This window comes from Plectropomus leopardus, chromosome 2, assembly GCF_008729295.1.
Source record: "Plectropomus leopardus isolate mb chromosome 2, YSFRI_Pleo_2.0, whole genome shotgun sequence".
Taxonomy (NCBI): domain Eukaryota; kingdom Metazoa; phylum Chordata; class Actinopteri; order Perciformes; family Serranidae; genus Plectropomus; species Plectropomus leopardus.
This window is the reverse complement of record NC_056464.1, coordinates 5,803,750-5,947,928: the sequence shown is the minus strand read 5'-3', so window position 1 is coordinate 5,947,928 and position 144,179 is coordinate 5,803,750. Positions and strand designations below refer to the sequence as shown.

At 40.0% G+C, this 144,179-nt stretch overlaps 4 protein-coding genes across 4 annotated transcripts; 3 read left to right on the top strand and 1 right to left on the bottom strand.

Moving 5' to 3' along the window:
• Window positions 1-29,834: 29,834 nt before the first annotated feature.
• LOC121952402 (FERM domain-containing protein 4B-like) lies at window positions 29,835-59,797 on the top strand. Its single transcript, XM_042499059.1, has 23 exons — window positions 29,835-29,924; window positions 31,225-31,319; window positions 31,538-31,630; window positions 31,961-32,045; window positions 33,602-33,658; window positions 34,020-34,042; window positions 40,699-40,782; window positions 41,571-41,636; window positions 42,842-42,899; window positions 43,548-43,634; window positions 50,630-50,706; window positions 51,259-51,397; window positions 53,048-53,189; window positions 53,289-53,422; window positions 53,507-53,623; window positions 54,452-54,680; window positions 54,854-54,910; window positions 55,012-55,147; window positions 55,747-55,911; window positions 57,072-57,832; window positions 58,566-58,701; window positions 59,064-59,290; window positions 59,655-59,797. The coding sequence occupies exons 1-23, from the start codon at window positions 29,859-29,861 to the stop codon at window positions 59,714-59,716; spliced, it is 3,096 nt and encodes a 1,031-aa protein (XP_042354993.1). The 5' UTR covers window positions 29,835-29,858; the 3' UTR covers window positions 59,717-59,797.
• Window positions 59,798-70,727: 10,930 nt separating this feature from the next.
• On the bottom strand, window positions 70,728-75,683 carry arl6ip5a (ADP-ribosylation factor-like 6 interacting protein 5a). Its single transcript, XM_042496690.1, has 3 exons — window positions 75,459-75,683; window positions 71,648-71,865; window positions 70,728-71,303 (listed from the first exon to the last, which is right to left on the bottom strand). Exons 1-3 carry the CDS (start codon window positions 75,635-75,637, stop codon window positions 71,128-71,130), a joined length of 573 nt encoding a protein of 190 aa, XP_042352624.1. The 5' UTR covers window positions 75,638-75,683; the 3' UTR covers window positions 70,728-71,127.
• Window positions 75,684-75,812: 129 nt separating this feature from the next.
• Window positions 75,813-86,745, top strand: trnt1 (tRNA nucleotidyl transferase, CCA-adding, 1). The gene is given in 9 exon segments (XM_042496879.1): window positions 75,813-75,900; window positions 76,088-76,177; window positions 76,179-76,218; window positions 79,788-79,981; window positions 82,503-82,641; window positions 82,794-82,920; window positions 83,034-83,227; window positions 84,367-84,620; window positions 86,079-86,745. Coding segments are annotated over 8 exon segments (1,284 nt in total). The 5' UTR covers window positions 75,813-75,900; the 3' UTR covers window positions 86,325-86,745.
• A 1,121-nt stretch (window positions 86,746-87,866) lies between these two features.
• avpr2ba (arginine vasopressin receptor 2b, duplicate a) lies at window positions 87,867-89,922 on the top strand. Its single transcript, XM_042496579.1, has 2 exons — window positions 87,867-88,731; window positions 89,714-89,922. The coding sequence occupies exons 1-2, from the start codon at window positions 87,867-87,869 to the stop codon at window positions 89,920-89,922; spliced, it is 1,074 nt and encodes a 357-aa protein (XP_042352513.1).
• The last annotated feature ends 54,257 nt before the right edge of the window (window positions 89,923-144,179 follow it).

Sequence of the window (144,179 nt, the reverse complement as noted above, 5' to 3'; positions counted from 1 at the left end):
ATTGTGTTAACATCACGGTAGCGGCACTCCAAAACATCAAAGATACCTAGAGTGTAATATGTAGCCACTGAAGTCCACTGGAAAGCAGAAATATGTGGCAACTTGGGTATCTGCTGTCTTTCTTGTCCACATGTGGAAGGTTTTTTTTCCAGGATGTGCTTAAAGATGCCTGAGGGATTGCCTCACCAAATATAAATAAGCCATTACAGTTAGGAACCACAATTATCATATGGCTCTATACTTAAGTGAATTTCACAATGTGAATGATTCCTTATTGTCAATAGGGGGCATACCAATAACCATAAAACATAATAAACAGTTGTCTGTACACATCCAACAAATAAAGCCAGTGTTGTAGTGGAGGGTATATGCAGGTTTATAGTGTTTACAGTATACCAAACTGTTAGCCATAAAACCATTGGAATATAAGGGTAAGTATACCCACTTCCTCCTTAGTAACCTACCCTTTTACTTCACATTACCTCACCAACTACATTACACCACTGGACACAGTGCAACATCATCCATTCAGAGTGGTGTTTCTGGCCAGCTGATAAATTAAGTCCAATATTCCCTCTATTAGCTCTGTTTATGGTTCCCATCAACTCCCACAACCTCGTCACCTCGAAATGACATTTATGTACAACTAATCTGAAACAGCAAATGTTTTGAGTGAAACATAATGCAGAGCAAATTTCATTTTTTACTAACATGATAGGGAAATGTTAAAAAACGTGTTGGCTACTGACACTGTAGGTCAGTTGTTTACGCCAAAATAGGCAGTCTTGCAATACAGTATCCAATTTAAGTGACTGCATCATTATTATATATTACTTTTTTATTAACATTAACCAAAATCACAACATACCCGAATATTGTTGTTTTTTTATTGTTGTTGCCTAAATGCAAGACAGTCTGGACATGGACCTGGGGTTCTGGTGTCAAGGTCCTGCACTTTAAACAGCTACCATTCTCCCTGACCAACTCTTTGCAAGGCATAAACAGTGCATGAATGTTGTGTTACCCGAAAGACATGTTGTCTCTGAACATAATCCAGACAAGAATTACGTTGCCACAACAACGCAATTAAGAAAGCAATTTAGTGACATACAGACTTAATTTCTAGGAGATGGGGTTGACTCCTGAGGGAAATATCTAGCTCTTTAGCTGCTAAATGCACCTCCATGTTTACCAGCTGGTCTCTTAATGTGTTGCTGCCGAACAGGTAGTGTACAGTGTGTTCATCAAAGCTTTTTTTTTTGTGGCTGACAATGTAGCATGCTGCTGCTGCTGGACAAGAAACGCGGTTGAGAGCTGTGAGAGTGAACCAAAACATAATGCTGAAGGGGAGAAAACAAAAAGGAATCTAAAATTTTCCATAGAGTCGGGTTGTTTTTCTTTGTGGCTTTGTCACTAGGAAAGACCCCTTTACATCACACATGGTCATTTATTTATTTCTACATTTTTTTAAAGATTAATTTTTGGCTTTTTATGCCTTTATTAGATAGAACAAATGTAGTGTGAAAGGGGAAGAGAGAGGGGATGACGTGCAGCAAAGGGCTGAGGGGTGGAATCAAACTCGCAACCCCTGCACCAAGGACACAGCCCTTTGTACATGGGGCACCTACTCTACCAGGTGAGCTACTGGGCGCCCCAACACATGGTCATTTAATTCATCCCTAATAGAGAAAACTGCAATGGAAACATTTTTTTGCTTTTATTAGACACATGAAGAAACAAAACAAAAGAGTGTCAGTAGGGAACTGGATCCCTTGGACATGATGCAACAGACACTACAGGAGGTGTTACTGCATCACATAACTCTTCAAAAGTTTATCGTTTATCCGTAAGTTTTGAATCTGTCCATCCACCTTTTGGTGCCAAAAGCACTGACAGAGCCAACATATTCTTACTTTGAACTTGTCACATGGTGATGGTCGGTCAGTGATCCTCCAAGTCAACCTATGATGTCTCAATTATCCTTACTGTGTCAATGACACGGTGGGATGACATGGCACGGTCCCATAGTTCACACAACAGCGCAGACTGTCATGATGGTTGGAATTAGGCACTGAACTCATGGATGGTTAGGTTTAGGCAAAAGAGGCACATGGTAAGGTATAGAAAAAAACTCACACACCCCAACGGGACACAAACTCCGGACTCCCACCAGAAAGTCAGTTGTTTGTGGGACCCATCCACCTCTCCACCCATCCAATAGCGCACTCAAGCTCCTTATATTACGTGTTTACCCAACCTGTTGTCACTCCAAACTCAGAATGTCATAGGTTGAGGCAGCAAGGTTACCTAAAACGTCATAGGTTGATGTGGAAGGTCACTGACCACCATGACTTTGGAGTGAGGCCGTATTGACAGAGTGTATCTATTTGACGAGTTCAAAATAAGAATAAGCTGAAATATAACCAAAAAAATCATAAAATTACCTACTACAGCTTCAAAGAGTGTCAGGTGTCTTATTTCCTTTGCTTTTCTATATAGCCCAGTCGCATTGATTGGGACAGCTTTAATAATACTCAACTAGTCAAGTCAGAGTTTGTATGTAAGTCAGAGTTTGTACTTCCAATTCACCACCCCATGCTCCTTCTTAATTATGATATTTGGCAATCCAGCCTTATTGAACAACAGAAGATAAGGACTATTGTATTGCAGTATGTGCATTGCGCATATGTCCTATGAGGAGCGCATTAGAAATTTCTGGCACAGTAATAGATAAAGTCAACATGTATGCCTAATTGTATGATGAGACACATGTCCTACTAATTAATGCATAATGCAACACTTACACAATGCAATATACATTTTAAACTGTAAAACACAAATCTTTGTTTTTGGTTTTTCGGATGCACTGACGCGGGGCAGAGGGACATCCATGTGTCCTGACTATGTGGACGGCAGCGGGCAGCAGCAGGAGGAGGAGGAAGAGGAGGAGGAGGCGGGGAGTGTGGATGGATGGGACTGACTGACTGTATTGAGTGCGTGGGACAACGTTATTATTATGCGGAGCAGGCGGCGGCTTCCTTTCCTGGACTTTTTTCAACCCGGTCTCTGATGAACTCTTCCTCCAGTACTACCCTTTACGCCTGTGTCAGTCTGAGCTTTTAAAGAGAGGTGGATTTATGCGAGCGAGCCGGTGCCGGCTGAGACGCGCTGCGCACAGACAATAAGTGAGGAGCGATCCGATCACAACAAAAGACAGAAGGTGAGTTATTTCCATACAACGTATTTGGCATTTGATTTTTGTTTTCGAGCAATATAGAGTCTTGTGAACAGCTTTTCTGGCAGCCACAAGGTGCGTTGTGTTATCTTGCATTTTTAATAAGGCTTTTTTGGCACTTTATAACGTGTTTGCGTCATTTATAGCCTTTAAATGCTTCATTTTTTGCTGTATTTCTGTGGGGACGCGTGCTTTTTGTGCGTAATAGTCACTTTTTCACTCCAAAAAGACTGTTTTGATTAATAGAAATGGATCCACGCCTTCTGTGAACATGCATGTGTTTCACTTGACTTCTGCTGTCTGAATGTCAGCCGGGTTGTAAGCTGTTGACATATCAACATTAGTGCTTTGCTGATCAGAAACTTCTGTTGGTGTTGTTATGGTTTTGAACATTTCAAGCACACTGACAGGAAACTATGGACACCACAATGATGCACCTTAACCCTTTGAAACCTGTAATTTCTTTCAAAAACCTGGAAAGAAGGCAATGAACAACAAAAAAAGACACTGACCAAAAATTAGTAATAGATTAATAAAAAGTTACAAAAATATTTCCTTAAATTAGTCAAACAATTAGAAAGAAAAGAAGATGAAGAATAACAGTAAATGACCTCAAAGTGCTAAAACGAAATAAATAATAGTAATTTCTGTGATTTCATTTTGATGTTTATTATATACTGATTTCTTATGATAATAATTCTAATTTTTGGGAGGTATTTTTCTGTATTTATTTTTAAAAGATCTTATTATTCTCTCTCTCTCTTATAGCTATTTTTTAAGGTATTTTCTTGTCAACTTTTACCAATTTTTTTGCAAAGTTGCTCATTACCCTTTTCCCCATGTTTTTTGAAAGAAATCATGCTAATTTGCACAATGTTTCAAATGTTTAAAATGCTTGGGAAAGGCATAGAAAACTGATTAAAATCCAGGTTTCAAAGGGTTAAACGGAAAGTATTAGAGAAAAAAAATCACTTCTGTGCTGTTTTTAAAGTAAAATTGAACCTTTTCTTTCTGCTTTGGTGCTGTGATCAGCTGCTGCCCTCCTCCATGTGAATATCCTGTTTCCTGGACTAAACAAACAATGGAGAGGCAAGCATATGATATCCTGTATGGGTCTTGTGTGTGAGTGTGTGTGTGGTGCTGGAGATGGCAAACAACAGGATGAACACTTTCACACAGCGCTCTAAAATTATATATCATAAAGAAAAAGTCCTGACACACAGTAGGTCTGGTGTGATGAAACCCAGTGACACGGATCCTGTGAGTGATACACAACAAAAGCTTGGGTTTGTATAGGTGCATATTGAATTTGTGCCCTGTGAGAGCAACATGTGCTGCCTCTTTCTTTCTGACACACACACACACACACACACACACACACACTGACAAACTGCACAGACAGCGCTGCTTTGTGTTGCCTTTAGTCTGGGATGTTCAGCTGCTTTTAATGGGGTCAGCGCTTCCGATTCAATAAAGCTATTAACCACCACAGAATATTCCAACGCTGCTGCTCGGCTCGGCACACATACAAGTGATTTGCCTATCAGGGTCCATTAAAGACCTTATCCATACAAGACGGCGTCTGAAAGAGTAAACAGGATTAAACACTACGGCCAGTTAACGTGCCGAGTGTGACCTGAGCTGACAATGTGTTCTCACCTCTCCTCATGGCCCCTGTTTTGTGTTCAAAGTTGTTTATCAGCATTTTTTCTTTTCCTTTCCCACACATCTTTATTATTGCCCTCCTCACAGAGGTTTGAATGAGAGCATTTGTCAGTTAGGCTATGTGATACTGTTGTCACACAGGTTCACACAATTCAATACTTCTGCCAGAAAACGAGTTCCTGCCAGACTGGTTCTGACAGATATCCTCACAAAGATCAAACTCCTGATCAAAGTCTGGCAGGTGACAGGTGGGAATGTAAGTGGGGATCCTCAATAGACTTTACACATGCTGTTTATATGTACAGGTAACACTATGAGTTAATGTAAATACTGTATATATAAAAACAACCTGTATCAAGGTCTGTGAATTTGTCGTGTGTTTCATGGGAGGATGGCTTTGAATCAAAGCAGGAGATAGACAGATATTAAAAACATGACATAAGAACTTAAAGGAGTAGTACAGTATTGCACTGACATAAAGTTGCAGGACTCACAAGGGACAGATAACAAAAAGAATATTCATAACTTAAGCAGCAGAGGCCAGAAAATCCTAGCCTTTAGTTTAAGTATAAGCAAAGCTCCAGACATCATCAGGATGTCTGATTCTGGGGCGTCATTCATCCCAAGTCTCAGCGGAGACTGGTAACCGGATGCAGCCCAACTCATCTGGACTCATTTCTTCTGGCATGTAGAGTATGGGCCGATTCTGGGCCAGGTCATTTTTGATAATGGCCAAGTCATAGTGGTGTCAGCAGCAGTAATCTGGCCAGATTTATTTGGCCCACTTCTGGGGCGTCATTCATCCTGAGTCTCAGCTGAGTCAGGTAACCGGATGCAGCCCGAGTTATTTCTTACAGCTGATGTTTTTACGGGTCCATGACCGCAGCGCAGGTGTAGCTCATGCAGAGTTCTTTTCCTCCTCGGAGTGTGAGTAGTGGGTTGGATAATTTCATCTGTCGATTTCGGTCAGAGCTGATCAGATCGAAGAATGAGAGGAGGAGAGTAGAAGCAAGCAAATACAAACTTCTTGACCCAGTGAAATTACCAATTTTGTTTCATTTTCACTGCGCCTGATGTTCTACTGCTCCGTCTGTGCCCAGGGTAGGCTCTGCGCTCCTGGAGGTTCAATGCATAACTGAACAGTCCAATGAACTGACCCTAACCTAACCCTAACCCTTCGAGGTCCTGATGCATAAAATTGGTGGATGGCCCCATTAAAGCAAGACTGTAGGACTTTTTCTGTTAAATGTAAAACTCCTGTTGCTAAATGCCAAACTCCTGTTAGTTAAACATTAATTCACTGTAGTATTTAGCCAGAATGCTAAGCTATTGCATTAATATAACTGGAAAGTAGCAAATATGAGAAAAAGAAAAGATGGGATCAACGAGTTCATAGCTCTCATCAGAAGTGGAAAACATGGAGGTTGTGGAGTGGCACTTTAATGTAAACAGGCCTGCTGCTTGAGGCCTAATTCAGGGTCAGGCTCTGGAGTGTTTTCCAGATCGTGTATTTGTGGGTCAACAGTAATCAATAGGCTTAGCAGTGGGAAATCAATTCAGATCCAGTCCAGTGGGGCCATCTGGGTCAAGAGGTCGTTGTTTAGTAAAAAGGATCTGGTCCAGAAAGTTTTGTCTCAGCGCTCCAGTGTTGGCTGTAAATGTCCTCGGTCCTCCCTGTCCTCTCTGTAACATAATCACTGCAAACACGGTTCACACCGAAAGTTGTGTCAACAGGAATCTGTTCCTCATTGGCTGTGAACCAGCTCAGCAGAGTACAGGCACTACATCTCCTTTTCTTGTTTCGTGTCTGCTTTGTCCCCTCAGACAGGACATCCTGAGTAAAACAAAGAGTCTGGCCCTCAGTCTCACATGTTCAACACAGACATTGTGAAACGTCCCGGGTTCATTGTGTGTTTCAAAATTTACGATCCCTGTTTACAAGAAAAACCACGTGTAGAGTTTTACGAGACAAAAATCATGTTGTGTTTTGTTTGATTTTGAGGGATGTGGTGCCTTTATGTGGGGCTGCGGTGAATAATGATGTTCAGGGTTAGTTTGCGTGTTTATTCCCCTTCAGAATAAAGCAGAAAACACTAGCATCAGCCCCGCAGAGATGCTCTCAGCTGGTTACAGAGTCCTCTGGGAGCTGGTTTCCATATCATTTAGATGAAAGAGACTGCATTAAAATAAACCCAGATCTGTTTAAGAACAGACACTTGCCGGTTTGTGGACAGATTCCCCTAGAAATGCAACGCTTAAACCCTCCTCCTTATGAATTATTTAAAGAATGGACACAAGGATGGATTTATAGGTTAGCCATGTGTATCAGTGGCTATTGACCCGTGCACTTCAGAGTAAAAGCCCCCTGTCCCGGGGGGATGATAGTTGGAAATTAATCACAATTCCAACAGAGCGTTCCGCCAGGACAACAACCAAATTAGGTGAAACACTGGCTTTGTTATACATTATCATGATGTAACTGAAAGACTGAACAGAGAGCAAATATGCTTAATTTATCAATATGAATATTTATGATTTCTGTTAACATGTAGCAGTAATGTTCAGCTTTGATAGCTACATAATGTGATTCTGCATGCCAAGAAATGGTTTTGGAAATGACCACATTGAAACGTCTTTTATTTTGTAAACAATATTTCAAATTGAAGATGGTGAAGTCATTATTCATAGAGTGTATTTTTAGGAAACTAGATTTACGCCTGACACATCTAAATCCAGAGCCAAAGTGAAGTCAGGGAGTCCAGGTTTTTCTTTTTCAGAAGAAAATATTAAAGGGATAGTTCTGGATTTTGGAAGTGGGGCTGTATGAGATACTACTACAGACGGAGCGCGCTCCCCACAGCTCAGCATTACCATGCTGCATAGAGGGGTTGATATCAAAACGTATTTTAACCACTTTAATAAAACATCTGCCAAAAACAATCAGTTGGTTCCTGCATGAAACATTAAACTTTTGTTGTGTTTTGGCCTTTCGTTCAAGTGACAAATGTGTAATGGGGAACTGAAAACAGAAACTTTTGAAACCAGGTTCCAGCGTAAATTTAAAAAAAGGGCGAACCAAGGTAACAACAAAATTACTCTGCCAGCTACTGGCCTGACGTGCATACTACAGCGTTTTCAGTTGTTTTTACAGATTCATTTACACACCGATCGTTCTCAATATTTTATCACATTCACCCATTTTTTTTTTTTTGACACAAAGGAATGACTTTCCAATTTTTAGTAGGGCTGTTCACATCCAAACATGGCCTAAGTGGACGCTGTATTTAGAGTGTTCGATGCTAAGTTTCGTTTCAGTCAGATGATGCAAAAGTGCAAAGTTAAATCTGGGGAAGCAGTTTTATTTTGGCATCACTTGGCAACAGTCCCAACATAAACTTAAAGTAAATTGCGATTCATGTGGTCTGAGAGACTTCTTCGCTTTTCTTGCCTCTATTTTCAGGCTTAATGCTACGTTCATGTGATGTTGGAAACTCAGAGTTGCATAGTTGGGAAGTCGTTCTTGCGACTCACTCTTTGACTTCATTGTGTTCATGTGCTTTGAGGTCGTAATGTGGGAACTACATGAAAGACACATAGAAGACGGGTTTTAGTGCAATCAATATCAAGATCAAAATCAAAACAAGATTGATGGCTGATTGATGATTTTATAGCCTAAAAATAGTTTTAGGTACCTGAAGCAGTCCACAGTGCCAGAGAATGCAGGATGGCTAGTGAGCTAATTCTAGAGATCTGGGCAAAGCAGGGCTGAGTGAATGCACTGTGCGCAGCAGCACGACTGTACAATGATTTAAGATGAAATAAATCAATATATAGGAATCACTGCATATGCCTGTCATCATCTGATGGAGGGGCTTAAAACAGAGTGGAGCGCTTCAGGAGGAGGGTGATTTTCATTTATGTATTTTTAAGATTTTTCCTACTCTGGCTTTAAAGTATATGAGGATAATGCAAAGCTGTAGGTTGCAACAGAGGACTCTTTTTTTTAATGGAACAAATAGATCTTTTTTTTTTTCAATGATGGTTGTTCTCTCCTGTTGATCACCATCTAGATTTCTTAGTCAACCAAACTGTTCAGTATTTAAAAATCTAAATATGGTTTGCTGTTTCACAGGTGTGCAGGTGAGATATAGATCCTAGACGGGGAGCACCTTCCTCCCTATGGGTTCATCCACAACCCGAGGCAGTGCAGGCAGCCTTGAACCCAACACATCTATGCAGCGTTACACTCCAGAGCAGAATATCCCTCTTTTTGTTTGTGCTCTCCTCCTCCTCCTGCTCTCACATGTCTCTCAGAGTTGGAAGTCATTGCTGTGAGGCTGAGAAAATGAAAATCACAACAAAGCAGAACCCTCTACCACCTCTTTCCGTGCGAGCTGCTGGCTTAGCTGCGAGGTTTTGGAAAAAGGGAGAGAGAAGGAGGGGGGCGGTCTTCCCTTTAATTATGCTGCTTGTGTGTGCCTCTCTTCATCTATCCATCCATCCCTCTCTCATGATCACTCTCCATATCTTCCTATTTTCCCTCGTAAACACACAATACACACACAAACCCACACACATGGAGAGAGCTGTGTGGTGATGATGTTGAGGGTTTTTTTGAAAGCCAGATGGTAATGACCAGAATGAGACTCCCTGCACTGTGAGTGCTTGGAAGGTAAAGGGGGGTGGCGGCCTGAGCTGCTATTATTACCCTCTCAGGCACAAACAGAGAGGTACACGGTGTCGACACACAGCAGCAGACGTACCCCACAGCCTCGGATCCTCGGTGATCAATAGCGCTCAACGCTGTTTCACATCCTCAACGCCGGAAGGGAGAAAACACCTCCGTGGATACGTGATGCTCACAACACCCCCAACAAAGTGATTTCAGCTTGCAAACCTTCCCTCAATGAGTTAATAGAGGTAGACAATAAAGATGGAGTACAGATGCTCACCCGCTATTGCATTTATCATTTACCCTTTATCAGCTAGATTCACATCATTTTTATTGTGCTCCACTCAGATGCCTTTTACCAGCATTTAAACCTCTGAAGTCTGAGGAAATTGATTTGATTTCTTTTGAAAAGTGGGGGAAAAAATCATAATGCGCAACTTGGAAAGAAATGTCCTGCAAATTGCAAAAATTAAGAAAGAAAATACTAATGAGTGATTTTAAAAAATGACCTGAAAATAAGCCAGAGTGGATTATTAAATATTATCCAAAAAAAAAGAAAATTACCAAAAAAATGTAATGTAAAATTTCTTTCAACTTAAAGTCTTGATAATTGTTGGTGCCATTTCTCATTAAGTTGTTGTTTCTGAAAAAAAAAACAAGCTGATTTTCTCAGGTTCCAAAGAGTTAATGGAGTGTTATGTGAGCCTCCTCTTACAGGGTTAACACTGGGAACCATCGGCCCCACCTAGAGTGACATACACACACACACAACTCGTATCCCCTGCAGTTTAGAAAGAAAGAAATCATCCAGCTGCAGTCACCTTCACCGCTGCAGTTCGGGATGAGGAGGAGAAGCCGGGAGGGGAGGGAAGTCATTATCACCTGCCCCATGGACTGAAACCGAGCGCCCCGCTGGTCCACTCAGACAGGCCAGTCTGAGCTCTGTGACAGGGACAGAGGGGCTGTGAAGGAGGACTGCATGTTAGCAGCAACATGGAGGACAGATATGTGTGTTTGTGGCGACACAATGACGAGGAAATGTGTCAGAGGAAGGCCTGTAATTGAATCGAAAAACCTGTGTTTGATGCAGAGGTCTTTTCAAGGTTGCATTGTGTTCCTAAGAGGCTTGGCTGCTTCCTTTTGAAATACATATAGTATATGAGTGTGTGATACCCTTTCACCTACTGTACTGTACTGCATTGTAACAGCAGCACACCTGCCTCAGAGCTGGATTGGTCACATTTGGAGAAGCGTTTCCCCCTCAGTGCAACAGCTTCACGTGTCCGTCAGCAACATTAGCCTCTGTAGTCTCAGTTAGTGTGCAGAGATGAACGACAAAGCAGTGGACTTATAGAAAGCTGATATTGAGGTGGCGGGGTGCAGTTGTAACAGGTGTCAGGCACACTGGGAGGAAAGATAATACTGTATCCTCAGGGGAAGGCAGGGGCTGGTTAGGCTGGGGAATGAATGGTGGTGGTAGCATATGTGCAGATACATTTATTCATGCCCTCAGGAACAGACTGGATTTGAAAATGTTTACCCGACAGTAGTGCTAAGTGGATAAGTTAATTAGCCTAATTGATGAGTCAATGGACAATGGATCAAAATCTGATAATCGAGGAACATTTACCTCTTCTCTCAAGTTGAAACATTTATTGTATTTTCAAATGTGAGGATGGTGTTACAAAGTAACACCCCCTGCCGGCGTATCGTACCACTGTAACTGGTGCTGTAGCCAGCCAGCAACATATCATATCACTGCGACCAGTGCTGTCCAGCAGAGGTATAATTTGACACCACCCGCCAGCGCATCATACCGCTGCGACCAGTGCTGTCCAGCAGTGTTATAAACTGACGCCAACCACTGGTGTAACATACCGCCATGAATGGGCACTTTTGGCATCGGTGTCTAACACCCAAATTACTGACAAAGCGGCAGTGTTTGAAAACTTTGGAAGGAGCATGGGCTGTAATTTTAGATCTGTTCTTATTTAAGTAAGTTATATAAGTGCTTAAATAGCCCACTGACCCTTTGTCGCGGCCACGCAGTTGATGTTGTGACAGATTTAGCCAACAAAACTACTTTAGAAAAAAGATCATGTTTTGGGTCAAAATAAAAATGTTATGTAGTTATGTAACGTGACTTAAATAAGTCACAAGAATGATGTCAGTGCACAATGACCGTACATAAGTTAAGTAACATTACATTAAAACAATGGAGACTTTTGGTTTCAAACGGGACAAGAACTGTTGTCTCCTGGGTGAAGGTTGTGTATTTTCAACTGTCACGCACTCCTTACGCAGACTTCCCCCTTTTTGGATAGCATTAGTTGCTCTTATGGGGCTTTTCCACCAGCAGGATGGTTCGGTTCATTTCAGTTTGGGGTGCGGACTTTACTTTCTCTTTCACCATTGAACAAGGACATACAGCGAGTGCTGCTGGACAGAGCAGCAAGTGACAACAATCGCACCGACATGTAACAGCAGCCTACTGTCTATGGTGAAAATGCAGATCTAGGGTCTAGGTACCTCTTTGTAGGTGGTACTTTTAGTTACGAAGGTACTATATATATATATATACATTGTTACTGGCCTATATAAGTCTTTGGTGGAGACACTGCCATAGTGTCCAAAATTGCCACAGATGGGTTTGCACTGAAGTTAGTCAGAGCCCAATGCTTTAAAAAGATCCTAAAGGGTGCTACGGTTTTCAAGATCACACACTCACGGATGTGATAAAACAACAGTTTTTGACAACCTGACAATGAGAACAGCCTGGTATTTTAGCTGTTATACAAATGTCCAGTATGATGGAACTCAAACTGATATAAAGCTGCTGAAGCGGTGAAGTCTGTCTCGCCTCACTGTGGTTGACATTATGTGGCTCATCCCTTGATTAGCATGGACCCTGTGTAATTTATTTAACTGTCCGGGAGACTGATCATCTGTGAGAAGGCTAAAATGAAATTACTGGCATCCCTTGTAATACTAATTCTGCTTGGTTATTTCCACATTGCACATGGGTAATGTTGATATATGCAGCCTGGTTTGGTGATATTTTTGCCTCTTTTGTTGGATCTTTGCCTACATTATCATAAAAACTGTTTTTTTGCCGTCTGAGATCTACCAGTGAGACTTTTTTCTGCTTTTACAACAACTCTTTCTCTGAATATTTGCGCAGTTGAAAGCTTAATTTGCTCACATGTGGTGTATTTTCTAACCAATAAAATATTAAAAAGCAATAAGACACGTTTTCCATCTGCAGTGTAGCAGCTGTTTGAGAATACGCGATGGCATAGTAACAGTGAAAGGTCTGAATTAGATGTTCCAGCAGCAGTAAAGCAGGAACAGATGCCCTGTTTTTGAGGCTCTTTCTTCCACAAGCTCTACCTACTTAAAAATCCCCATTTGACTCCCAGTGAACTCTCCCTCCCCTCAAATCATGGCACCTCTTGAAATCACTCTGACAGAGCTTTCAGCCCACTGAGAGCCTTTGTGCTCATACAGCAGGACAAAAATAGAGGTTTTCTGCCATATCGGTGGCTTATTACTGACAGGACAGCAGCTAGGGACAAGAGGCTTTCACGCTTTTTGCTTCAAAGTGATGTACACTTGTGCCTCGCAGGTTCTGCAGTGTATCACAGCATATTGACTAGCAGAGTGCAGTTTTCAACATGTGGTATCTGTATCAGTTGTGATTGCAGACATTTGTCTTCTGGCCAGATAAGACCATGTAACTGATCTGATTATCAAGTTAGTAAATTGGATTGAGAGTGATAAGCCAGAGGGTGTCATTACCGTACATCATCTAAATGCAGATATCAAGAAGCAGAACTCTGCTCATTGCAGAACTGCTGCAACAAAATGGATGTAGACACTTCAGTATGTCAATACAGTTTGTATGTTAATGTACTGGTTTAACTGGAGGGAAGCTGTAACTCTTGCAGGGGGTTTTAGTATTTATGGCTCTATATGTGTTAAGGGCATAATTTCCGGTTTTGACCATTTCCTCAGTTCTTAAACCAGATAATAAAGAAGCATTATTTGACATGTCAGAAATGAAAGTGAACACCAATAAACCTGACTTTACTGATTTATACCCTTTGCTTGTTTTACTTCCCCCTCATGACACTGACATTTCTCCAAACTTAAGGACATTGATTTGGTCTCAGTTTTAAGGAAACTTCAGCTGATAAACAAGCTAGAGTCTATCATAAGCCGTAACGCCTACAAGATGCTTGTTGAACATCAGCATGTTAGCATTATCATTGTGACCTTAGCATTTAGCTCAAAGCACCACTGTGCCTTCAGTAGGCTACAGCCTCACAGAGCTGCTGGTAGCCTGTAGACTAGTTTAGCTAAAAGCTGAGGTTCAGTTTTTGCTGTGTGGCTCTTGAATTATAGCATATTAAGAAGATGAATAAGAACTGTGACCTTTTCCTGATTCTCCACACACATTCCCCCTCAGGCATCATTCACAATTATGGATGGAAACTAAACAGATTATGGTTTTAATTCACTTATATGTTTTCAAAGGCTTGTGATTATTATTCATTTACTAATTCCCAGAAAAGCTCTAAAAGAAAACAGCTTTTTGTTGTGACTCACAGTGAACCATGTGTTAACTACAAAGGCTTGTCACATGACTGATGATTTGCAAAACTCATAAAACATAAGCACTGGGAACGCTTTTTAAATATCAACTCGATTTCAGACTTTAAAGGAGTACTTCAACCACAAAAGGTTAATTTGTATAGCAATTCCTCTCCCCGTGTTACATTGAATTTGTGAAGACTCCTTTTTTTTCTTGCATGTCTTCACAATGAATGAAGAATCCAAAAACTATTAATGGATTTGAGTAAATGGGGGCCATATCTAACAATAGCAAAACTTCATCAAAAAATCCCTTTTTAAACTCCTACACAACTCATGTGTGATACAAGTCTCATTTATCCAATCTTGTGCTCAGTATTTCACAAACAGATTAATTTTTTGTTTGTTTGAACTCTGCTCATTGATTCCATTGAGTTTCCCCAGCGCACTATTCATCATGGGACTGTCAGTTGTGTAATGTCATGAAGTAATAATACTTTGTTACAGTACTTAAGTATTTTTTAGAGTATGTGTACTTCACTAGATTTTTTTATTTTTGTCTGAGTTCACTTGTACTTCACTCCTTTTTAAAAAAAATATATATAATGTAGTTTATACTTTTAATCCACTCTTTTTACCCAAAGCATTTTAGTTACAGACGGGAAAGAAAAACTGGATATAATTTTTAAGTTGGAAAAAAAAGACCTTGTTTTTTTATTCAAAGTAAAATAACATACCATTTTTAGAATGGTGTATGTTATTATGAAATAAAAGTAATAATTCTAAAAATTCTTACTTGAACTTTTACTTTTAAGACCTAAGTATATTTAATTCCATAAATTACTTTTAATACTTTTTTATATACAGTAAATATCCAATACTGTAATACTTTAACTCAAATAGTATTCCAATAACTTTTACCAAAGTCATTTTCTTGTAAGAAAAAGTATGGCTTCTAGGTACATCTACCACTGGAAACTATTTATGCAAATGTGTCTTAAATAATAAGGTTTTGGCGAAAATGCATGTGTTTGGAAAGCACTAAGTATACAACTGAATAAATTATACTTTGATTGTACTGTATGTATATAGTATTTACAGTTTTGCTGTTGTTAAAGCCAGCCTTTTTTGCTCCAAATTATCGAGACTTTTTCTCTATTTTTTTCTTGGATTCTTTGTTCACTGTTGAGGTATGTGAGAAAAGAAACACTTCTTGAAGAATTTACCGTGTGGTGGTAACTGATATAAATGGTCATTTTGTGTGTGAAGTGTTCCTTAAAGCTATCTTCATAGTTTTTTGTTTTTTTTTTAATACGCAATATCAGTTTAACACTCTTAAGAAACCAAACAATAAAATTGTTATATTTTTTTTTTCTCTCTGCAATAATTTCACCCACTTTATGCCCTGAGGCTCATTATAGCCCTTCACTGGTGGTGTCTCCTCCCCTCCCCCTCCTCTGCTTCATCTCTCTTGCACTCTCTTTGTTTCATTTTGGAGGCCTGTGGAGATGTCCACAGTGGCCATTCATATATTCCATCACTTGGCTATGATATTGAAAACTAATGACACAGGCTCTTTGTGCTCCTTCTAAGAAATGTCTGGATAAATCTGGGCACCCACAGTCCCCGGGGGCAACATTTTGTTTGCAGCAGACCGTGTGGGGCTTAAGGCTGACACCGCACGCTTCCCCCGCTCTGACCTCCTCCTCTTTACAGCATCTGGTTTATACACACACACATGGTTTGTCGCGGCCTTTTGCCCCCAGCGAGGCCTGTAGCACCGTCCTGTACAGCAAGAGGAGCGGGCCACAAATCTCCAAACACACCCGCCAAGCCTAAAGGTGCATGGTGGCAGCCTGAAGGTCTTTCCCAGCCGTCTTTTCTCTTTCCACCCCCTGCCTGGCCACACAAAGCCGAGCTTCACTGTACCGCCTGAACACACAAAAAGCTTTTCTGTCTCGCCATTCATTTGCCAAATGGAGCTTTATCACATGGTGTTGATTGGCTGTAATTAAGACGTCTTGTGTTTTTTTTAAACAAATGCGGCGACGATTTCTGTCAAGACATATAATGGCAACCTCTCACTTACTGGCACAGCTGTCAAAAAGACCTAAGGGGAGACATATTTTAAAATTTGTAATCTCTTTTGTGCTGATTTAATGCTGTCAAAGCATGCGTCTGGGAGAGAATGAGCAATAGACAAACAGAAGGCATGATATTTTATTTTACTGGATCAGGCTTGTAGCAGCAAAGCCCATTTAAAGGTGGCTCTATGCATGACCAGAGCTGGCCCTCCTTCATGTTTTATGAATTAAATCTATTCATGTATGATGCATGACTACAAATCATCCTCCTATGGAGTGTCATGATTTCTGACAGCTGTGTCCACCTGCTCCATTTCTAAGAGACAGTCAGGAGGCTTGACAGGCGAGCAGGCAGGGAGCATGCTTTATATCTTACAACAGTGCTGCGTGTGTGTGTGTGTTAAGGAGTGTGTCAGGCGTACTGCACAGAATGTCTTCCATTCAGCGTGTCAGCTGCAGTCTCAGTATGTGGCGCAGCTCGTCAGCTGTAGGCCCGCGTGGGGTGACAGCTGTTTCCCTGCCCCACTCAGGCTCTGTTATGATCACTCGGAGGCCTTCCCCTTTTAGACAATTAATTTACCACTTACTGTACATGGTAATTGCCATCCCATGTTGAAATGAGCCCAGGGACAGGGAACTGTGATGATCTTGGCAGAGCGGCTGCCCCTGTCATGCCCTGCCTTGTATTCTCAACAGATTCAGGCTTATTAATGCTGAACTTCTGGGACTGAGCAAAGATGTGGGATAGATTGTAACAGCCTGCTTGTCTGTATTCTATTAAACTTTTAATCCAGGCTTCACGAGTGGAATGAGGCCCTTATAGTGGGAGAAAGGGCATGACATTGGCATAAAGATAATAGGAAACCCTGCAGATAGCATAAATCACCAAATAATTTCCAGCACTAAATGTATGGATTTCCTGTCAGTCCTTGAGGGTTATATGAGACACTCAATTCCTCCATCTGCTGGTTATAAAGTTGCACTGCAGTGTGAAGTGCGTCAGCCAAGCTGCGCTTGCACTACAATTGATTGTGCTGAAGGGGGAACATATAACAGCGGCTTGAAAAGAATGAGCCTTTAAGTGAGCACGGTCTTGAGTGCAGCACATGACTTGTGAGGAGAAATGGAGTGACACTAGAGTGATGTCAGAGGGGGTGACAGAGGATGGTGTGAGGTCATGGTGTTTACAGCTGTGGTGCCAGGCTGGAGACGGGGAGAAATGGGACACAGCAGCTACATATACTGAGTTACATAAGCAATGGATGCTTCCCGTGCAAAGATTTTGCTCAGATGAGGACTCTACCCGCAAAACAGCTGACATGTGCTGTCAATATACTCCAAAATGTTACAGCACAGCTGGTTTGGCTTCAGAGGTGGAACATTTCATTGTGAAATTGTCACTGTGAAGTCATTGAGAAGACAAAGAACCTTTTGTGGTGAACATTACGTGATGTTGCTTATTTAATTACACAAAAGTTATTCTGCCATCATTTTTTTTGCAATAAACATGAATTAAATTACTACGTCCAATATGCAAGGGTTTGTTCATAGTGACGGACCCACCAGGAATAAACTTTGCAGCTACCTGAAGTTTTTGGAGCATCTTAGCTAGGGCTGGGAATTGGTAATCATTGCCTTAAACCTGAACAAAGTGGCTGGATTTCCTTTGAAAACATGGGAAGAGGGCAATGAGCAACTTGACAAGAATTGGACCAAACATTGGCAAGAAATTAGCATATTAGCAAAAACCAAGGGTTTTTGCTAATATGCTAATTATCTTATGATACTATGCTAATACTATACTATGCTGATAATATGCTAATTATCTTATGATACTCCCCAACTAATTTTTAGATCATTCCCTTGTCACCTTTTACATTTTTTTACACTTGCAGGACTGTTCTTGCTAAGTTGCTCATTATGTTTTTTCCTGTGTTTTTGAAAGAGATCAAACCAATTTTTTAAGGTTTCGGAAGTTTAGATGCTAGTGAAAAGCATCTGAATGCAGTACAAGAAAACTGAAGGGTTTTGAAGGGTTATATTGATGAAGATTCTCAGTCATTCAGGTCATGGCAATTCTAAGTGCTATATTATAGGCAACTGGACTTGCTTGAGTTTCTTGAAGACGTCTCATCTCTTATCTGAGAGGCTTCTTCAGTTTAGCTTCTGAAGAACACTTGAAATGATGATGGCACTTGCAAATGACAAGGTAGTTCATCAGAACTGAAGAAGCCTCTCAGATGAGAGGTGAAACATCAGTCCTGTCGCCTGCCCTTCGAAATACCTTTAAGGTATTGACTGAAATAAATCAAAGTAGCGTGGAAACTTCTCCAGTCCAACAATACCTGCATTTGTTCCTTTTTGTACCCATATCTAGAAAAAATTGGCAAGTTGCCTTGCAGCCAATAACAAGTAAGCATTCTTCAATTTACAGTATATGTTTGGCTGACTACCACAATAGCTACAACCCACAGAGTTGATGGTATGATGACAGTGTAATTGAAGGAGTTGGCAGTTTAACATGTCAAAATGCTGCTGAAACATTTGAAAGTATGGCTATACTTCACACCTGTGGAGTCTGGTAGCATTTTACAAAACTAAAAGCTTCAATATGATGGGTAGTAAATGAAGTAGGGAAGGTCAGTATTGATACTGGTATCACTTTAAAGGGACTAGTATCACATTTTTTTAAAACAATACCCAGCCCGAATATTAGCCTTTACCCATTCAATGCATTAAAAAAAGCTTTGCATAAGCCCACTGTATGCTGCCTGTCTATTATCATGCAATGGACAATGTTAGCGACTAGCCTTGTTTTGGTGACAACATTAAGTTATGGGAACTTAAAGCCCAATGTCAGCTTTTTACTTCTGGTCATTGCATTTAGGCTTCAAAAATCATTGTCATCATCAAATCATTATTTTCTGCAATAATCTCAGGCAATGGAAAAATCCCATTGGCTTTTTGACGAGGTAGTCGGGACGACACTAATCTCTCCATCAACCTCCCGAAAAATGTCATCACTGAGTCACTCTATCAAGTTAGTTAGTGACTAGTTGAGAATGTGGCTGCTAAAGACCCAGATAATCTCCTCTGAAGTTGGTAGAGACAAAACCAGAGCTAAAAATGGGCTAAATATTGGATTTATACTTGCATACTGGACAGAGGCACCACTCCAAATGACTGCTAATGCTGCTGTGTGTCTGCAGTATGTTTTAATTAGACAACTGTTTGCTAACCCATTAATTATTATCTGTAGGATAATAATATATCAGATGTTCCACAGCCCTGAAGAGGCCAAAAATCAATTAATAGGGGTTTAATCAGAAGGTATGCACGATAATGATCAATACTTACAGAATATAATCAGTAAAATATGCTAAGAGCACTGAGATGTGGACACTTGAGGACAGATAGACTGCTTATTGTACGTCTTTCAGAGTTAGTACAGACAGTTAATTCCCACTTTCCCCTGGGATGCCCTCTCGGAGCGTAGACTCCCACTGATTGATTCTAGCTGAGGTCGTTGCCTCTTCCTACAGCCTCACCCCACCGAAACCCCAGTCTAGACCCTGGAATTGAGCGTGGAAATCAATGGGATTATCGGCCGCCTGCAGGCATTTGGCATGAGTGTGTGTGTGTGTGTGTGTGTGTGTGTGTGTGTGTGTGTGTGTGTGTTCACAAAAAGTGGCTCTAGAGACAAAGCCTGCGTGCCAAGATTGAAATATAACCATTCTTTGTTTCACTGCGCTGCATGGACTATTTTTAAGCCATTAACTATAATGTGTAGTCTTAAAGTCTTACTTTTAATTGACTGTCGATTGTATATTTCCAAATAAAACTTTCTTCATTCCATCAGAGTGATCATACAAGTGGAATTTTGGCAAATACTTTTTTTTTGTTTTTTTTTTCGTGACTGCATGTGAGCTCAGAAAAACTGGTGCTGCCAGATGCATCAGAAACTCTGTATTTATTAACATTACGTGGACCAGAACACGTGGCGATCATGTGCATGATCGGCAGCAGCTTGTGTCCGCCATATGTTTGGCTGTCCTGCCCACTGTCGCTCCAGGCAGCCGCGGCCTCGCACATCTGTCTGTGTTTATCATGCTCAGCTGCTTATGGTGCATCCATACCTCCACAATGGGTCTCTGCTGATGAATCCAGCTTTCCAGAAATAGAACCACCCAGTTCTTTCAGTGGTGGATTACAACATCAATAGTATTTAATCCTGTTAGGACATTTTTTCACTCCAAAGGAATGAACTGGGTACCCAAGGATGGGAGAGTAATAGCACTTTAGCTGTGTCAGCATTACTTGTGGTTTAACTTTGTAGATTATTATTCTTATTTTTATTTTAATTTCTTCTAAAAAGTCACCAGGGTAAGAAGAATATACAATGCATAATATACAATGATAAAGGGTATATCTAGAGAATACCAGACGTCGTGGGATTTATTTTTCACACATTTAAAGGAATCGTTTTACATTTAGCAAAATACACTGATTCACTTTCTTACTGATGAGAAGTTTGAAACCACTCTCATGCATGGGTGGTAGTAAGGTAAGGTATTTGTACCTGTAGATTTAGTTTACAGTGAGTGAATTGGCCTTCTTTTTACACACACAATCAACAGCACAGGATTAACATGATAATGTGACAACAGTGCTCAATACTATAAGGCAATAAACATGACAAATAAAAAGCCAGATAAAAATAAGAGTATACCAGTAGTCCATAAAAGCATAGTAACAATATACCACCAATCAGTAAAAACATGGTAGGTGAAGAACAAGATGTAAAAATGTGCCATCAGTAAAAACAAGATTTAAACATGCAAATATCAATAGATAGTCAATAAATAACAGTGAATTTTGCTTCTGCATCATCAGAGCTGTATTGCTATGACTTGTTAATCTCACTGATGGCTGCTGGGACAAAATCTGTTATAAAGCTACAGCCAACCACTATTTTAGTGCATGCATTATTTGTGCCTGCATGGCTGAATTTGGGAATTGCTCCCATTGTTTCTAAAAGCCCAGAGTCACAGCTGGCCACCACTGCTCAGTATATAGCCAACTCACTGCCTCCAGAGACCTTGACATTGATATTTCCAACATGTGTGCTTCAGAACGGATTTACGCTCACATGCATTACTGAATATGCTAAAGCATTTAGATGCATGACAGATCATGATCGGCTGTAAGCATTTGTTTATTTGTTTGTGACATGCATGGTGACTGCACCTACAGGAAGTTCTGTATATGGGAACTGACTGTAACTGTTTCAGTTGCTTTACTGCCTCCATAGTAATAGTTAATGAGCCAGAACAAATCACTTATGTACTTTCCCGCAATGTTTTCGGTAATGATTACTGAAAAATTAAAGGTCTGCTTTTCTTTATTCTACATCAGTGATACTCAACTTACAGCATGTGGGCAAAATCTGGCCTCTGATAAGGTGCTGGGTGGCCCCAAAACCATTTTCTAATTCACCAAAAAAGGAAAGTGATTCACAGCATCAAAACAGAGCTTGTTTATCAGAAAAAAAGATGCCAGTGGAGGATCCCCCACAACCCCTGACACAAGTTCTAACTAAGCCCCTTATGTTCAATCTAAACTTGGAAATGTTCTAGAAATGTCCTAAATCTCAGGTATGAACAAAAATATAGAGATGTGTTAAAATCCTAGAAACATCCTAAAATATAAGAAATGTCCTACAACCTTAGCAATGTCCTAAATCCTAGAAATGTCCTGAAATCGTAGAAATTACCTAAAATCCCAGAAATGTCCTAAAATTCTAGAATCTGCCTTAAATCCTAGAAACATCCTTAAATCTGAGAAATGTTTTAAAATCTGAGGAATGCTCTGAAATCCTAGAAATGACCTGAATTCCTAGACACATGTATGGGGCCGCTGCAACTGGCCCCTAGCCTCCTGTCATTTTGCAAAAGTGGCCCCCAAGCAAAGCAAGTTGAGTATCTCTGGTTTACATCCTCTGAGACAATTACAGTCTTCTTGTCGAATGAAACCGTAACATTCTGACTGTGGACACTCAAGTGTTCTTGGAAATTGGGGTCACACAAACACACAGTAGAATGTTGTTTTGCACAGAGCTGTCCCGTCTCTTTTCCTCTTGCAGTGCTCCTTCCCTGACTTGTTTATCTGAGTCAGGTGTACGACCTGTATGCTTATTAATTGCAGCTGTACAGAGGAAGACGTCTGGTTGTGAGTCTCGAGTCTCTACATTCTTGCATCAAAGCCTTTTTTAAAAATGTTTTCCCCTGCAGTTTCACTTTAAGTTTTGCCCCGTCAGTTCTCCCATTCCTGCTGATCCAAACAGGACCGTTTTTTGTTTTTAGCGTTTCTGCAGAATATAATGGGTGGAGATGTCTGGTCTCCTCAGGAAATTGCTCCCACGTCCCAGACAACGTGACAGACCATTCCCACACCCATATTCAGACAATGAATTTGACACGCAAGCTGAAATGAAAACAAAATAAGAGATGAAGTCATTCCTCTTATCTAAGCAAAACCAAGGAGCGAAAGGAGAGAAAAATCAAAACAAAACATTGAGTCACAGAGGAAAGTTTAGAGCACTGACCGGCCAAGCCAGTTTGTTGTATACAAGTGTGTTTATGTGGAGGGGAGACAGCCTTTGCAGCAGGGGCCTCGTGGTTCTGTCCTGCCCTCCCCTGCACTCTATGAGGCAGTGTTTTGGACTGGGGCCCAGGACCAAGCCTGAGGCACGCTGCTCCCGCTCCAGCCTCTCCAGAGCGCCGACTCTCACTGACATTACATCAGCTGGGGGGGAGACATAGTAGACTGTGTGTGTAGATGCTCCATGCAGCTTGTTGCTCTGAAGCAAAACAAAGTGATTGTCTTTTCCTCCCGGATCTGAAACGGTGAGGTGTCATCAGCCGAGGCAGAAAGAAAAAGGCAGCTAAGTATGGCTGTGCGCATCATACGTGGGATGGAAGACCTGGTGGCATCGGGCAGCCAGCTAGTCTGGAGCCTGGCACATCAGACCCTGAGGAGGTGGTACAACCGCGGGTTGATGCCATGCAGACGCCTCCTAGAAGCCTGGCTCAGGATTGGAGAATGCTACCAGGTATGACAGCTCCCTGAGCTATGGCAGCATCAATAATTTCTGCAAAAAAGCAAATATAGCAGCTTTTGGTGATTGCTTTATTGACAGCATATGGGATTAATTACCGAGCGCCAGATGGATTTCTATGATTACCCAATTGAACTTTTATGGCTTCGATTACCTCCCGTCTCCCTTTAACTTTCCCTCCAAGTGGAGTGAGTCAGTGCTTTTTTTCTCATCCGGCTCATTAGTGTATGCATGTGTTTATTTGTGCGAGTGTGAGGAGGCAGGCTGCCTCTTAGTGAGTCACAGAGCCTGTTTTTTAACAAGGGTCTCTCCCTCAGCACATATGGCAGTCATTAGAAAGCAGCATGACCGGCCGTTTGATCTCACTGTCTGGCTGAAGAGGAGAACTTTCAAAGCTGTCTTTGAAATGCATTGTTGTTGGAGCACCTGAACACTGTCTGTGTGGTTAACACGTTAAACGCTCTCTGTGGAAACTTGAAAGTGTTCCGCTTCCTTTGCTTTGCTTTTTCCCAGCATGCTGACATGTGAGAATGTGTTTAGTATGAGATTTGGGACTTTTATTAATACAGTTGCAAAGTCATAAAGGTGACACAAAAGAAGCATTGGAATGTTCGGATAATCTCTCTCAAGTATGCAACACCCTTTAATCCCTTGAAATATGTGCAAATTGGCTTGATTTCTTTCAAAAACATGGTAGGAAGGCAATGAGCAACAAAAGAAAAAAATGACCTAATTATTACCAAGAAATTACTACAAGCCCCCCCACCCCAATAAAACCACTTAAAACTAGTTTAAAAAAGGAAAAGTAAAAAAACAACAACAAAAAACAGAAAATGACCAAGAACAGTGCTAAAAACATAAAAAAACATAATTTACACTATGTAATTATAATCATTATAAATATAGTTTTTCCTTAGCTTTTTTCCCTAAAACTATGTTCTAAATCTACAGATTTTTTGCAATTTGTGAAACATTTCTTGGCAAGTTGGTCATTGCCTTTTTTCCTCCATGTTGTTGAAAGAAATTGCACCAGTTTTATCATGGTTTTAAGTTTTAAACCCTTGTGAAAGGCGTCTAAAAGCAGCTCAATGAGAGTGACATCAATTCAGCTTTTAAAAGGTTAAAGGGACATAGATCATCATACCGCAAATGTTTTAGTGTGCTGTTTAGCTGTAAAATGTGAAAATTGTGGCCTGGTTGCTATGTTGAAAACAGTCCAGCCAAAATTAGCCACCGCCCACCAGCCAGAGCAAAACTCTACCATTTTACAGCTAAACAGTACACTAAACTATGTTCCTGAAAACTTTTAAGGCGAGAATAAGGCAATGCAGTTACATAATCTCGATTCAGATTTAAGCTGCACTGTGTCGTTTGACAGTTTGATAGCAGCACATGTGCAGTGACTGACATGACAGATTTCTCAGCTCTGTTGTTTTCCTTCAGGCACATTTGATTCTAACCCAGGATTTCCACCACTTGCATGTGCATTACGTTACAGCTTCGCTGTGGTTCTGCCCTCATTTTCTCCCTCATCCGTCAATTCCTACCGCTTGCGGTTTGAGTCCGGCACAGCACAGCACTGCCAGATCAGCTGGAGTGGCAACACCAAGGAATTCCTGCAGTAATTAAAGAATCATGCACATTATATCAGTACAGAAGAAGTAATAACTGCACTCCCATAACTCCCAATAAGTTGTTCCAAGCCATTTCCTTTCTATGGTTGTCCCTATAAAAAGGATGTGTGATGTCAAATAATTTTGTGGTTTACTATAATTAGCTTCTCTTCGTCCATGTTGTCAGTAGTGACAACATCTGACCTGATGAATTCAGGCTTGGATCCACTTATTGTGACGTTTTGTTGATGTAGCTAAGTGAAATACGATCAGACATAAACACGGAGTGTTTTATTCTGAAAATTAACTGGACTTTTTAATGTTATGTCGCTGTCTGATTTACCGTCTGCTCTGTTAAATTCGGCTGAATTTGGGGCTTTGGGTGGCTCAGTGGATAAAGCAGGCCCCCCATAAATGAAGGCAATGTCCTTGCCGCAGTGGCTGCCGGTTCGACTCCAGCTCGTGGTCCTTTGCTGCATGTTGTCCCCTCTCTCTCCCCCTTTCATGCTATTGATCTTTTGTTGTGTCTAATAAAGGCAGAAATGCCAAAAAAATAATCTTTAAATTCGGCTGAATTTTATGCAAAGTGAATAGGAACCTTGCGTATCTGATCCGCAAGCCTCCGGACTGCCAGAGCTGAGACGGAGTTGACGCAACGCAGAGGAGCCAGTGGAAGTTAACATTAATGGCATTTGAAGCACTATGAGGAAGAAGAGCATGATTTTTTTTACAGACTATCTGTCTCATGTACTACTCTGTGGATTCAGTGACAGTTTAAGCAAACAGCTTTGAATAGCCCTCAGAGTTTCCTGCTTTACCTTTGAAAAAGCTCTAAAAAAATGCCATAAGTATCGGATTCTTTTAACCCCATGTCCCTTTTTTCTTTTCATAACAACACACACAATGATAGAAGAAGTATTAAGACCATTTTCTTCAGTAAAAGTATCAATACCACTCTAAGAAAGACTCAGTAACAAGTAGTAGTCCCTAATTTCGCCCAGGTTAAGGCACAGAGGTATTAGCAAAACAAAATATGCAAAAAAGTATCAAAAGTAAAAGTTTTTATCACGCAGTCTAGTTGCTGCAATCTGTGTTATGCAACCACAGTACTGTGAGTGCTTTATAGCCTTTTGAAACAAATATGTCTTTTTTTGGAAAATCCCTAATGTAAAAAGTATATCTGGTAAATAAATGTAGTGGAGTGAAAAGTACAAATTCTCCTTTTGAAATGCAGCAGAGTAAAAGTACAAATGCAATTTAGGTCCAGCTCGGCCTGTCCAGGTCAGTATGGCTGGAGGTCATGTGAAGGGAGCACCATTAGGGCACGTAATGACAGGGCTTCAGGGAGTTGACCTCCCTGACACAGTTGTGACCCTTCTTTTTATCATCGGGGACCTCGCTCTAAAGCTCAGGTCCTCTCTTCAGCTGGACTGAGGCCAGCCCTCTGTCAGCCTCTGGAAAACACAGATAACATTGTCTTTGAAAAGTAGTAGCTTTGCCCGTGCTGCTTTGTGGATATTTTCAGTAGATTCACATTAAACGGTACATAATATTGAGTTTTTTTAAAGGCACAGTTCCCCCTATATCAAAAATACATATTTTCCCTCTTTCCTTTAGTGCTTTTTATTGATCTAGAGTGTTTTGTGTAAGCTGCAGAGTGTTGAAGATATCGACTGTAAAGATGTCTTCTTTCTCTTGAATGTAATGAAACTACATGGCAATGGGCTTGTAGTGCTCAAAGCACCAAAAAATGGCATTTGAAAAATTCAACAGCAATGTCTTTCACAAGAAATCGTGACCAAGTCACTCAAGACAATCCACTTGATCTTGTTGTGAGCAGTTTAATGTAGGAACTATTTTTTTCTGCCAATCAAACAACACCAACCAACCGCATCACTGTGCAGAAGGAAGTATGAATCTACTCATGAATGACTCATGAATGAGGCTCAGGCTTGTTACAGCGCAAGATGTGATTATCAGTGGCATCCCTTTCAGCTGAGTTGTAATGTTAGCTACCTTATTAGTGCTAGGTAACTTTCTTTGTGATGATACACTTAGTGGGTGTAGTTTGGTGGAAAAAAAAAAAAGTTCCTACATGAAATTGCTTACAACAAGGTCTGTGGATTATCTTGAGTAACTGGGTTGTGATGTCTGGAAAGAGATTGTTGCTGTTGAGTTTTTCAAAGTTTTTCAAATAAACTTTTTAGTGTTTTGGGTGCTATGTGTTGGCATGATGTCTATCAACCCGACTATTACTCCGATTGTTCGCTGCTGATTAATGTTGAAGCTCCGGAGCCCAGAAATGGTATTCGGGAGAGTCCTACTCTACAGCCGATGTCTCCAACACTCAACAACTCACACCAAAACAATCTAGAATGATAATTAGCACTACAGGTAAGAGGAAAATGATGTAGTTTTGATTTAGGGATGAGCTGTCCCTTTCAGAATTAATTTAATGTTTTATGAATTTTTGGAACTGGGTTCAGCATTAAGGAGAGAAGACTTGGATTTTGAAGGTGAATCTAAAATTCAGGGGCTGGCTGTGAGCTTGAAATCAGACTGCTGACTAAAGGCCTTTGTCTGTTTCTTGATGTCACTGCTCTGCAACAATGCAGCATTGATAGATGGGGATGGATTGTGCCCTGGACAACCACAACAATGCATGAAAGGGTTATTTAAGTGATTAATACACAGATTAAATCATCAAATCACATCAACAGCTGCAACTGTTTTCCCTATCAAGACAAATCAAATGGAGGTGTGGTTTTCACTGAGGTTAGCTTCAGTAGTTCTTTATTTAGTGACAAAGATTCTTTCCTCTTCTGGACCACAGAGATATGAAGCTTAACACAGTCCCGCTGTGCAGCCCACAGCAGACAGCAGATACAGAGGGTGAAATCTGGAGCTTCAGAGCAAAAGTTAGCATAATAGCAAGTTGACGGCAAATGAAACCCTTTGTTGAGAAGTACAGCTTTGCCCACAGAACTGTAAATCTCATTGAGGTTTAGGGCGTTGAGAAACAACAAAGTGGAAAAGTAGCTCACAGTATAAAAGTGAAACGACAGCTTTGTTGTGGTGCAGAGAACAATGTGTCCTGGTAGAGTGGAGTTTAACACCACGCCAGAAGACGTCCTCCCGCCCTGTGGTCGCGCCGGACGTTAGTATGACCCTCACTTTCCAACAGAGGAGCCAAGCAGTTGGATGCCACATGTTTTTCACTGAAGTCACAGGGATAAAAGGACACATTCCTGGGCAACAAACTGCATCCAGTCAACATGAACACTTTTAGGTTCAAACAGTAGCGAAACATGGCTGATGCTGTGTTGTAAAGAGACAGATAGCTCAAAGAGTGATGGAATAGGACTGCATCTAATATATAGCATGAAAAAACATTTTTCTGACGAAACTCCCAACCATTAAAAGGCATATTTTAATGTAGTATGGACACTATGTGTAAAATCGCAATATGATAGCATCTTTATACAGTAATTACCTGATGGAATAAAATTATGAGTAAATTGTAATTGTAAGTTATTATTTATTAGTTAGTTATTAGGTAGTTATATTTATTATTTTTTGCATGCACTAGTACAAGTACAATTTAAAATTTCATTCCAAAAAAATCATGTTTTAATATTTTAAGCATTTTTACATGTTAGGTGATTCTTTGTTATTTAATAGGCTGATTGTCCGTTTTTCTTAAAAAGTGGGGAGGCCAGCAATTGTTTCAGGTTTGATTGATCGGATCACAATATGTCTTGGTGGACGTACTTGTATTTGCTGCCTTTCTAGTTCATCTAGCTGTCCTAGCAATTAAAAAAATAAAAATAAAAAATGCAAAAATATGATGTCACTCCTCTCATCCTCCTCATGATAATAAAGCAAATAATAACAACTCCTCAAAATATAGCAGTTGGTTTTAGTGGGTTCAGCCTGCACTGCCAACTCTTGTGATTACACTTGCATAAGGCACAAACTATGTGAACACAGTGAAATGAATGAATTAGTGTCACAGTCCACAATACATTACATGTTTTCTACATTTCTACTTATTTAATAATTAGTATTTAGATTACATTTCACCAAGAGGACTCCAGTATAATACAAACACCATGTCATCAGAATTTGTACAAAGGAGTTAAAATTATTTTAATAAATCAGTATATGATAGTTGGCAACAGCTTAACACAATGAAATATGACTCGACTAATGTTAATCTCTGCACGATAATATTTCTACCTTGTCCCACACCGAAAGGCAGCTCTGCTGACGGCAACAAAATGAGTCCCTAAAAGCATTCATCTTAAACAATACAGCAGGAATTCAATTAAACTCTGCACCAGTACTTCATTGTCTTACTTTTTCTTTTCTTAACGGCAGAGGAAAACGTGGGATGTTGACATTTCAGGGATTTTCATTAGACCAGTGTTGCTCCAGGGGAAGGATGAGTGGGTGAGAAAGACAATGTGTGAAGCTGTGATGGTAAAAGAACCACAGACTCTTTGTTTATGATTCATGGTGCACCTATAAAGAGCTGATTTATAGCTGAAATGTCACGTTTTACTTTTTTTTTACACTTTATAAAAATAAGGAGGATGATGTTGCATTGACTTTGATGTTCTGGAGCATGGGTCCCATATGGACATTTTCCGAGTGGCTCCTCTTACCTTTTTCTTTCAGCACAAAGACAAACATGACACTGAGATGAGTCATTGTTCAACTCCAGAAAGAGAAGCTGCCACTTTACCCCCTGAACTAAAATACTGGGAGCACGGCTTTGAGAGGAGGAGTAGAGTTGGAGGTGGAGACAGTATGCTTTCACAGTGACTGTGTCGTCTTGCAGGATTTGTCATGTTTCGCGTTATCTATCCTCTTCCAGATGACGGAGGGCCGTCAGTGTCAGGTTCACCTCCTGGATGGCAGGAAGCTGGAGCTGCTGGTTCAGGTACAGGACACTGTCTGCTTGCCTCCACAGGCACAAATTATGCCACAGACATTGTGAGAATATACCTATGTACTGAAATTGTGTTGGATTTCATGATGTTGGTTGTTAATTATTGTAAAGTGTTCTTAATCCTATTGTTCATGGTTCCTAAGTTGTATTTCTTTCAGTTGATCTTGTCTGTTTAATTTGTCAATGTCAAAAGTAGGGGAGAAGGGGGTTGGTTAGGACACAGAGACAGTTAGGTTGGTGGCTCTTTTGTTATTTTCTATACAGATTTTAATTATGCCACTTACAAAACAAATATTGTTAAAAGAGCTAATATTCTGGCCTACCAGCTGATACTAATGTTACTTGCCCCAATTTTGTTGGTATCTAGCAATTTGTTGTTACAAATCAATGAAAAGTCAACAAAAGCAGGACAAAGGCTTTTCCTAACTGAATAATTGAAATAATTTGGTTTAATCTGTAGCCCGTGGTCAACGTGCTTTGAGTCTTGTTAGCTTGAGATTAAGACTACTAAAATGAATTAATGAGCCATGTAAAACAAATGCATGAACTTGTCATCGTCAACGTTTCAACCCTTGAGCGTATTTTAAACATGCAGAAATAATTTCTAGTTTACCTTAAGTTGTTATTATATATTTTATTTTACTTTATTTTATTTATTTATTTTTTGCAAAATTAAACAAAATCAATAGATTACATAAACCTACATAACCTATAGTTAGGTGCTACTAAAATTAAGATTCAAAAGATAACCAAATACCATGTCCCAGTAATGTATAAAGCTATAATAATTCTACAAACGTTTTCTCTTTCTCAAAGAAATTTGTAAATACTGGGCATTGTGAATAGTTTTTTTTTTTTTTTTTTTAATTTATACTTTATGGTCCATAGCAGTGTGACCCAGTTGACTGTACCCACTGTCCAAACTGTGCAAGGTGGAATTTTAATAAAATGCACTCATTGTAAATTCAACAAAATTGTTGCTTTCACTTTTGGGTTGGCCTCTAAAAAACTTATTAAACTCTTCGCATATGACTGTATTTGTTTTGGGATGTAAACATTCTGGTTACTTTTCAAGGAGTCAGTGAGTGATGGGAAGTTATATTGTGTCAATAAGGAAGTGTCCCAACTGACCCCGCTCTCCCCTATTGTTTCCCAACTTCTGTCGTTTTTTTTTTGTTTTGTTTTTATTTTTATTTTTTTAATTTTGTTTCTCAGTGTCTAACACATAACTTTGGAATTAGCATACAAATGATCTAAAGTGAACTGCTCTGTCTTAATCCAAACTTCCCAGCCCAAGCTGCTGTCCCGTGAGCTGTTAGATCTGGTGGCCTCACACTTTATCCTGAAGGAGAAAGAATACTTTGGGTTGTGCTTCATAGATGACACGTAAGTACATTTCCTGATGTAACAGGCATTTAATGAAAACAGTACAATGTCCTTGTGTGTTCGTATTGTATTCATTACATTTTCTTTTGATCAAAGGGATTAGTTGATTTACAACTAATCCCTGTTTACAGAAGCCTTAAGGGCGGACAACAAAGAAAAGAAAAAAAAATACAAAAGCAGTATTCTAACACATGATTTGTTCTTGTATCCCTGATCAGTGGCCAGAATAACTGGCTCCAGCTGGATCGTAAAGTACTTGATCATGACTTCTCCAAGTCCTCAGGGCCTTTGGAACTCAAGTTCCTGGTGAGGTGCGTGCTCTCGCTTGACAAATGTGGAATACTGCTGTTCTCAGACATGATTCTATACGGATGACTTAAAATGTCAATGTTTTATATATTAGACTGAGTTGGGAGTAGCAGAGGCCCATGTGAAGCAAGTTTTGAGAGCTTCATAGTTTCCAGGGCTTGTCAGTACCAGCAGGTGGCAGTGATATAACACGGTTTAAGTCTTGCCATGCAACTGTTGAACTACTGTAGATTGAACAAGAAGATAAAGTCTTTGAATAATGCTGAGGCACGGCCAAAATGCATTGACATTCTATTTGTGAACCTTGCTGACCCCCCAAAAACTCTTCACAGGTTTTATATCGAGAAGATCACCTTCTTGAAAGACAACAACACAGTGGAGCTGTTCTTCATGAACGCAAAATCTTTAGTGTTTAATGTAAGTGTTTTCAAGCATTTATTATTCTCATGTTTCTCACATTTCTCACATTTCTCACATTTACATTTTTGAAACTCTTGAAAATATCACATTGCTGCATGTTCCTGAAATCTCAAACATTATTCAGAATGCTGCTTTCAAGTGCTGTTGGAAATTTAACATAGTTATGTAAAGTTTATAATTCACTGTCATGCAAGCAGTATGTTATTGTTGATGCAATAATATCACCCAGACACCTTACAAAACAGTCACAACATAGTGAATAGTTACAGGTAAACAATGTGATAACAGATGTCAAATTGTAAGAATAAAGGAGACAGGGGACGGTTGCAACAGCTCCTACAGTATTTCTCTAATCAGACATGTAATGGGATAAGATTACATGAAAATGTAGCCTATAGCCTGGATTTATACACAAGTCATTGCGAGTTACATAATCATCAGTAAAAGTAATAACGTGATCATTTGGGCCATTTGTAAATAGTAAGCCATCACTGTTTGTAATGCAAAAATAAAACAAAAACAAAAACAACTTAGGCCTCTTTAATGAATAAAACTAAATAAATAATATAAGGTTATTGCCAAAATAAATAATTTTATTGTAAATTTGCATATTTATCAGCATGCGTTCTTATTGATACAAAAAGCAAAAACTAATTGATGAAATTTAAAGTATTTTTAACATGTTGCAACTCCCTGTGTCATGTTGCAGGTGTCCTCATAGTGTTGGGGTCACTTGCAACATCTGACATCCATCATTCAAATAAATATTGTGAACAATCTGTTTCATGTAATCATGTTTAAACTGTATGGGCAATTAGCAGAAAAATGTAGGATTAATATATATATAAATGTGGCATGTGTAGTCCAAATATTCTTGAGTTGCTGAGAGGAATGTCCCCAGTCTCCCCTACTGTTCATGTATGTCTAATACTATACTATACTATACTATATTGCTAAATCTGAATGTGATCAAATTAACATATTACAATTGGGTATGTAAAGTTTGTTTGATTATAAAAATAACATAGACTATATCTAAAGATTAACTACTTTAGTATTTTGTACTTTATACACAGTCTATGAAAAATACAAGTACTCGTCGGATTTGGGAGTTTTGAAAATGTCCGAGGAGCACGTGAATGCAGCATGTGATCAAACGTTGCAGTGCAGTTTTTTTCGCGGGGAGAGCAGACTGGTCTCCATGGGAGACTGAGACTGTTGAACCTGCTTTCGGACCGTACCACTTTCCCGAGGGGGACCGTAGCTTCAGGCAGGACATTCAGCGAGCCGTTCTGTGTCCCAGTGTGTGTTTTGTCGCCTGTACAAAATGTCCTGCCAACTCAGGTGCTGAAAAATAGTAGTAAAGATACTTCAGGGACAGTTTTAAACAGCGTACTGTCGCTGTGGCAGTGGTTCAGTCGGTAACGGTGGGACCGAGGTACGGGACGGGAAGATTTTCTCTCAAGTCAAGTGTTTCGGACAGGCTACGCTTAGTGTGTGCAATTTTTGAAGAAGACCCCGTTAATATTTTTTTAAAAATTTTTTTACAACAGGAGACCATCGAAGTGGAGAGTGAAAATGTTTTCAAGTTAGCCGGATTCGCATTGCAGGTAAGACTTTGTCGCAGCTTTCCGGGCTGAAATTTTGTCACTCACCCCAAACATGAATGAAGACGGTCGGGGCAACATTTGAAAACAGTTGTCTCTTGAGGTTTCTCTGTTCGGGGGGGCTATTGTTAAAGAAACTGTCTCTGCCTTTTAATTTGTGCTTGTGCTTGGAGGCAGTATTAACTTGAGTCATTTGGGAAATTTAACTATAGTAAAATGAAATGTGTTTTATCGTGTAACGTTATCTTTGTTGCGGACTGTGCAGGTAGCTAATATTAGCATAACCGTTACCTGACTGGGCAATTTAAAAAGTCTGGCATTTTCTTATAATGCTCTTACTGACTGCATTATTTTCCTTTTTAAGGAGGCCAAAGGAGATTACACAAGGTAAGAAGTTATTAAAATTAAAACGTAAAAGCCTTTAATGAGATAAATGTAGAAAGGTGAACCCACATCAAGTTGATTTGTCATTTAAAACATGTTTTGAGCAAACAATTCAGGATACATTAGGGACTGTACTTTATTTACCACAGTAGGGGAGTAGCTGGGATGTGACTGTGATGTTTCTTTTAAAGCAATATTTTACCGTGAGCCTCCGTGAATGACTGTTGGAAAATGCATGACCCTCCCTCCACCATATATAACCAACATTTACAGTTTCTGAACACGACAAATGGTGTAATTTTGGAGATTTTTAAAGAAAGCGTGCCTTTCAAACCAGCTGTCAGGCTTTGGGGTTCTGAGGATGTTTCAAATAAATATAACATGACAAATGAAAGCCAAGTCAAAAATTCTAACTCCCTCGTCAGTGCTTAAAAACAATATTTGAAGCACCTCTCTGGGTTTGCACCACCCCCTTCCCTCTCATAAATGACAAACAGTCCCTCAGCTGTGGAGGAAACGTAAATTCAACAAATAGTCAGATGTACAGATACAATGTTTTTGCCCTTCATGTACTAACTTTAACATTATGATATTTTAATTGTATTATTAGACATTTGTAAACGCTTACCTGAACTAGAGATGCACAATAATACCTATTTAAAGCCAAATCAAAAATCACAACTATCTAGTGTTAAAAAAATATATGAAGTGCCTCTGCTGGTTTGCACCACCCCCACCCATCTCATAAATAATGAACATTCCCTCAGCTGAGGAGAAGTAGAGATAACAAGTAGTCACAAGTACAATGTTTTTGTCTTTCATGCGCCAATGTTAACATTTTGATGTTTTTGCTGTATTGGTGTACTCAGACATGCATAAACCTTTTCTTGAACTGCAGTTGAAGGCAACCCCTGCACAAGTTATCAAGTGTTTGTTTCTGTGCTCTGACAAGGAAGCAGGGCCTGTTTTTTTCAAGCTGGTGCTCAGTGTACAAATAATGGCTGTGCATAGCCAGTTAATGTTCAACTTGACTAGGTCAGATTTTATTTTATGCTGGACTTCCTTCAGTTAATAATTCCCTTGAATTTGCTCATGAAGCATTGAACTGCACCCTTACTGGCTTGCTGCCATCCGCATGGTGCAAACATTGCCATAATATGAGAACACTTTTGTTCTTTTTGTCAAACTGTTGAGGCAGATGCATGCTGTTTGCAATTTCAGCAAAGCCCTAAATGAGTGGTTGCATCTCCTCTTAATAAATGTCACTTTCAAACACCTGTGTGCCACTTGCACGAATACACGGACATTTTGTATGGTATTTGGTCGATGACACTGCTGGAATAGTCTGTACAAAACCCCTATAATCTGTTCACTAGTGGAGATAATGTTTTCATAGTGGGCCGTGCTCTCAGAAGCTTGACCTGCTGATAAGGTATGTTGTTTTTCTGCCAGCCGTAGGACTGAAGGGCATTGGCTGTGATTAGTAAACACAGCTCTGTCTGAGCGGAGTGAGTGACTGAGCAGGTTGAAGCGGCACAACCTGTGCTTTGCCTCTAAAGGCCTCTCGGTCCATTATGCGGACACAAAGATTTGTGCTTGCGTGTGTTTTGAATGGCAATACATGCAATGCTGAAAATGCAGTTTGACCCCTTGTCAAACTGTCGCCTTTGTTCTCTTGCAGCAAAAAGAAAGGAAAAACTTGGCTGCGTCTTCACATGCTCATTAAGCGCCCCCATTATTTACAGGCATGATTGACCTGATAAATGTTAATTATTATTCATTGCAGCTTCATAACAGATTTATGTGTCTGGCGTATTGATTTAGAGCTCCTTCTCCCAGAAGTGTAGTGTGCGGTCTGAACTTTCAGCTCATGTGGGTGTGGGGTTGGGCTGTACTTTGTCCTGACTCTGAAAGCACAATGCAAGACAATCTGCCAACAAATCTGGTAGAAACAGTGAGGATGGGAGTGTGTCTAAACTGAGCTGAACTGTCTTTTTACATTATTTGCACTACTTTACCCCTGCTCATTCTGATTATGCTCCCATTATAAGTTAAGGTCCAGTAAAGGTCCAATATGATGCTCATTTTCAGGCACAAACTTGTATTTTGAGATTCTACTGGAGTGTGTTTACATGCTTTAATTTAAAAAAATGTCAAATATTTCCCATTCTATCTGCTTTAATATACATGTATATGGCAGCTTACTGCCCTTCAGCTGATGTCATGCACATGCAAAACATTTTAATAGGAAATATAAAGGGACTAATTTAAAATGCTTATATCTCAAGTTTGAAAAAGTCTATATTTGTGACATCACAACTTCACAGAAATCCTGACAGCTTGTTTAAAGTTGCAGTTCCTGAATATAGACTTTGTGCATTCTCTGTGGATTAAGTGTTTTGATACTTTCACGGTATTTACATAGCACTAATATCTGCTTCATATTAAAATACGTGGAAATTTGACTTTTTTAAAAAATGGGACCTTTAAGATACTTAACCCTTTGAAACCTCGGAAATTTGGCTTGATTTCTTTCAAAAACATGAGAAGAAGTTAATTCAGTTACCTGAAAATTTGCACAAAAAACCCACCCGAACAAAACAAACAACAACAGGGGGAAAAACTGCTTAGCAATTAAAATAATTCCATAAAATAACTTCAAATATTTCTAATTATAATATTTATAAATATAGTTCCCTGGACATGTTTTCCCTTGCTTTTTTAAAAAAATTCTAAATCTGCTAATTTCTTGCAATTTGCCAGACATTTCTTATCAAGTGGCTTATTGTCTTTTCCTCATGTTTGTCAAATAAACCAAACAAATTTGCTTAGGGTTTAAAGGTTTTAATACTTGTGAAAGGCGTCTGAACACAGCACAAGAAAAGCGATGTCGATCCAGTTTTCAATGGGTTAATAACGCGAAATCAAGTTATTTTCCTCAAGCCTCTTGTACTTGAAGGAGCTCTGGCACCAATAACTACCGCTATTATTGCACTGGTGTGTCCCCCGGTGTCCTGTGGCATTGTTCCTGCCTGCAGCGTCCTTCATTTCTACTTCTTTGAGAGAACAGGCCCCTCTAAATCCCGCCATAAGGCATATAATATAAATGTGTCTCCTCTACACTGTATCAGCAAAGGGCCCTGGAGCAGTGAGATTAGCTGTGAAGGAGTTAGGGAGACCTCCTCCTCCTACAGCCAGCTGCCTTAAGAGGGATGAGCCAGGCCCACTGTCCAATGGTAGACAAGTTGGCGTCAGGAGGACTCACTGTAGTCGTGTTATTGTGGTTGTGTGGGCCAACCCCCTGCTGTGTGTGAATTAATGCACCATCAGGTTTCGCATTGTACTTGTTTCAGAATTCCCTTCGCTGTGTCGGTATTGCTTTGCATCTTGTTTTTTACCAAACTAATTCACACCACCTGGAGGTATAATGTAGACCTGAGAGCAAGTTAGAACTCCTCTCTGAAGGATGATTAAAGGGATTGTGAGAAACATAGGACATCACTGCACTGATCGATGTTTTTAATTATGCCTAACAGTTTAACCTCTTTGAAACGTGGATTGACATCACTTTTTTGTGCTGCATTCAAACACCTTTCAGATGTTGAGTAAATCAGTTTGATTTCTTTAAAAAAAAATGGGAAAAAGGGCAATGAGCAGCTATGCATGAAATATTCAGCATATTGCAGGACATTGGGAGACCTAGAATTTCAAAAAAAGAGACTAGGGAAAAATGTCCAGAAAGTTATTATTGTGTAATTATATATTTGAATTATAAAAATTATTAAATTATTATACATTGTTAAGGACTTTTCTCATACCATTTCCTTTTCCTTTTTTTTTTCTTTTTTTTTTTTTTTTTCACTAATTTCTTGCTAATTTTTGGGTCATTTCTTGTTAAGTCCCTCATTGCCTTTTTCTATGTTTTCAAAAGAAACCAAACCAATTTTCTCAGGTTTTAAATGGTTAACCAAGCTTTTTTTCATATAAAATTGTAATCAACTTCAAAAGTGAACTACAGATAATCATTGTCTATGCCAATACATTTTAACTGCTGTAGTTTTGAATATGTTTAGATTAGACAATGTCAATTGTATTCAAATTTGACCCACATGAACCAGTGTTACACCCAGACAGTTTTAGTCGTCAGTTCTATTTGCAGGTGTAGCCCATAGTTAGTGGTTCATTCATAGCAACAGGCTCTCTCATTGTACTCCCTCCTCCAGTCACCACGTCTCAGCCCTGTGGAATAGCTGACACATGAGTATTATCTCTCCCCACGCTGGGTAGGCTGCGCTGGGCTGGGCTGGGCTGGGCCTGGCTGCACCGGGTGTAGGAATTGCCCCCACGCTGCTGCAGGCTGCGGGGAGATAACAGACGTAGTAATGAATTCCAGATTGCTGACAGGGCAGCGTGGCTGTGGAGTAGATCACCCCGACAACGCCAGGCCCAGCTCCCCATAAAATGTGTGCCATCAAACACGCGGCAAAGTGCCGTGGCAGCAAAACTCAGTCAACCTAGGAGAGGTAGCTACAGGGAAGAGTGATTCAAGTGCCTGTGCCCTTGCAGCAGCTCAACCTTATTTTTGTTTAGTAAGCTGGTTCCCATAACTGGATCATTATGGGTCTGTCGCACCATGTCAGCGGCTGTTAAATTCCATTAATCTTTAAAGAAGAAGACTTAAACTGATGTTCAAGGTCAAATGGCCTGAAATCATCCACTGCTTAGTTATTATGTTGAGGTTATTGTTAAATCTGGTACAACAGAAATAGTTTTAATGGGATGTTCTAATAGTTTTTATCATGTGTATGGTCTGACCTACTCATTTGAGTTTCATCGGAGAGGCCAAAGCCTGTTTTGTAACAGCGCTCGGGCTCATACAGTACTTTTCAACACACGGAGAGGCTGCCAAGTGCTTGTGAATGGCTTTTGTTCAGATCTCCAGTGCACTGGTCCGCCAAGCCTGAACCCCTTCTGTCCAGCAGAAACTGTAGACCCAGTACTCCCTCCTACATGATGTTGGAGTGACTCATAGTTCACTGTCGCCGACCTTGACAGTGACAAACACCACACTTTGTCTATACAGATAACATGGTCAGTTCCTGTGCCTATTACTAGAAGCCTATGTTTAACATTTTTGGGAGTTTGCGTGTTACGCCAACTCTACTTGTTGCATGTGTCATGGTGTGATCACAAGCTTATCTGCGAAGTTGAATCAAAGAAAGCACCTACAGTATATTGAATAACTGTTGAGTGCAGTGCTGCTGAGAACCTGCATGAAATGGCTTTGATATTTTTGAAAAGATTTCTTGCCAAGCCCCTTAAAAGGCTCCCTATGACTTAAAGGCCCTGCATGTGCTTTTATAAATTAAGTCTGGCAAGACATGAGGGAAGCTCAAGTTTAGTCTTGGCAAGCACAACTTTTCTTTATAGATAAGAAAGATGAAAACAATATCCTGACACTGCGCCTTTTCTAAAGGTTTGCAAACATGAATTATTGCTGTCATGCCTTAAGATAGAAATTCAAACCACACTGTGAAAGCACAAAAACGTGGAGAAATGTTCTCAACACATTTTTAGACTTTGAGTCGAGATCCCTGTGTAAACATCTACCTTTATTATTCTTGTGGTCCACATGCTGGTCCGGGGCTCTCAGTTCAGGTCATAACAGGGTACTATAGCCTAAATGTAGTCTCATAAGACTGTTCCGAGTAGTTTTTGAAGCTCCATTTATAACGTTGACATTAATTTTCTAAATCAACTTGAATTCTGCAGATGCTATTGTTTTTTGTAGAATTAGAGAATTGTTTCTGGCTTATATGAAAAGCTATAGCCACACACTCCAGAGCATTATAAAGCCCAAAAGTCAAAATTTATTGGAAAAAGATAGATGTCATTATTGGTGTTATTGGTGTTTAGCCTGTCAAAAAATTACCTGAAAATTAGCAAACCAAAATCAAAACTAAAATTGAAAAGGAAAAGGGAAATAAAGTGCTGAAATGTGTGTAATAAACTTTAGAAATGTATTTGTATTCAATTATTATTTTCAAATAATTATTTTCTAATATTTTTCTCTTCTCTTGTCTCTCTCTTTTTTTAAACTAATGTTCAGGTCATCTTCTTGTCACCTTTTCCTAGTTATTTGCAATTTGTGGGACATCTCTTGCCAAGTTGCTCATTGCCTTCAAAGCCATGTTGTTTTTTAAGAAATTAAATCAGTTTGCTTAGGTTTCAAAGGTTTAAATGCTTGTGAAAGGCAACCAAGCATAACACAAGAAACTGATGTCAATCCAGGTGTCAAAGGGTTAAAGAGGGTTGACTTTTATTTTTTTAAATGACCTACTTAATCCGATGAATCTCTAATGAATTGATGGATTTTTTTAGTGTGATGACATAAAATATGATGACAGACACGGGAGGCTTCATTTTGAAACCTCAATCGAAGCTTTAAATGTTGCAAAAATATATATATTTGTGCAGCCCAAATAGGGTAATCAGTAACTGGGCCGTGATGCCATAGCTCTCATTCATTAGCAGTGTAATTTTGGTGCTTTGTTGTGTTTCCCCTTGCTCTGAAGCAGAGATGAGTAACTAGAAAGGACTCTCTTGAATGTGAATGAATCAATTTGCTGCTCTTAAAGTTTGTATATGATTTTTTTCAGTGCTGAGACTGCCAGATCAGACCTGAAGCAGCTCCCAGTTCTGCCCACCAGAGTATTAAGGGAGCACCCATCTCTCAACTACTGGTTAGTAATGGGGGTCAGTGTTTGGGGACCACACACCCACATTCTATATATACTTATGGTTCAACCAACACCACAGCCCATCCTTTTACAATATACTCTTACAATTCAGCTGTCAGATCAACTCCATGGTCAGAACCACTGGATTGCACAAAGCCATAATTTCTCCAGAAAGGCAGTTTGGGTGGTGTGGTGTCAGACCTACCTCATACTTGGCAGATGGTTTTGCCTCTGATGGGGTAACTAATTAATGTCGGGGTTGTGTTAATTACGTTTGCTCATTAGCCCGGTGAGAGCACAGGGAGGTGCTGACAGCCACTGGCTATCTAAAGGATTGCTGTCTGTTTTTTTCAGTCCACACCACTGTTTTAGCTCCTCTGCCAACCCCTCCTCTTCTGGACAAACAGTCATCTGAGACTGCTGCTACCTCTGAAACTGCTACATTCACTTTAATATCCAAATTAAAATTACAGTTTTATGGTGCATGGGTGAACACACAAACACGTCTGTCGCTCTCTGTCTCTCTCCGTCTCTCTCCGTCTGTTAAGCCGCAGTGAGTTTGTGGTCCTGCTATGCCATTAAAAGAGATGATTACAGTGGGAAGTAAATGGGATGCATTTGCAGGAGAGGTAGATGAGAGCCATCAGCAGGCCAGTAGGGCAGACTGCATTTTCTGCATGAGCAGACAGAATGTGTGTCAAAGAAAGAGCGCTCTTAGACAGTCCCTCTGTGGCTGGAATGTGCAACACTTGATGGATTATTCATTAAATGTTTTATCTATCCATTTGCAGTGAGGACAAAGTGATTGAACATTACAAGAAGCTGAAGGGACTGACCAGAGGACAATCCATTGTGCAGTAAGTTAAAACCAACTATAAAATTTTTATGAGTTTTGCAAGTTAAAAAAAGTGTTTTGCTGCTGTAAAGATGGTCTTGTCATACAACTGGGCTATCTATTCAGTAGATGCAAAAACTTTTGAAACCACTGCTGTATGACCATAAAAATCAAGGAAAAAAGCCTGTTGCATTCTCATTTGCTCAAGAGGTAGAAAACCTACAATTCTCAGAATGCTCTATGCCACACCAGACCAATAAAGGCTCCCGCTGGTGAGTGCTGTAATGCGAGTTTGGCAGATTTGAAACAGGAAACAATATGGCCACCATTTTTTTTCTCATTTTTATAGTTTGGGAAACAGCATGGTGCCTTTTTCATGTTCACAGATTCTCATATTACAACCAAACAGTGCACTACAAAAGGACACTTAAAGTGAGAAATATGCGACGAAGCAATATAATCGTGGTTCATATTTGATCATCACTGCGTAGTTGTACAGTTTGATCTGAGTTTAAGGAAGAGAGATAGAGAGAGAGGGTCAGGACTCTCTTTTGATTCGCTTTTGTACTTTTTGTGTCAGTGGTGGCAGTTGTACAAAAATATGGAAGTACAATCTGTAGAACGTGCAACAGCTATAGAGACAGTAAAAAATATGTAACGGATTTGAGCTGGAAGATGAGCAGGGAGATCTTGGCACTGGTGAGATGGAGGGAAGCTGAGTACAGTCAATTTACACATACTACCCACATTATTGTGATACAAAGTAAGTTGAAAATTGGCAAAATATTCCTTTAACTTTTGTGCTCCTTATGCACTCCCCCATTCTGATGCTCCCCATGTGTGCACTGTGATGGTGGCTGTTTTTGTAAGGGGAGGCTGTCACTATACCAGAATGTGTCATTAATTACAGGAGGTGCACTTCGAGTAGGCAGCAGGCCAGCCTTGAGAGGATGTCGGTCCTCCACTGTGTTTTTCCCGGGACTGTAACTCAGAGCAACACTGGGTCATTTACGCTCAGATGATTTGTGCCCTTGAACCAATCAATGAACTCTCCCTCCCTCTGTCACAGCCCTGAAACCAATCGATCAGCTTGTCACCGCCAATGACTGCGGCTTCTCAATGACTGTAGCTTAAATCCCGCTCTGTCTGTTGAACAACAGCCACCGTTTGACAGTGATGAAGTGGAAATGGCAGTATTCCTGTTAACCTGTCCCTCTTTCTCTGAAGGTATCTGGCCCTGGTGGAGTCCCTGCCGACATACGGAGTCCATTATTACCCAGTGAAGGTAACAGTGGTGCCCTGAGTCATAAAGCAGCTTAACCTTTGAACAAGCTTCTGTCAACATGCTGTCTTCATTTTCTCCATCTAATCTGACACATCGATCTAAACTCTATTCACTTAACTCTTTAACATTTTTGTTTGATGCTTAAATCTTGGATGCTTTTTCTTCTCATATCTGTGCTGCGGCTAAAACAGCAACTCATGTATGTTACTGTATGAAGACACAGGAGTAAACTTTGCCTGCTTAAGTGGGGGAAGACAAGAACTGGTTTAGTCCAAACTTTCACCTTATATAATTCAAAATAATTAAGTCAGAATCCAGTCAGTCATCACATATGAACTTTAGCCTTTTTAAAGTGATTCCTCCAACTTTCCCCACTTTTACTTGCATCTTAACTTTCTCCAACCAAATCTTATTAAATCAAGGTGTCTCAGGAGATCAAACAGTGGCATTAAAATGACTCAGTCAGCCTTGCAGGAATTTTAAGGCCTACAGTGTATTTGATCTCGTCTTGTGTTGCTATTGCTTTGAGCCTAATGGGGTAATTGCTTTGGTAACAGGCCTTTTTTTTTCAAACGCCCACCAATAAAGCTACTTCTAATGAGTGGTGTTGCTCTGTGTGTGTGTGTGCGTGTGCGTGCTTTCATGCAGGACAAACAAGGAATACCGTGGTGGCTGGGAGTCAGCTACAAAGGCATCGGCCAGTATGATCTGCAGGATAAACTGAAGCCCAGAAAGGTAGGTTGACCTCTTTTTACAGCTACTCTGGTGGGCAAAACTGGGAGCTGCTTCAGGTCATTAAAAAAGGGAAACCAAAAGACAGAGAGGATAGACTCAAGACACTAGTTAGCCAGTTAGCGCAATAAAAACACAACCTGATGTTGAAAGGTGGATGAAGGATGTTTACTGTGCTCTACCGGATGATAAAACAGACAACTTTTTCGAACTTTTTCTGCTAAAGGCTAAAAAAAAGAATCTTACCAAATATAGCAAGTTTGTTTTGATCTTTCATTATGACTTGAGTCATTTGTTCGATTTTCCCACTTCTGTTTCTCTTCATGTGCACCAAGCTGAACTGCCAATCAGAGTAATTTCTTTTATTAACTGTCTCTAGTGTGTCTGGCGCTGATATAACATGCTGATTTGACCAAAACACAACAGACAAGGTTTAACTAGTGCCAACAGTGCAGGACATGGGGCAAAAACAAGGGTGACAGACGCTCACCAACAGACGGACATTGACCAACAGCCAACTGTCGGATTGGTATGTCAGGGTCCCAAAGTATATGGTATTGCATTGTACAAATTTTGAAGCCTCCTGGGACCCACTTGGGGTTTGGGCTTTATAAATAAACTTCGCCAGGTTTTCTAACAGTGACATTTAAAACTCAAACCAGTGAAACACGCTTTAAAAAAGAAAAAAGTTATTTGCTTTTACCTTTTTGAAGAATGTACTATTGCAAACATACTTATTTTGCAAGTGGAAAACACAGCTTTCATCACTGTGCCTCTTGTTAACTGGTTAATGATCTATCCACACTGTAAACAGGCGTAATGAGACCCGGTTTCCCATGTCAGTCAGGAGAAAGAGGAAGACAGATGGGGAAAATATTTTGGAGTATCAGTATGCGCTGTGTGCAGTCAAGGCTGTAGGTGTAAAGCAAATACAGTACACTAAAGCAACAGAGCAGTGAATAAAAGTCACAGGGTTAGCAACAGTTCAACTTGTAAAGTTCAAATTGCAAAATGCTTAAATACTTACGCAGTAAGCATAAAATAGTAATAAAAATTAAATTATGTAAACCAAGTGTCAAAAGTGCGCAATAAACTTTCATTTTACTTTGAACTTACTTCAGGCAGAATCAATAAAACAAAATCTGACGCAACCAGGCCTTTCACGTTATTAAATTATAATATGATGCATGGACATGACCATGATCATTTTGCTGTCGATATTGTCAGCTGTGTTTGTATGCATGTTGGTTTACATAAGAATGTCACCAACAATTTAGCTGAAATGATGTCCGAATAAGTACTCTCTGTACAAAAACGTACTGCTTCTGTACTACAGCAGTGTTTGAGTTTGTGCTTTTGTCTGTGATAACCCTCCTCTTTGTTTGAGAAGTGTTATGTGATAGTGTCCCAGCCTAGTTTTTCCCTGCTGGCTTATTGCATTAGACTCGTCATAGCTGTTGTTACATGGCACGAACCTGTTGACATAGCAGGGTGTGCTGTTACACCGAGGCATTAATGGGCACAGCCTCAGTACGTCTCTCCCCGACCCTCGTGGAGGATGTTGTAATTATGGTTCCCTGTGGGAAGCAGCAGGCCTCTGGGACTTGGGTTGGCGCTCTGCCAGGCGGGCGGGTGGATGGGCATTTGGAAGTGGGGACAGCAACAAGGGTGTTGGGGTGCAGAGAGGGTTCAAAACTCCAACTCAGTCACATAAAAAACCTCACAAGAGTTTGCTGCTGTGGGGGAAAGTGTTGCCTTTTTAAATGACCTTTTTGTTTCTCTTGCTGATAATTGGAATTGTATGGCTGCTTTCCCTTTGCCTTGGAGGGAGTCCTCTATATCTAGTGAATATAGATAGTGTTTCCTGCCTCAGCTCACAGCCCCTGTATTCAACCCAGCCCATCCCTCGCTGCCCTTTAACTAGCCCCTCTCAGCAGGCTGCATTCATTATGGTAATCTATGTGTGTGAGTCTTGGAGGGAACACAATTGATCTGACAATACAAAACAGCTATCTGTGCAGGGGGCTGGGGGTTGGATTTAGAGGTAATGGCAGGTCAGCAGATGTGTAGTTTTGTTTAAAAATATATTTTTATTTTGAAGTTCTGTAAAAATCATTGAAAGACGCTGCAGTAGCTTAACCTCACATTATCTTCTCTGCATACATGCCAGTTACATCACTCCATATTTAATAGCCTGGAACTCAAAAGCCCAACTTTCCCTGCTGTATTTAGGAAAACTGGCACTTTTTGTTTATGTGAATACTCCATTACCTGAAGAAGCAGTGTATGGAAGTATGCACTGCACTGTAAATAAGAAAACAAGTTGACTTTAATATAAAAAAAATGCCCTTTGCCTTGAAATATATCTAAGTGTTAAGTTCTATGGAAGTTTAGTCATATTTATTGATTTTGTGAAGTTGTTGCTACTTAAAAATGACAAGTTTAATTAAATCAATCGCTCCAACTTTTAGCAACTTCAGTAAGTTTACTGTGCTATTTATCTGTATTCTCCTGGTTGCAACTACTCAATCATATTTTTATTTTCTTAAAAATGTTAACAAAACAGAACCTGCAGATCTCATAACTTCATCATTGGCAAAATCCTTTGTGTGGTGATCAAGTTAAGCCAGACTAACTCAGTTTACTAAAGTTGATAACACTTAGAGAGAACAAGGTAATTTCAATTTCATTTTTAAGTTACAAGAACTTCACAAAGTTAAGTAAATACAGCTTAATTATTAATAAACTTAAACATTATATGTAAACATGAATAAAGATTAATATTATACAAAGGCTAGAAAAATGTGTCTCCAGGACAAACTCTCAAGACTGGAACAGATGGCAAGTCAATACTTAATTCTTCCTGAATTAAACCTTCTCTGCCTCTCTTCCTCTCTCTGTGTCAGTCAGATGTGCTCCCAGTGGGTAATGGGACACTCTTGAAGACCACATGCTGGTCCACATGTATGATGAGCCAGCAGAACCAAAATAAATCCCCAGTTTATTATGGGTAGCAGTGTCAGTGGGTGATAATGGCACGATATGAGAGACCTGCAGGAACTGCTGTGTCTAAGCTAAAAGAGAGAGAAGAGTTAATGAAAACTGAATCGTTCCTGTTCCCATTCACTTTCATTTTGATTAAACTCTCTCAGCCATAAAAGATAAATTAAAGATTCTTCCGGTGTCTTCTTCTTGTTAAAATTTAACAATGTATAAGTAGTGCGTCACGCTGTGGAAAGGTACAGTGTTGCCAGCCAGATCTAGTTGACGTGTTATGCAAAGGGTGGGGCAGATCTTTTTCTGTCTGGGCGTGTGAGTCAGAGCCTTTTACACATTTTTCATCCATGTATGATTTTGCGGACTCGTGGCCCTGGGTTCCTCGGGTTGTGGGTGTAAGCTGGATCTGAACAGTCTGATCCCATCTGAAACCACAGGCATTTCTGGCTGACTTCCACCTGCCTGTAATGAAGTGTTTGGCAAAAACAAGCGAGATTTAAATACTAAAGATAGAAGATACAGAAATTCTGTGCAGTCAAATCGTGAGTGTACTGTTAGACTGGGGTGTTTCCTGGTTTCTGAAAATGGGTTACTTCTTTACGGAGGAGGTGTGTTGATGAGTCACTGTATGACAGGAATTCCAGTGTGCAGAATGATATCTTGGGCTGCTAGCAGACAACACTAGTGAATCATTTTCAAGGAAAATGATGCAGAAACTAGAAAAAAAATATCTATATACACTACAGTCATATCTGGAGTTGTTTTTAGTAACATGACCCAAGCAAGGTCAAGTTAAACAGTGATAGAAGTGGATCCCAAAGCTAATTTTGACACTGAAGAGGTTGTAAATCACATTTATACACAGATAATGGAGCACAGCCTTATAATTATGAGCCTGCTCAGCATTCACAAGACAAGGAACTAAATAAAAAATTCAGCCTGCATGGTGCTCTTTAAAAGTACTGCTTGCGGTCTTGTGATTGTAGAGATTGAGGTGTGTCAGCATCCTTGAAATATTTTGGCAGCGGTCCATCAGCAGTCACAGGAGAGTCCTCTGTTAGTTTCATCAATGTGCTGCCACACAGGTGTGGAGTTTCTGTAACAGCAGGAACAATCCAGTGAAGTGTGGGCTTATTGCTAAACCTTCGTTATCTGTTGTTACAGTGTAAATTGATGCTAATGATAGTGTCTAGAAGGTGTGAATTGGGGTCCCCTTTACAGTTGTATGAGCTTTTTTGAAGTGTACTGCTGGGTGGTTCCCATTGTTATTTAAGTACCATGCTCTTCATTTCACTGGTACACTGACTAGAGCCCTTATTACACAGAGATCGTGCTTCAGGGCTGCTGCTTAGTCTGTTCTTCATGCCTCCTTTACATGTTTACACAGAACCAAACATTGCTGTCATCATGTTGCTTCAGCGTTTGAGTTTCAATCAGCATTGCCCAACCAAAAGACGCATATGGATGTAACTTTTAATGCAACAGCATCAGCCTCTTGTGTGACATGTAACATATGTTTTGGTAGGGATTTCTAAACAATAATATTAACATGTCAATAACAATAATTTTATCATCTCTATTATGTGGTGGCTAATCTTGTTTTCTGCTCTGAGGGCAAGGAGCTCCCAAATCTTATTGTTTTCTCAATTCACAAATATTAACAGCCGCCGTTTTTTTTCTTCTTTTTTTTTTTTGAGCTAGCCGCTAACAGCTAACAGCTAACAGCTGCTTTTTAAGTCTCCCCCGCCGTGGGTCGTGCATATAACATGCCATAAAATCACCACTCCCGTCCTGCCTTTGGTCCCGTCCTACTGCCGTCATGTTTTACACAGACCTTGTTTAGTGTCTGTTACTATCTCCTGTCCTGGCTCAGAGGCAAAACAACTCTGTCCCCCCCTTTCCGCAATCATTGCTATATACAGAATGGTGAGGCAGCATAATGGCGTGACATCCCCACCTTGAACAGGCAGTGTAAAAGTAGCTCATGCCAACAATTATAAAGACAATATTGTCGTACTTGGATAAGAAAATAAAGCTTTGGCATTCAGTGTTTTCATGGATATTGAAGTGTTTCCTGCAGAATTACATTGTATGTTTGGCGGTAGAGTGACCTAGCAAAAATAGTAAAGTTTGACCTTTACTGCATCTGGAGTTCTGCTGCTCTGTCTGTCTGCGCTCCGAGAGTGTGGTACAATGAATGACCAAACGGTATATATTTTCCAGCTCCAAAATTATAAAGTAAATACGTGGCAGCAGATGTTTTAATCGTGGCAGGCTGCCACAAATAAATGACTGTGTTGGAAAACCTGTAATAGCAGTATAGCTTAAAGTTAAAAAAAATAAAAAATCAAACAAAATGGAAGCTACTTGTGAAAGTGTTTGAATAGATTGAACATGAAGCTTTAAAATCTGAGGTGTGGTGCTTGTTGGCCATTGTTAGTAAAAAAAAAAAAAAAAGTTTCTTTTTGCCTGGTTGAGTGGGCTGACAGAGTGCTCCCTTGCTACATAAAAGCAAAGGGAGCCCTTGCTATTAATGATTAGACCATAGTAACAGATTCCTGACATGTTTGCCCTGGTAGGGGAGATGGTTATAGTAGATTCAGCCTCACAGCAGTGCTCTGTGTGGTATTCACAATATGAAAAGCAGAGCAACTTCCCAGATGGAAGCGTCGTATTCAAAGTCCGTGCAGGATTGATCACATGTCTGCGAGTGCCAGGAAGTGGAGCAGAGATAAAATGTCTTCAAACAAGGAAAAACCTAGCCTTGCAAATAGTTGCAAACAACCTGCTCATCTGGTCTGACTAAAAAGGAAGTGAGCTGTGTAGGAGAGGGAGAGAGAGCAGAGCAGTGCAGAGCCTTGAAGGCAGCTGGAGGTGTCTGTGATGATGTATCTGTGATGTCAGAGGAGGGGGGGTGGTTAAAGGGGCGTGTACAGCTCAGCTGAAACTCTTGCAACACCTATCTGGCTCCCTGAGAACAGACAAGAGCGAGTATTGTTCAAGGAAGCTCTAGCCCTGTGGGAAACTCAAAGTCAAAGGATTCAGTACAGACCCAGGAGATTTGATAAGAGCAAAAATACCCTTCACGGTAAGCCTTTCATTGTGTCCAACTATTACCTGTTCAGCTGCTTCAAATAGTCAATGGGTTATGTTTTCTCTTTGTGCGCCTCTAAATGTAGCCTTTAGTGAGGTACTATGTCATTTTGCGAGCCATGGTGTTGTAAAGGAAGATGTGTAATGTGCTGTAGTTGGTTTGTGGGGTGTAATATGCGCTCAGCAAATATGTTTGTCCTAGCGGGAAGGGAGATGTGTCAGCTTATTGTGATTTCTTCCCGCAGTTTCTCTCCGGGTGCAAGTTTTTTTATATGTGTTTGTGGTTACTTTTTAGGATGGTATCAGGTAAAACAGCGTTTATAAATGTTCTCCTACATTAATCTCAGCCCCACTGTTATGCAGTGTCTGTTCTTTCCTCCAAAACAAGAGCGGGGGAGAGTTGTTCTCAGGCAAGTGGCTCTAAATCTGTTTAGTGATCCCAGTATCAGTGGAGCAGATGTTTCATTCTGACACAGAGAAGTCCTGCCTCTGAAATGAGAAACTGGCCTGCCGCCTAGCACCATTCTGCTCCCTGCAGTTGCAGCAGCATTGTAATTGCTCCTGTGTTAGCTCCAATTCCTACACCTGACTGGCTGGCCCCGCTGAGCCCCATTCACAGCTTCAGCTGGTATGTTGTTTCTGCTAATGTTGCAAGTTAACCAGAACAAAATGGTGCTAAAAGGCCTGCTGCTGTGGCTGAAACAAAGCGGGTTGGGAAGCTTCTACCTTTTCCGAGTAAACCGATGTGCGTTTTACTGCCTTTGCGTGTCAAATGACGTTTCTGTTTATGTAGTGCAAATCTACTTTTTAATCAATAGTCCTGTGTTGGCTTGTGTACTCAGTGATGTGTAATGTCTCCCTCCCCCTCCCCTCCCCCTCTTTCTGCCAAACTGTCTCTCTCTCTGCAGCTCTATCAGTGGAAGCAGTTAGAGAATTTGTATTTCCGCGAGAAGAAATTTGCAGTAGAAGTGAACGACCCACACAGGTCAGAGAAACGGACAAAGTGCTTAATCTATCTGAACTAATCTTAATAGGTGCTTTCCCTGTTTTTTGAAGTGTTCCCATTTTAGCTGCTGATTGCCTCTGATGTCCTTATCCCACACCTTACACACTGTGAAGGGCATCTGCAGCCACCGGCCCATTTAGGGCACCATGTTAATAGTTAGAGCTTGTCTGTGAAATGAGTGTTTTCCTGCTGTTTAATGGCCTTTTTATTATTGTAAGGTTGTTCTAAGGCTTCTGCCTCTCTCACTGGCTTTAATGTGGCTCTCTAAGCTGTTATTAAATCCCACTGTCTGTTTTCAAAATGAGTTTGATGTCGCTGCTCGTCTGCTTTAGCTTATTATTACACAAACACCCACAAATTTAATTGGAAAAAGATTTCTAAGAACTCATTTCTTATCTTTGCCTAACACATCTTTTTTTAATCTTAATTAAAGCCTAGTTTATTTCCCATCAGCTGTTTGTATTGCTGTCGAACAGATTTGCTTGTTGGATCAGCACAAGGACTGAATGTTTGTCTTGTTCTCTTCTACAGAAGAACAGTGACCAAGCGAACTTTCGGGCAGACTGGGCTGGTTATCCACACATGGTATGCCAGCCACTCTCTGATTAAAACCATCTGGGTGATGGCCATCAGTCAACACCAGTTCTATCTGGACAGGAAGCAAAGCAAAGTGAGTGTATGTCTGTTTTCTCGTCACTTCTCTCAACTTTGGTCACATTCCCTGCCAATACAAATGTAGAAACAGTCCAGTAATCTAAATCTTGACCTGTATAGAGAGACCCTGCCTCATATCGAGTGACCTGCATAGGTGAGACACCTGCAGATCAGGGCTGGGTGGGAGTGTGTGTGTACATGTGTGCATGCTTGTGTGTGTGTGTGTTCTGGAGAGGTCACATTGCTGCTGGAGGAGTACATAATTGGCTGATGTGCACAATGTGCTTGTGTTCTTCAGTGATCAGTTTGTCAAGTAACGACCCGATTATGAAGTTAATTCAGGTTGATGATATATATTATCAGTTTAATGTTTTTACCAAAATAAGACTTTAGGCAGCTTAAAAAACACTGAAGCTGTCTTTCTCTTTTAAAAGGTTATTGTGCAAGTGTGACAGCATGTCGTAGTAATGAGTGGTCATCATGTGATGCACTGCCTGATGTGTGCCCCATGCCTGTGAATCATGTAAAAGCTTGAGAAAGAGATATGGCAGGCTTTAAATAGGCCTGGTGCTGATTTAAGGAAATTGTTGCATCGTTAGTTAACAATAATTATTTTTAACCAGAAAAACAGGCGGTTCAGAAGCCCAAAGGAATACTTCACCCCCCAAAATGATTATTTCTATATTAATTACTTACCATGTGTTATGTTGAATTTGTGAAAAAAAAACATTGTTTGACTTGCATTCCTCCAAAGAATCCAAAAAAGTAGTAAATCCTTGACAAATTAGAGTAAAGTGAGTCTGCATGTAAGAACAGCAAAACTATAGAAAAACATTTGCACAAATTCAAGGTGACACAGGGTGACATTTTATATTGACATACAAATGATCATTTGGGAGTTGAATAATTCTTTTAGATTAAAAAAATCACAGGAGTTTGTCACTGCTGAGTGAGTGAAATATTTTTATTAGTGGATTTGGTAGGCAGAATGATATAGTGGTAGTAGGTGTGCCTATTATTAAGTCTATTTTTGCCTTGGCTGTGGCTTAAAAGGAAACATATCACATTCAAAGTAAACTACAATTTGCCATATAAGATGTGAAGTGTTTAGTTTGGAAGGGATACATATTCTTTATGACTGCATTGTTAAGAATAAATAGGAAAAGGCACAGTGTGTTCACAGCGGAGGTCCTTGTGCGAGCGATACCTTTAAGACACACTCTTGATCCATGTGTTGTGTTTATGAAGCATATTTGCTGAGCATGGGGGCTATTATACAGTATGAGCAGTGTGTGATGTGCAGTTAGTGTTGGAGATGGATGAGTGTGTGTGTGTGTGTGTGTGTGTGTGTGTGTGTGTGTGTGTGTGTGTGTGTGTGCGTGTGCGTGTGCGTGTGCGTGTGTGTGTGTGTGTCTGCAGTCAAATGAGGTTATTCAGCCACTGTCTCCCTCAAAGGCAGATGGTGTGTCAGTGCTCATCCAGGAATAGAGCACACGCTGATTGATGAGAGAGCAGTGCGCTTGGAGTACCGAGCATGCAAATGGAGCTGCCACTATCACAGTGCGCTATCATTAAAATGAAGTACTCACAATCCCTTCCTAACCACTCTTTTCCCTCCTCCTCGTCCCTGTTTCCTCCTCCTAACTGTCTCTTCTTTCCTCTGCAGTCAAAGATGACCACGACCAGGAGTACAGGAGACATTGCCATGGACCTGACAGAGATCTGCGCTCCACGGATCACTAAACTCTCCAGCATCGAGAGCAGAGACCAGCTTATCATGGCCAGCAACGGAAGCCTCATTTCAGCCGGTAAACAGAGAGTTAATCAGCTAATGGCTTCCACATTAGAGTGATGAGTGATGATTTATTGCTATAATTTGTATTTAATCTGACGTGCGCTTACTCCAGGTTCTGCTGACTCTGAAGTCAGCGAGGAACAGAAGAAAGAAAAAGTGGCGGAGTTGAAAAAGAAAGAAAAGGACCTTCAAGACACACTGACGCGGAAACTCGAGGAACTGAAGAAAATCTGCATGAGAGAAGCTGTGAGTGTCTCTCTCTTTCTGTGACTTTCCAGTGATATTTTAAAACATTTTCAGCTGACTGTTGATTGTTGTTCTCATTTGCAGGAGCTTACTGGCAGATTGCCTAAAGAATATCCCTTAGCCACAGGTGAGAAGGCTCCTCACGTACGCCGCCGCGTTGGGACGGCCTTCAAGCTGGATGACATGTTCCCCTATGATGAGGTTAGTGTAGCAGGTGTAGTGTGATGTTTTTGTTGTGTAATTTAGCATGTTGTTGAAACACAGTTGTTACGCCACTGTGTTTATCTGGAGCTCATTTAGATCATTTGACTTGTTGGAATGAGGATTCATAGTTTAGTATGTGTTTTGAGACTCACTATGTAATGCTTTGAGTGTTTTAGCTCAGTGATACTCAACTTATGGCCTGCAGGTGACATCTGACCCCTGATAGGGTGCCAGGTGGCCCCCAAATCATTATTTAACTCACATTAAAAATAAAGTGATTCACACTGGGAATTGCTTTTGCACTTATAGTATACATAAGGTGCCAGAATGCAAAAAACAAAGTAAAGTTTTTTTTATCAAAAAAAAGTTCCAGTGGAGGATCCCCTGCACCCCCTGATAGAGGACCTAGCTAAGCCCCTAATGTCCTAAAATACTAGAAACGTCCTACAATCCGAGAAGCGTTCCAAAACCCTAGAAGTGTCCTAAAATCTCAGAAATGTTCTACAATCTTAGAAACGTCCTAAAATTCTAGAAACAGATATGAGGCTGCTGCGACTGGCCCCTGGCCTCATGTCATTTTGCAAAATTGGCTCCCAAGCAAAGCAAGTGAATTGGGAAAATAAATATGACTTAGGGTATGAATATAAATGTGAACTTGTGAAATGTGAATGTGAACTAAAAGTGACTGTTTTTAGATCAATTCCATATTGTGTCTTGGAGATGTTTGAAGTCCGTGACTTTATTTAGAGCTCTGCTGCTGACAGGAACTATCTTTACTTTTGGGAAATTCCCCGTTAACTGTGCGTGTCGTGATTTTCCCTGCAGGACCCACATCTAAGGAATCTGGAGAGCAGATTCGCCTTGCAGCAAAAGATAGTGGAAGCAGCCATCAAGTTGTCCAACGAGGGCGACCTCTGCAAGACGGTGAAGAAAAAGAGGAGAAACAACTGTCTGGACGCGATGAGGAAGCTGGAGGAGATTGAGAGGGAGATCAACGCCTACAGGATCAAGAAAGGGAAGAAACCTACCCAGAGAGCGTCACTGATCTTAGCAGGTAGATGTCAACAACAACCGCAGTTCAAACTCTTGATAGGCTGGAAAATCAAAGCTTGAAATTCATGGGATTATTTTTGACAAGATGTAAATAATTGAAAAGTCTGTCACTTTCTTTGAAAAGTGGAATATCAGAGGCGTCTCTGAGGACCATTTTCTCTCTTCTGTCACCAGATGATGTCAACCCTTCAGACCTCAGCTCTCTATCTGACAGTCTCACTCTGGATGATGGTAAGTGCCCAGACAAAAGCTGTGCTCACTGTGCTTTTGTTCACTCCTTGCTCCATGCATTTTAGATCATTTTTAACTAAACAATCACTTTCATCTCCCAGATGATGAGCTCACTTCCCAGAGGCAGCGCTCCAGATCAGTCCAGTATTCCCCAAGACCGCACCATGCAGAAACACTGGACATCCACTACAACAATGACAGACGGGCCTCTGCCAATGACCAGCATGCAGACAGCAGGTATACAGCTGACATTAATATTTGAATATCCAGTGTGTTTCTGACAGTTGTTTTTTTCGATGCCTTGCACATGCAGCTAGTACAGACCTGCAGAGTCGACCCAGAGCTACATTCCTGCAGTCACCTCCTCCCTCCTTCTCCTGCCTCTCCAACAATCTCCCCCTTATCAGCCAAATGCAATGGCTTTAAAAATAGATGGAAATGAACATGTTGCTGCCTGTGAAGGAGCAGGCAACAATTCAAAGCTGAGGGGAAAAGGGACAGGAAAGTGGGCCTGGAAACTTTGTTTTAATGGCAGCTACTTCACGTCTGTTTACAAAATTATTCTGGTTATGTGTGAAGCCCTCAGCTTCAGAGATTTAATCTTGTTTTAAAGAGTCATAATGGTTGCTGTTGCATGAAAAGAATGATCATTGGACTATGTAATGGCAGTCATTCCGGTGTAAGTGATGACCAGAGTGCTGCATTCAAGCAAGATTTTTTTTTCCTCCTTTAGTGTCTGGAGAAAATGAATAGAGGGTAGAGGTGTTAGTCTCAATCAGAAGCTCAGCCCAAAAGAGGGGAATGCCCTGCAAACACTGTTCTTGTTTGTGTTCCAGATTAAATTACAGCCAAGTCCAGGAATCACTCCACTACAGTCACCGCGATGCCTTATCAAGCCACAGCAGCCCATTTAAACCGGCTTCCAGACAGCCACGTGACGCCCGCAGCATGCCCCCCACCCCTGTGCTCACCCGCAATGCCTACAGCAGCACCCAGCTCAGGTAGGACCCAACTTCATCTGTGTATTTCCCATGTTTTCACATTTTACTCTCACACATCTTCCTCAACAAGAGCTGTTAGAGCCAGTTACACTGATACTGATCATGCTGTGCAAGCAACCTGGATGTGCACTTGTGCTGTGGTCAACAAATCTCTGCAAAAACACTTTGCTGATATATAAATTAAGAAGAAAACAGAGCTGCAACAATTAATCAATGAAATGTCAAGTATTACATTAATCATCGAAAAATTTGAATGATTTTATTAATGGATTTAAGTAATTGTTTTTAGACTAAAAGGTCAAAGTTCTCTGATTCATAATTCTTAAATGTGGATGATATTGGTTTCTTTACTCTTCTATGACAATTAACTGAATATCTTTGGGTTGTGAACGAAATAAGACATTGTAGGACATCATATTGGGCTTTGGGAAACAGTGACTGACTTTTTTTCATTCATTCATTTTAAAGACCCAACAACGAATCGATTAATCAAGATAATAATCAAAAGATTAGGTTGTGTGTTAAGCTGTGTTTTCCACAGAATTAGAATCTATGTGTGACACTAGCTGGCAAGAAGGGGGAGGATTTTCTCCCCTTTTCACCATAATATATTCCCTCGCAGCACAGGCAGAACTCGTCATGAGTTATTTTCTTCCACAGCAGCAGTTTAAGGAGTTTGAGTCGAGGGGTGCATAATTGATCTGTCCATCCAGTCAGTCACTTTTAGAACCAGTGCAGTGAACAATCATGTTTTACTTTAACTGACCCTGTCGTTCTGCTGCTTCTTCTGTCCTCAGAGTGCGCTCTCTCTCTCTCTCTCTCTCTCTCTATCTATATATATATATATATATATATATATATATATATATATATATATATTTATATGTACTCCAGTAGTGTTATATATCCAGTAGTGCTCCTATTGAAAGGTCCAGCTCCAGATATATAAAATCAACAAATGGCGGCAAATGTTTTAATCTTGGCCGGCCGCCATAAATAAATGAATGTGTGAGAGACCCTGTTCAATAATGAAAATAATAGTTGCAGCCCTAAAAAAACAGCATGTAGGAACACATGGACAGATCTGAAGAAAATTGGATTCTTTCCATATTTGTTTAAAGGAGAACAGGTTTTAAAATTTGTGTTTTTTTCACTTGTAGATCAGAGGATGCTCCACAACATCTGCGCCAGCGCAGCGGCAGTCTGGAGTCCCAGTCTCAGCTCCTGACAGAGAACGAACTTACCGTGCCAACATTCACCTTCTCCCCAGCCCGACGCAGCAACAGCACTGAGGTCCTCGATGACGGCTCCTCCTACACAAGCCAGTCCAGCGTTGAGTACAGCGCCCCCGGTAACCACACCCACAGGCGCAGAGCTCGCGGCCGCCACAGAAAAGACATGTACGCCAACACAGGCAGCATGCCTAACCTGGCTCAGCCAGACACCCGCTGCTACGCCTACCAGCCACGGGCCAGACCCACCACGACAGCCTACTATGTGACAGGTTATCCCAGCTACGCAGAACCTGAGCCTTACTCCAACGGAGTCTACATGTACGAAAACGAAATGGAGGGACACTACAACGTCAATCCTTCATATCACCACGCCACGGCTGCTTATCACAGTCACGACATGCACAGTCACTACAGTAACGATGAAATAGACGGCATGTCACAGAACCCGTACGCCACGCTGCGGCCACCCAGGAACCGCCAGGTGCCCCGCAGCAACGAGCAGGTCGGCAAGAACATCCAGAAGGCTTTGGTGGCTGAACACCTGAGAGGATGGTACCATCGCAACGCCGCACACAAACAGGCGGCATACAACTACGACTACGACAGAGGCTCCCAGCAGAGCCTGGGCTACCAGACCATGCCCTCACCCTACAGCCACAACAACAGGAACATTGCCTACTCCTCAGGTTAGACTGCTGCACCGTGTATTACGCCCAGGCCACACTGCTTACGTGAGCAGAGCATGATAGCAACCTTACGGAACATCTGCAGCCTGCACACTAGTGATGTCCGCACTGGCAGCATTGTTGCTGCAGCGCTGCTGCAGAGCTTCAGACTGTTAAAAGTACTGCATTTCCAAAATTAAAAGCACATACTTCACTCATTTAGGAAGTTGTGTACGCTCCTGAATGTCAACAAGACGGTCTTGTAAATGTTTCACAGTAAAATGCCTTTTGTCAACATCTTAAGGGATTCTGTTGACAGAGATGTTGCTTTTATACTAAAAAAGGGAAAAGGGATGATTGAGTAAAACAGATATATTTGTATTTCTTCATGTCTCAGGATGTCTTTCAGGTGATATAGAGTCAAAATAATTATGAAAAGACCATTTTCACCATCTATTTTTGCTGAAAACTGTGTGTGTCACACAGAAAAAAACAAGTGTGTTGCTGCTGAGCAGCAGCCAAGTAGCGCCTGAACATGGCTGCTCATGCCGACAGTGTGGTTGCACTTAACTGTTTACAAGGATGCTGAAATTTAAAAAAAAAAAAAAAAAAAACACATCCAGTTCCGGGATGCACATGCAGGCAGTATGGCTCAGGCGCTACAGCTTCTAGTGCATTATGTTGTTGACCGTGGTCTCACATGTAGGTGGGTCAGCTGCTGACTTGTACTGTTTTTCATTGTTTTTTTCTCCAGTGTCCTCGGTGTCCTCCAGTGCAAACTGGCACAGCCACATGAGTGGTGGTGCTATGTCGGAATACAACATGCCCATGCACGCGCCGCAGTCCTACTCCTACACTACCACCCCCTACAGCCACTCCGCCCACAACAGGTGAGAAAAAAAACTTGGCCTCAACTCAGCTCCTTATCCAATAAGTCACTCACTGATCCTCCTTATCCCCAGGGCTAAGCGCTACTGTTTAATTACCTAGAATGGATGCTGCAGAACATATAAGCTGCTGTTTTGTTTAGTTATCCCTGACACGCAACAATACTGTGGACTGACGTGTAGCTAATGTTACCTTTTCTTCAACTTCACCCTTAAGTTAAGAAATAAGAGAACTGCCATCAGCTTAGATGACAGTGTGGTGTAGCAGTAGGATTATAGGATCTGTGCAGCCAGCAGTTGGTTCTTCCTCAGAGCTTAAGACTGCTCTCCTCCTTAACTGTCCACTGGCCCCTGCTCTCTTATAGATATGGCGCCTCCCAGCTTTTAAAGGGCTCCTGGCACAGCCCTGATGGCCAGAGGCGCTGTGCCTTTTTCCCCGCTAGTTCTTCCTCCTCCACTTCCTCCCTGCCCTCCTCTTCCTTCCCCTCCTCCTCCTTTTCCCCGGGTGTTCGGGTCAGGCAGGTGGCCTCCAGCCCTGCGCAGCCACAATCCTCCAGAGGGCACAGGCACAGTAAGGTGTCCTTTACTAAAGGTAGCTCATAGTAAGTAACAGCGCCGGCCGGAGCCTGTGCTTCTGCTTCTTTCAGTTTGTGTGCACCATGACTCCTTAGTCTGCTTGTCGATGTTTTGAAGTGCATTTTTGAGATGTTTGATATGTCATTGTTATGTATGAGAAGGTAACTGCATGGCTTCTTCAAAAAAAAAAAACAAACATGGCTGCTCTACTTCCTCCTCCAGCTGGCATATTGTCATCCAGTGGTCACATTTCTCTGCAGTGTGCCTCGCCATTGTTTGTTTTTCCTCTGCTGTTTGCCTTCCTCTCGGCCCACACAGAGGTTCCCTGCCCATGTGCTGCCACTCACCCCTGACCTTTGCCCCCCCCCTCTCATGCGCAGATGTCCCCCAGAGTTTCAGTGGCGGAGCTGTGATAGGATGGCGTGCCCTGTGGGGCCTTTAGAGAGGCGCGGTGCTGTTGCCTTTGCTACTGACCAGGAAAAATTAACCCCCTCCCCCCCCAGTAATCAGTCACAGCACAGAAGAAAGGGTGAGAGACGAGAACGTAAAAACTTGCCCACATGGTTATCATGGTGATGGTGAAAGCTCCAAATCATTTCATGTCACTCTGCGTGATTTTGGCTGTTTATTCTGGGTGTGTTGTGGTGGTGGGGGAGCACTCGTGTGGCAGAGGAAGAAAATGTGACCGCTGAATATTGTCGCATTTGAAAGCTATTCGCGTGTGTGTATAATGTTTGTGTGCATCTGCTGTTTTGTTGGGTGAGAATGTTTGACCCTGGGTTTACTGACATTAGTGAGCCTGAAACACACGAGGTAACTCAATATATGAATGAGCCTGTATATAACTGCTATTAACATGCGTCTTGGGTGATTGGATTAAGTGTTACCACATATCTTTTGAAATGTAAACGCTAGGGGTTTGCGATACATTAAATATATTCTTTGTATTAACCAACTGTTGACAAGTAGCTTCAAGCTCACAGCAAACACATCACCAATTTCAATTAGCCGTTTGCTTCAAAATAAAAGCGTCAGTGGCTCCTCTTTGATTTATCTAATTATAACAGTATTTTGTTTAATTTTATTATAACAATACTTCTTTTATTATAACATTATTTTAGAGCAGTACTTTATTTAACTGTTAGAAATGTACTTCTTTTATATTTATTACAACAGTACTTCATTTAACTTGATTATATCAATACTCCATATAATTATCACAGTTCATTGTTTAATTTTATTGTTAAAATACTTAATTTAACTTAATTGTCACTGTAGTCACTTTCGTAGTCTTCTAGTTTAGAGGAGGTTTTGAAATATTGATATACATATCATGAATCGCAGTGTAGCATAAACTATCACAATGTTATTTTGAAGCCATATCGCCCAGTCCGAGTAAACGCTGATGCGTCCCCGACAAGGATAACGTCATCAGTGCAGGAGGCGGTGGTAGTTCTGGTGACAGCGCGACACAGCGCAACACTTGATAACTTGCCCATTTTAGGATGAGTTGGACAAAAGGATGTGTTGAATTCTGCTTACAGTGATATCTCCAGCTGTGCCATCACAGCTGCTAACATGCTTGCAAGCATCTTGGGAGAGTGTAGACCTAATAACTGTGACTTTCTAACATAAGTAATGCAGACAGTGACAGAATTTAAACAAATGTGGTCAGCCAGAGATTTACTGTATGATAGGCAGAGGTCTGAACAGCAATATGTCTCTGTTGTCCACGTGTGTTCAGATCACCTAAACGCATGTTAATACCAGGTGTAAACAGGCTCAATGTCTCTTGTATTTCTTCCAGTTTAGTTTCTAGATCTCAGCACAACAAAGCTGAAATATGACGGGATGCTTTTGACAGCCCACGGTCAAATCATTCTGAACTCATGGTTAACCCGTCTGAAGCTACGTCCAATATGCCATCCTGTCTAATGTGTTTCAATGTTGTGTGTTTGACACAGATCCTACATAGACGTCAGCCAAATGGACTCTCACACCAGTAACCAAATGCACACTAACCTGGAGCCGGAGGACCAGATTTACTGGCACGAGGACTCAAAACCTGGAACAATAGTGTAGTTGCCTGTGTGTCATGGTGCTGTATGAATTTGTCACCTTGACAAGGTGTCACTGTGCCTTAGACTGCACTTACCTGTTTTTCAAGAGGATCCAAAGAATGAAGGAACTTTGCCTCTGTGGGATTCAGCGCGTAAGGGAAATTCTCTCACATTCGCCAAAATGACCCACAACCTCGATTTAAACCTTAACAAAAAAAACCCACGGAGCGTCTTCATGTCTGGATTGCGAGTGTTTGTGGTGATGGCACTTATGCACTGAAACTATACCAGGACCTGCTGTGGACTGTGCGGTATAGCCAAAGGGAACTAAACCGTGTTTCTCTGTAGAGACGCAAGGACGAGGACGTCTCTGCGAGCAGATACTGAGCCGTGATGAACAACACTCTGCCACACACACGTACAAACACTGTAACCATGAAGGATTGGACAAAGATTGATAAGGACATTATCGAAATGAAGGATTGAACTCATTAAAAATGAGTCTCAGAGATGGCTACTTCCTAGAACATTCTGCAGTCACCAGTTTTATCACAGCGTAGCTCGGAACTACCACACTGTGCTCCGGTTTGTCATCTACAAAGTATTCAATATGTCTCACTGTCAGTACTTACAATACAACTGAGCCAAGTACTTCTGTCACCATTTGAGTATTACTGGAAGTCACCAACTTTGATATCACTGCCACATCTGCAGGAAGACAGAAGATCCACTTTTGTTTTGTTATATTTGAACATGGTTATTTTATCCATGCTGGAAATCATGGACTGGTGCTCCCAATTTCTCTCAAGAGAATGAAGCTGTATGTAAATGTTGGTATTGTAAATACACTGGTTCCGTCTTTTTTTTTTTTTTTTTTTAGAGCATTTTTATGTATTTGAAAAGCATGTAATATATAGTAAGCAATTGTTGTTAAGCTGGTTCTTAGTAATTTGTATAATTGCATCTGTTTGAATAAAAAAAAATCAGCATTTGAATTAGTTCAGTTTGCAGATCATATTTATTGATAAGAATAGTAGAAGGGATGCGCCGATTTATTGGTCGAAAATCGCTATCAGTTGATATTCCCCTTGTTGACTGCCATCACCTGATAATAAGGTAAAATAAGGTCAGATTTACCTATGCAGTGGTCAGTGTTTTCCTGTTGTACCACGTGCAGGTTATGAAATGCTCAAAAACATGCAATATGCTGCTATGAGCTTTAAATGAGTGTAAAACGTATATGGTGTTTTTTGAAACAAGTAAAGCTTTTATGTTTTTTTTCAAATTCATTTTACCAATTAATTAAGGAAAGTTCTTACAATTTGCAGCCCTATTCAGGATGCCTTTGGGACAAAGGGACTCAGTAAAGTTGCTATCAGTGAGTCAGGGAACGCACCCTGTTTCCCATGAGAAAGCTGGGAGCAGGCTTCATAGAGTTACATTATGATGCTTTTAAGTTCTGTTAAGTAAAAATGAATATTGAGTGAAAGTAAATTATAATGTTATCATGATGTGTTCACGTGTAATCTTGTGAAATTTAAATTTGGGGGAGAAACTTGGTTGTTCGAAGGAGGAATATGATGTTTTTTACAGCAACATAAAAAAGCTATTAGACAGGAAATTATAATATAGAAAGGCTTTTGAAGCAGTAGCTTTATTTAAAGAGAGTTGTTAAATACATTTATGCTTATTTAAAGATAATGTAATGAAGTTTTTAACCCTTTTAAAACCTGTAAAATTGGTTTGATTTCTTTTGAACACAAACACAAAAAGGCAATGACAAACTGGTAAGAGATGTCCCAAAAAATAGTTTTATTAGAAAATTACCCCCCAAAAGGAAAAAATCGAACAGAAAACTATATTTACAATAATTTAAAAATATATCACAGGGAAAAAATTAAATTAAATATATAAAATAACTTTATATTAGGCATCCTTTTATGCGATTTTCTTTTGCTTATTTTCAGGTCATTTTTTTTTTCTTTTTTTTAAACTTTTTTTTCAAATCTTTTGGGCAATGTCTTATTAAATTGCTGATTGTTTCCTCCCCATGCTCTTGAAATAAATCAAACCAATTTACTCAGGCTTCAAAGAATTAAAACAGATCCCTTATTTTTTTTTAAATTATGCAGGTATCTTTGTTTTCCTGGCACAAAAGGTAAAATAAATAACAAAAACAACAAAACAAAAAAAAAAACTTAAGTGCTGGCAATCAGCCAATTTGTTATTTTAAGTATCGGCCCAGAATGTCACATTTGGAGCATCCCTGCTATACAGACTTAAAAACCTCTCAGGGAAACTTCAATCTCATCCATCTGAGTGCAAGAAAACGGGATTTAAACCTAAATCCATTAAATCGGCTAATGGAATGTCTGTTCTGTCTTTTCAATTAATGCAATGGAGTTTTAAAGAAAGTACAGTGTCACCACTCACAGAGGAAAACAACCTCAAGTCTCTCATTTACATTTTATTGCTGCATGAGCAGGCTTTGTCACAATGGCTGAGGACGGCTGTCTTGGTCAACTGAAGCACATAAAATACATTCCCAACATGTAACTGGTCTGCGGTGCATTCAAGGAGGCAGATTATAGTTGGAAAGATAACCGCAGAGTACCGGCTACAGTGCTGTTTTTTGTTGTTTTTTGAGCTTGTAAGAATGCCTGCAGAGCTGCAATCAGTCACGATGAGAGGGAATTCTGAATTTTGCTTTTAGACACGCTCTCCTGCTGCAGAGCTGTGTCGCTCTGCTGCGTGTTCCCACCGCCCGCTGTGTCGCCGAGCTGGTTTTTCTGTGTCCTTATGCCGTAAACCGACCAAACCAGTATTTTAAAGCTGTCACACCCATTATGGGCTATAACCTGTTCTTCTGCCCTCCCCTGTGAATGACAAGCCAGTGTTTATGGCACCCAGCCCTCCCTGTCAGAGAAGTCTGCTGTACACATGTATGCCTCCCCCGCAGATTGTGCTTTAACCCTTCACCTCCTTTCCTTTCCTTCCTTTCTGAGCCGGGACACGTTTCCCACCACAGCACAAGGATCCTGCCTCTGCTTGCCTCTTTATGAAGGCCACAGTTGAGCGGCTCTGCTCCACTCAGAGGAGGTCTCAGACACTTCCAGCTCCTCTGCTTTTTACCCGAGGCGGTGTGAGAGGGGGAGCGCTTTGGATCCAGCTGTCTCCCTCCGTCTCTGCTGCTTCACACCAGCTGCAGCCAGACATCAGGCCGAGCTGCTCCAGCTGACACTCCACTACATAAACAAAAAGGCTCCTGTGTACTTTGCCCTCGTTAAACACACCACACACAAAACTCTGATATGAACAGCAGCTCAGGGCTCAAATCTGAATATGTTTTTGGCATGTTTTGATCCATAACAGTGAATTAAAAAAAGATTTCCAAAAGCTGTCATAAAACATCTGGTCTTGTTTCATTTTTTGATTCCCAAGTCAAAGTTGCTCTAATCAATATTGTAGATGACTGCGGTGGTCAATATCCTACCACTCCTGACATTGCTTCACTTTATGATGTTTCAATTAAATTATTTAAATCAATAGCTTACTATGACGGTATTGTTTTGTAATCTGGAGACCTTAAATTCATTATGTCGCTATCCCAGAAAAACACAGTTTCACTATCTTGAGAAAATGATCCCACTATCTTGGGAAAATTAAAGAAAAAAAAAAGATGTATGTATGGTCACTTAGGGCTTCCGTGTATTTTGGATTTGCGGTCCACAACTTTTTGGTTCAGTTTCACCACTCATTTTTATCCGCAGCAGGCAACTTTTTTTTTTTTTGGAATTGTTGAGAGGACAGAGCTTGCAACCAGCTAATATAAATAGTCACAATTAGAAGGCAGCTTTTTCTAAAAAAAAAAATTGCAATGCATGTTGCAATGTTTTTAGCTGTTTGTTTTTTGTTTTTGCAATGAAATTGCAAGAACAAGTGGAAATCTAAAGAAACAAACCAAGAAAAAATCTGTACTTCTTTTTTAGAATAATTCATTAAACACTGAAGGCTGTTCACAAAATGTAAACGTGTTAGCTTAGAACACCAAGACATAAAACTCACTGCAAGAATCAACTGAATTCATCAGTGACCCACCAGTTGGAAATCACAAATTTAAGGCAACTTTTTTCCAGTGAGTATGAAACCACACAGTTCTATGTTTGTGATTTATACTATGCTAATGTTACCAGTTACCACGCACATTTAATCTAACGTGCATAGATGTTTTCAATATGTGCAACAGATATGGATGCAATACATTATAGTAGTCACAGGGATGTAATTTGTGATTTATCAGCGATTCATTTTTAAGCCATTCTCAAGGTGTGTTTTGCAGTAGAAAAGTGTTTGCCAGAACTGATGACTTTTGTGTGTATTCCACCCAAGTGGCTTTATGTGCTTCTGTTATGGTCAGAGATCCACAGAGATCCAAAATCCAGGTCCCAGGTTTCTTTGCTAATCAGGAGCTATTGTGTGCAGCTGTGATGTTCTCCTCAGCTGCTGCAGTCCGCTGCTGGGAGGTTATACAGGGAGGTTGGCTTTTCTCTGCTCAGTTGGTTGTGTGTCTTCAGAGAGTCAACACCTGCAGTTGGCTTTCTGTGTTTTTTGTTTTGTGTGGAAATCTGAGTTGAGTGTGTGTTGGAAGTGTGATTCTTTATTTGTGTGTTACTTTTGTTTCCCCCCTGTTCACTGACTCCCATTTTACTCTGGTTGTGGGACCTGTTTTTTTAATTTGTCTCTCATTTTGATAGAATCGGTGGATATCTGCGGGGAGTGTCATTCCCACACCACCTTTTAGAAACCAAACAGCCAGATTTAGCTTTCAGCCTTTTGGACATATGCAGTGTTTTGTTAGTTCCCCCAAACTGCAACCCATGTCCTTCAGGTGTTGTTTTCTGGGACAACTTTCATAGAAATGGATTCCTGCCTTTAACGCTGTACCAAGGTTTTATTAGAATTTACTTTTAATTTCTTTCTTGAAACAGAAATAACATTCTCAAAGCTCCCGGTGCCAAAATAGCCTTGATATGGTTCAGCATAACACATCAGCCCACCTGGAAAAAGGTCATATCACACCCAAAACAGTTAATTCCTGCTTGAAAACGAAATCATTTTCTCACAGGAAAAGTCATTGCTCCAAAAAAGAAAAATTCTTTAGCATTGTATAAACAATGCTGGTCAAGTTCAAATGTTTAGATGAAAATATCCCTCACATCCAGATTTCACTCTGGGTGTGTTTCTTCATTGACACTGAATGGTTATAGTACTATAGCCTACTAAAATGTTTTTGTCCAGCTATTTGAATGCTTTTGTCTATCAAAATGAAATTTCAACAGTACAAGATTTCACATAACACTTAACACACACACACACACACACACACACTGCCATGGGAATTGTTTCTGTATTTTTATTCACGTAAAGTAACTGCTGTACATCATAGTAAACAGAAACTGCAGACTGCACAATATACTGTAATACAAAAATACATAAATACATAAACAAGGAATATAACATATGGCATACAAAGTAGAGTCACCAGGCCAGGTTCCTTCATGTTCAGAACTTACATCCTGGAGGTGCCGCATAGTGTCGCTTTTAGCAGCTAAAGAGTAAGATATTTCCCTCAGGTGACTGACTATTGCACATAAATTCATAAAGTGGACAATGATAATAATCTAACTACATAATCTAATTTAGCCACAGATTTATAAGGTCATATAAGACAGTGCCCCAGTAATGAGTCCTTAAACCTAGAAATTAGTTAGCATTTCAAGGTTCCCATTTACCTTGTCTCAAAGCCAATGTTTTTTTGGTAGGATCCCTAAAAATAAGTTCTGTGGTTAACACAAGCATTTTTTTCTATGACATCAAATATGTCAGTAAATACCCCACATGCGAACTCTGATGCTTTTGTGCTTAAAAAATGCAGTTGCTAACAAGTGGCTAAGTGAGGCTACAGAACATCAACACACGGAATATGGTTTTATAGCATTGTTATGGTGGCGATGTTAAGTCGTGCAACAATAGTGTAGCTGGTTTAAAGCCTAACATTATCTTTTTACTTCTGCCAATTGCTATTAGGCTTAAAAAATCCTAAAAGTGGCGTTCATTTGTGAAGATTATCTCGCTGAACAAAATGCGTAAATGTTATAAAAATGTGTTTACCACAGAAGTTATTTTCTGCAATAATCCAAAATCCAATGGAAAAATCCCATAGGCTTTTTCACAAGGGAACCAGGGTGACATTAGCTTTCGTGTTAAAAAAAAATGGATAAAAAATGAGTAAAAAACCTTAATGCTGTTTTGAATTAATTTAATTTAAATCAGTTCTGCCACCTGCATTAAGTTATTATGCAGCTGTATGTTTCAGTATTAGCACTGAGAATTTTTGGTTAATTGCAAAAAGGTTTTTGTAGATTTTCAAAGTAAGATATTAAAAAAATAATTTTGGTATCAGCAATGAAACATCATATCAGCACTAGTAATGCATATTTCAAAACAATACCCATAAAGCAGAGCAGTGTCACACATGTCAGCCCCGTCATAGCCAGACTCAGATTAAAGTGACTGTTGTGCCGTGGCCTCTGCAGGATCAGCACACTTACCTTGATCCAGGGAGTAATGGCTCTGACAGGTTATGAGGGGGGAATAGTTGGATTAGCGGGCCGGTCACATGGGCTAACACAGATGACCTTCTATGGAAAAGGCAGTGAAAGCTGCAGGGGTGCACAGGAAGGTTGAGGCGCTTCACATAAGTTTACAGCAGACTGAAATGGTCTTGACGAGTCATTGTTAACGTGTCACATGATCAGCTGGTCCCAAGCAGCCAGATCTGCTGACTGACTGACAGGCTCTTTGAGTTATGAGGCTGGCTAACCAGCTTGGCCAGCCAAACCTCAAAGCCTCTCAGGCAAACCGAGGGGATAGAGGGGTCAACGCAAAGCCGGCGTGCCGTCAAAGCGTGCACTACCAGACAACATAGAGTGCACTTCATGACCCACCACGCCTTTGTGTTGTGGAGTCTAAACAGCAGGCACATGTTGCAAGTCCAACGCCTAAACAGGGAGGACTGTGCTGTTACTTAGCAGCTCAAGCAAAAACAGTACACGGTTCGTTTTTGTCACTCCTGTTGCCTCACTGAAGATTACCTCCAGAGGCCGTTATTTCAAAATGAAAAGTTAGTTAACCCTTTGAAACCTGGAGCTACATAATTTTTTTCTTCCCTCAGACACCTTCCACAAGTATTTAAACCTTTAAACCCTGAGCAAATGGGTGCGATATCATTCAAAAACATGGGGGGAATAAGGCAATGAGCACTTGGGAAAATAGTTTAGGGAAAAAAGAAAAAAGCAGGCAAAAAATGTTTTGGGGAAAAAAGAAAAATGCAAGGGTAAAAATATCTTGGGAAGAAAATAAAAGCAAGGAAAAAATGTCCAAGGAAAAAAAGTAAAAGCAAGAAAAAAAAAATATCTGTGGAAAAATGAAAAAAGAAAAACTAGGGAAAACCTATATTTATAATTATCATAATTACATTTTCAATATTTTGTTACGAATTCTTTGAATTTTAAGAACTTTTCCTATTCTTTTTTTAACTTAAAAAAATGTATTTATTTATTCATTCAAATTTCAGGTAATCTTTTACTTTTTACTTACTTTTTGCTAATTTTTGGGTCATTTATTCTTTAAATCAAGTTGATTCGCTCTGGTCTCAAAGGGTTAAGTGTTTAAAAAAAACAAAAAAACAAGAGAAGATAATTGTTGTTTTCCTCTCCTGGATTACACATCAGCACCAAAGACACACATCTGTTGGGTGTGCAGCAGCAGCACACGCATGGTGGTAGGATCCTTACCAGCAGCTGCGTCTGAACAAGGCCCTCCTCTGTGCCCTCGGAGACATGACTTTACTTGAGTTTATTGCCACCAGTGCTTGTGTTCACTCCTCCAAGTTGCACAATGTGGATAGAGATGAGACGCCGCGGGAGAGGACATAAATCAGTACTGTAGCAGGGCGGTGTGGGGGAAAGCGTTGTAGTTCAAGTCAAAGTTAAAGCAGAAAGCCACTAGAATACTGTTACACCTGAGTGCACAGAGGTCATTGGAAGTGTTCGTTTAAAAAAATGCCACGCATGCCTCCTGGATAAGTGATGCCGCCTGGAGTGGAGGGCTAACACTTTGTTTTCAAAGCAGCACTATAAAGTGATTCCTCTGCTGATCATTCTTATCTTTGCTTCCCTCAATCCTCACACGCTGCCACTTAAAACTAAATAACAGAGCATTGTGTTGGATTCTCCTTATCTGCAGTCAATTTCAAATGGAACCCAATCAAGAAAAAAAAAACAGCTGAAGTAGCTGACACAGCGACTGAGTTTGGAGAGTGACCGCAGATGAATCCACTCCGTCAGCGCTCCACGCTATAATCTACTGCAGCCCATTGATTAGCTTTGGGGTAAGTGGAGAGGAGAGTGAAGTTAGCCAATCCATCACCCAGGGGGCACCGTCAGGATTAAACAGTCCGAGGTGCAGGAGGAATACTGATGGCCGTGGGTTGGGACCTAACACTCCTTTGATGTCTCCCTTTTAAAAATTGACACAGTGATCAGTGTTTGGACTCACATGTATCTCAAAGTTCAAGACAAAATAGTGCTTTGATCTGCATGAGCATATGGTGGGTTAGCTTCAAACGCAAATTTAAGGTCTCTGGATTTAGACGGATTAGTGGCATCTAGTGGCACAGGCTGCAGGTTGATGAAAGTTCTCCCGGTTCAAATTCCTTCAGTGTTCAGGTTTTTTTGTACAGGGAGACAAATATCTGCAGAGGTCTCCTCCTCTCCAAAAGAAATAGACCAAGTGTTTTAAATCAGTAAAAACACTGAAAAAAAGTTTCACAGTATAAATCAAGTGTTTCTTTGAGGCTTTTTGGCATATTGGAGACAGGTCCTGAGCCAAGCACAGGCTGAAGTATGTTCAACTTTTTCAACTTAAGATTCAGATGTTCTGGGGGTTTTTACATGGAGCAAATTTATTTTTGAAGGTCTTTTCCTCTCCAAAATATAGGGATGCGGGGATTGAAACTGTATTAAAAAAATAAATAAATGAAGCAGTTTCACATGCCAGTGTTTCTCCGACGTTGGCTGGCTGAGCACCTGCTAATGTGTGCTCACGTTTGTTCTGATCAAGCCGTTCAGGAGGTTTTTACTGGGAGCTAATTAATTTGCAGTGGTCTCTTCCTCTCCAAAATAAAGGGACGTAGGGACTTACACTGGTAAAAAAAAAAATAAAAATGTTCATGTTGTTCATGTTCCATCTCTGACAATATATTCCATCAAATCCCACACACTGATTTTAGAGTAAACTTTTGGATTAAGAAAAACCCGACACAGTCCAGTCTTTGGTGAGTATTTTTTCTTCTTTGTTATAAATCAACACTTGCATTTGTTTTCACAATTTGATCTGAACGTAAACTTGCAGGAGCGACGGCTGTTTCTGAGATTCATTAAACACAGATTTCATACTGTCTGCAGCTGTGCTGCACAGCAACACTGACACATTGCATAGCAGAGATGTGAGGAGCTCTCATCGCTCTTTAAGAAAAGTGCCCTGACAAGTTCTGGGTGGAGTGACAGATACCCTGAGGTATTAATAAAAGCCCTTCAGATGACAAGCTGCCTTTCCAAAACACACACACGGTCGAATGCATTGTGTACGAGACAAACTTTAAGAGGTTTAGACGTGCACAAATAACCCAAGAATAAAAGAAGTCAGAAGAACACGTGTGCATGAAGTCCAATCACTCTTTCAGTTTTCCCTCCAGAAATGTCTGGATCTTTTGAAAGTTCTCCTCCTGCTGACCCAGAGCCTCCAGTAAAATGCCCATGGGTGACCTCTTGAGTCCAGCTCCTTCTATCTTGTTCTCCAGTTTGTTCTTCATGTTGCGCAGGCGAAAGGAGGCATGTGCAAATATCACTGAGAAGCAGATGGGAAAGCGACTGTTAGTGTTTTCAATGTTTGGCAAAAACAAAACTATAAACTGCTGTTCATGTCAGACTATAAGAACATCAGTCTCTGAGTATCTCAGAGTTCAATCCAAAACATGTTTTATTGATTTTGAACAAAGTGCGTTGCCTGAGGTTCATTTCATACTTCAAATGCACTGATCACAATACTTACTAGATATCTACTATGTCATAAACTTTATTTAATCAGCTAATAGATTTATATTAGTCCATTTACTTTTGCCAAAAATAAAGCCTATTAAAATATGATAAAAATTCTCTTTATTGTGAAGAACATTATCATCTTGAACTTACAAGCCAGAGGTAAAGTGATTGCAGACATAAACACCATGACGCTCCCCAGCATCGAAATTAACAAGTAGCTGGCCACCATGACCGCCATCACAAACGCCGTGGGATTCTGCCTCTTAAAGTTGTTGATCACAGCTCTGTTCTCTCCGGCCCACACTGAACCCAGGAAGACGGCCGACACTACGGCCATGGCGGTGAACATCCCCAGAGGGTTCAGGAACCTGCAGGGCAGCAACACAACACACATGACAGCAGACGGGTCAGTGCAAAACTGCTCTCACACAACTGGAGCAGTGTGTGTGTGTGTGTGTGTGTGTGTGTGTGTGTGTGTGTGTGTGTGGTCGTGTGGTCACTGGCTCCACCAAGTGGTTACATGTTGTTAATACAACAACAACAAGACACACATATCATAAAGTACAAGTGGGACAGGACCACAGATGAATGTATGAGTATTTTTCTTAGCAAAAATACTAGGATTTGCTGCTTTGCTTTATCATGTGATAGTAAAGTTAAAATCTTTGGGTTTTGAGCTGATCTTAGGATAAATGAATAATTAAAAGGTGCCCCTCGGGTATGGAAAATTTATAATTTGATTTTTTTTTTTTTTTTCCACTTTCTAACACTTTCATTGGCAAGTTTAACTGATTCATGAAGAAAATAATTGTCAGGTGCAGTGAAAGTCAAACTTAAAAATTAACCATGCTTAGTCAAAAAGTTTGCATTTTTGCCTCTGCAGCACCTGCTCCTCTCATCTATTGATCTGATCAGATTTGCTCTGACCAGATTGACAGATCAATTAGCGACCCGATTTACACTACTGCTGAGGGAAAAATAAAGAACTCAAGATGAGTTCCGCCTGTGCTACGTTCAAGGACCCGTAAAAATGTAATGTGGGAAACACTGCAGTCATTTACATCACAGTAAGTTTATATATATATATATATATATAATATATATATATATATATATATATATATATATATATATATATATATATATATATATGTGCTACATTTTACTGGAACTGTATTCAGATGATTTCATGTGACACATAATTAGACTGAACTGGATTGACAGGCATGACTCTGGTGATGTCATCACCAAGTTCATGACCTCAGCTAGTGTGGCCTGTCTCATTAATTAACACTCCTTTTCCACCGACATTGAACGGTCCCATTCACGCACCTAATTTTGAAATGTTCAGAGCACTGTGACTAGAGCTGAAACGATTACTCGAGTAAATCGAATGATCCGATTATTAAAAATAATCAACCTTGGTTTAATCTAGGGGATCATAAAGCATACGTATTTAACTGATGGTTATTTCTGTTGCAAAACATACTTCTGCTTTGGATACGTTATTGTAATGTGAGCTGGGGGAGAGGCGCGGGGGCATATTGCAAAAGTAATCTCAGAAGCTAGAAAACGTTTTTGGAGTATGCACCAGGCGAGCAGCTCCATTTGAATGAATAGGTGCCGTCTGCAGTATCATGTTATTATTATCATCTTTGATACATTCCCACTGGATTTGAGGACATCAGGGTTTACAAGATATATGTTGATGCTTTTAAATGCACTCAGGCAAATTATTTAAATTCAATCTAAAAACAAACAACAAAAAAACTCACAGTGTGTGAATCAATTTCTCTTCATCATGAATAAAAAAATGATAATCGGGTAACCCGGCATCCCGCTAACTGAGTATCACTGTCCTACACCTGCTTTCTCTGCCTCTATTTTTATGACTTTACAACAGGTGACAAACCTGATATGTCCCCACATGTGACTTCATATTGATTACTGTGTCAAAAGCTGTCATCTGCACGAACACACGCACAAACACAGTGAATGTGCCGACACAGCAAAAAGAGCTTCTTCATGAAGAAACACTCTAAAACTGCTATGGACAATCTTCAGGTGAGATTGCACTGCAGTTGTGTAAAATGCTCTGATGCCTTTGTGTTCTAATTCAGTGATGAAGCGCTATATAAGGAGACCCTCAACATGTTTGATAGTCCAGATGAGGTCAATGCAAAAGCATGTGGCCGAGCTGTTTACAAACTGGCAAACAATGACATAAGCATTTACGAAACAAGTAAACTGAATATGCCAAAGTCCAGCCTTGCTGGTGTAGTTTTATGATTGACGAGTCAGGACTGACTCAATAGTGGGTGATCTACCTCCTCAGAGGTACAGGGTCAGCTGATCGAGCTGCTGTTCAACAGCTGACTAAGCAAAGGGCTTATGAGACATTCATAACCATAGCAACAATATGTCATCACACCGGTCAGTAGACAGACCATGACTGGGCACTACTATTTTTAGCAAGCTGGGCTTTAGATGGAACAAAGTGCCAACTGAAGCCAAGATACTCCCTAGATGAGAGATTTAACCCCTTGTTCCCTGATCTGATTGAATCAAACTTTAACTTAACTCGTATCGACCTCATCAGATAACAGACTGGTTCTTCTGCAGTAATCTATATCAGTGCTGTATTTCAGACCTGTGGAAATCTTGATTTTGGTATTACGATAATCCAGAAAATTAATTAATTTTGTTATTTTAAATGCTTAGATTTTTCATTCCCAAACAGAATTTCTCTAAGTCGACTCCTAAGTGTGTATTTTCCTGCTGGAACTGAAAGCTCTTCTGGGGTCACTCAGCTTAATCAAAAACAATAAAAGTGTCAAGCTTTTGGAAAATTATGCCTCTTTCTTCCCCAAAACGTCTGACTAAATGTGATGTGTAAGTGTATGTTTGTACATCTGTTTATTTGTTTATTTTTCTCCTTACATGTTTTCTTTGGTTTCTTGCTTTTTATTTATCTATTTACCTATTTTTTTTAACATCTGTTTATTCGTTGGTATCATTTTTATCATTTGAATATGCATTTTTCCTTCAATTCAGATATATTGTTTTTTGTTTGTTGGTTTGTTTTGCTTAACTTTGCTGTAAGTTTTACCTGATATTTTGTATATGTTTAGTTTGTCAATTTAAAAAAAATGTTGATTTTGGTACGCGTACTGTATGAGTCAGGGCTCAGCACTGATTGCAGACCTCTTTTTGTCTTTCTTCATTTCAGTCTACTCTCCCACATGTACATCTTATTTTTTTACGTTATTTTTTAAACCATTTTCAGCTTTTCAGTTTGCAATTTATTATGAAGACGGTTTTCAATCAAAGTCAAAATATACAGTATATTAAAAGACATAAATAACCAAAGAGAGGGGGAAGAAGAGAAAAGTTAAATAGATGCAGGCAAATTACAGAAATAACGACTACTAGATTACTGTTATTATAATGACGGCAGTATATCCACATTTATGAAGCATATCTTCCATATTTCTTATTTTATGAGTCGCCTTTTCCATGAATTTTAGAAACATGCTTGCACACATGTACATCTTAGGGGCCTCTCATATCATCATATTTGCGTTTTATCACTTGTATATTAATAATTAATGAAAAAGGCGAGTTATATTCTTGCAGGAGGGGTACAAAGTGGATAAAAGTTGTTGACTTTGGTTTCGATGATGAGTAAGAAGACAGTTCACACTAACTGTACCTAAGTGCATCACATGACAGCTGGCACAGTATCTCTCCATTCATCCTCTTCACAAATGCAAAGTCTACATCCTGTTTGTGCCCCTATTTTTAATCCGCTACAGCAGGCTTTATCCAACTCACAGGGCATTGGAAACGAAAATACTACAGCAGAAAAGGCGACGAACAACCTGAAAAGTGAAGAAAATAAAGCTCGGATCTACCACACAAACACTGCTGTATTGATATCATATGTTAGCATCTAACTTACCCGACAACCAGGAAAACGGCGATGGCCAAAGCTAAATAATTGGTTTGATAGTAAAGCAAGTTGCTGACAACTCTGTTGTTCCATTTGGCCAAATCTTTAAAGTCTGGTTTAGCGAATCTCTCCGAGCCGGGGTAAAAGTCGTCCCATGGTCTGAGCGGCGTCAGCTCCACTTTAGCCATTTGCCTCCTGCTCCGTTTACTAATCTGACAGCACCACCTCAGCAGCCGGAAAGTCAACAAGCTGTAAACTACAATCTCGCGAGAAGCCATTGGCAGCGCGTGCTCTGCTTAAATCCCGCCTCGCGAGCCTGATGAAACCTCACGCTATTGGACAGCAACCGCACGTTTATCCAAAGGCTTCCTGCTAAGCTTCACAGCTAACGAGAGTGTCAGGAATTTGTAACTGCGTTGCTTGGACATAAAGTGTTCTATTTGAGTCGCAGGTCAGTTCTGTTTTTATATTGGGTGAGTTTATATTGAAATGTCGATGGTGTTCGCGTGCTTACAATGTGTGGACAGTGTGCCAAGGCGCACGCGAGCAGCTGAAGCTCGTAAGCATGGATTCAATGACATGTAGCTAGCAATGATAAAAGGAACAGCCACCTGACGACGTTTTTGTTGTTTGTACAGATGTGGAGCAGAATATTGAGTCCTCGTATTATTGGGAGAACAGGTTTCTATTGGAGGGGTCTCTTCACTATGCAGCTGAAAACCAGTGAGTTTCCAGTCTCTGTTCACTGATGGGCTGAGTGGACTAGCAGGTGAGATGCAGACACAGCTGACAGTAGTCGGCACTTAGCTTGACATTACATCGCTGCTCTGTTAGATTTATTGCCTGGAAACATGGCAGTAAATGTAGTAATTGTTTTACAAATGACGGAGCTTCGAGAGAAGAACTATGGACATTTGAGAGAAAGCAGGAAAGGTCATAGATAGACTTAGACTTAGACACGTTTATTTATCCCACTTGTGGGAAATTAACTTGTCACAGCAGCCGTGTGTACAGAAAAAAATAAAATAAAAATATCAATATATACAAAATATAAAATATAAAATATACAAGAGTGCAAAAATAGGCATGTATCAAGAAGAAAAAAAAATGTACAGGTTGTAAATACAAAAGTCAGAGAAGACATGTGCAGAGATGCAGCTTTTGATTGTAGTGAGTCCAGGTTATTGTTGGCTCAGGCTGGTGTTGTATAGCCTGATGGCCGATGGAAGGAAGGACCTGCGGTAGCGCTCCTTCCTGCAGCGTGGGTACCGCAGTCTGCTGCTGAAGGAGCTGCTCAGGTCTCCCACAGTCTCATGAAGGGGGTGAGAGGGGTTGTCCATGATGGATGTCAGCTTGGCCAACATCCTCCTCTCACCCACCTCCTCGATGGAGTCCAGGGGACAGTCCAAGACTGAGCCGGCCCTCCTGACCAGCTTGTTCAGCCTCTTCCTGTCCCGCTCTGTGCTTCCACTGCCCCAGCAGACCACAGCATAGGAGATGGCTGATGCCACCACCGAGTCATAAAATGTCCTTAACAGAGTCCTGCTCACACCGAAGGACCTCAGTCTCCTCAACAGGTGGAGACGACTCTGGCCCTTCCTGTACAGGACATCTGTATTGTGTGCCCAGTCCAGTTTGTTGTTGAGGTGAACACCCAGGTACCTGTACTTCTCCACGATCTCAATGTCCAGGCCCTGGATGTTCACCGGTGCAGGCTGAGGTGGTTTCCTCCTGAAGTCAATCACCACCTCCTTTGTCTTGCTGGCGTTGATGCTCAGGTGGTTCCGTTCGCACCAGCAGACAAAGGAGGTGATGACCTCCCTGTACTCCAGCTCGTCCCCCTCTGACACACATCCAACGATGGCTGTGTCATCGGAGAACTTCTGGATGTGGCAGCTGTCAGTGTTGTGGGTGAAGTCTGATGTGTACAGAGTAAACAGGAACGGGGGGAGAGCACTGTACCCTGTGGAGCCCCCGTGCTGCAGACTACCACATTCGACAAACAGTCGCTGAGCCTCACATACTGCGGTCTGTTGGTGAGGTAGTCGATGGTCCATGCAGCCAGGTGACGGTCGACCCCGGCTCCCTCCAGCTTTCCCCTGAGCAGGGCAGGCTGGATGGTGTTGAAAGCACTGGAGAAGTCAAAGAACATGACTCTCACAGTGCTCCCGGGGCCCCTCCAGGTGCGAAAGTGACCGGTGCAGCAGGTAGATGATGGCGTCGTCCCACACCGATGCCCGGCCTGTACGCGAACTGCAGGGGGTCCCTCGCGCTGCTCACCAGGTGCTGGAGGTGGGTGAGAACAATCCTCTCCATGGTCTTCATCAGGTGAGAGGTTAAAGCCACTGGCCTGAAGTGGTTCTCCCTGGGGTGCGAGGTCTTTGGAACAGGGACCACACAGGAGGTTTTCCAGAGGAGTGGCACCTTCTCCAGACTGAGGCTCAGGTTAAAGATATGCAGAATAATTCCACAGAGCTGATCTGCACAGTCTTTAAGCAGTCTGGAGTTGATGCCATCAGGGCCAGTGGCTTTCCTTGACTTTGTCCTCCTGAGCTCCCTCCTCACCTGGTCAGCAGTAATGGAGAGGCGGGGGGTGGAGCTGTGGTGTGGCTCCTGCTGAGTGTGGACGGGGGTGGAGTGTGTGGATCTGTCTGGTAGGGGGTGAAGGGGGGTGACATGGTGTGGGGGGGGGGCTGTTGGTGTCTGAGGTGACACGGGGGGAGGGGGGTGGCGGAGGTGTGAATGCCCAGACAGGTCAGGGCTTTGGTGGGTGGGGGAGGGTGAGGTGGTGGAGTCAAATCTGTTGAAAAACATGATCTGGTCTATGACAACTTACTTCTATGATAGATAAACATATGATATTGATTATTCAGGGCCAATACCTATACTGATTATTACTAAGTAATGAGACCGCTAACTGATATTTGGAAGCGATATGCATTTACAATAAAATCTTTGTCAATATTTAGAATCTGAAATAAAACAAACGCCCGCACAAGACTCTGCTTAAATGTCTTAAGCAAATACTTAATCAAAACTCAAACGTTCAACATCAAATACAGCAAGTTCCCAGCAATTTTTTTAAAAATTAAGTCACGTAAAAATTTACATTAAAAAAAGAAGAAATAAAAATAGCTTATTGAGATTTACAGATCAAATGTTCCTCCCATGGTGACACTTTCTTCACACATTTTACTTAATTTTATCAACAACCAATAAAGTAAATCACAGGTACAGAGTTGGCAAAATGCCAAATATTGACCCCCAATAATCGGCCAGGCTGATAATCTGTCGACCCCTATTTGATGAGTTTTAACACTACACAATTTGGGCAAGACCGACTCATTTTCTAGGCAGATATTGCCTCAGTGCAGGTACTGTACCAGTGTAAATGCTGCTTTTAACAGTTATAGCACAAAAATGTTGCTTTGCAAAATGCTTTGCACTTTTAAAAGCAAAAACATTGAAAGAAGTTGAGTACAAGCATAAATGTCCTTAAAGGCCATAAAGTTCTGACATTTGAATACTGTAGCAGAAAGTATGAAGAACTAGTAGGTGATCGAAAAATGTACATCAGTATAATTACTTTGTGAACTATTTAAAGCTTAAATGAAGTTTACAGATAAAAGTATGTAAAGAGTAAAACTTCAAAGTGGAGAAGACTGAAAATCTGAAAGATTTTTTTTAGTTAGGTGAAAGTATTTAGAAATTTGTAAAAGCTTTAAATTTTAGAATAATGCCCTCTGGGGGCCAGCCCTAAAAAGATGAATGTTCTGTAATTAATCAGTTGTCCTTATTTTTTAAGTGAAATATCAACTGGCGGAGTAAAAAAACAAACACTTGTTGGCTACCTGGCAAAGTGAAAACTGCAGAAAGAATAGAAAAAAGGGTAAAAAAGAGGTGTTGTTGTATTGGTTCGTGACAATGAATTTCATTATCTTGTTAAGTTTCTTCTGTGGCTCTGTCCCTCAAGGCATGACTCACTCATACAGCAAGGTTGTTTGTGCCTCACAAAAACTTCCTTAACAAGTTAGCCTACATGCTGTAAAGAGTTTGCTTTTGTTTCTTTCCTGTGGGTTTGAGAAGCTATTCTGCATGAGCTGGGATAGGGCGGCGACGTACGGGAACCTGCTGTCAGGGAAGCTTGCCTGAGGATGTGGACTTTGCCACCACAGCCACTCAGAGGAGATGAAGGCACATGTTCATAAAAAGCCGGCATCAGATGATAATTCAACAAGGTGAGTAAGCTAAGGGTCCTTACATGCCATGAGTAAGAGCCTGTCTGAAGCGTAATAACAAGTTAGCCACCTGCTGTAAGTTTGCTTTTGTTCTTTCCAGTGGTGTTTGAGAAGCATCAGCATGAGCTGAGGATAGCCGGCGGCGCCGTACGGGACCTGCTGTCAGGGAAGCGGCCTGAGGATGTGGACTTTGCCACCACAGCCACTCCAGAGGAGATGAAGGACATGTTCCAAAAAGCCGGCATCAGGATGATAAACAACAAAGGAGAGAAGCACGGGACCATTACAGCAAGAGTAAGAGCCTGTCTGAAGCGTAAAGATGTAGCTGCATCCTGCTTTCACTGTTTTTTAAATCTCTGTTTTGGAAGATTTAAAGACTACTTAAACTATCTGCAGCTAGTTCAGTTTACGACATCTATTGCACGACTGTCTGTCCTTAAAGAGGGATCCCTCCTCAGTTGCTCTTCCTGAGGTTTTTTACCATTTTTTTCCCCCGTTACATGTTTTTTTTGGGGAGTTTTCCTTAGTCGATGTGAGGGTCTTAGAGCAGAGGTATGTCGATTACTGTAAAGGCCTCTGAGGAAAACTGTGATTTGTTATAATGGGCTTTATAAATAAAGTTAAATCGACTTGACTAATGCAGAAGAAAAGCTAAGCTAATTGGGAAAGGAGTGGTTCATATTCTTTTTTGAAAAATGCCCATTCAATTTTAATTTTCAAAGCTTAAAATGAAAGGCAATGGAAAAATTAGAGCTGTCAAACAGGTGTTTTTTTTTTTATCACGATCAATCGCAAATTTTCAGTAATTAATGGGATGAATAGCTTTTTTTAATCTCATGTTTTTAATTGAATTATTTTGCATTTCAGAACAGTTTTGAAGTCTAGATTGACTGGGTAAAGCATTTTCTTACGAGATTGTCTTGATTAGGAATCAAATGACAACAAAAAACTGCCTGAGACTCGCATAAAGTCGACATGTCTGTAAAATCACTGGATTCTGAAGATCTTCCAGTTTCAGATGATACTGCTATCATCACTGTAGCTTTAAAACCCGGCCCAGTAGACAGAAATCTTTGATTAACGCGATTTAAAAAAACATGTTGTGTACTGACCTTAATCACATCGTGATTAATGCATTAATCTTGACAGCCTTAGCAAAAAAATAAATATATATGACGTTATTGGACAGAATAAAATGGTCTCGGATATTGATCATCAATTAATGAATATTACTTTATATGTGATTGCACATGCGATCAAGTTATCTACATATCAGTTACATAAGTTTGTTTATGTAACTGTACTTATGTAAATGTTTGCATGTGGCAACCAAAAAAGCTTCATATTCCCATGATGACAGCTAATTACAGTTCTGCTTTCAGAGACACTGAGTCATCATGAATCATGCATAATCAATCATTTGAAGAGCAGAACATAACATAACCACAGACAGGCTGCAGAATGACGGATCAGGAGGGTTTCCTTCTGTCTCCTGCAAATCAGTTTTAGAGTCTAACCTGTGATATTTCCCTCCCATTGCTTTGCACTGAATGTTCATTTTTTTGTTTTTTGTTTAAATACGGAACAAAAAGTGTCCTATATCAGTTCAATACAGAACATGTATTGTAGTTTTCCGATTACAGGATTATTGTTTTATGGGGGGACAGTTGGTAACGCTAACGTGACCACAAATTTAAAAACAATGCAGCAAAGACGAATTCCATCATAGGAGGCTTTCAGTACGACTCCATGCTGTTCTTCCTTCCACATGTGATCATCTCATCGACCATATAAGTGGACCTTACTTACTGATTTAAAGATGTTAATGGGTCAGCCATCCTGATGAACTGTGGGGAACACTCTCATAAGAGCAGCACAGTTAAGAAGCTCTACTCCTGATCGATTGTTTAGCCCTTTGAAACCTGTAGCGACATCACCTTCCTTGTGCTGCTTTCAGGTGCCTTTCACAAGTATTTAAACCTTTGAACCCGGCGCAAATTGGTGCGATTTCTTTCAAAAAAATATGGGGGAAAAAAGGCAATGAGCAACTTGGTAAGAAATGTTCCACAAATTTCAAGAACTTAGTAGATACAAAAAAAAAGATTTTTTTACAGGGTTCTCACAGTCATAGAAAACCAGGAAAACTCATGTTATTTCACAATCACATTTTCCAGGCCTGTAAAAGTCATGGGATTAGTAAAAAATTATGGAAAGTTTTGAAAATGCCATGATTTGAATTTTTGTTGTTTAAATGAAATTATTAGAGAAATGTTCTATAGTTAAAGAAATGATGATTGCATAATTCTGAAACATAATTTTACATATGTAATATAAAAATTAATTACCAGGTGTAGGTTAACAAAACAAAAAAATTATAGTTTTTTTATATATATTTTAAATTTTTTTGTGTTGTTAAACTACTACTGGTAATTTAATTGTACTTTTTACATATTTCTTGCTAATATTTGGGTAATTTAATTGTCATTGACTTCTTCCTGTGTTTTTGAAAGAAATCAAGCCAATTTTCTCAGGTTTTAAAGGGTTAATCCTGGAATATATAAATAACGGGTCTAATGAGCCATAGTTTCCACAAGGTTGTGTCAATATACAAATCCTACAATGTTAAATGGCATAAGGTAGCTTTGTCATGTACATATTGTGACACAACTATCTCGGAGTGAGTTTCGGTAGAGAGGGACATTGTCTGAGTCAGCATATATGTGGGCATGTCAGTGGAGTTTTCTCACAGCAGTCTCTCTCAGTGCAGTCTTAGTTGCGTGTCTGTTCATTGTCTTTTATTGTTCATCTTTCACAGCTACACGATCAGAACTTCGAGGTGACCACTTTGCGAGTGGATGTTCAGACGGATGGCCGTCACGCAGAGGTGGAGTTCACCACCGACTGGCAGAAAGACGCTGAGCGGAGAGACCTCACCATCAATTCCATGTTTTTAGGTACTGCTGAGTGAAATAGCATGTGTTATCAGTTCAGGTGCATTCATGGGCCCTTCTGACTCATTCTGTTACGTTTGTTACTTATTCTGTTATGTTTCTTACACCTGTGTCACAATTCTGTCATATGTTTTGTTTGACGTCCCCTCTCGCAGGGCTTGATGGCACACTATATGACTACTTCAAAGGATATGAAGACCTGCAGAACCGCAAAGTTCGGTTTGTTGGCAGCCCTGAACAAAGAATCCAAGAGGACTACTTGAGAATACTGCGTTATTTCAGGTGCGCTGCTTTATTTCACTTTAAACCTAGGATGAATAGAAACTGGAAGACAAAAGTTTATATTTGTTTGACGTGAAATCGCTTTGACCTCAACTGTCTCATTTCCCTCCAAGGTTCTACGGCCGAGTGGCCTTCGAGCCTGATGATCACGAGCCCGAGACGCTGGCAGCTATTAGGGAGAATGGACGTGGACTTGCAGGGATATCAGGAGAGCGGATTTGGCAGGAACTTAAGAAGATGGTGGTTGGTAACCATGCTGGTCATCTGCTGGAGCTCATGCAAAGTCTGGAACTGGCCCAGTACATAGGTGAGAGGGGAGACGGGTAGGAAATGAAATACATCTAAAGTGCTTATTTCTGGTACCGAGGGGTCAGCCAGGGACATTGTAATCATGTAGTTAGCCTCTTAAAGGGATAGCTCAGATTTCATGAAGTGGGGCTGTATGAGGTAATCATCCATAGTTGTTTTACATACAGTAGATATCAGTTAGCACACCTCCAGTTTGGAGAAGCAGGCAAGTGAGCTGACTCAGAAGATAAGCAACGTAGTGCTGTGGATGGGGGCAGCAAAATGCAATTTAAAGCCCCTGGGAACCCAAATCACTAAATACTTCCCTAATAGTTCCCCATCTATGATCTCATCAAAGCAACCAGACTCTATTGAGAAAAACACTCACACCAGGAAAAGTTGCACTGAAATACATTTTTAATGAGGTGAATACAGTTTTGACATTACTCCCCATTAAGTAGAGAACCTTTTTAATTTTGGAATACAAAACAGGAGCCTGTAGACCATGGGCTTACATAAGCAATAAGACTAAGAGCAGGGGGAAATGGGAATATGCATAATGTGTTTACTAGACTATAAAAACTATATAATATCATGTGTGGTAATGGATGCATGTTAATGGGACTCTCACCTGCCTAAAATTGGAGTTATGTATATGTTGCATTTTGCCCATAAAAACAGTTTGGGAAAAATCATTTTGTTGTAGTGGTCTGAGAGAACAGGTCCCCTGCTATTCAGTCATTGTTTGCATCAAGTATAGGCATCAGACGCTCACAGGGATTAGTGGTGTCGAAGCTCAGCAATTCTCTAGCAATTCAATTCAAACAACTTTATTTATCCCGAAAGGCCATTTATTTTCAAGAGTCTACAGACCATACAAACATTTACAGTGAACAGCAGACAGGAGTAAGGAGTATGTCAGAGACAATAAATAAATAAATCAATATGTTTACTGGCACGCTGGCGCCCTTTTAGTGTCAACACACGAGGGCCAATGATTCAGTGACTTCTGATTATTGAATTGTCATCGAGTTATTAATTAATAGATACCGTCCACCTTGATACTTTAGGCATAATATTTACACTAAAATGTAGTATGCTGTTTATATTCTGCGGTTGTTCAAAATCCACTCTGCTCCCGTCCCTGCTCCTCCTCAGGTTTACCTCCAGATGGCAACGTTGAGGAGATGAAGCGAGTGTGGCACAACGCCAAAGACCTCTCTCCCAAACCCATGACCATCCTGGTGGCTCTGTTCAGCCGCCCGGAGGAGGTGGAGAGGATGGAGCTCCGGCTGAAGGTGTCCAGGGAGGAGAAGACCCTGGCTCTGTTCCTGATCAAACACAGACAGAAGCTGCGCAGGAACAAAGATGAGCCAGATGGCCTCAAACCCTTCACGGAATTTATCATCGATGTAAGTTTCAGCTTCTCCCAGTTAGTCTGTAGAGACTACCAAAAGTGGCAAATTTTCATCTATTTTTAAATAACAAAAAGGACTGGAGAGATTTATAGTTGGGACACATTGTGAAGGTTAACGACAGGCAGGCTTATTTATCAGCATGTTGTCATGTTGTGTTTATTTAAATGCCAAAACTTCACTGGTTCAAATGTGAAATTGCATTTTTATAGTCTGCTAACTGACTATATATGTTCGAGTTTTTGACTGTTGATCAGTTAAAACAAGCAATTTGAAGCCATCACTCGGGGCTGTGGGACGATGTAATCAGCATTTCCTCAAAGGGCAAACATTATTAAGTCAGATAATCAGCAAATAAACCAACCATAAAAATAATTGTAGCCTCAGCCCTACTTTACATGCAGGAATCATCCCTTTTACTCCCTGCTTAGATCTTGTTGGACGGTGGTCTGCCTCCATCCATCACCCACATCTAAATGCAACATGTTCCCTTCCATACTAATACAGCCTGCTGAAAGGTATTCTGAAGACCTATTTGCACAGAACTCATATTACCTGGAGATCTCTGGTACTTTGTAATAAGTGCAGAGGTCATCTCATCTGTGATCTTAACCCTTAAGGCCTGCTTTAATATTACACACACTCGTATTGCTCTGTGCACAAAATCGCTTTTCAAAATCAGGTTATAAAAAAAATTATGCATTAATATGATTTTCTACTTTCATCGAGTGTACTTTTTTAAACCAACATCAGTTCTATTCATAAACATCAAATATTAATTAAATGCAGCTAAGCTTAGCTCACCTTTTCGCTCATTTAATTAATTTTGTCAAAATACTTTAAAACATCACTCTTATGCCTGGTCGCCAGTCTGTCTGCATTGTCAAATGATGTCTGACTGGAAACGTGGTCTGTTTGCAGCTGTGCAAAACTTTCATTTTTGTTGTATAGATTCTTGCACTTCTTCATAGATAGCAATAACATCACTGCTTCCTATCCCAAAAATAACTCTTAATTTATATCACAGTCAATCTATGTTTATATTTATTAGATGCTAAAAAGCAAAAAAAAAGAAAAAAAAGTGATTACTTTATATGTTCAACAAATATTGCCATTTAAATAGAGTTCTCAAGTTCTCATGCCCATATCTTGTTATTCTCTGTGCTCTTCTTACTGGTTTGAAGTGGTCCCGGCTCAGTGGGAAAAAAATGTGATGCCAGAAATTTCTGTGATCCAATCAGGCTTTAGGAATATTTTAATCAAAGTGTGATGACAGTATTGTGATTGCCCTCTGGTGTTGTCAGCAGCTGTCGATCACAGTCCTGATGATGCAGATCAGTGTTTAAATGCTAAACTCTGGATAAATATCATATAACTGTACCCTTGTTATTGTTATTCATTTACTCATGATCGTTTTTAGGCACTGTTATTCACAGACACACTGTGTCTTTTCAGAATCGGGACCTGGATACTCAGAGTAAAGTGTGTGAGCTTCTCAAGTATCAGGGCGAGGACAAGCTGCTGGCAGAGCTCAGCAGGTGGTCCATCCCTCGCTGCCCTGTCAGTGGTCACGACCTGAGGAGAATGGGCATCACATCAGGCAAGGAAATCGGCGCCACCTTACAGAAGCTCCGCAACATCTGGAAGAAAAGCGGTTATAAGATGGACAAAGACGAACTCCTCAGTTTCGTCAAGTCTTAAATAACGTGGGGTGTTTTGCATCAGACTGTGATGATGTGGACACTCAGTACTGTGGTTGTGCTTCTCGCAGGTATTGATTAAGCAGACTGCTGCATATTGTTGAGAAAAGACAGGAACTGGTGACTGTTAATTCATTCTAAAAGGGCCACTTTAGTTCTTGTGGATCACTACGTAAAGAGATCGCACACAGTGTACTCTGAACATCACAGCTGCCAACAGATGCTGCAGTGTCTACTCGACGATGATGGCTGATTTCACTGTGAGCTATTTACACAGCTCTATGCAAAGTCGTTGGATAAACAGCTGTTATACCGATGCTCAGTTACTTTAGAAAATGGCTATTTTCAAGTTTAACTCTTTGAAATTTGGAGTGACATCACTTTACTTGTGCAGCTGTCAGACAGTATTTAAACCTTGGAACTCTGAGCAAATTGGTGTGATTTCTGTCATAAACATGAGGAAAAAAAGCTAATGAGCAACTTGGTAATAGATGTTCCACATATTGCAAGAAATTAGTGGTTTGGAAATTTATTTTTAAAAAACTATGGAAAAAATATCCTGGGAAAAAGAAAAAAAGCTAGGGAAAAACTATATGTATAATAATTAATTATATATTTAAAAGTGTGTAAAAAATGTTGTTTTTCAAGCACTTCCAGGTCATTTCCTTGTTTTTTCTTTTATCATTATTTTTTTTAACTACTTTTGATGTAATTTTCTTGTACCTTTTACTAATTCCTTTCTTTGTTGGCCTTCTGCTCATGGTTTTGAAAGAAATCAAGCCAAATTGCTCAGGTTTCAGAGCGTTATTATTCAGCCATAACTAGATGCTTATTATCGTGTATCTGCCTGTTAGTAGTATATTGGCTATTTATTGGTAATTATAAAGCACTTAGTAATTATGTTTTCAAAACGTTTTTTTCCAGGTCATTTACTTTTTTCTTTTGGGGGAATTTAAAAAAAAAATTCAAGTCATTTTCTGCCAATTTCTTGCTATTTGTTTATCCCCTTTCATTGGCCAACCAGGTCAACTTGCTCACGTTTCAAAGGGTTAAATCCACATGTAAAAGCAAACATTTGGTTTTGATTGTCTTCTCCTCAGTTTAATTGCAGTTGTGCAAAATGTCGTTTTCTGTAAAGAAAAAAATGCCCTATAAAAAGGTTCTACTTTTTATTGGAAAGGATGACGTGGTTATTATTTAGTTTAACTGCATGCCCTGCAGAATGCAAAGCTATATGTTTAAATGTGCTCCATGTGTGTTTGGTGCTGTGAGAAATGTTTTCTGAGCGGAGGAGAGCTTGCTCCTCCTCCTGCAGAGATGAGGAGATATAAAGCCCTCTGCTCTGCTTTACTAACACTAGTTTCAGCCTGCAGACTCCCAGCACCTGTTGATTACTGGAGATTTAACCACTTAAGTCCCACATTTTTCCCCATAGGAACTACATTTTGATAAAATATAAAACTGGACTGCATGTTTACGTTTTCCTTAGTTTTGTAAATGGAATCACCTGGCATGGTTTTATGAGTGTGCTTGCGGTGACAGCATGGCTTTGTTCACTGTAAACGTCAGTAACATCACTTTGGAGAGCGCGCTACCCGGGGATGAGCCGCGAGATGAGCGCTTGGCTCAAGTGGAAATAGCTCTTCTGTCCATCATCTTCATCACTGCAGCAATCCTAAACTTCGGGCTCTTGCTGGTGCTTTGGAAGCGGAGGAAGCAGCTTTCCAGGATGCGCGTCTTCGTTTTCCACCTGTGCGTCGCCGATCTGGTGGTCACTTTCTTCCAAGTTTGTCCGCAGCTCATGTGGGACATTACGGACAGATTCGTGGGGCCAGATATATTGTGTCGCGCTGTGAAGTACCTGCAGGTGGTCGGGATGTTTGCCTCAACGTATATGATTGTAGTGATGACGATAGATCGATACCAAGCCATCTGCAACCCCATGGTGACTTTCCAGAAGCGCAGGGCGCGCTGGAACGGCCCGGTGTGCGCAGCCTGGTGCGTCTCTCTCATCGGCAGCCTCCCGCAGATCTTCATCTTCTCCCGGGTTGAGGTCGCTCCCGGTGTGTACGACTGCTGGGCGCAGTTCATCAAGCCGTGGGGACCGAGAGCGTACGTGACCTGGACCACTCTGGTCATATTCGTCCTACCCATTCTCGTGGTTATCGTGTGCCAGGTGCGCATCTGCCGCACCGTGCACATCAACTTTCACATGAAGACACAGCACGTCGCAGAGCCGGTCAGCAAGCCACTGTCATCCAGGGCCAGCAGCGTAGCTGGGGTGTCCAAGGCGAGAGTGAAGACGGTGAAGATGACCGTGGTGATCGTGCTCGCCTACATCATCTGCTGGACGCCTTTCTTCACCGTGCAGCTCTGGTCTGTCTGGGACATTGAGGCACCCACTCAGAGTAAGATTACAAGAAAACACACTCTCGCTTAAGAATGCAAAGTATAAATGGAAAGAACGATTGGTTATTAACCCCATAACACAAACACACACACACAAAAAAAAGAAATCTTGAATTATTGCTATGTAGGACGAAAAATGGCTTAAGTAGAAATAAATGTATAAATACATACGGAAATAAGTGAATGAAAAAATAGATGTGGGAATAGAAAAATAATTGCTGACAATAAATAGATAAAATGTATATGGATATCGATAAAGAAATATGGAAATGTATGAATAATAAAATACATGAATGTGAAATAGATATTGAAATGAAAAAAATGCTTAAATAAATAAAATAAGAAATTACGAACTAAATGTAAAATAAATATGGATATACATAACTTAATGCTGCAATAAATAAAATGTCAAAATTAATATGGAAATAAATAAATAAATGCCTAATAAATTAATAAATGCTTTAATAAATGTTGAAATAAATATGGGTATAAATAAATTAATGCATTAAAGGATAAATAAATAAATGTTAATTATTAAATTTTAAATTTGAAAGTAATATGAGAACAGATATATGCCCTATACATCAACACATAAATAAAAGAATAAATTAATAATAAATAAATGTTGTAATAAATAAATAAATAGATAAATGCATAAGTAAAAAAGTTGATTATTAAACAGAACCAATACAGAAATAACATAAATAATATGTATGTTTATGTGTGTTTGTATGTTTCTTTCTTTCAGAATTTAGTTTTTCTTTTATATGTTAATTTCTGAATTATTCAATTTAACACAATTTATATTAGTTTTTGATCATTCTTGCTAGAAATGGAAATAAGGATAGATTGAGTTTATTTGATGATCCTCTAAAATGAGAAAATAACTTTAAAATTGTTCCTTCCTTGTAAACAGGTCCAAATATCAGAATAAAATGCACAGTTGATTATTTGCCGTTTTTTTCTCCTCTTTGTTTCCAGCTGCAACCTTCACCATCTTGATGCTGCTGGCCAGTCTGAACAGCTGTGCGAACCCCTGCATCTACCTGCTGTTCAGCGGGAAGCTGCCCAAGACGCTGGTGGCTCTGATGTGTGAGGCTCAGCCCGATATGAAGGAGTCCATCCAGGAGGAGGCTACCATGGTCAGTTCCCTGTACATCAGCCTCAAGAGTTTATCAGACTGCAGATAAAGTGTGAGGACAAACACCACAGCAGAACTAAAAGTCCCTGTTGTATCAGTATATTGCAGTGAGATCACACTGCAGAAATGAACAATATATGAAATACTTTCATGCTGAACCTCATCTGAGTCTTTACGGGGATATTACAATGACAAAAGCAGTTGCTATAAATTCACTATTGCATAACATGGTGACACTTTTGATCAAGGCACACATGTTCAACATTTACTTGCTTTTTAGCATGCATGTTAGTAGCATATTGGATCTTTATTAGTCATTATAAAGACCTTATTAATGCCTTATTCTGCATGACCATATTCTACAACAATTAGGACATTGTTTTACCTCAGTCACCTTAGAATTTCTGCTTGTTGAGAGTAAGTAGGGACGTTGTTGCACACGACCTATGATCTTAATATGTTTCCCTCCTCATTTGGACACTTACAACGGACTGTTGGCTGTTGCTTTATAATTTTTCATGTTTCTGGATGGTTCTGATGATCCATTGTTGCTGGTTGAGGAATGATCAAACTGTCCACACATGACATGGCAGCGCTGCTCTGCAGTTGGCTCCAGTCAGCCAACACGTTCTCATCCCAAGTCATCCCTTATTGCCACTTTGCAGTGGACTTCCACGTCAACATATTTTGCTCTAGGTTCCCTTCTGCATCTACTGATTACATTCCAGGATGCCGCTACCGTAATGTCAACAAATGCTCATGGTGGGATTACGCTACACGTGGTTATGTTTCGACAACAAATACGCATTGCAACCAATGCTGGGATGTAAACAAACGTACATGCTAGCACGGGTGGTAAGGTTTCATCACATTCTTCACATCACATATAAATAGGAAGCAAAAGCATGAAAGTCATGAGTTTGTTTGATCCATCCACCGCCCCTTCCACCCGCCCTCTACGGACCGTCATGCTTCTTATATTACGTCATTACCGGCAGCGTTTCCACCTGATGCTGTATCATGCAGACACGACAGTTTCCATCTGGCTGTATCATGCTGCAGTGGCAGGTGCCGTACACCTATCTGGTGGAGTATAACAATATTGCGAATGGTTTTGTAAGGCCACGTTCTCAGCTGACAATGTCCAGCGGCGTATCATGCAGACATGAAAGATGGCATTTGGTGTCGGAATCTTACGCCAAAAGCACTCCAAAAGCATTGTCCAACCCCTGTGCGATGGCTAGCAAGATGCTGGTTCATCTGGTGTCCATCTTCACCTCGATGTTAACTGATGTTTACATTTTAAACCTCGTCCTGGCTAGCTAGTGTAAGTCAACAGGAGAAGTTTACAGACTGGTGAGTTGGTTTTCACATCCCGATGAGTGACTCTAAATGATACATCACTACCGTCCAAAGCCAACCACAAAAAGCACCACTTACATTTGCAGACAGAAAGGTGTAACATCTGTGCCGACATCATAGAGATTGGGAGAAAACTCTTAGGAATGACTAAATGTTTTGCAGTGGCTAATAAAGAGCCAATATGCTACTGATAGAGCTACACATGCTAGCAAACTTCTAGTTAATGTTGAATATGTGTACATTAACATAACGTGTTACCAGATTCATAATTAGTTATTTGGTTGTAGAGATGGCGGTCTGTTAATTGGTCGATCCACCACTTTGGTCCAGCCAAAAAAAATTCAACAATGACTGGATGAATTGCCATGACATTTTTTACAGACATGCGTTTTCTCAAGTGGATTAATATTTTAGACAGATATGAAAACTTGACTTTTCCTATAGTACTACCAGCAGGTCAAAGCTTTCACTTATACAGTGAGATATTACATCTACTAGATGATTTGGCACAAAATGTATGTACATACATCCATGGTTCCTGGAGGATGAATTTTGATCCCTAGACATTTCTTTAGTGCCACCATGATGTTGATAATTTGAATTTGAATTAAATTGTTAATTTCTTTGGTTATTGATTAAATACCTGCAAAACACAGGCATATTCTGTGTTTAGTCCTAATTAGCATGCTAACACACTGAACTAAGATGGTGATTATGGTATGGTATGGCAGCCACAGCACAATATCGATCAGGTTATTGAAAGACATTACTTTTAACAGGAATCCTAAAATATTTGCATTAAATTTTGAGGCTATATTTCATTGCATGTGGTGTTTCTTGTCAAAGAGGTCTATGTAACAGTTGAACTTGTGAAATGATTCTCAAATTTTCAGAAATTCATCTATCTGCTGTGATCTGGCAGTGTTTCACAAAGTTTTCAAATATAAATGTGGTTTATCTTGTATATATGAAATATTTCATATGTATTGTTTGTCCTTTAAATGTAATTATTGAGTCTACTTTACATCTATTTATGACTATGTGTTGATGTCTGTTATTTGTTGGTTGAAATACAGTCATCCTCAAAATTATTCAGACCCTTGCTAATTCTTGTGATTTTTTCATTTAGTGATGAAATGAATGCATGTTTTCAAATTTGTGTATCAGTTATATGTGACCAACAATTGAAAGAATGACAACAATACAAAATTCAAAAAAATATTTATTTCTGGGGTATTTTATTAATGGAGTCCCAAAAAATGCCATGTTCAACATTATTCATACCCCTGACAATATTTCAACAAAAATGTGCCAGATGTGGTAATTTTTGTCCAGTAGTTACTTCAAGATGTCACAATGGAATAAAAGCCTTTATTTAACATTGTTGGCCAAATGTTAAAGCGAAAAAAGACATCTTTCCAGAAGAGTATAAATAGGGGAAAAGTGTTGAGGTCATTCTCAATTTCTGGTCATGGAGCTCAGCGAGGACCTACATCAGCGTCTTGTTCGTACCCACAGTGAAGGAAAGGGTTACAAGGCCATTTCCAAGCAGTATGATGTCCCTGTTTCAACCGTCCAGAGCATCATCAACAAGCACAAGAGGTTCAACACTGTTAAAAACCTCAGTGGGCGTGGCCGGAAGCGTAAGGTGCCCCCCAAACTTGCTAGGAAAATCTGCCGAGAGGTCAACACACAACCCACAGACCACAACCAAGGCCCTAATTGAAACGCTTGACCAGGCAGGGACAAAGGTGTCACAGCCCACCATTGAGCGAGTCTTGCACACAGGAGGTCTCCATGCACGTAAACCTCGGAAGACGCCGCTGCTCAGTAAGAAACATCTGGTAGCTCGCCTGGCCTTTGGTAGAGGTCATCTGAAGCAAGATCCCAGCTTTTGGTCAACCATCCTGTGGTCTGATGAGACAAAGTTGGAGTTATTTGGCCATATGGATGCTCAATATGTCTGGAGGAAGAAAGGAGAAGCCTATAGGCCAAAGAACACTGTGCCCACTGTCAAGTATGGTGGTGGAAGCATAATGCTATGGGGATGTTTCTCCTCCAGTGGCACAGGGAATCTCGTCAAGGTCCAAGGTATCATGAAAAAGGAGGATTACATCAGGATACTTGATGAAAATGTGAAGGAATCTGCTGTGAAACTCCAGCTTGGCCACAACTGGACGTACCAGCGAGACAATGATCCTAAACACACTACCAAGGTAGTGAAGAAATGGTTCAAGGACAATGATGTCAGTGTCCTGGAATGGCCAAGTCAAAGTCCTGACCTGAATCCCATTGAGAACTTGTGGCATCACTTGAAGACCAGAGTGATGGCGAGGAAACCAACCAACCTGACCCAGCTTGAGGCATTCGCCAAGGAAGAGTGCCAACATCCCACAGGAGACATGCAGGAAGCTTGTGGACACGTACAAGAATCGTCTAGAAGCAGTCATAAAGAATAAAGGCTATGCCATTGACTATTAAATAAAGACAATGGACTAGGGTATGAATAATTTTGAACATGGCATTTTTTGGGACTCCATTAATAAAATACCCCAGAAATAAATATTTTTTTGAATTTTGTATTGTTGTCATTCTTTCAATTGTTGGTCACATATAACTGATACACAAATTTGAAAACATGCATTCATTTCATCACTAAATGAAAAAATCACAAGAATTAGCAAGGGTCTGAATAATTTTGAGGACGACTGTAGTTATCACACAACAGATGGCTCTGTGTTTGTGAAATGACTTCAAATATGCAGCAAGATGCTAAGTGATCAATGTTACAACATGTTTACATTTTTCCAGACCTTTTTTCTCTCAACCCCTACGGAGTGATGATTTCTGAGATGGTGCCAAATAAACTGACTTTTCACGTCTGTTTTCTTTCTTCTCTGCAGCACTGTCTTGCTGAGATAAATGTCCCTTTGGATTTTAAGTCGAAATCCTTATTTGCATTCTTGAAAGGGCTCAGACACACAGACTTCTGTTTTGTCTAATTTTTATCTTATTTTTCTGCAGTATGAGCCATTCTTGGCATATTTCTGTCACTGCGTTATTACATTTTATTACATTTCTGTAAAGCAGCTTTCACTAAGCTGAAAAGAGAAATCCACCAGAATTCTCCCTGTAATGAATGGTTTGATTTGATCTATATCAGAAACTTTATACTTTATCAGAAAGAAAGAAAAAGAAAACTGCAGTTCCTCGAATGGCCACTTGAGGCTGGCCCAGAAATCCCCATAGATCCGCATGTTAAAAAAACAAAACAAACAAATTGACAGAAGAAATAAACATGTTTACAGCCTGGTACGATATAAAACAAAAGTATACCCAGTCAAAAAAAAAAAAAAACAGGTAAATAAAGTATAACCTAACAGTGTAACAGTAAAGCTAGAGTGCTACACTAAAGACTTCCCTTTACTGGATGTCCTGTTGCCCATGACTGTCCAACCTGGTCTCATTCCTGACTCATCAAATACAGACATTTAGTCAGTGATGCACAGAGGTACCCCTTAGTGGCGGTATGAGATGACTCATGAGTCATATTTTGATGTGATGGGCCACTGATCAAGCGTTGGTATTTGATGAGTTGGGAGTGTGTTGTGTTGTGAATGTGTTTGTCTGTCTTGCCACAGATTTTCATGAATATCACATCACACCTGATATATTTTCCAAGGGAAAAATCATTTTGCATGCCAAAACCATCCGCTGTAATTTTCTGCTGGGATCCATCACAAGCAACATCCACTGAGTCAAGCAGAGACATTTGGTCATGGGACCAATGATCATAAACCTTCCAGGAAAAAAAACTCTGGATTCAGGTGAATATGGTAGAAAGGACACAGATAACATCCTTGGTTGATGGCAAACTATTCCCATTGTATGTTGAAAGCTTACGTCATCCCACACAATCAAAAAACAAAAACAAACCTCTTTCATGCTCAGGGTTAAGATCTCTGAAGATGGTGTGCAAGGGACGTCAGGAGTTTCTGAGTGTTACATGGGCAAATCGTGGGGATATGTGTGCTCACACTTTTCTCAGATATTAAAGCACACATAGGGATATTGCCTTTGCATTGACCTCGATGGCCTTTAGCATTTAAGCCATGCCTCTATCCTTTGGCCAGCACCTTCCATCTGCACCCAATAACAACCCAACCAATTTTCCTCCCTTGAGTCTTTGAGTGCCTCAAAGACAAGTGTAAAATGAGCCAGAGACTTGAGATTGAGTATAATATCTGTCTAAAATGGTATTCTTCTTTAAAGAGAATCCACTTCAGCTATGATGAATACAACGAGTAATCACATGGCATTATGGATTTCTTCCTGCTTTTTCTGAATGCATTGTTGTTTTCTTAGCTCTCTTCTAACAGCAGAGGTGTTAACCTCAAAGGTTGTTGCGGCGCATTGACTGAATAAATGTGCAGTAAGTGAGGTGTTTGCTGTTGATGACTAACAATGGCCATATAGTACATGTGTAGGTGGATGAAAAGGTCTAGAGGCAGGAAGCAGCTTGTGTTCACATTCAAAGCCTGTCAGCTGTGACTACAATTTATGTGTCACTGCTCTCCACATAAAAGCCAATTGTGCAGAGTGTATACGTGCTTTTCAATTAACAACCCATCACTTTTCATTTATCCATATATCAGAGGAATTGCAGAAGTGTAGACTCCTGCCACTGTCAGGGGTAGAAACATTCACTGAATTATTAGATACCTACCTGTTGATCCAAAGCACATTGACATGACAGAAGCATGAAGTAAATTATTTAATTCATGCATGCAAGTCACTTAGTCAGATGACGATCAAATAGCTTAACCTGCTTGGTATTCTGTTTTCATTTTCCTTGATTAAGACGATCTGCTTGTGGCTCTTCACATTTAAAACAAAACAAAACAAAACAAAACAAAACAAAACAAAACAAAACTCTTGAAGGTAGGAGGGTAACATAGTAAATTCATGAAACCATCTGATTAATTGAAGAATTTCAATAGTTAATCGCTGCTAATCACATCTTTTCAGTTTTATTATTCTGCATTTCAAAACAGTTTGGTAAGAACTGATTTTCCTTCTCAATTTGTTCTTCAAGACTATCTTGATTAGGAATCAAATGAGACCAAAAAACTGGACTAGTATAAAGTGGGCATGTCTGTAAAGGGTATGCAGAGAACTCATTTTCATTCAGATAACTTTAGGTCAAGGGACCCCTGTGAAATAGCCATGCCATTTTTCCAAAGCCAAACTTTAGCCTAAATTTGGAGCATTATTCAGTCCCCTTTCTTAAAAATTAACATGAGATTGTTGGTACCATTGGACTTCTCAGGTCTTTTAGTGTCATCAGTGTAGCTTTAAAACTCAGCCCAATACAGCCTTGTAAAGATGACAATATCCCTGGTGATTATTGGGATTAAACATGTAATGTACGGAACTTATTCACGTTGCGATTGAAGCATTAACACTGACAGCTCTACATACATATATACATATAAAATGCACATGAAGAGAACATGTTGATCATTGTCTGTGAACTGTATGTCATGCAGAGAAAGCGTTCATTAGGATCCCATGAATAGACAAACAGAATGTGTATTGAAATGCTGTGAAACATGGCACATTTCAATCATTCTATCCTATGATTATGCATATTTCACATTCCCTGTTTATGTTTCGTCGCTCCTGGTTTCAAAGGGTTAAAAAGTAAATGTCATTATAGTGTGTGGTGGTAACAAATTATCTATTTATTGTTTTAACGGTGGGGGTGTTATTGTTATATGTGTTTTATGCTGTTGTCCCGTTTCCCTCATCTTCCAGTTGTGCTGCATTACCTAACGAGCTGCACTGCACGTGGCTGGGGAAGGAGGTGCTGTTATGGTCAGAGATCCACAGAGATCCAAAATCTAGGTCCCAGGTTTCTTTGCTAATCAGGAGCTATTGTGTGCAGCTGTGATTTTCTCCTCAGCTGCTGCAATCAGCCTGCTGTGAGGTTATACAGGGAGGCTTCCTGCTTAGTTGGTTGTGTCCCTGCGCTCCAATACCCATACTACAATACTATTTAGTATGGCAGAAAAAGATTTGGTATGACCCAATACGAAGTATGTAAAATGCAGTATGCCAAAAATACCAGGATGTCCTACTATATCTGGCCACGTCTTGCAGTATGCAGGCCAGCATGGTTTCCTGGCTATTCCGACCCACAATCCTCTGCAAAGCAGATGTTACGTCACATAGGTCACGTGCGACGCGCAAATATAAACAAAGCTGCAAGAGCACAAACATTTGACAGCTCACTGACAGATGATAACTGGTGTGACAGAATGACAGACATCACAATGACAGATGACAGCACATTCAAGTGTAAGTACTAATAATATGTCTCGCGACTCGTGTGTACAATAAATATCGTAATATACTATCGCTGCATGAAGCTAAATGGATAAATGAGTGAAAAAACACCAACCAATATTTGAACTAAAGCTACCTTAGAATGGCTTAGAAAACACTGTCGCTTAACTTTACCACAGGATCAGACTACTAGTTTACTGACCTTACCTCTCATATTCCTCTGGAGAACTTTGATGACAAAGTGATTTGTGCTGTTAGGGTCCGATGAAGATACAGAAAAGCTAATAAGCTGGAGAACGGAGAAGGAAGACCTCTTCACAGGGAAGAGAAGTGCTGCCATCAAAGGCTTAGAGTGAGTATAACATTTAAGTCCATATGCCAAAATTTCATTTCTTGCACATTTGTCTTCGCACTCTACCATGTTAAATAGTTTAAGTGTTCTTTATAGGACCTCATATGTCCTCACCCGTTCTACTGTATGACTGTACTGGACTGTCTACTGTAATTGTTGTATCTAATGTTCATTTTGTTGTGAATAGCAAAAAGGGAGCCACAAACCATCTTTGTCATAGCTGGGCATATTATAATTAATCTCTGTCCCTGTAGGAAGTTTGTGGAAGAGAATGGACTTTAAGGAAGCATCCAGGTGGCCTGGAAGAAGAAAAATTGGGAAAACCTAAAGCACAAATACAAGGTCTGTTACAGGAAGTTTGTGTATGCTTTTGATTTCCTATGCTGAACTAACATGAACCTCTCGTCTTATCTAATTTGGAGGACTTGAAGACTCCCAAAACAGGGATCAGCACAGAGGGAGGGGAGGCTACAGGAGTTTCATGGAAATATTATGGGGTGATGGATGCTGCATCGGGCCGAAAGCCATCCATCACCCCACCAGTGCTGATATCCTCAAAAAGTCTGGAGGCAGCTGTAGTGTCGACTCCACCCCCCTCTATTGCTGACATCCCACAGGACAGGTCAAGAGCAAGAAAGAGGAGAAAGGAGGACAGCCACATAATGGACCATTGACTAGAGATGGAGAGAAGTGAGGAAAGGAGGGAAAGAGAACAGCTGGCCAAAGAGGAGCAGAGATATGAGGAAACACAAAGGAGAGAGGAGGAGGCCATTGCCAGAGAGGACAGGAGAGACAAAAAAGTCCTAACATTGCTGGAAGCACTGCTACATCACAAGTAGTTATGTGTTTCTGGTTTTATATAACAGTTGTTGGATTTGTGTTTACCCCTTTAAGTATGGTTGATCAACTGTAACAGTTGTATTTGTGTTTGTGCCCTAATGTACTCTTTACTCAACTGAAACAGTTAATATATTTCTGTTTATATAAATAAACATTCATTGAACAGCTTAACTTACCAATTCTTAAGTGCTTCATTATAGCCCATCAGTGAAATACTGTACACGGTGTACTGAGTGCTGAATAAATGACAAGGTAGCTTGGCTTCCATTGGACTTTAAATGGTCATCATTCTTTCCTTGTCTGACCGTCCTTATTGTGTATATATGTCCTCTTTGTCTTTTCAGACATTCCCCTCTGATGCCGCGATTCCAGTGTTCTCTCCTTGACATGACGTCCAAGATACACGGGAAACCAGTACCACGTACTCAAGGGATAACACAATACATAAGCCATAACTTATTACTTACATAGCCATAACATCTTACTTATTAGATGTTTTATATATGATATAGGTTACACATAATGCAAAGTGATGGCTTAAGAAAATGAGGCTAACAGGATATATAATACATATCATAACATCAGTGTTGGGCAAATTAGTGTCAGAATGATATAAATTACATATTACTAGTTAGCTTTATTGTAAAGTAATATTAAATGTTACAATATTACTGTCTGTGTAGAGTAACAAATTAACAAATTATTTACAAATTAATTCATGTCAAACAAATTAATTAACAAATTACTTCTAAAATGTTGCCTGTAATAACATGACAGGACAAATACCCCTTTTCCTATGCCTTTTTATCCACAGAATAAGGAATGCATGGGCATATGTGATTCATGAATGGAAATTAGTTAGGTTGTTAGGTTGAAGGAGGTCTACACAGCCATCATTACTCTGTTACAGCTAAATGATATATATAACTGAAATGTGTTGCCTCTGTAACATGTTACTCCCAACACTGCATGACACAGGCATAGAAAAAGAAAAATAACGTATGTAATCATGTTCCTGCAGAGCAGTAGTACAATTAATAGGGACAGACACCGCTTCAGCCAGAAGATCCCTGGCACCATCAACTGGTTCAACGCCCCTGTGTCCAGGTACTGGGCCATCATCTCCCACTTTAGCTTCCTCATCAGGCTCCACAATGTCTCCATAGTCTGTGCAGAGGTTGTGAAGGACAGTGCAGCAGGTGACAAAAACAGGTGCAAATGTATGGCTTACTCCCAGGGACTCGACAATCCTCCTCAGGAGTCCAAGTACTGCCTGGCTGATGTTATCGATTATCATGTGGACTGTGGTTTTGGGGACGTAAAAGGCCCTTGAGACAACTCTATATGATGCTGCATGGGCAAGCCAGTACACAAACATTAGGACTTCCAGCTGTTTTCCCCATCCATGTTCAGCTTTGTTTGGCAGTGATGTTGTTTTGCCTGTGAGTGCCACAATGGACTCCTTGACCAGGCGAAGGTCAGGACGGAGGTCAGATACACCACTGAAATAGAACCGCAGGATGGGCATGTTTGGATTGAGGTGGCAATATGTTGTAGGATGGACATGCTATGAAAATGATAAAGACATCCAATGTTGTGCGAAAGCATCATTTCAATTCCTGATGAATCCTATTCTGCCTACACTGTTAGGGTGGTGCTACAGCAGATACACTTCATTTACTACATGGTCGATCTGCAGTCTGAGATACAGAGACACTATGTATTTGGACTGCAATGGTCTGATTATACAATGTCACACATACGGTTCTGCAACAATGTATATGGCTACACGATGTTCATGTAAAGCTGCTTCACATGCAGATATAACATGATGCCAATAGCTGTATCTTTACATATGAATCTAATTTGAAATAAAGCATCTGCCAGCAACAGATGATTATGGTAAATTACATAGCAGTACCACACTCCCAACACATTAGCATGACTACTACGTAGTCATGCTAATGTGTTACATACCTCACACAGTAACAACAGCAGAGTTCTCTGGGTTGACCTCTGTCCACAGCGAGCTCGGTGAATGACATTTTGATGTCTGATACAATTTAAGCTTAGCATACTTTTGGTGCATTCCAACTTGCATACCTTTTCTTTGTACTCCAAAATGTCGCGCAATGGCTGTGACGGATATAGGAGCAAGGTGGTCAAAGTTCAGGGCGCACTGTCATGACGTAGTAGTATGCCCCAATTGTATCCATACTGCATGCAACAGTATACTTTGTAAGAGCAGCTGCAGTACTCACTAAAAGTAAAAAGAAAGAATATGCGATTTGGAATGCAGCTTGTGTGTCCAAAATACTCAACACCTTCACGTGGCTTTCTGTGTTTTTGTTTTGAGAGGAAATCTTAGTTGAGTGTGTGTTGGGAGTGTGGTTCTTTGTTTGGCCATTCATTTTGTTTCCCCCCAGTTCACTTATCCCCCACTTTACATTGGTTTTGGGACCAATTCTTTCTAAGGTTGTCATTTTGATAGAATCAGGAGCTTGCATGACTTCATAAATGAGTGGAATATGTCAACATAAATGTGGAAATACAGAACTCATAGCAGCAAGCATTAATATTTAAAAAATATACGTATTTGTAATATGTATATAATATAGGCCTATTTTTAAAGTACAAAAAAGCCCTGAAAATAACAGAACACAATACAAATAAAATTGTAACTTGTAATAATGACAAGCAATATTACTGGGCATTTGCACAAGCACTACGAGCAATCAGAGGCAGGTGTAGATTTTGATAGTGTCTACAGATTGGAACTACTAACATACTGATGAGTGCCTGAATACGCAATACAATTCCTTCTGCGAACAGTTTAAACACAATTTTTTTTTTGGTCACATTTCGCGAATGAGACCTGTAGGCACCTGGAGAGACACAGCGAGCTAAGAAAAAAGCAAACACACCACGGCACAAAACACACTTACTGAATGACTTGATTATTTATACCATAGAGACATATTTTCAGCAAGAGAGTAAAACACACACCAAAGCTGCTGTGGTGCAGATGTTTCACTGAGGGGGTCTGACATCATGCAGGCCTGAGACTCTCATCAAACTTTTAAAGAGGGTGCAAAGATGAATAAAGCACTGTATAATTCATGCTCCTGACCTCAGCTTAATTAAACTGAAACGGGTCTGTGATTTCATGATGGCTGCTAGTCCCAGGAATAGATCTGTCTCCTCATTATCTCCCGGGCCTGAGGGTCGTGTCCATTTATCAAAGCTGCTGTCTTCAGGCCTGGATGGAATGGCTCTGAGATAGTTCTCCTTGTAGGCTTGAGTGACTGCAACACGTTCTCAACCCAGCTTGTCACATGGTGCCACTCTGTCAGTGAACATCTGCATCTACTTATGATGTTTTAGGTATCCTTCTGTGTCAGCTGTTTTACGCTCCAGGATGCCGTTACTGTCATGTCAACAAATGCACATGATGGGATGATGCTTCATGGTCCTTATGTTTTCACAGCAGTACATGGCAACCAATGTGGATCATCACAATGGTGAGGATTAGGTAACAAAGTCATAGATGGTTAGGTTTAGGCAAACGAGGTACATGGTAAATTGTAGGAAAACACACACATCCACACACATACACAGACACACACACACACATCCACACAGGAACTGAACTCCGGACACCTGCACAGAAGTCAGTTGTTTGTGAGACCCCACCCACCCTATAAACTTATTCTCACTTCTTATATTATGTTGTTACTGGCAGAGGCAGTGTTATTACCTGAATGAGCCCAGTGCCCTCCGGCCATCCACCGGTGTATAAGAACAACGCCACCAGTTCTGTCTGAGCGTGCTCTCATCTGACGGCTTCCAGCTGTCCTGTTGGATGTGGATGGTGGCTTTTGCCGTCATGCTCGAACGCTCAAAGCACAGACCAATGTATTTGATGAGTTTGGTGGAAGAATTGGCTGGTTTGAGCAAAGGGAAAATTGGGAAGTTAAAGCGTAGACACTAACTTAATATTATGGAACCATGTTTTATAGGTTCACAAAGTATCCGACCATTTGCTAAGCTCCACATTTATTAGTTACTGTTGCCATGTCTGTCAAGCTTTCCGTTCACATGTGGCCCATGCAGTTTGCAGTGATAAAAATAAAAAACAAGAAACGTACATTTGGATTCCCACTCACAAATCATGCTCAAAAACTGACACTAAAGCCAAATATGACCAAAAGTCAGCATCCTTACCGGTTATAGACCATAGGATCATGAGTTCAGCAGCAGTATTGTAAATGGAAATTAGTGTGTATTTTGAGTATTTTATTAACCACGTACGTTGCTGGTTGTTAATGTTAATTTTCATCTTTTATTGGAGCAACTGTGTTTTTACTTGAGTATTAAAAAGAAAAGTAAGTGCAGTGAAAAAAAAGAGAAAAAAAATGGATGAAAACCTGCTGCAGTCCACGGGAGAACTGCTACTTGAATGATTTATATTCCAAGAACAACCCAAAAAAAGTTGAGGCCACAATGGCATCAGATTAACAGTTTCAATGTCCTGAAGTGACCAAGCCGGGTCCAGACCTCAATTCAGTCAAACATCCGTGGCTGGACTTTAAAAACTGCACTTCCATTTTGATCCTCGCTCAGTATAACACAGCTGCAGCATTTTTACAAAGAAGAATGAAGAGGAAGCAAATATGACAAAGCTGCAGATTTATTGTTAAGGACAGCGCCCATGCATATACTGGGTGGACATGGCAACACAGCAACTGGTTATGTCCAGGTGTTCTCAGGTGACACTGTCCAGCGGCATTTCATTAACCAAAAACACTGACTAACTAAAGCACTATTTCTCGAGTTCTTAGTGAAAACAGACTGGCACAACAGACAAAGGTATCATGCTCAGATCACTTGTATGCCAGCGAGAAGAGATGGTTTAACAGTGCCTTAAAGGTGTTTATAGTCTGAACTCCAGTGAACTCCAGATTCTTGCATTAAAGTCAGTTGTTTGTGGGACCCATCCACCTTCCTTCCCACCCTATGAGCACACTTTCACTCCTTATATTACATCGTTACGGACAGTGTTACCTGACGTTGTCCTTCAGTGTTTCATGCACGCGCAACCCGTTCCATCTGGCTGCATTCTTATGTGACACCACCTGTGTGCGTTGTATGTGGAAGCACCTGGTGCCCTCCAGCTGTCTGTCAGCATATATATAACACAGCACCAGTTCTGTTTAGCCGCATTTCTGTTGGACGCAGAAGAACATTTTAACAAATGCTGATAAGACTTTTAGTTGTTTTCATAGACAAATACATCTGTACGTCATCTGTAAAGCAATGATCCCTATCAGGTGAAAACTATCAACAGCTACTTCACCTATTTGGTTCTTTTGTTTGGGATGGAGCTCTCTGCTCTGTATTGTAATGTTGGAGGTAAGAGCCAGTGTTCAGAGTAATGGAAGTCCTAGCGATTTGTTGAACACAGCAGGAGACTGGTCCAAAGGTAGACTGACTGGAAGATTGTTTTCTGCCTTGATGGCAGACAAGCTGAGAGCCACACGAGTCAGGGATGGAAAAACAACTTTAGGACCTGTGGGACGCCTGGTGGCTCTGTTGGTCGAGCAGGCGCCCCATGTACAGAGGCTGTGTCCTCGCTGCAGTGGCCGTGGGTTCGAGTCCATCCTTGGCCCTTTGCTGCATGTCATCCCCTCTCTCTCTCCCCCTTTCATGCTGCGTCTGTCCTGTCTAATAAAGGCAATAAAAGCCCCAATAAATATCTTTTAAAAAAAACAAACAACTTTAGGACTTGCATTTAAGAACTGTGCCTACCAACATGTACTGTCAGCTGCACTTTGTGGATAGAATTAAATCAATCATTAAATCATAATTAAATAATTTAAAGTTTTAAATGAAATGGGTATGAAAACATTTTATTTCTCTTTATCAGAGATCAAGATTCTGGTACCTACATATATGTTGTAATGCACTGATTTTCCGCAAACACAAGCTACATCTATCATTACATTTAATGACTTCTCTAACTGACTGGATTTCCCACTGTTGAACAAATGTCAAAGCGTAGTGATATTGACGCTGATCTTGGCAGAACACAAGAGAAAATAGATGATCAATGAAAGAACAGCATGGGAGAGGTTGGTCCACACTTGAGTGTTGTCAACTTAACGAGAAACAGAGCTGTGGTTTGGCATATCAATTAGGTTGAAGTCGTGATGAATTCCAAATGAGATTTGTATTCAGCTTCGTGTATTATTTTTATCTACCTTACATACCTGACAACCTTCTGATCATAAAGGGAAAACTTTGGCTTTTTCTTACACTGAACACATCTGTATCATTAAAAAGTAATGGAAGGCTCTCACTATTTTAGTGTTACTCACATATGAGGACCATTCATCCTATCTTTGTTAATTATACATAGACTATTCCAGCACTGTGGAGGATCATTAACCAGTGAAGTCAAGTCAAGGTCTTCAGCAAATGATGGAGGAATCCAAATTTTACTGCTCTAAGATGCCTCATTCTGGTTAGTGACGAGCAAAGATTTTGATTATAATGGACTAAACAAACAGATGGATAGAAAGATTCTAACTGCAGCTGCAAGTGTCTTCTCCCTTATGATGGAATGCAAAATATAATATAATATATATATATATATATTTTTATACAATTGTCAGCTGGTGAAAAATCAACTATAGATAAAGATAGAAAGAGAACGGGAGCTTTATGCAGAAGGGACTGCCAGTTAATGAGTTTGAGACCCTTCATTAACTACTCATCTCACAGACCCCACCAACCCTTGGATAACCAGCTCCCTGAAGATACTGAATGGAATAATTCACAGTTCTAGGGAAGGACCAGTTCTAGTCAGAATGGCTGGGGGGAGATTTATTCCCACGCTAACCTGAGTACTTCACTACTGGAATGAAGCACAAATACAAACCTTCAGAGGTGTGGACTCAAGTCACAAGTCTCATTTGATGACTTTAGCCATAATGAAATAAAAAAAAAAAGAAAAAGGCTTGTAACTGAACTTACAGGTTCAAAGTCAACTTTATTGTCAAATCTGCCATGTATGTTAGACATAGGAATTGAAAATGCTTCTCTCCATACCAACAGTGCAAAGAAGTACAAAGAGAAAATAAAGAATAAAAAAATACATAGAATTAAATAAGACATTAGGTAATATAAGACATGATGTATATACATAAATACACACACACACACACACACACACATATATTCACGTGTGCAATGTGGTACGTGACCTTGACTTGGACTTTAACACCACTGACTTGAGGCTTCACTTGGAAATTCAGACCTTGACCATACCTTAAATCCTCCCAGAAGCCCAAACATATAAAAGTATGTCAAATAAAAATGTGCAATGACTCAACTAAAATGAACACTTTTCATTCCCAGCAAGTCGATATGTCCCAAGATCCACTGTTTGAAACAATTCAGCAGCATCCAGTCAAGCTGCAGGAGAGAACCATGAATAATTAACATTGTTATGTTGTGCCAGTTGGGATAAAAAAAGATATAAAAACTAATTGCAGTTTGTAAAAAAAAAAAAAAACTAATTGCAGATCGCAAAACGTGGGAATTGAAAATGACAGACGGAGACGCAACATCCTCCAACAAACTTGTTTCAAAAAAAAAAAAAAAAAAAACTTTAAAAAGCATTCATGATTTTTGTATATTAAACTTAGTATTACTCTATTGTTAAAATTCCATAACATTTGGTAAAGACCAAATAATGAATTCTTTAGGACTCGAATCTCAAAGTTAAGGACTTGGGACTTGCAAAACAATGACATTCATCCCTCTGGGGAAATTTAAAGTTCTACCTGCTGATACTTTTGCTAATTGTTTTAATCACTGTGTTGATTTTATGTAACAGGCTTGTGTTGTTGTGATCTTTTATGTATGAAATTTGTTCTCCAGTCTGTACTGAAAAAGAGATCTTGAGACATTCTGTACAAATGACGTTAAATCAGCTAAGATGCATATGCACACTTATTTGGTCTCTTGTGACCCAACAACAATGACAGCAACAGAGAGAGAAGCTAAAAAGAGCATTCCTCTGTCAGGCTGCAGTTAGCACTGCAAGGTGACACCGGTCACACTGAGACTAGCCAATGAATAAAATAGTTGTAGTAGTAGTTCTCGAGGGAGGAAGCAGTGAACACACACAAAGGTGAAGTTTAAGCAGATGCTACCTGCAGTAGCAGTTACCTGCAGCATGTAAAATAAACACATGTCCCTTGCAGAGGTTCATAGCTGCATGATCGATATTTGTGTAGAACCACTATTTAAAGAAAAAAAAAGTCACTTTCACTGTTGGATTTCTTTGATTTGCATGTATTTTATAATATATATATATATATATATGACTCATATAATTACATAAAATGTGTGGGTTCCTGATGTATGGTAGTAACATCATTATGTACCCCTTGGGATTATACTGCTCACTATTCCCTATGTCATTTGCTATGTAAGGCACCCACCTGGAGATTTGTGGTTGGCATGGCTACCGGATAAAATCCCATCTTCCACATGCCAGAGCTCCGGGGATAGAGAGGGAACAAGTGGTTGTTTATAACTGGTTAAAAACTGTTGGATGTTTCCATCCAAGTCCGAGTATTAGCACAGCTCTTGCATGTTGACTTGAAATCAATTCACAGAAGATCTGCAGAAGGAAATGGTCTGGTTTTCTAATGAGCATGTATGCTGTGGTCTTCATCACCCACATTGCCTCCTGTTTATTAATATAGTTGGACTGAGAACATATTTAATTGGCTCAAATTACCTCATGGTGATCTATCAGTGGATCTACATGAAAAGACAGAGGGGGGGAAAAAAAACCTTCAACCTGTGGTGATTAATCTCTTGACAAATCCCCAGTGGTAAATGATCTATCAGAGACTGAAAGCCTGGCAGGAACTAGAGACGTGATACAAGATAAAATAGGTCCCAGGGAGCAATACAGTCTCTTTAGGATTTCATGGGCTGTATTTGTGATTGTTGCAACCTGAAATGCCTGATTTCACCTTTTCAAAAAAAAATTGCAATGTAAATTGAGATGTATGTAGGCATTATTTGCACTGAAATTACTGCTGTTTGATGCAGCTGAAGGACCGTCTATATGAGCCGCTCTCCTCCTGCTCTCCTTGCCCGTGCAGCACAATGTGATCTCACAGCTCGTTCTCATTCGAAAGTCATCAAGTACAGCAACTGTGATATCGACATAAGATGCCAAGGCCAAAAGTCACCTTTCATGGCAGTATGTTATGCCGCTAAGTGGATTCAGATTGCAACAAAAGCTTTTACGGTATTATGATACACCATTGGTTAGGCAGACAGCACCTGGCACAAATTTGGGATAACGCGATTGGACAGAACCTGTCACACCCATATGATAGAAAAGAAGTGGCTCAGAGGTAGACCTCTAATTGGAAGGTCAGCGGTTTGAACCTCGGCTCCTTCAGTCAACGTGTCAAAGTATCCTTTGGAAAGATACTGACAGACAGCATACATGTAGTGTGAAAGCACTTTGAGCGGTAAAAAAAGACTATACAAGTACAGTCCATTTACCATCAACTTTTGAGGATTATGCAATACAAAACACCTCCTGAGGGAGCTAGTTCCTACCAACAAGCTCATAGCCATAGCATCATGTAACCTATAAAAGCAAAAAAAAAGTTTCCATTGCAGTTTTGTAAAGTATGGCTTTTTAGTGTTGTGAATTTTACATAAAAACTGTTTTGCAAAAAATGGGAGGCTTTTTTTTTGCTTACATCGACATATTTTATGTTTGCAATTTCAGTTTGCACAGTTTGAGGGTTAATGGCAACCGGTGTTGTGACTGCAGCCACAGTGCCCCAGTTATGCAGCAGCAGTCTGATGATAAACAGAGAGAGAGACGCTGAGCGAATCAATAGGCTGCCTGCAGCTCTACAATGAAATGAGATTTTACTACATATAAATAGTCAAATTTTCAGTAAAGTTTTGGTAAATGGACAAAATTGCAAGGTCGTATTCACAGAGAATGGCACAATTTGGGTTAATTGTTATGATCACAACCTTGTGAGTCCTGGAGGGACTAGCAGTACCTTGATGTGTCCCAGTATAAAACAACATGAAGCAGATGTCAACAGAACATGAGATGAGTTCATTATAAGTAAAGTTCTTGTGAAATCTCTCATCTAATATAACTTAAGGCTTAGAGTACTGGTTTTAGTGTCAGGTGTCTTCCTATACATCAAATATTGAGACTATGCCTTTGTTCCTGTTTGTGAACCTGGATCTTTTGTGTCTTCATTTATTAACACTAACATCACTCAGTATTTCCACCCCAGGAACTCTCTATCCTGCACATTAAATGGTGAGCAGAGATGTGCGTGGGCTCAGGCAACTAACTCAATTGCTAGATGTAATTGTGAGATTCAGGACATCCTCACGAATCATCGGCACACAGACATACACAACCCTGCCTGTGAACCACTGAGATAGACGGATAGGCAGCTACATGAGGCAGAAGGGAGCATATAGATCTGTCTTTCCTGTCAAATATTCAGAGTTACTCAACAGTCAGTTAGTGAAACAGCATACCGAAATATTCTTGTTAAAAGAGAGCTGCAGTGATTTACAGGTGAATGTGGTTTGTAAGAATGAAAAGGACACAGTTTGTGGATTTGAGGGATTTGCCAGATTTGTTTTAGTATTCGGACAGTGGAGAATTACAAGATTTGATGAAATGTTTTCATGTTTTTATCCTCTTTTCTACCATCTTTCCCCTTAACTGCTAAAAGAAGAACCTAAACAGGATTTTTCTCCACAACTCCCCACCTCCAATAAATTGCAATGTATTTTTATGTTTCAGCAGAATCTTCACTAAAACATGGTAAATAAATGACAGGGCCACTATAATGATAATAATATTGATAATAATATAGCTGCCTGTGTAGAAGCTAACAAAGGTCTGTTTGCAAAAGCAAATTGAAAAATCCAATCTTTTAATGGAAATTAGAGAACAGAGACAAAACCAGACACACATTTCATACAGTGAAGCTATATAGCAGAGTTTCAGGAGCAGGACTACACCTCTACCGCACCTCAACCGCGCCTCTTCCGGCTTAAATATCCTCCTAACCCGATCTCCCCCTTTCATTCTCGTTATTCGGCACCCCCTCCCCCCCCCCGATCTCTTTCCTTTTCCTCCTTCTCTCCGTAGGGTCCTAAGGGGTCTGTCGTGCCCAGGAGCCACGGCGGATTCCCACCGAAGCTTCCCCACACCGCACTCAACCATCCATTCCAATAATTCAACATCAATGTTTATACCAAATCTACATTCACGTCAATAAATTGTTAAAGTTAATTCCAATTGAGGTGTGGTCCTTGCTAGTGAAGCACCTATTAAAGATTGATGCCCAAAGGTAGATGATGTAACCTTAATTGTGGGCTAAAAAATGGGAAAGAAATGTGTGCTATTTTAATTTGCAGGAAATAAAGAAAACTAAATTAAATGAAAATTAATTTAATGTTTCAGTTTTGGGGATTCTATGAAGGTAAAAAGAGAGCATTTGCAGCCATGGCAACTGAGTCCCCAAGGAATGAGTCCTTAAAACCCGGAAATGAGTTAAAATCTTTGCACTCCGGGTGTCCTCATCTTGAAGATAATGGGTTTTCAGTTAGATGCCTGAAATAAGGTCTGCACCTAACACAAGCTTAAGAGACTATTATTCCCTGTTCCACAACATAAAATATGTTAGTAAATACCCCACTCTGGAATCATTAAAAAGGTGGTTGCTAACAAGTGGCTAAATGGGCATCATGTTCTCATCCCAAGTCACATATTGTCTAAGTATCTTCCTGCACTTGCTTCCAGGATGGCACTACCATGATGTCACCAAATGCACATGGTGGAATAACATTGCATGTGGTTATGTTTAGACAACACAAGCATATGGCAACCAAAGCAGTCAAATGCAGGTATGCTGGCACAGATGGTTACTTTTAGACGAGAAAGGCCCTACTAAAAATGGAAAAGTCTTACCTTTGCATTTAGAAAAAACTACGTTCATATGATCACATTGTAAGAACAATCCTCGTGTACACGGATCCGCAAAAACAACCAAAAACGCCTTAGTTTGCATGCCAGACCAGTGGTTGGGGGTGTAATTTTGTAATGACACATCATAGGAGAACACTACACCCATGCGCAAAGTGTGGCCCTGAATTCACCGTTCTCACAGGAGACACGCATTGCCATTTTACACGGTGACAGAAGGAGTTGCATTTTCAAAAGATAACACTCTGGATCCCGGTTTCAAAAAATTTGCATCTTCAGGCCCCAAAAATGCTGTTGTTATGTAAATGAAGGGCCAAACTATGACAAAAGTTTAATGTTTGCAAGAGGTTTCAAAGGGTTAAGTGACTTGACTGTACATGGGGTGAATATGTTTTCTTGACTCTCTTCTAATTCCCTTAAATCCCCCCACCTTTTGACAGTCTGCCGATCTTTCTGAGCCTTCCTTTCAATACACCTGTCCCTCATTTCCTAAATAATCCTCACCTGTCCCTTGTTCTCTTATTAAGTCCTCACTATATATACCGCACATGTTCCCTTTTTTTCTTTCTGTAAACCCAATACCCAGAGTTGTGAAAAGAAAAGTCTTGCCTAGGGCTCCAAAAAGGCTAAAGCAACCTCTAGCTATCGGTAACAAACCACAAATCTCAAAAAAATAAAACCTTGCAGCTGTAGTGTGTCACTGGCCTTCACACTGCTCTTGTTCATTTGTGTAATCATAACTTCACATCAGATGACTTGACAGTCACTACTGGACTGGTGCGCTGACTCTGCTGTCTATTCCAAGGCAACAAAGTTTCTTTCATGTAAATTTTTGCTCTCACACGCTTCATTATTCAGCTGAAATGTTGTACATGCCAGCACTATCAGAACAACAGCTGTCAGTTATCTCAGTGAATCTTTTCAAAGAACTTACAGTCCTGCTCACCATTATTGGCACCCCTTCATTTTTTGCATAATCTCTACAATATCTTCAGAAATAAATGGAAATGTACCATATTTATATCATCGGGATCTTTTAATTGGAGGTCCAAAGTAATTTAACAAAGGAAATTGTTTTTTCAACTTACATATCGTAATTTCAAAGAAGAAACAGAAAACACAGCATGTGCAGCAATAATGGCACCCCTCTTTAATATTTGGTTGCACACCCTTTGGCAGTGATGACAGCTTCCAAACGTTTCTTGTAGCCATCTATAAGGTGGTATTTTCTCCCACTCTTTCTTTGCAAATTATTCAAGCTCTTGAATGTTTGCAGGTTTCTTTTCCCCAATGGCAGATTTCAGCTCATACCAAAGATTTTCAATCGGATTGAGATCAGGACTCATTGCTGGCCATTTTAAAACAGTCCATTTTTTCCTTTTCAACCATTCCTGCGTGCTTTTGGATGTGTTCTTTGGGTCTTTGTCTTGCTGGAGGACCCATGATCTTCGACTCAAACCAAGTTTTCCAACATTGGGTAGGACATGTCGCTCTAGAATGTCTTGATAATTCTCTGATTTCATGATTTCTGTGATACGATCAAGGCCTCCAGTACCAGATGCAGCAAAGCAGCCCCACAGCATTATGGATCCTCCACCATGCTTAACTGTTGGGAGGGTGTTCTTTTCCTTGTAAGCTTCATTGCGCCGTCTGTAAACAAACTGTTGGTGTGCATTGCCAAAAAGCTCTATTTTTGTTTCATCTATCCACAGAACATTTTCCCAGAAGGATTGTGGTTTGTTCAGGTAGTCCTTGGCAAAGATTAGTCGTCCCTTTTTATGTCTTTGCCTCAGGAATGGTGTCTTCCTTGGCCTTCGCCCATAATGCCCTGTTTGGTTTAGTGTGCGGCGTATGGTACTTGTTGAAACCATGACCCCAGACTGTTCCAGGTTGGCTTTCAGGTCTTTGGATGTTTGACATGGTGTTTTTCCACCATTCGCACCAACCTTCGAAGACTTCTGTCATCAATTTTTCTCTTCCCCCACGTCCAGGGAGGTTCTTGACAGTTCCATGCTTGTGAAACTTCTTAATCACATTACACACTGTTGAAACAGGGATACCAAGGTCTTTGGAGATGGCCTTATACCCTTTGGAGGTCTTGTGTTTGTGAATTATCGCACTTCTGATGTCCTCAGACAGCTCCTTTGTCTTCATTGTGACAAAGACACAGGGGATAACAGGTGGCTTTTTATAACATGGACGTCATCATTCATTGGTTAATTCATGTCACATGGGCACAGACAATTTATCACAGGTGATTCTCATTTGTGATTTACCAAAGGTGAGTCACAATGTGTTTCCATACTGATTTACAGGAAAGGGGCCAATACCAGTGACACAGCACGCTTTAAGTTTTTCTATTTTTTCCTCCCATTGTTTATTGCTTTAAATTGTTATTTATCATTTGCTCTTTCGTATCAAACACGAATTCTCTATAGAAAAAAAAATGTTTCACTTGATTCATTTTTTTCAGAAGATATTCCACATTATGTACTTGAACTTCATGGGTGCCAATAATGGTGAGCAGGACTGTATTACCGCTGAACAGACTGAAAATGCAAAGTCTCATTTTTATGTCTCCACACCAGTGATCGCAGTGGCCAAAAGCTTTCATTTTTGGGGTTGTCCTTAGATCATTCCATCCAATCCTGGTGCACATAGTATCTCAAGAATGCCTTTAGTGAAGTTCCTCAAATTTGGCTCAAAAGTCTAGTTATACTCACTGATGGCACAAACATCCACGTGACCTTAATGATGAACTGATTAGATTAGGGTGGTCAAAGGTCGATATTAGTGTGATCTTGCATCCGTCTCATTCTCATAAACGCAAAATCTCAAAAACACCTTTAGGGAATTTCTTTAAATTTGGCACAAATTTCCACTTTGAGTCATTGATGAACTGACTACAATTTGGTGGCCATAGGTCACTGTGACCTTGTATCCATTTTATCCTCAGGAAAGCAATATCTTAAGAACATCTTGAGGGAAAATGTTAAGATTTGGCAATGATGTCTAAATAAACTCAACAATGAACTGATTAGAATTTGGCGGTCAAAGGTCCAGGTACCTATAATCTTGCGTTTATGTCGTTCTCATGAAAACAATATCTCAAGAAAGCTTTGAGGGAGTTTCCTCAAATTTGGCAAAAATGGTCACTTGGACTATAAGAAGTTGGTCAAAGCCAAAGGTCATGGTCATTGTGACCTCACAAAACATGTTTTTGGCCAAAACTCAAGAATTTATATGCTAATTATGACATTATTTCACACAAATGTCTAATAGGATATAATGATGAAACGATGACATTTTATATCCCAAAGGTCAAAATCACCTTGTTCTGCAAAAATACTTTTCTGGCCATGATTTAATAACAAAGAAGTGGAAACGTTTGGTCAGATACTAAAATTGGTGAAAACTAATCTTGGGTGTCCACCTTGAAAACTGTGCTGATTGTATAAACCTGTGCTGGCAGGACATGTGGGTGAATCATCCATGTTTTCCTGGACATGGATATAAACTGTAAGTGCTACTTGATTGGTTTGCAGAGACATACAGCCATGTGATGGTAATGCTATTTTTTTTCTATTTGCAATGGTTCTATCAGGAGTGGGACAGCTCACCCTTTCAGAGAATTAAAAGAAACGCACACTTACGTAATTATACTATCTTTTTTTTCAGCCTAAGGTCAGTCTATATATCGGAAATTCAGTGTTGTTTTTCCAGAGTGTATTATTATGATCACTGATTCTGTTTTTATCAAACTTATCTGTAGCCTATAGGGGAAACCTTTCAAACCAGTGACAATATTAGTGAGATGGAAAAGGCTCTTTTTGATGCTGTTTACCCAATTACCCATCACTATCACATGTATCACCTTAGGCAGGAAACGAGCAAGAAGCAGCATGGTTTACTCTGTTGACAAAATTCTGTTCTACCACACTGCTATCTTCTTTCGGCAGAAGTCAGATAATATCTACACAAACTACCATTCATTGCTTGCCCGCTGTGTCTTATTTTTCTGTCCATCTCATTCATTATTAATGATTCTTTGCCAGGATCAGGTGCCTGACTTTAAATGTTGTTCAAATAATTTCTTGTTGTCACAATCTGTAAGAGATGTGTAGTAAGCAGTTTCCCCAGGAGGCTCTTTTTATCCCGCTGCAATTACCATTTAAAGAGGAAGAGCTTTGAAGTGGTGTGTTTGCCTTGAAGCGGCATTGCTGCAGGGGTTGGAAGAAAATGTTTTACTCAAGAAAATCTCCACAGTCTGTGCATACAAGTGATTATTAATTAAAAATATACAATCATCTTCCTCTGTTATGCCCCACTAGAATTAACGAAAAAAAAGAGACAAAACTCAGACAATTATACAACAAAACGAAAAACAAATGTTAAGACGTAGACATTTTGTTTCATGCAAAAAACATTCTTATTCTTATTCTTTCTTAATACATAATATAACCAGTCCACTCAACCTCTCTGTCCCACTGTGCTTTTCAAACCATTTTCAAAAGCGTTTGAGCTAAATTAAACTCTGCAGTCACATCTGAGATTATTTTTATTTTCATTTAAGCAGATGCCACTACTGAAGGATTCATCATGAGTATATTTGGCTTGTTCTTACTCCAAGGTCGTCAAATACTGCCGCTTTTCAGTGCTTACAGCATAAGATCCTGACACCAACAGCCACTGACCATATAAAAGGTCACTGGATGACTTAAGGTGAGAATACAGGTGGACAAAACCGGCTGTTACAATACCCTGGCTGATTGTCGGACAGCACCTGTTGCGACTGCATTTTACAGATGGGTTGCATCATTTGAGAATGCAGTGTGTATGATATGCAGCAGGACAACATCAGATTGGAACACTGCCGGTAGCCACATAATATAAGGAGGGTGTAATTGTGCCTACAGGGAGTGTGGGAGGGATGGGTCCAAACCCCAGACTTTCATGCTGGAGTCCAGTGTTTACCTCGTGATGTTGTGTTTTTCTTCACTTTATCATGTTCCTTCTTCCCCTAAAGCTAACCATCTGTGCCAGCATGTACATTTGTTGATGCATGTGTATAACCACGTGCAGCATCATCCCACCATTTGTTGACATCACAGAAGCAGCATCTGAGAACATAAACAGCGAACGCAGAGTCCTAGAGTGAAAGATATAGATGTGGAAGTCCACTGAAAAGCAGCAACATGTGACAAATTGGGATGAGAACATGTTAGTATATTGGAATTTAGCATGTTATCCAGACCCAGCATGCACTTGTTGTGTTCATAAATGATATATACAGTGTATTAGCAGGGGTATGCAGAGCTGCAGTGTTACACACTCTCATAAAACAATCTTACAGTTATGTACAACTAAAAATTTAAATGAGTTATGCCTGCATGTATATGCAAGAGAGATGAGAGGGATAACAGTGATTTTATTGTCTGTATCTCTATATAGTGTAGTACACTATGTACTGTAGAGCAGTAACTGGTGTGGCTTTATTTTGAAGTACAGACTAACAGACTTTTATGGTCTCATTTATAACACCAACCTGTTTTTTCCAGTAAAACAGTATTTTATTGCCCTGTTCTTGGCAGGATAGCCCTATTGGTCTACGGCCATTGGTCTTCAAGCAATAATGTGCTTTTTTGGTTGCAGTGCTAGTTATTTACCAAGTTTTAAGTAATTTGACTTTTTATTCTTGCATTATGTTTTATTTCAAGGTGTTCTAAGCCCATGTACACTTTGTGGATTGGACCTTGGACCTTGAACTAATGACTAAGAAGAAACTGGACCATGTGGCTGGACCATTTGGGAACCACTACTGTAAAGGGACCAAATTGTTTTTCTCTTGGTCCCCGGTGCAAAACAATGAAAGAAACAACTTTCAGAAGGCGTAAAGCAGCATTCAGACTACACATGAGGGGAAAACAAAACAAGACAATGTAAAAAAATGCAAGACAAAACATGGGACAAACAATACAAGTCATAGGAATAGCCATTGAGGACATTAGATGTCGCCCCCCCCAACTCCATGCAACTCATGCATGGAGTTGGTTGTAAATAGAATGTTTAGGCTATTATTTCTATAACAGCCAGCCTGTGCTTGAAAAGGATAAATAAATTGTACCTGCAGCTTTTACAGTGGAATTTTGGATTATATTTAGAACAATTTGAGCTTTTTATGTGCATTCTGTTCTGTAAGTAACAAACAGATTTCAAGGTTCAAACTAATTTATTGTCCTTCAACGACAAAGGGTAAATTGTTGTCTTCTTGTGTTGCACAAGAAAAGAAAAGAAAAGTATTATGCTTGAGTACTGAAGATGAGGTCTCACATCCTGAGGAAAGGAACTACTTCTTAGTCTGTTGGCACAGCAGCAGATACTGATGGTAGAAAGGTCAACAGGTTGTTGCTGGGGTAGGCTTTGCCTTAAGTATTGTTTGGGCTGTACATTGGAACCTCGCTTAACTGATATTACCAATGCTAAACCAATGATGTTGGGTGGTTTTAATCACCCGCTACAGAACTTTTCTGTCCTGAGACAATTTGCCAATTTGTAATGATTTCGGTCAGGATGAGTTCTTTTGCTCATCTGTAAAAAGTTGACAATAAGCTGGTGAATTTGCTTTCTTAAGTGTTCTTGTGATTAAAGCTGTTTCCAGAGCTTCGTAACCTGGGTGGAGAAGTGAGATGACAAGGTCAGGTTCTCTGTGATGCTGGAACCTAAAACTATAATTACCTCCTGCTCCACTGTTGTACAGACAGGGGTCTGTGCCTTTGCCTCCTTTTTGTTTCTAAATTCAAGGACTAGCTCCCTGATTTTGCTGACATTGAGCAGTACATTGTTCTCTGTGCACCACTCAAGATTATTGTTGGTGTTATTTCAGCCAACCTTAGTCATAGTGTGATGTGGCACTGTGTTTTCAGAAAGTGTTTTCAGAGACATTCACACTAAATACTTGATTTAAAGACTTGATTCAAATATTTTGATTCAAATATCTTGCCCCCATTTAAAATTTAAACTCATTAAAACAGCTAAGGACTTTAAAACGTTAGAAAGGGGTTGTAATGGGATTTCCTGTGTGATTTCATTCATTTAATAGCAGTTCTGGTTATGTTTACATGGTTGAAATATTGAGTCAGCAGAGGGCGCTGTGGGCATGAGGTGTCTACGGCTGACGCCAGCCCTCAAGCAGAGTAAGACGTCAGGCCATAGAGTTATGCAGAAACAACACAGACGCCAAGGACTGATATTGATGTGTTTTTTTGTTATTGTTCCTACAGGTAAGAGGTTCAGAAATCATAACCAGAATGAAATATGATGACAATATAACATGTAAAAGCCTTAGACTGTGACGGTGACATGTAGTGAGTTTGAACATGACTTTGAATGAAGACGAGCTAGCTTGTGGAACGAATGAACAGTAGTCCAATATGGCGGGCAATGCCAGGGATGGTGAAAACAAACTGTGAAACTGTCTTCTAAAGTGCGAATAGTGCAACGGTGAACTTAATTCGTGCTAATGGACGATGTGAAAACAGTTGATAAAAGCTTTATTTGTGTGTGAATGAGCAACGGCCAACGGCGCCGGTGTTAGCCTTAATGAAGCTCGCGCACATGGCGGCTCTGACCGTCGTGCAGTAGGCAGTTCTCTGTGAGTTTCAGAATAAGAGCGTAAATGACGCATTTAACATGGGTTTTGTTTTGACAGTTAGAATTGAGAGTTTATATGAGAAACGTGATTTCTGTATTTAAATAATTGTTGTTTTTCGTGAACAAGGAGGTTACAAAGACAAGAATAAATAGTAATGATTAATAAATAGCTATAAGTGAAGTTAAAAGGGTGAAACAGGTCATTTTGAGGATGAATGGAGTAAAAACAAAGTTCATTAGAGATAGGTGCTCGTAGTTAAAAAGATGTTTACATGATGAATCATTACATGAACATTTGACTGTAATTTGATTCTGTTTGTTTAACTTTAATGCGTGTTCTGAAATAAGCCATCCCTCAAGCAGAGTAAGACGTCAGGCCATAGAGTTATGCAGAAACAACGCAGACGCCAAGGACTGATATTGATGTGTTTTTTTTGTTATTGTTCCTACAGGAATAAAATTTAATGTGCTACACCAAGGTTCGGCTGTAACGTCATTCTTGAAAGTGCAACAGTGACACCAGCAATAACCCAAGTCTAGTAATCAAGATCGGCAAATACTGCTTCGTCAATCAGTCTGTTTACATGCACAGTTAAGTGAAGCTATGGTTATGGCTCAGTTAGGCCATTTAATTGGATTACTGTTCTTCTCTCTGTATACAAGCACCAGGGGAAAATCGATCTATTGATGGACTCCGCCAGGGTAGATGGTGATATGCCCTCTTTGTTGCTAGTGTCCCTTCCTCTGGTTCACCTGTTATGTCACATATTAAAAAGTTAGCAAGAGGAGTTAGCAAGTGGTTGCATGTTCAGCAGTGCCAACATATTTGTATTTGTTGTGCGTACTCTTACTTGGAACTTTGTTTTGTTTTCTATCCTTCTTCTTCTTTAAGAACTTCCGACTAAGGTCTATACATAAAGGAGTACATTGACACCCATCCGCATTATCAAGATGTGTTATTTCGACTTTGAGAAATTCAGCTTGGTGTGACTTCAGTTGGACTTCTGTCGAACTTACATGTTTACATGTATTTTAAAAGTCCTGTTTTAGTCAGACTAACATAATAATTTATTTTTTTCTGACATAATGTAAATGTACTGAGTGATTTCTGCATAAGATACCCAATCTAAAAGCTACCCTTCACAGCAGTATGATACGCTACCTGTCTGCATCAGTTTGTAATGCAGCTGAATGGACCATTTTGCGGTGTTATGATGTGGTGTTATCCGATGGTCAGATGGACGGTGCCTTTTCGGTTCTGATCTGAATATAGAGGAAAACCATGATGTTTTTTTTCCTAAACATAACCAACTGCTTCTGTTGCCTAATCCTAACCACGTGCTTGTGTTGACATCCCAGCATTGGTTGCCATGTGCTTTTGTTACATAATCCTAACCATGATTCACTAAATCATTTAGAAATTCATTTTACCTTTCATATCTTTTCTCTTTACTCATTCATTGTAAATCTCTATCCTTTAGTATGTTTTATATTTTATTGCTCTGTAAAGCACTTTGAATTCCCCTCCTGATTGAAACGTACTATACAAACAACGCTGCTTGCTCTCATGTGGTTTAATTGACATCCCGGCGCTGGTTACGTCAACTCGGAACGTCAAGAGCAGACGTGGGATAGCTAGAGCGTTTTATGTAGACGCAGAGGTCCACTGACAAAGTGGCAATATGTGCCAACATGGAATGAGAACATTTTGAACAATTAGTATGGTGCAGCAGACAAACATAATATAGCAATTTTTCTACATATCCTTCGATATCTTCACCATACAGTGGATTCAGTGTTTCCTCTACACTCATTTAGGAGTGGCGGCCCGCCACTCCTAAATCCTACCCGCCGCTCCTTCAAATGTCGTTATAACTATCTTGCTCCGTATCTACTCTTTGGGGTAGATACCACCGCCCCCTCCCACCCCCCAACAGAACTAACTGGTGCCGATGTTAATTAGCTACTCGCATCCAGGCATCAGGTCAGAGAGTCAGAGGAGTGTCGGCTTGAAAATAGCGTGCAACTTACCGGAGAAAAGGTAGACTTATTAGCTTAAGAAAACTTATAATAGATTTTATTAGTTAAATAAACATTTGCAAAATGTTGATGGCCAGCTAAGGTTACGTAGTTTAAGTTAATTGGGCCCGGTGCCAACTCAACTCAGTGTCGCTAACGTGAGTAAACTAATTGATAGCATTAAGCGATATACACGCCATGATGTAACTGCTGACTGCATTTTCAGATGAGCTTGTTCAAATATTTTTCAAAGAAGAGAAAGACACCTGATGAGGATGGCGCTAGTCAGGTATCATTAGCCTTTTTACTGACTCAAATTATGATGGTTAGGTAAAAAATTATGTTCACACTTGTAATCAAATGTGACGTGAGTGTAAATTATCTAACGTTAATGTTTTATGTAATCGTATAAGACAAGTAACAGACAGGGAGGAGCAGTGCAACAAAGTGAAGGAGAGCAGAGTACAGGAGGGGGAGTGCCGAGTGAAGGAGCAGGAGAGCAAAGTGATGGTGCAGGAGAGAGAGATGAGAGTAGAGGAAAAAAAACATAAAGGGAAACACAGGCTATCAGGTTGGGACCCTAAATGGGTTGAAAAAAAAAAATAAAAAAAATAATAAAAATTATTGTTTCTATTTGTAGGTGAAGACTGACTTGAGAAACAGGCTGCAGGGGGATCACCTTGCAGCATGTATGCTGCTGAGCATCAACGGGCCACCTCTTGGGGAATTTCCGTACAACAGAGCCTTAGAGCTGTTCTACAAAAAACCAAGAAAAATCCATTGTTCTGAGCCTGGGTGCAAACTTTGCCACTGATTACGGCCCCATCAAGAAATTATTATTTATTTTAACATAACATTAATTTTGTTTTTATTATTTTATTGTTGAATTTTTGTTATTTTTTATTTTTACATTCAGCCTTTAAAAAGCGTCATTTGTTTACGCCGCCACGGCTCCCCGGAGAGCCTGCCCCCGCTGCTGAAAAAAATCCTAGAGGAAACACTGGGATTATTATGTTGATTTAGATGTGATGGTCACTCACTTTTTTAAATCAATGTTTTCACCTCAAAAGTTCTTGCAGACCCTCAAATGTTATAAGGCTTGACTTGAGATCATCATTTAACCTGTGGGATCAACAGGCTATAATGGGCTCTGCATCACAACATGAACATTTTAATCACTACAGCCCGTTCAAGGATCCATAATTTTCTTAATATGCTCAGTCTTACAAAAGACAATATTCTTGTGGACATTCATGCAGGAGTCCAGTGTTTGCTTCCCGTGTGACTGATTTTTTTCATAGTAGCAGCATTCCCGAAAAAGGATACCTAGCGCATATTTAGATGCAGAAGACTACTGCAAAGTGGCATGACTTGGGATGAGAGCACGTTACATAAGTACAGCTTCATAGACCCACTACAGTGGGACCATATACTTTTACGTCATGGTATTTTTTTTTTTCTTGTTCTCACATATTTCAGCCAATCACATAATTCTATATCATTTCATTTTGATCCTTTATTAATGTGCAAAATATACAAACTTTTATTTTGGTTTAGGCCATGTTTATTACCTGACTGACCTGACATATGGTCTTAATTCCTTTGGCACAGTGTTGCTACGGCAATGACAGGTAGCATTTGGAAGCACTGACCTGATGGTTAGCACAGTCATTGAACCAAGATCTAATAAAAACATACTGTGTGACCTTTTCATTGTTCATGCTTGACCACAAACAGCATGCCGTATTGACAGCAACTAATTCCACAGTGGATGAACACCTGTCTCCTTCAATGAGAACAATCGCTGGAATGGTCAAGTATAGGGTATAACAAATAGGTCAGCAAGGTTCACGTGACTCTGGTGCAAAACTACTGGAATCTTAAGTTATTCCTTTATGTTTTAAAGCCATGCAATTACCTTGTACAACACTTACTTTAGAATATTAGTTGGATGGATGGATAGATGGATGGATACTTTATATAACAGCAATACACTAACGAACCAAGAATAGTGCATTAACAAAAGTTATTCACCATCAAATCGTTCCATTATCATTCCTTTTTACCATGAAGACAATAACCCAGCAGCCTCTAACTCAGATTCTCTCTGCTACACATGCATAGCCACAGACTAATTAGAACGGATTCAGCTTGACTAATCGAGCTGTTGTCAAGTGTTGTGTCCACTGATTCAGACAGACCATTGAAACATGGCAACATGTCAAAGCCAGATGAGGAAATAGATGGGCAGCTTTTTAAGACAGTGGTCCAGCTACTGAGTAATCCTGGAGTGTACCCTCCGGAAAAGTCCTATACAGCGAGACAAGGCATTTTGAAACACTGTGGACTGAAAGACAAATGTTGAAAATCTTTCCTTCTGTTATATAAGACACCTTTCGGCCTCATTTGTGCTTGATCAGGCTCCACTGGGCACTTCTGCATATGTCAAGAATTCTTACCATTTCCTTATACTGCAAATTGAATATAAACTTTCTCAAGCACAACTTTCTTATTGAATTCCAGTGTAAAATTATTTTATGAGTATTTTATGATCAGGGACTTGTCATCAGTGATTTTTCTTTAAAGTTATCACGTGTTTAAGTGTTTTTGTAGCCTAATCCTAACCATACAAGAGACACGGCCAACCCATGATCTCAGCTGTCAAAGAGCACTTTCCATCGTTCTTTACCACCACCCTATAGCTCCTATATGTGCTACTAGAACATAGCACCCCCTGGACTGAATAAAAATCGCCAGTGACCAAAATCCAATGTTATGTTATCTCAAAAAGGTTTTTAAAAGAAGCATGAAGTTGCATTTTTACTATAGCAGCACAACTTGAGCAGTGGCAGAGTTGGTCTGTCTATCTGTTGTTCCACCACTTTGGTCCAAAGTGACATAACTTGACCGAGATGACTGAGATCTTAACCAACGCACCTACAACTTAAGTGTGATCTGTTAAAACTGTTAAAATGATATAGTGTGACTGATAAATCCCATACATGGCAGGGAACTTGCAGAGCAAAAATGGGTCATAGCTGCTGGTCCATCTGTTCCCTGACATTTACAGGTGAAATGCAGGTTAAGACATGTCCTCTGACAACATATCATTGACAAATACAGAAAGTTCAGTTTTTGCCGTTTATTTACTGGAATCAATCAAGCTGAACTCGAAAAAGGGTCAATGAAAATCCACTAAACCCTGACCTACTTCTGTCTGCAGAACACAGCTTGCTCTGGATCAATAGCTTTACTTTTATCTGAAGATAAAGGCCTGAAAGGACCACTGCTTTTACGTGTTTTTGCCCCTTTAGTATGAGTCACTTTTTTGCTCCAAATGATTCTGAAAGCCCTGGTGGTTTCTCTCTCTTAACTTAGGCTAAATGCAAACAACCCTCATCTCATCTTAAAGATAAGTGATTGACTGCTGTCTATCTTTTATGTTGTATGTTTACACATGGGATATATTATACAACAAAATCATATATAGAGCGTGCATTTAGCTCTGTGCAAAGAACGCTTCACTGAAAGCCAGAGCAATGGCTCAGCCACTGAGATCAAGTTATGGTGTAAACACGAGGAAAGCTGTCAAGTGTTTTGAGTAAAAATACTTTTCCATGCGTAGTTGATTTTAAGAACAAATGAGGACATGACTTATGCTGTGCCTGATAAAAGACATGTTCGCCATGAAGCAAATATTATCAGGAAGAAACATGTGAACAAAAAAATACAGTACACAATATGGATGCAAGCCAATTAGGCCTCATCAGGCAGCTGGCTTAATTACGCTCACCTGGGCTTTTTCAAGCTATAAAAGCTGGGTGATATTTTGCATTTGCTCTCTTGCTCTCTTGCTCTCTCTAGTTTGGTTTGTTCACTTTTGTATGTCTTTGTTGAATAAATTAAGAATGTTTTCATCAAACCTCTTGTGTGGAATACCCCTCCTTGTTTATATATATATATATATATATATATATATATCCACGCAGCTACATACAATGGTGGCATTGTATGTTCCCCACTGTAAAGACAGAAATGACTGTAAGAAACAACTGCTTCCTATGCCACTATCCCAACAAAAAACAGTGCCACTATCACAGCTGAGAGGTCCCCAAAAATCACCCAAGTTTGGAGTTAAAAAAGCAGAAGGAAACACAGCAACAGGTTTCTAAAAACCCATATTTGGGGGCTGAAAAGCAGCAGGAATACAGCAACAGGTCCCTTAATAGACATATCCATTTGGGGGCTATGCTGCAGAAAACACAGCAACAGCTCCCTAAAAAAACACCGATATTTGGTGGCTGATAAAACATTGGACACAGAGCAACAGCTCCCTAAAAATATGTTTGGGGGCTGAAATCTGTTGAAAACAGAGCAACAGGTCCCTAAACACAGCCACATTTGGGGGCTGAGAAGCATCAAGAAACGCAGCAACAGGTCCCTAAAACAACAATGTTTGAGGGCTAACAAACCATCCACCATCCCCTCCATCTCATGATGAGTAAAGCAGTCTGCATAGTAACTTTGTCATTTTAGAAACATTGATGTGGTACACCTGGAATGTGCAAATGTGAGGTATTCCTGGTTTTCAGAAATCTACAATTGTAACGTTTTCTTCTGGCAGCTGGGCTGATTAAAATGGTGCAGCAGACTTTGCCCACAGGCACGCAGCAGAGCCATAAGACGTCAATTAATCTGTCCTTATAATGAATGTCAAGCACATTCCAGCAGCAAACACAGCAGCAAAACAAATGGACTGAGAACGCCAACAGCACACTCACATTAAGCTCAGTGATATTCAACCAAACAAACACACTGTACCGGATAGCTACGTGTGATGCATGAAAGCAAAATGTCAAAGTCAGGTGTCTGCAATGAACGTTTGATGCACTACACACATATTCACTATTGTTACATTTGGCTTTTGGAACAGTACTCTCACAGAAAATTTTGAGCATCATTTATAAATTTATTTTTTAATGCACCAATGTCTGCCTTTTCTGCATCAATTTATTCTGTAAATGTATTTAATTTTGTCAAAGTCCTCTGAAATTTCCATTTTTTTATATTGGGGAGAGAAATCCAAATGGCCTAAATTCTGAAGGGGACATGTCCCCTGCATCACCCCAGACATGAGGGCTCTATACTAGAGATATTTATTTGACATGTTATAGTTTCAGAGGTCCTACTGAACAGATTATGTTACTTTATACCAAACAATAAAACATAAAAAGAGTCATAATAAAGACACACAATGTATTTAAAATGCCTATTTGTTAAAGTATAACTGAACATCTGATCATTTATTGTTGTTAAATGATTCTTTTAATGTTACCCATTATATATATTGTGAAAAAAACATTTTTTAACTGTTTAAAATCATGTGTTACCAACAGTTTGGCCTTTTATGGTAAAGGCAATGATGCTAAGATGATAAATTTACAATTTATTTATTTTTTTGTTAATTTGATATTTGTAATGTAAGTCCATTATATATTTGCTAAAATAATCAATAAGAGTACAGAAAACACACACACACACACACACACACACACACACACACACACAGGCAAAGTTTAGCAAAATGTATTATCGTAGTCTCTGGTGTACTAACTACACTAACTAATGCACATCACTTGGACACAAGTCAATATGATTTTTTTCGCCAATTTCTGAGACGTTTTCAAGTAGTGTAGTGGTAATACATGCATGTAAATAATATTAGTACTGGTAATACCACCAATTCAATGGTCACAAATTGATATATGATGTCGACATGCTAACATACTACAAACATTATAACAGTAAATGATTTGCAATTTTGATTTTTTTCCCCCATAACCATGAATGGCCAAATCAAGGCTTTGGTAAAGGCCTATACAGTTTTTTAAATATTAAAAAAATGGCTTTTCCAAAAATCAATATTTTTTTTTCCAATTAAATATAAAAAAGCAAATAAACCATTTTTCATTGCTTTTCTCTTGGTGGGGACTTTAAAAGGATACAGTAAGAGTTTTGCTTTGTAAAAAGAGATAAGTGTGCCCTCTAGGGGGAATGGCTTGCTAACACCTGCAATGAGCTTTTCAAAAGAGCTTTCATATCAAAAGATGGTTTAAATATTGAATAATTTTCTTGTTGATGGAGCTTTCATTACACAGTAACCATGGCAGTATAATTCTACATCAGATTGCCTCAGAATGTATGATATAAATTAGATTACTATGTATTTACTGTCCTCTCACTCTTGCAGGTTTGCTTTTCATCCAGGAGGTGTCAGTACTGTCATTTAGCACAAGGAAACACAGGCAGCATACTGTTATGAACTGGATGGTGATGAGGAGTGATGATCCCCTGAATGGGAGCTGTGGATAATTGTGTGGAAAATGGATCAGTGAGTGAGATAATCCCCCCTCCTGAGCTTTTGTCATGATCTTGAAAACAACAAAAGATACAGGAACAACTGAACAACGTCAGCTTGATATCAATCTGCCACCGTCTGTCAGGCTTTGTAAAGGCACTGTACTTTGTAAACACACCTTTTTATGTTGATTTATCGAATGTGACATAATGTCACTGATCATGTTTGCAATGGGATGTTGAGTTTGTGCAAAGTAAATACATATATATAATGAGTAAATAAAGACTTGATCTTGAGCAGCAGAGCAGCAGAAATAAATGAGTGAAAATGGGAGAATGAGCAAATCTAACCCATCTGACCTCCCGATCCACGTCGGACCTCGGAGGGTGACAAGAGGTGCCAGCTCCTTTTTATTTTTCTTATTTGTCTTTTTATTTACCTCTTTAGTTATTTACTTTAAGTTACTTTTTAAAATTCATCCATTTATTTATTTTTACAACTTATGTATTTTTGTTTTTTCTCTTTTATTATTATTATTATATTATTTTCCTAATTTTTCGTACCGTATTATTTGCATAGTCCATCTTTTCTCTCCTCTTTCTCAGCTGCAGAAATGCATACACCTAAACACATGTACACAGACAATCTCAAAAACTACCCAGTGCATAGGAAAATAACCGGTTTGCATATCAATAACAGAAAGAATAACATCGTGCTTGATCATTTGATATTTATCATTTGTTTGTCCTGTTTAGTCCAGTCTTGTCCAAATTTCTGTCTCCATCTACCCCTGTGTATGCCTTGCTTATTAATACCCTGCTAATAATAGAGCAAAACACTATTAATGCAGTGTAACAGGACACAGTGATGTGATATAAGACTTCCCTCTGACTATGTGACACTTTGGTGGTTCTGGGCCTCAGCTGGGATCAGTGAGGGCTCGGTGAGTCCTAGCTAGATCGATCACTCTATCTTTGTTGTGCTTGGCATCTATCTGCCATTAATCAGACAGCGGTAGACACCTCCCAAGGTCAGAGCCCAGGTTGTCAATACTCCACATGATTCAGCACTTTGTCAACAGGCAGCACCAACACTGTGTCTCCATCAGATGCATATTTATCCAGCTGCAACGACATACTGCAGCTGACAGATAAAGAAGTGCACTTACTTCAATTCAAAGCAAATATTATTAGCTCTGTTATTATCTCAGTCGGCTTGCTGGGCGGCGGGGCAGGATAGAGAGGCCCGGAATAATCAGCTCCTCTGATGGATGCATGGGAGGCTGTGCTGCAGCTGGCAGGCCGGGGCTGCCACTTAGTGTACATTATTTATCCAGATTATTCACAGCGCTGAATTCAGCCAGGAGCAAGACGCGAGGAAGGAAACTTGTGCTGATCCTCTGCTGACCGAGCCAAATTCACAATACATGCAGACAAAGGCGGTAAAGAAAAGCTTCTGATCCAGCAGTTATTAAGTGATGCTGTTTGGAGAATGTGGCGCTGATAATGTCTTATTGCAAATATGCCACAGATTGTGTTTTCTTTCTTTCTATTTTAATTACTACATCACATCTATCTCTCAAATCTAACAGCCAATATATATCTATATATATCTATCTATCTATATATATATATATATATATATATATATATATATATATATATATATATATATATATATATATATATGTGTTTAAAATACTGTATATTACTATCTTTGTGAAAGATGTAACATTTATACAGACGTGACTGGTCACTATATTGGTTACCATTACAGATTTGCAGTTAATTAAAGTGATATTTTTGCAATGCAGATAAAACACAATTGTGACATGACTGCGTTTCTATTGAGTGATGTTCTGTGACGTCTCCTCTCAAAATAACATTCCAAGAAGAATTGTGATGGATGATCAAAACATTAGTAGCTTTATTTCTATTGCAGCCACCACACTAGCCGTCATTTCCAATCAAAGGTGACGTAGGCGTGCTATGCGAGCAATAATGGAAAGGCAAGCCTCTAATATGCGGGAGCAGCCACTTATGAGGGACTTCTGGGAGGTGATCGTCCACGATTTCACAGAGGAATTGTGAATTCCAAAGTTCTGTATGATCCGCTCAACTTTTGAAGAGTTATGCGATGCAATAATATCTTTTGCAGCACCTGCTGCATTATGCCCGAGGGAGCCAGTTACTACATCATATGACTGATAAAAGTGAAGAAAAAACAGTGTTTCCATTGCAGTTTTGGCTCTTTCAAATCAACTTTTTCAAGTGCCTAAATTACCACCTCATGCGAACATGAAACCTTTTTTGCGATAAATGGGAGTTTGTTTTCCAAAACTGACATGTTTCTTTAAGGTGTATTTTAAATTTTGAATTTCTATTTGCGCAATTTGAGGGTTAATGGAAACCCGCTTATTGTTTAAATGTAAAGTTTCAACATATCTGCTACATTATAACTTGCAAAAATGTATCTGTGGTTTGCCGAATGTGCAGTGCCAACATTTTTCTGGTGAATGGACTGGATTGTCTCCAGTGTCAAAGAGTCTAATGAAGCTGCTTGTGCTGTCACTGCAGTTAAGTAATAGCTGTACAATAAAGAGATGTGTGTTGCCTACATCCTGGTCTTTATGTTTCCATCTATTGTCTGCATCCTGCAGCACCTGTGTGTGAATGTCACCTTTTACATTTTTGTCCTCATGAAGTAGCATCTCTGGCCAATGTTGTCATCTCACCATTACATGAGCTGTCAGTCACTCACTTTACTGCCACACAAAATTATTAAGAAAGACCTTAAGACAAATGTTTCTCCACCGATATGCAGCAAAAAGCCAACAAGAACAGAGGTAAGTGTATGTGGTTTACATCACATTTTCACTGCAACACTCTGGGATTTTTCGATAAACTCCTATAAAACCAAGCTTGGGTCCAGAAGCATTAAGCCCTTATCAAGTTAAATGGTCTAATATCAACATATTAGGCTTTCAATGCTATTCCCCAGCTACAGAGAAACTGCAGAGTCTGGGAGGCAAATGAGAGCAGAAGGGGAGCGCCGATGCTCCAGCAGAATGGGGTTGTAGAAACTGCAGGGGCAAAAAACAGGCTGGAAGAACAGGAAAAATATCTTTATATTTTTAATCCCCCCCCCCAGCCTTTAATATTACATTATGATAATATTTATATTTATAAGCACATTTTAAGCACTTTTTGACTTGTTGGTTTTTTTTAAAATTTCTTTTCACTTTATTATAATTTTTTTTGCAAATTTCTGAGTCATTTGTCATTGCCTTTTACCTATGTTCTTTGAAGAGTCAATCTGGGGCTCAACATAAATGGAGATGATTAAAAGTTAGTTTAAAAATTATATATATAGGGAAAATATAATAAGAGTAAGTAAGATCAACTTTGCAGATTTCACAGTGTGGCTGCAGGTTTATAATTACTGAACAGGCATGAAGATGGTCTTACTGAATAAATAAATTAAAAAAAAGACAGCAGTGCAGGAATCACATACATATAATATGAATTTCAAAATTGCAGATCAGGACACAAATCCAGCATTACACCAGAGCAGAGAGCAGACTGCCGTGGATTGAGTTGTGAACAGAGGAGAAGAGCAAGTAGCAGAGCGAATGAAAATGACAGCTTCATGCCCCCGTCACCCTGGCAGAGGGAAGACTGATGAGCTGCTTTTTCCCAGCAACCTCTGTCTCCATCCGTCTTCTCCTTTTAAACTGATTTGCCGGAGAGAACATGTCTCTGTCATCAATTACAGGGGATTTTACCACAACAAAGCTGATCAGATAAAAATATTTCACAAGTTTGCTCTCCTCCAGTGAACACGTCAAGCATCTCTCCCCTGCTGCGAAGCCGCATGAATAAACTGATTTCCAGGATTTTCAAAGCCGTTGTGTAACAATCTGCCGCAGAGCTCAGATTAGACTTGTTTATTCATAAACTCTGATTTCCCTCCCTCCCTTACAGTAACGCAGACACACACATTTGTAGATCAGCCGCAGCAGCGCTATCATTCTATATTACTAATGAGCCATTATTACGACCAATTACCTGATGAGCTGATAATCTCATTTGATTTCTGACTTGGAATTTCATTACATGTTCATTTTCACTCTATGAGGCTGATGTGACATGCAGATGAAGAGCAGAGGATTATTTATTGACAACATTTTCTTGTCAAATCAGTAAAGTGTTTGTTAGATATTATGCTATCAATAAATGATGAGTTTGTTCATAATTTAGAGGCTCTGAATGGATCTTTGGGAAATTAATTCAAATGTATTGATGTCAGTTTGATGCAGCTGCTTGGGCTGAGTTCCTAATGTAAGCTTTAGAGTGGAACTAACCTGAACACAGTAAATATTAAAGCTACACTAGTCAATATGTTTGTGTTAAAAAAAGATTAAATTACAGTGTAATGTAAAAAGGGGCCATTGATGGTGATGAATTGACAGACTCTCATTGCCCAGTTCCTCAGCCCTCCTAAACTTTAAAGGACAATAGGTGGGTTTCCTTTAACCCTAAAATTGCGCTAAATGAAATAGTTAATAGAAATCATGCCTATTGGAAACACGTTAATTAAAAAAAACAAACACTTTTATTACAAAAAACACTCGCATGAGGTGGTATTTTAGGCAATTTGACAAAGCCATATTTCGCAAAACTGCTGTAGAATTTATTTTATTTATTTACTTGTTCGCTTTTTCTAGTTATGCTGCTATGGCTTTGTGCTTGTCTGTAGAAACTAGCTCTGGAAGTTTTGAATCCACAATTCCTCTGTGAAACCATGGACTATCACCTCCCAGAAATCCCTCATACGTCGCTGCTCACACGTATAAGGGGCTTATCCTTACATTATTGCTCGCATAACACGCCTACAAGGCCTTCAGTTGGCATCAATGACAATTAGTGTGGTGGTTGCAATAGAAATAAACCTGCTAATGTTTTGAACATCCATCACAATGCTTCTTGGAATGTTATCACGAGAGAAGAAGTTGCATTAAATCACTCAGTGGAAACACAGTCAATCCCGCAATTGTGTTTTAATGACGTTTCAAAAATATCGCTTAAGTTTTGTGCAAATATGTGATGGAAACCTGCCTTTTCTAGTGGCTTTGAGTTCATTTATATCCTGCAACTTTATTGTACCAAGTAAGTAACTAGTTTGTGAATATAGTTTATAATCCCACCAGATAATCAATGTCCAACACATGTCAATGTGTAGTCAACATTTTCCCCAGATAACTCAAGATCCAGGCATTCAGGAGGTTCTCACCAGAAGCTGAATTATCTGCAGAGGCCTCACCAAAACAAACAGACCCAGTGATTCAAACCGCTAGAAACACTGAATAAAGCAGTTTCACATTGCAAATCAGTATTACTCTGTTCACTGCATTACAGCTTCTTACTGTGAACGTGAAAACACAAAAGTCCCCATGTGGAGCCAGTGTTTGGTATGTCCATTCTGGGCTCCTGTAGAAACATGGTGTAATGCACTTTTGGAGAAGACATGGGGAAATGTACAAACTTTTAGACCCAAACCCTCCTCGTTGAATCTGGAGTCTCATTTGCTCCGAGTATAACACATTCTCACAGCTCATATAATGAGCTCCTTTGCATAATCAGATCTGTACTGTAAGACATTGTTAGGCCTAGTTTCATCTTCTCACATAAAAAACCTGATTGATTCAAACACTCTTAGAGATACCAAAAAAAAAAAACACACAAAGACTGCTCAACTGAATGTAAGAGAGAGAAGTCATTAGAAGACTACAAGCCTGTTCTCTATTAATCCGAGCATGAACATTGTAATTAATGAGAGCTGCAGTTACTGTATCTTTATTTCATCACACATGTGTCAGAGTGAGACTCGCCTTGAATTGTGTGACAGTGGATGTAACATAAACACCAAGATTACACATTCAGACCCAAGAAATTGTTGGAGGTGAGCAGCACTGACAGGACTGTGGTTTCCCAGCAGCACCCCTGACTTTCAATGAAAGATGAGTAAAATTGGACAAAGATTGAATCTGACAAATTGAGCGGCCGAGGTTGAAAGAACAACATTGTGTCGGGTTCTTCTGATTAGATTTGTGGCTGTTGCAGATGGCTACCAAATGACTTCACTATGTTCCCAGTAGAGCTGCTGATTGCCATGGCAAAACTGACTGTGGGTACTTGCATTAATCAGTCCGCATCCCAGACATCTTGAAGTGAGGTATTTCTAGAGAAATGTACCTATTTCACAGTATCAGCCTTCAGGATGTTTTTCTCATAAACGGGCGCAATAGTTTTGCAATCGTTTTCTAGGTGAGACTTATTGACAGTTTAAGCCACGTTTAGATGAGGGTGGCCCTACTAAAAGGAAGAAGTCTTTCCTTTGTGTATTAAAAAACAATGTTTTCAGATAGCATTATGAATATGATCTGCCTGTCCACAGATCAGCTGTAGTATGCATGCCAGGCCAGTAGTTGGCGGTGTAACTTTGTAATGACACACCACAGAAGAGCACCACATCCTTTATCATTCTTGTAGGATCCGTGCATTGCCAGTTTACGCTGCAACAGAAGGGGTTGCATTTCCGTAAGATTACACTCTGGAATCCAGTTTCAAAAGTATGAGTTTCAAGATCCCCAAAATGCTGTTGTTGTGTGAGTAACAGACCAAAAAGTTCAACATTTCATGCAGGAAGGTGTCCCTGTGCAAATGGCACTTTAGGCACTTTTTTTCATAGGGGTGGACATGTAGGGCTATTGAAAAACCAAAACCAAAAGCCATCAGTGAATTTCAGAAATTCTGTTATACTGTTGTTGGCTAGTTTAAAACATTATCAATATAAACAGCGTTCCTCTACTTTGGTTTCTTACTTTGCAGTTAATATTACCAAAATTTCTGATGTGGATCAACTAATACCAGCACAGCTTCTACAATAATCCCGTTTTACTGTTTTACATATCTAATAATGATATTTAATAATAATATAATAATGTTTTGGGCGAATCATTGTTCTTTAAATTGGCATGTTATGCTTTTTCTTAAAGACATATTAGGCTTTATTTTGAAGGAGTACATTAATTGTAAGCATTTTTGTTTTTTACTGGGAACAAGCCTTCTTAAGTTTAGGGGAGACTTATGGGTACCCATAAAACCCATTTTCTTTCAGATGTCTTGAGGTGAGAGATCAAGGGAAAATGGCCATGCCAGTTCCCCACGAAACTTTTAGCCTCACTTAAAAAAATTATCTCGCCTCTACTGAACCTATAGATGCCTCAGGTGTCGCAGTCAGCTCACCACTCTCGCCTGGGCTCCCAGCTGCATCTCATCACCAATCAAGTCGGTACATGAACCTTTCCTGTCCACTCACTCACTGCCAGACTGTTTTTCATTCTTCCATGCAAGACTCTCCAGCACTTTAAACTGATCTCGGGTTTCCCGGAAATCCCGGAAATCACCTCACCATTTGTTCTACTACCATCCATATTGTGTAAACATAATGATGTGCTCCTGCCATGTGCATTTGTTCACACTGAGGTAGTGGCATGGTAGATGTGGAAAGTAACTGACAAGGCGGCACCATGTGACGACATGGGATGAGAATGTGTTGGGTAATCCACAGACCTTGCTGGGAGTAGTTTCGTACAGAAATTATTTTCTTTAAAAAACAATTTTCTCAGGTGTATGCTTTACGCTTCAGTTGGAAAGAGACATACCAGCTGAAGACTTAGAGAATTAAAGAATTAAAGAATTAAAGAATTAAGAATTAAAGATTGAACTTGCAGTAGATCTACAAGTAATGATAGCCAGTCAGCTATCACCAACTGCTATGTAAGTTTAGGGAGAGATGATTTGGTTTCCTGGCATGATTTCCTGCTACAAATGCTTTAATTGTCAAGCCATGCTGTGACCCCCCCCCCCCCCCCCCCACCTCATGTATTTCATGCATATTGATGAGTTCAGCAGTTGCTCTAACCTGCCTCTAGTCTGGAGGAAGGTACCACATCTTCCTTTTCAAATCACGGTGGAGGGGCTCCCTTTGGATGAGTAAAACAGTATACTTTCTGTCTCTTGGTGGAGCCATCGGGGATACAAGCTAAATTACATGTGGGCCAGAGTGAGATCACAGTGAATTATTTATGCGCTTCCTGCCCTGTGCCCTGCTCATCATGGTATGGCATTGCAGGGGTAGCGGAGTCAGGCCAGGACATGCCTTCAAGCTGTTATCAAAACCTATTGCTCCTCAGGCAGCCATCATAGCGATCAATACCCTGCAGCATTTTAGTGGGTTTCAAAAGCAATACAGAGAGGATGAGTCGCCTAAAAGAGATGTTTGTGAAAGATTGAGGTAGTTGCTTTACAAAGCCTAATTTTTAGTTCGGAACAGGTGACGAAGTAATCATTTCTCTGCTGCTCACTGCCATCAGTCAGATGAGCCATTTATAGCATGCAATTCAATTATTTCCTCCAAGCGATGCATTGCATTTCAAAGATCATTGGACAACAGTATCCCCTGTCTCTGACACTGACACAGATATATTGTGGAAGTGATTGGATTGTTGGATGTGGGTAAATTGGTTTGGCTGTGAGTGTTGTGGCCTCAGAGCGGAGCTGGAGGACAGGCACTGAGGGAAGAAGATAAGGGACAGTGGCACCTGATGAAGATGATGGCTAAAGGGCAAGTCTTGGGATAGAGCACAACATGTTATGTTTGTCTCCTCAAGACCACAGCTAATCCGATTACTGTTTCCATGCACTGTGGGATGTCATTTGGTCTGGGTGCAATAACAAAGCCCAGCGGTTCGTGACTCAGGCTCAAGACTCTGTTTTGATGCCCATGTGACTCACTTGGGGCTGGGGGACTGGATAATAATTTATTTGGCCGCAAGTTAATAAGAGACTCACAAAGTTATTTTACTCTAGACGGAAATTTCTCAAAATGTGTATGTATATGTACACCTTAGACTGTATATGAGAATAGACAACATGACAGTTCCACCAAAGTGTAACTTGTTTAATCTTGATCTCCCCCTGGTCTCTGGCTGCAGTATAGGTAGTAAAGGTGCACGTTTGGCTGGTGCATAGTTCTGCCGTTGCAGAGTGCCGATGCCATGAGGGGGTTACTTGATCTGCAACTGTTTTTGGGTGGGTGGAGCACGTTAAATTGCATCCACATGAATGCAACAAAATCCAAAGGTCTTCCTTGTAAAACACTGCAATGTAATAAGATGATCAATATTGTTCATTTCACTCACCCATGGTTTTAATGTTTTGTCTAATAAGTGTATATGTATATGATATAAATTCAAATTTTTTGGTTGAGCATCAAAAAGTAAGGATTAATTGCAGGTTGGTGACAGGATACAAACTCATGATTCCTCCTTGACAGTCAGACACGCCACATTCCCATCGCCCACCCAAACCTCCAAACTTTCACTCTCTGCCCTCCTACATAACAGGTACATTACTTTCTGCACTGGCACTTAATTTTTGCTCTGGACTTAAATTACTTGCAGAATCATCTGCTATGAATTTAATTCACAGGATACTGGGCTGACCTGTAACTTGTAAGCACTCTGACCGAACTTTTTGGTTTGTTTTATTGTAATAGATAGTTGAGGCCTTTTACAAATAAAATAGCAAAGATTAAAGGAAGGTGGGAAAAATAAGAAATATTTGTTCTTACAATCCTGTGCAGGGTACAGGCACGCTGAATGCTTCAAGCTACTGTAAATCAGCAAAGAAGAACCTCTGACTGTTGTTCTGTGCAAAATCCATCAAATCCAATTTGTTCAATTAACCATTTCTGTACAGATGTGAATGATGTTTCCATCACACATAGTAAAGACAAACGTGAAAGTGTCAGCGCACCACTGCCTATATAAAGGTGTGCTCGTATTCTCACCTTTACCTGAGGAGGACCATCTGTGATTAAAACTTCAGAACAAAGAAAAACAGGCAAATACTGAGAACATTAAAAAAAGGCAACCAGAACTAGTCTGTTTCAGTATAATGAACTGAATGATTGAATGTAGAGAATCTCCAAGAGACCATGTAGCATATCCATATTGACATAAGTTTAAACATTTATATTTGTTATCTAAGCAGATTACTAACATTATCTCCATCAGGTGGCTAACACCCTGGGTTTATACATCTAAAAAATGATCTATCTATCTATCTTTCTAGCTATCTATACACCTAGACATCTATTCATCTGTCTATATTTACATCCATCCATACAAAATATGTTTAATATGATATGTCAGATTTACAACAACAACAAACACAACAAAAAGAATATTTTTGCCCAATTTGATGACTACAGCATTCCCTTGCATCTTCACAAATGGAGAGAAAAAAATGACAAAAAAGACAAACTAATGCAATACTATGATGGTTTCACTTTTTGGATGCTGATATTTTTATTTGTTTGCTCTACTTTCTTTGCCTGACTGTCAGAAAATCTGAAATTGCGTTAAAAGTAATGTGTTCTTTTGATCACTGAGTTGTGCAGACATGTATCAGATGTCCTAGCAGAGTCAACATCTGTTAGAACAGAATCAGAAAAAAACAACCCTTTGTGGATTGATATTAAAGAGTCTAATGAAGAGCTTTCAATGGTTTCTTAAGTTTGCAGTTTAACTACATGAGACACAGAAGGTAAGAACAGAGTATAACACCTTGTATTTATCACTTCTAATTATAGATAGGTTGGTGTTTCATTTTCACTGACTCTCACATTGTTGTAGAGAGAAACGCAGGTCTCTGAAGACCCATGTCAAAAATTTGTTTTTATGATTGCATTCAAAAGACCTTAATAATTACCCACTGAGTTTTAATGAAGTTATTTTCAGCCGCTGAAGACTGACGATGAAGTGTTTGTTGCTTCAAGTCAAATCGACATGACAGTGTAAAGATACAATTTCAAAACAACTCAGTCAAATCTCATTAAAACTTTTAGCAAAAATCCTCTCACACTGCAGCAGTTCAGCACAAAGCAAAGATGAAAATTTCCCACATGGATCACATCTGCTCAATTTATAATCATCTGAATATGAATGTTCCCACTACTCTTCCAGTGAGATGAATAATGAAAATCAGACACAGAAGCACATCTGTGAGAAACCTTATAATAAAACCATATATTCGAAATTGACACCCCCCCCAAAACCAAAAAGGTGTTCTTTTAGAGGACTGGCTTTTTTTTAACACAACAATTACCACATCCAGTTTAGACACCTGAAACAAGTATCAAATGACCATCTTGGTACAGAAGGTATGTGTGTGCTGATGTAAATGGGTAGCAGATTATTTATTTTGTGGTTGGTTGCTTAGTTACTGTGAATACTGCAGAGATGGTGAAAAGTAAGACCAGAGATTTCTTTGCTTGGACAGACGACGAGATAAAACTGTTACTGAAAGTAACACAAGTATAAGGTGGCCAAGGTATTGGAAAAGCAGACTGGGAGTCATTGCAAAACAAATAGGGTGACATATTTTAGCAGTACTGGGAGAATTATCCATTGATGGAGGATGCTATGACATTGGGAAAGGAGTACCCTTACTAGAAGGATGAAATCACAAAAGGTATACCTATTATGTTTTGACTTGACATATCAAGACTGGTATCGAGAAGTGAACATGGGTGTGTGCATCATCATATGGGTTTAGCAGCATTTTGGGTGGGCCTAGATGTAGCATATGTTATGGATTTTACTACAGCTGGTGATGGATTCACCACTGAAGGTTTGGTTTAGGTCAACAACAAATCAGTAAGGTTTAGAGAAAGATCATGGTCACAGCCAAAAGAAACAATGATTGATTTTCTGTAGTAAACAGGACGCCAGTAATGGTCTCCCATGTCAAAGTCAAATATTGTTCACCCATCCAACCGTTCTGAACCTCCTTCATCTGCGGAATTTTTTCTGGTAAAACACTTGTTTCCTTTTTTGCTCTGGATGGACAAGTGTCATAATTTGTCTGCTCACTGAAGGTCTATGTTACTCAAAAAAAAAACACATGTTGTTATTGAAAAATTGCTTAAACAACAGGTTTTCTTGAAAGAACAGTCTTGATTAAATCCCATGTGTTTTTCCGGAGGATGCAGACGCAAGTAAGGCCTTCCTTGCGAAGACTGATACCTCTCTCACATCTTAGCATGGATGTGCAAAGAGAGCTGGAAACAGTATAGGAGACAAGGCCCCATTAATTCTTATAAAGGTTGCTCAATGGCGCATTCATCCAAAAAAGTCCAGCTGAGGTACATAAAATTACTCAGGTGATCTGCACTGTATGGCACGCAGAGCAGGCCAACATGTTCTGATACCAAGTCGTCACATATCGCTGCTTTGTCAGTGGACTTCTGTGTCTACTTATTATGCTTTGGGTTTTCTCCACCACCTGCTGTTGACTTTCCAGGGTATCTCAACCAATGCCAGCATATCAACCAATGCCAGCACATGGTTAGAATTAGGCTACAAAAACAGAAGCAGGTGCTTAGGTTTTGAAAAAAACATTATCGTTGGCTATCGTGGCTCTACATTAATGTGGAAAACAAACACCAGGCTTGCATATGAAAGTCTGGGGTTTGTTGGCTCCATCCCCCACCACTCCTGCCCACTCTATAGAGATGCTTCTGTTGCATCATTACCGGCAGTGTTTCAACCTGATGCCGTCCATGGAAAAAAAGTATTTTGGGCTACAGAGCACCCTGTAGTGGATGAAATTCCATTGTTTGGCAACTACGAATATTGGCTTCAATGCCCAGTGCACAATCGGAGAAGAGAATGATTTAAAAAAATGCTCTATTCCTTATGTAAAAAAGAAAAATAATACAAAGCTGAGTGGTGAGAATGATGAGTGTAGAGGATGTGTAATGTACCAACATATGAATTTGCTCAAATGCACATACTGTATGCACAAAAGCAGAATTCATACACACATAACACACACACCAACAGGTACAGTAAGACCCAGCTCTTTTCGTGAAACCCCAGCTGACAGCTTATCCAATTACTGCTGCCGAGACACTGGTTACAAGGAAGTCAACTCTGAAATTGCCTGGTGTGATTCAATGTGGCCCACACGACATGTGTAAAATTGACAGTGTGATTTCTGACTGGGCTCCCAGCAGAGATTACCTCCCACGGGACGTTTCTGTTTCAGAACCCTGGGCTGTGTGCCAGCCAAGGAAGGTGAATGTGGTAGATTGTTGTGGGCTGTTGAAATCTCCAATGAGAGCCTCCTTAAAGCAGAGTAAGTGATGATTATGGGAGTCATTATGATAGAGATTTTTAAACTGCAGTGATCAGTGCTTTCAGTCTTAATTGTGATAGATATAGTCTAGAGTGTGTGTTCAAGGCATCAATGGATGGGCCGTTTGTCTCAACACTTTTTAGATGTTTTTAGGGAAACTATAATTTTGCAACATTGATGACTATTTGGTCAAACAGTATTTTCATAAAATATTGTCAAATCCACAAGTATTGTCACAAGTGACAAATTCAATGTCCACCACATTCTCATCCCATGTCATCACAAATTGCCGGTTTGCTGATGGACTTCTGCATCTACGTACATATTAGGCTCTAGGGATCCTCTTGCGTGTGCTATTGATGTTCCAGGATGCCGCTACCGTAATGCCAACACAATCACATGGTGGGATTATACTGCAGGTGGGAATGTTTAGGCAATAACAGCACATGACAACCAACGCCAAGTTGTCAACAAAAGCCCAAGATGGTTAGAATTAGGCAATAACGGCATAGATGGTTAGAGTTAGGCAAAAAGGTACAGGGTGAGGTGTAGGAAAAAAAACATCATATTCAGACGGGAAGTGAACACTGAACTTTTCAGATCTAACCACCTCCCCTCACATCTATCCAAAAGAGACCTTTGAGCTCCTTACATATGTCATTACTGGCAGCATTATAACCTGACGCTGTTGTCGTTGTTTCTTAAGTAGCAATGATGTGTAGACAATGAAGAAACCTCTGCTGACACTGACTTAGTTGCATAAGAATCAATTTATTACAACAGAGTTCAGCATCCACCAGGCACCATGGTCTGCCTGGGAGAGGATTCGGGACCAATGTGAATCTCTCTCTCTTACAGCTCATGCATGTGTCTTATATAGGTACAAGCATCTACACATCTATCAGTAAACATTCCTTCTTCTATTGTGTTCAATCACACAAACCCCAAGGGGACACATTCCATGTAATTTAGCCAGGTGTCCGTACTCCAGACATCAGACCCCAAGGCCTAACCATCCCTTAACCTTTGATCTCAAGATAAGACCCATATAAACAGAGCATAATACACCTCACTGTCTAGCGGTGTATCATGCTGATGCAACAGGTTCTGTCCGTCCATTTTCTCAGCTGACACCGCCCAGAAGTTTATCTTACGGACACAAAATGTGGCTTTTGGCATTGGGATCTTACGCCAGAATCTTTGCAAAAGCGGTGCTATTTGACAGCTTCAAAATGAGAACAGGCTGCAATGTCACAATGTGCCTGAGAATCAATAGTATTTTGTAATGTGCATGAATGTGTCTTTTCAACTTACCAGGTAAGAGCAGTCCTCATCTGCCATAAGGAACACTTCAAACTGACCAATTAATTTTCAATTCTAAGTAATCGTTAATGCAGTTTGTTTTTACTTTCAGACAGAGGTAGACAAAAGCAGACTACTAATTTCAGGCGGCAGTTACCAACCCCTGTAGGCACCATTTAACATATGAGAGAAGGCTTTCAGAACGAGGACTAACAAAGGTGTTTGAGAAAAGAAAATATCTTGGGTAACAATAGCTGGAGCTGCTGGAGTGTAGGCTAGACACCCTGGACAAAGTTTCTAGGGGGCAATATTGTAAAATACCCAACAACAAAAAATGCTGCATTCTCACTGCATGGATTTAGATTCAGATTTATACTTTATTGTCCTCTGAGCAGGATATTTGCTTTCACAGTCTGTAAATATATCATTAAGAACAGTTACACACACAGGATGTAGACAGACAAGAACATAACAGTAAACAGAGTACAAAAAACATATTTCTGTCTGCTTAGGTAGGACGTCACGTGATGGAACCAAAAGCTGATGAACCCATGAAATTTGTTGATCATCATTTTTTAAAATATGTTTACCCAGACTTGTGTATGTTTGAAATTCTAGTCTCTTTTATGGACCCAACACATAGCTCAAATTAAAATTGCAACTAAATATGCTCTTTTATGGCTAAAACATTTTCCATGTTGGATACAAAATGATGTTCTTACATATCTTGGTATGTAATGTGTAATAACATTTTAGATGTGGATGTGTATTTTATTTTATTTAGGGATGCATGATTATATCGGCACTTTAACAGCATCAGCATAAAACGACTTTTAAAAAGTATCAGCAATGGGCCCTAATGAACTTTTCTGCCGATATAACAGGCTGACAAGTTGACGCTTTAATTACGTGACTTCATTTGGTTGAAATAGATCAAATTTGCCCTGGTTTTAGCTATATATGTATTGCTATATATTGCTATATATTTAGCTATATATGGCTATATCAGGAGTGTCTGAGAGAGAGCATCATCCAATGGGAGAAATTTACAGTTGTGTTTAAAACTTGTTACATAAGAATAAATATGGCATATTTTATGTGCAACCAAGGTTAAAGTAGCTTTCTCGTATTGCCCAGTGAGGGTGTACATTTCGAAAAGCACTGTATTTATGTCTACATCTGCCACCGGCAGTACCTATAATAAAAGGCACAGTCTGCTGTGTCTTTTGTGTCTCTGCTGAGGCCCTCAGACTTTTGGGAGGACTGGAAACAGTGTCTGTAAAGTCTCCTTTAAGTTGCTTTTATTAGTTAGTGTGTCTTTGTTTCACTCGGTCAGTTTATTATTAAGAAAAATTGTGTTTTTTTTTTTTTTTACTGTTTTCTCCCCTTCTGTCTTCCTGTGTTTTTTTTCCCTCATTCCCTCATCCACACACCTGCCCTTTATTAGTCTCATTAGTCCCTCCCGCTCCTCAGTTTCTTCAAGCCAATCAGCTCCATGCATGTTTTTCTGTCTTATTACCTTATTCCACTCACCTGAGCTTCTCTGCAATTTTCTCCACCTGCACTTCATCCCCTCATCAGTCTAGTTTGTACTTAATTGCTGTTGTACGGATCAGTCTCTGTTTGATCCTTGAGTTGGTGGTGTGATGTTCAATTGCTGTTTCCCTGGAGTAAAGAGCGATTTTTCTTAAGTCTCTGTTGCCTGCATTCTCCTGCATTTTGGTCAGCCTGCTCCACATCGCATGACATCATAGAAACATCCAAAACCCAAACAGGTCCATTGTCAGGTTCTAGGGTTCAGCTAGACTTGATACACACAAGCACATTTAAGGGTCTTAGCTTTAAAATATGGTCACCGAAAGATAAACACTTATTATTTACAATTGCTAAGCTGTAAGCAGTCCAAGTCAGTTACTATTACGAGGAGGGGTTTAGCAAAGAGTCTCTTCCTCTCATTTTTTGGTCTGTATCAATACTTTGCAATCATAATAAAGGAGGAAAAACTTTAAAATTACAGACAAATGAGAAGTTAAACAAATAATAATTCAGCAGCACATCCTCTGCAGGCTCCTTTAAAATGTATGAGTTGCTGTTCTGGGGGGGTAAACTCCTGTCTTTTTTGGTAATGAATAGAGAATGTGCTTTGCTGTGAAGTTGACGTACAGCAGGCACAACTTACTTGAAAAGGCACTTTTTTTTTGCCTTTGTCAAAGTCGCAGATGCCACGCAGAATATTCATCAGTTCGCCTCAAATCCGACGCCCCTTTTGATGTGCCTGAAGCTTACACTGATTTGCTGCGAAGACGCTCCTCTCATTAGAAATTCCTTAAACTCACAGCCTCAAATCGCATTAGCCGAGCATAGCAGAATCCCTGGTGATGCAACCCCACACAGTTACTGTATGAGTTCACCTACTGCGCACAGGGAAAGAGCTATTTATCACTCGACGCCCTCAGGAAACAAACGAGGAAGTGTACTCAGGAAGTTGTTTTCCTCTCGTCTCGTCTGTTTACCTTCTCAAGGTCAGAAGAGTCAGACATGCATATTGATGATAGAGATGATAGGCTGTCCCATGCGCTGAATCTGCCCCAGAGCAAGCAGTAACCAATGCGGGGAGGAAAACAAATTAGCGTGACAAAATGTGTGGCAATTGGAGGTGATCAAGGTTTCAACACGCACGATCATTCACACACAAACACTCCACTTGACCTGCCTAAAATGATCTCTGCAAAGG

Excerpts from the sequence above, each read along its gene's own strand:
- LOC121952402 (XM_042499059.1), top strand. The coding sequence starts at position 29,859 with ATGACGGAGGGCCGTCAGTGTCAGGTTCACCTCCTGGATGGCAGGAAG. Across the intron at positions 31,320-31,537 it reads TTGTGCTTCATAGATGACAC|TGGCCAGAATAACTGGCTCC; the intron begins GTAAGTACATTT and ends ATCCCTGATCAG. Across the intron at positions 58,702-59,063 it reads AGCCACTCCGCCCACAACAG|ATATGGCGCCTCCCAGCTTT; the intron begins GTGAGAAAAAAA and ends GCTCTCTTATAG.
- arl6ip5a (XM_042496690.1), bottom strand. The coding sequence starts at position 75,637 with ATGGCTAAAGTGGAGCTGACGCCGCTCAGACCATGGGACGACTTTTAC. Across the intron at positions 71,866-75,458 it reads GCCGTTTTCCTGGTTGTCGG|GTTCCTGAACCCTCTGGGGA; the intron begins GTAAGTTAGATG and ends GCTGCCCTGCAG. Across the intron at positions 71,304-71,647 it reads AATCACTTTACCTCTGGCTT|TGATATTTGCACATGCCTCC; the intron begins GTAAGTTCAAGA and ends TCTGCTTCTCAG.
- avpr2ba (XM_042496579.1), top strand. The coding sequence starts at position 87,867 with ATGGCTTTGTTCACTGTAAACGTCAGTAACATCACTTTGGAGAGCGCG. Across the intron at positions 88,732-89,713 it reads CATTGAGGCACCCACTCAGA|CTGCAACCTTCACCATCTTG; the intron begins GTAAGATTACAA and ends CTTTGTTTCCAG.